Below are 134,069 nucleotides of genomic sequence, written 5' to 3' on the forward strand. Positions count from 1 at the left end.
TTGCCACTCTTTTTCCTGGCTTTTACAGGAGCAACATCATCAATTACACCCTTAACTTTTGAGTTAAAAGAGTCAAGGAGAAAATCAACAGAGTCTGCAGATATGCTTGGTGTTAGAGATATAGCCTTCATAAACAGCACACTAGTGTTCTCATTTAAGCATCTCTTTTTGATAGAGACAGATCTAGTTTCAATGGCAGGAGAGATTGATATATCAAAGAAAATACAGAAATGATCAGACAGTGCTACATCCTTAATAACTATTGATGAAATATTTAGACCCTTACTGATAAGTAAATCTAGAGTGTGTCCACGATCATGTGTGGGTCCGTGAACATGTTGTGTCAAATCAAAAGTGTTAAGAACAGTCATGAGATCTTTTGTTGTACTGGATTCAGCATTGTCAATGTGAATGTTAAAATCCCCAGCAATAGCAAAACAGTCATACTCAGATGAGATTGCTGATAACAGCTCTGTAAAGTCATCAATAAAGGCCGGATAATATTTCGGAGGCCTATAAATAATGATAAGCAGGATGCGTGGTGCACCTTTTAGCACAATGCCCAGATATTCTAGAGACAAATAGTCACCAAATGATACTTGCTTACATTGATAAACATCTTTAAATAGAGCTGCGACCCCCCCACCCCTTCTGACTGTTCTGCAGACACTCATAAAAGTAAAGTTAGGAGGGGCAGTTTCATTGAGGACTGTTGCACTGTAGCTGTCTTCTAGCCACGTTTCATTTAGAAGCAAAAAATCTAGGTTGTTTGTGGATATTAAGTCGTTGACTAGAAATTATTTGTTTTTAAGTGAACGTATGTTTAAGAGTGCTAACTTAACAGTATTAATTTTAATTTTTTCCACCATAGTAATCTTAGTTTGACAATTAACAGGCAGCAGATTAGATGGGTTTGCCATACGGCCTGAGAAAGCCTTGGACTTTCTATCATGTAACAGAACAGAAATAGAGAAAGAAGCAGGCACACTGGGCTCACGCATGTTTTGTAAACATTTGATAAGATTGCTGTTGACGTTGCGAGGACCCAGAACACGTCACTGAGAGCTGGTATCAGTTGTTTTTGGTGCAGATGGAGGAGGGTGTGTGCCCTGGCGTTGTGACCGAAGAAATCTCACAGGAGGAGGGGCAGAGCGAGCTTTGGTGGTTGTGGGCCTTGACGCTTTTTGGTTGATATCTGGGGGCTCGCAGCGATCGAGTATGATTGTCTGTTTCCAGTATAAACAAAATCCATTTTCTCTGTGAAGCTCAGAGGCGGGGATGCTGTAGAGCGGAATAACATGTCTGGTGAGGGGGGCTGTTTCTCTGGTGTTACCGGAAGCTGCAATATGTTATCGTCCGGTTCAAGGCGTGATATAGACATTTCTTCCAGCCTATTGCTTATACCACATATAAGTTGTAAAAGTTCACCAGTCTCACCCCTGATGGTCCCCATTTTTACCAGTGCCTCCACAGACTCCACAGTATGGGCTGAGATGTTACTGTTTAGTGCCTCGATCTGTGTCACTTCGAGCTGTTCTAATCCGTCACAGTGTGTCTGTGGTGAGCTCTGAGGGCGGGGCTCAGCTGGGAGTGTGTCCATGAGAAGTGGTTGTTGTGGCTGCGTGGTGTTATCATTGTCCTTGTGGGGTGTATCAACCGCATGTCCATTCAGATGCTGAAATGAAGTCCTGTGATCGTCCATACTCTGTAATGGTGTGTGTGTGCCATCCAGGTTGAGTGGGTTAGCACACACAGCTGAAGGATGATGAAGGGAAAAATAAATATTGTCCTTTAGCACTCTTGCACCGAGTTTGTTTGGGTGGAGGCCATTTGATGTAAACAGTTGTCTCTGACTCCAGAAGAGATTAAAATTGTCGATAAAGTTCACTCCCTTCATGTTGCAGGTTTTTTGCAGCCATGTATTAAGCCCAAGTAGCCGTGAGAACCTATTTGTTCCTTTTGCTGGAAGTGGTCCACTGATGAACGGCTGAACTTTCAGTTTTCTAAGTGTTTCAAAAAGTTCATTAAAATCCCTCTTTAGAAGTTCTGACTCCTCTCTCTGAATATCGTTCTTTCCCACATGAATGATGAGTCGATTTGCAGTCTTGTGTTTCATCAGAATGTTCTTAAGTTCCCTGTTGACATCAGAAACTGTTGCTTGTGGAAGGCAGCATGTAGTTGTATCCCTGCTGCTAATGTTTCTGATTGTTGAGTCCCCCACTATCAGAGTCCTGGGCTCGGCTGCGCTCTGAGCTGAGGGCCGCTGTCTGCTCGACCTTGAGCGCCTGTTAGCATCAGTGTTAGCTGCGGGCTGATTCAATCTGTGTTCGGTCACATTTATCACGTTTGGGGATTCCTCACCCACATTCATTAGCACTTCAAATCTGTTTTCAAGGTGTATATTTGGTGGTAGAAAACTAGTGTTTGCAATCCTTGTGTCTGGGGTAGAGCATGCTACTGCGGCAATATGTGATGCTCGTGACAATCTGATGTCTCGAGTGCCTTTTGGTCTTGCTCCCTGTTTGTTCCATCGATTAGTGTGTTGATCAGTTACTTGTTTCTCTACATGTTGAGTAGCACTACATTTATGGGACTCACCGGCAGTGTGCAGAGGGCGATCATGATGAAGCTCTGTTGTGTGATTCGTCTGGTTGGATGGTTCCGCAAATAACTTTGTTTCAAGAACTGCAATCCTTTGTAAAAGTCTGTGGCAGTTTGTGCAGCAAGTAGATTCTAGAAGAGGCATTTTCTTATCCTTTTGAATGTAGGCAGCTGTGTTTTCCCTTCTCCGGAATGTAAGCTGAAGGCAGTGGGAGGCTGGTCGGTTGAAATATTCCGCTTTTTGTTTAGGAATTCAGTCACCAGAGTTTCTAATTTTATCATTGGAGTCAAGCTTTGTCGTTTTAGCAATGTGCTGATTTGCTGAAGTTGTAAAATATAGAAGCGATAGAGCAAAGCGCGGAGCAGTAAGCAAGAGCGTCCGAACAGTAGCGAAGCAGGAAGTAGAAGAAAGGGTCAGTAGCAATACTTTGTAATTGATACGGAACTTAATAGGTAACCAGTTGTTACGTCCAAGGACGTATTGATATTTGTTTCTTCCACAATGAGTGTTTTTGGAGTATTTGTTCTTCTCTCTCTCTCTGTCTGTCTTTCTCCCTGCCTGTGTTTTCTTGCCTGATAGGTAAATGGTTACCACCTGTTCATTCATCTAATCTGGGAGTTGCCTACACCCTGATTGGTGCGTGTCCTGAGGAGTCCAAAATAAAGCTGCAGAGAGAAACGGGGAAAGGCGAGAGACATTCGGCGGTTGAGGCTGATCCTTTTCTCCAAACCCAGACCAGAGAGAGCTTGGTGTGCTCTTTGTTGGAATGTGTAATGTGTAATGGATGTCATGGTGTTAACAAGTTGGTGTCAATTATAATCAGTTAAGATGTTATGGGTAAAGTAGGGTGGAGGATACCTATCTTTTCTCCTGTTTAATGGTTAGTTAGGGAGTGAGGGAAGTTATCTGTTGTTTTGTTTGTTTTTCTTTAATGTAGGTAATTTAACATTTAATTCCTTTTAGGTAGAGGTATTTCTGTTTTCTTTTGTCTAGGCCCTCCTCCCGAGGTAAAGTTTGTTCTTTTTGTTTATTTTCTATTTATTTATGAATGGGCTTTATTTCAAAGGAAATTTATATTTAAATTGGTGATCCCTGCTTGGTAACAATAAAAGGCAGAAACGCCATTTCAGAATTGAAAAGTTGTTTGATTATTTGTTACTCTGGGTCTGGAGAGCTGGAGAACCTCAGTCTCTCCATCTTTTTGTTGTTCGTCGTTCCCTATTTTCCCCTAGATTAAGGGAAGACGTAACAATTGGGGGCTCGTCCGGGATAGTTGAACGCCAAATAGTGAAAAATTGGTAAGTGGAATTCATTTTACTCTCTTCTCTCTTTATGTTGTTTGAGATGTCTTCATAGGGGAGGGGGGAAAGAGTGACCTCTTGTGGGAGGAGAAATGGAATTCGATTTGACGGCCTTCACTCTTTCTCCTACCACAGAGGTATTTGAACGGTGCAGAAAAAAAGATTTGGTATCGATCGCGGAATTTTTTAATATTCGAGTGACAAGAGAGGCTGCTAAACAGGTGATAAAAAAGGAATTGTATGACCGGTTAGTGGATGATGGCATTTTGGCAGCAGAAGGTGCATCTGCTGAGGTTTTTGAGACTGAGCGGGTGCATCCATATGATCCCAGGTTGGAAATTAGACTCAGAGAATTAGACTTGGAAATAAAAAAACAGGAATGTGAGAGTCAAATGATAAGGCTGCGCGTTATAGATGCGGAGAAGGAGCGGGATATTCAATTGCATAAACTAGATCTGGAAGCATTGAAGAAGCCGGTGCCCTTACCTCGTTCTCGACCACCCTCTAGTGCGACATCCCCTGTTTTGCCAGTTAGTTCTGTTCTTCCTTCAGCTGTTTCTGCATTTGATATTAGTAAATATGTTAAACTTGTGCCTCCTTTTAGAGAAGCTGAAGTGGACGCTTATTTTGTAGCCTTTGAGCGAATAGCTGGTAAGCTTAACTGGCCGAAAGACATGTGGGCTTTGTTGCTTCAATGCAGTCTTGTGGGTAAGGCACAGGAAGTTATTTCAGCTTTAAGCCTAGAGGATTCGCTTGAATATGATATAGTGAAGTCGACAGTGCTTCGAGCATACGAGTTAGTTCCCGAAGCGTATCGCCAAAGGTTTCGGTCGCATGTGAAGACATCCAAACAAACGTATGTTGAATTTGGAAGAGAGAAGAGAGCATTATTTGAAAAATGGTGCCTGTCTAGTAAAATCGACACTTTTGAACAACTCTGCGAATTGTTTTTGCTGGAAGATTTTAAGAAGAGTATTCCAGAGAAAGTTGTGCAGCACTTAAATGAGCAAAAGGTGATCACACTAGCAGAAGCGGCCGTTTCAGCTGACGAATTTGTGCTTACGCATCGTAAAGTTTTTTCGCAAGAGCTACCAAGTTCCCACTTTTATTCATCTGGTGATAAATTTATGTCGGAAGAATCCCCTTCCCAGAATTTTTCTCGCTCGTGGAAAAGTGTTTCTCGTCCTAAGGTGAATGGTCGAAATACTGCGCGTCAAGGAGACAGGCGGGCTTGTTTTTACTGCCTGGATCCTGGGCATTTAATTTCCGAGTGTAGAGAGTGGAATAAAAAAAATGCGAAAACAAAAAGTGTTGCCCTCACACAGACGTTGTCGGGAGTACGAGAGGTTGAAATGTCTGGGTATGAACCATTCATTTTAGATGGACAAGTGTCAATCTCTGATTCTCCAGTTATGCAAGTATCGGTCTTGCGGGATACAGGTTCTTTTCAGTCGTTTGTACTCGAAAGTGTCTTGCCTTTCTCTGATAAATCGTATACTGGTACTGATGTGTTAGTACGAGGTATAGAAATGGGTTGTGTACAGGTGCCTCTGCATGAAGTGGAGTTAAGGACTGAGCTTGTCTCTGGCATTGTTAAACTAGCTGTTCGTAAACAGTTGCCTGTGGCTGGAGTACATATTATTCTAGGAAATGACCTTGCTGGTGGCAAAGTTTTTTCTAGTCCAGTAGTGATGCACAAATCCTTAGTTAAGGAGCAGCCTGATCTAGGGGTTAAGTTTCCTTCTGCTTTTCCAGCATGTGCAGTGACAAGGGCCCAAGCTCAGAAGTTTCATGAAGTTGTTAATCTTTCTGATTTGTTTTTAAACACAGAATCCAAGACTGCGGAGTCAAAGTCAGGTGAGGCCCATAAAGTGATCGAGACTTCCCTGATTCTGGAAGCTCCTTTAAGTATTGGTAAGGAGAAGTTGGCAGTTGAGCAGAAATCAGATCCGTCATTGGTAGAATGTGTTAAGGCCGCAGTAAATGTGAAAGACAGAAGTGACGCAAAAGTAGGTTATTTTTGGGAAAATGAGGTATTAATGCGAAAATGGAAACCACGTTATGATGAACAAGGTTTGCAAGAGACGTTTCAAATCGTTTTGCCTACCACTTATCGTATGCCAGTTTTAAAATTGGCACATGAAAATATCATGGCAGGTCATTTAGGAGTAACAAAAACTGTTCGCCGTATTTCTAAGTACTTCTTTTGGCCTGGTCTTCGTTCATCTGTGGTTAACTTTTGTCGCTCCTGTGACGTGTGTCAGCGCATCGGAAAGCCTAATCAGAAAGTGCCCGTTGCCCCCTTATATCCCATACCGGTAATCGAAGAACCATTTGAACGGCTTATTGTTGATTGTGTGGGTCCGCTGCCCAAATCTAGATCAGGACACCAGTATGTGTTAACAATCATGTGTGCAGCCACTCGGTTCCCCGAGGCCGTTCCCTTGCGTTCATTGAAAGCCAAAACAGTAGTGAAGGACTTGGTGAAGTTTTTTTCTACATTTGGTCTACCGCGAATAATACAGAGTGATCAAGGAACTAATTTTACTTCTAAAACTTTTTCACAAGTTTTGAAGGAGTTAGGAGTTGAGCATAGAGTTTCTAGTCCTTATCATCCAGAGTCACAAGGAGCCTTGGAGAGGTTCCACCAAACTCTTAAGACTATGATTCGTGCATATTGCTTACAGACAGGAAAGGATTGGGCGGAGGGATTGCCTTTTCTTTTATTTGCTGCGAGAGAAGCAGTTCAGGAGTCCTTGGGATTTAGTCCTGCCGAACTAGTGTTTGGACACACCGTGAGGGGTCCGTTAAAAATGATGTATGAGCATTTGTTGACACAAAATTCGTCTTCTGTGTCTCTTTTGGATTATGTGAGTTCTTTTAGAGAGAGACTTCACAAAGCGTGTGCAGTAGCTAAGACTCATTTGTCTGTTGTGCAGGCGAATATGAAACGACAGTTTGACAAAAAAAGTGTCCAAAGAAATTTGCAGGTTGGTGATTCTGTTCTTGTGCTTTTACCAGTGCCTGGTGCAGCGTTGCAAGCAAAGTTTTCAGGCCCATATGTCATCGAGCAAAAGCTCAGTGAAACTGATTACGTTGTTCAGACTCCTGATCGTCGACGCAAAACTCGAGTTTGCCATGTAAATATGCTAAAAGCTTATGTGGCGAGAGAACCATCTTCTACAGATGTTCCACTGGTTCCTTCCATAGTCACCATAACTACCTCTTGTGCAGTAGAAAATGATGTTGCTCTTATTTCTACTCCTCATCTAAATAATTCCAGTATTTTACGGGATTTAAGTAGTTATTTGAGGCACTTGTCTGAGGAACAAAATGAGGATGTGTGTAGGTTGATTCATTCTTTTCCCTCACTTTTTTCAGACGTACCTAGTAGAACGTCGGTGTTATGTCATGACATTGAGGTGGGTGGTGCATCCCCGGTGAAACAGCATCCATATAGAGTGAATCCACGAAAACGCGATATTATGAAGGATGAGGTAAAATATCTATTAAAACATGGGTTAGCTGTTCCAAGTCAAAGCCCATGGAGCTCCCCATGTCTGCTTGTGCCCAAACCAGACTCTACATATCGCTTTTGTACAGATTACCGGAAAGTTAATAATCTTTCGGTACCTGATTCGTTCCCCCTACCCCGTATTGAGGATTGTATCGATCGGGTGGGAACGGCAAGATACGTGACAAAAATAGATCTATTGAAGGGTTACTGGCAGGTGCCTCTCACACCACGGGCTTCTGAGATTTCTGCCTTTGTTACGCCTGATAACTTTCTTCAATATACTGTCCTTGCCTTCGGCATGCGAAATGCACCAGCAACGTTCCAAAGGCTTATGCAGAAGGTTTTATCAGACGTACCGAAATGTGAGGCCTATATAGATGATGTTGTGCTGTATTCAGACAGTTGGGTAGAGCATATGGACAATCTTGAACTATTGTTTACTCGATTGTCAGACGCTTCCCTGACTGTAAATCTCGCAAAATGTGAATTTGCGAAAGGAGAGGTGACATACTTGGGAAAAAAAGTGGGTCAAGGAAGTGTGAGACCAGTAGAAGCGAAGGTTTCTGCTATAATAGACTATCCATCTCCATCTAATAAACGTGAGTTGAGACGTTTTCTTGGAATGTGTGGGTATTATAGGGACTTCTGTAACAACTTCTCTAGTGTGGTGACCCCACTTACTGATCTCCTCAGTGATAAAAGAACATTTGCATGGTCTAGTGAGTGTGAACATGCTTTTGTGTCCGCTAAAGATCTTCTGTGTTACGCACCCGTCCTTAAGGCTCCAGAATTTCACCACCCATTCAAGCTGCACGTGGATGCCAGTTCAGTTGGAGCGGGAGCGGTATTATTACAAGAAGACAATATGGGTATTGATCATCCGGTGTGCTATTTTTCAAAAAAAATTTCGAAGTGCCAAAATGACTACAGCACAATTGAGAAGGAAGCTCTGGCTTTAGTGCTGGCACTTCAGCACTTTGAAGTTTATTTGGGAGGTAGTAGTGTGCCTATTGTTGTATTCACCGATCATAACCCTCTGACGTTTCTTTCCCTTATGTGTAATGCCAACCAGCGTTTGATGCGATGGGCATTAATTGTACAGGAATACAACCTGGATATTAGGCATTTGAAAGGCACCGAAAATGTTGTAGCGGACGCGCTGTCCAGGGTGTAGTACTGAAGGGTATATTTCCTGTATTGGGGGGGAATATAGGAAAATAATTATTGGTGGGGGTGTTACGTCCAAGGACGTATTGATATTTGTTTCTTCCACAATGAGTGTTTTTGGAGTATTTGTTCTTCTCTCTCTCTCTTTCTGTCTTTCTCCCTGCCTGTGTTTTCTTGCCTGATAGGTAAATGGTTACCACCTGTTCATTCATCTAATCTGGGAGTTGCCTACACCCTGATTGGTGCGTGTCCTGAGGAGTCCAAAATAAAGCTGCAGAGAGAAACGGGGAAAGGCGAGAGACATTCGGCGGTTGAGGCTGATCCTTTTCTCCAAACCCAGACCAGAGAGAGCTTGGTGTGCTCTTTGTTGGAATGTGTAATGTGTAATGGATGTCATGGTGTTAACAAGTTGGTGTCAATTATAATCAGTTAAGATGTTATGGGTAAAGTAGGGTGGAGGATACCTATCTTTTCTCCTGTTTAATGGTTAGTTAGGGAGTGAGGGAAGTTATCTGTTGTTTTGTTTGTTTTTCTTTAATGTAGGTAATTTAACATTTAATTCCTTTTAGGTAGAGGTATTTCTGTTTTCTTTTGTCTAGGCCCTCCTCCCGAGGTAAAGTTTGTTCTTTTTGTTTATTTTCTATTTATTTATGAATGGGCTTTATTTCAAAGGAAATTTATATTTAAATTGGTGATCCCTGCTTGGTAACAATAAAAGGCAGAAACGCCATTTCAGAATTGAAAAGTTGTTTGATTATTTGTTACTCTGGGTCTGGAGAGCTGGAGAACCTCAGTCTCTCCATCTTTTTGTTGTTCGTCGTTCCCTATTTTCCCCTAGATTAAGGGAAGACGTAACACAGTGTAGAGATGATAAAATTGGTGTTATATGATCATATTTTCTTGACCTAGTAAGAACTCTAGCAGCTGCGTTTTGGACTAACTGTAGCTTGTTTATTGATGATGCAGGACAACCAGCTAATAAAGCATTACAGTAATCTAGTCTCGAGGTCATGAATGCATGAACTAACTTTTCTGCATCAGAGATAGATAGCATGTTACGTAGCTTAGCAATGTTTCTAAGGTGGAAAAATGCCGTTCTTGTAACATATGAAATATGATTTTCGAAAGACAAGTTGCGGTCTAATATAACACCCAGGTCTTTTACTTTAGTGGATAAAGCGACAGGACATCCTTCCAAGTTAAAGTTGTATTGTGAGAGGTTTGTGGGCAGTTTTTTGGACCAATAAGTAATACCTCCATTTTATCTGAATTCAATAGCAGAAAATTTCACGTCATCCGGTGTTTAATATCATCAACACACGCTGTCAGTTTAGATAATTTAGCGTTTTCATCTGGTCGTGATGAAATATATAATTGAGTGTCATCAGCATAACAGTGGAAATTAATTCCATGTTTTCTTATAATATTACCAAGTGGCAGCATATATATAGAGAATAGCAGAGGGCCTAGCACGGATCCTTGCGGCACCCCATAGTCTACTGATGTTATCTTTGATTTTTCCCCATTTAGACAGACAAAATGGTAGCGGTCTGATAAATACGATCTAAACCAGTTTAATGCCTGTCCCTGAACACCAGTGTAATTTTGAAGTCGATCTAATAGTATTTTATGATCTATAGTATCGAACGCAGCACTAAGATCGAGTAGAACTAGTATTGAGATACAGCCTTGGTCAGAAGCTAGAAGTAAATCATTTGTGATTTTAACGAGCGCGGTTTCTGTGCTGTGATGCGGCCTGAATCCTGATTGAAATTTTTCATAGATATCATTTTCTTGCAAGAAAGAGCACAATTGAGCGGACACAACTTTTTCTAGTATTTTAGACATGAATGGAAGATTTGAAATTGGTCTGTAATTTGCTAGGTTATTATGATCTAATTGTGGCTTCTTAATGAGAGGTTTTATGACTGCCAACTTGAATATTCTTGGAACATGACCTAAAGATAAAGACGAGTTAATAATATTGAGAAGAGGCTCTTCCACTACAGGTAACAACTCTTTCAGTAGTTTAGTGGGTATTGGATCTAATAAACATGTTGTTGGTTTAGATGCAATGATAAGTTTATTTAGCTCTTCCTGTCCTATGGTTGTAAAGCGGTGTAGTAGTTCTTGAGGGGCGATAATTGCGGTTGAATCATAAGACATCATTAATGATTGTACATATACAATTTTGTTTCTGATGCTTTCTATTTTGTCAGCGAAGAAGTTCATAAAATCATTACTACTAAACTGTAACAGAATATTTTGTTCAGGCGATGCTTGTTTATTTGTTAGTCTAGCCACAGTGTTAAATAAAAACCTTGGATTATTTTGGTTATTTTCTATTAGTTTGCGGAGATGCTCAGCCCTGGCTGCTTTTAGGGCCTTTTTATAACGTGACATACTATCTTTCCATGCGATTCTAAAGACCTCTAAATTAGTTTGTTTCCATTTACGCTCTAAGTTACGAGTTTCTCTCTTGATAACATGTGTAGCACTGTTGTACCATGGTGCTTTAGTTTTCTCTTTAACCTTTTTTAATCTAATTGGTGCTACAATTTCTAATGTACTAGAGAAAATGGTGCTCATACTGCTAGTCATTTCCTCTAGTTCATCTGTTTGTTTGGGTTCACTTAGCAGCTGAGACAGATCAGGTAAGCTATTTGAGAATCTATCTATAGTGGTTGGAAGGATTGTTCTGCCTGGTCGATAACGTGGCGCAACATGACAGATTTCAGCAGCACGCAGTATGCAAGTTACCATGTAATGGTCAGTGACATCATCACTTTGCGGTATAATATCTATATCGGTTGGGTTGGTTCCATGAGATATAATTAAATCTAGTGTGTGATTAAGACGATGAGTGGGACCAGTGACTTTTTGCTTGACCCCAAAGGAATTTAATAGATCTGTAAACGCAGCCCCTAACGCATAATTTGTGTTATCTACGTGTATGTTAAAATCTCCAACAATTAATGCTTTATCGACGTTGACCAATAGATCTGAGAGAAAGTCTGCAAACTCTTTTAGGAAATCAGCATAGGGCCCTGGAGGTCTATATACAGTAGCCAAGGCTAGAGATAATACGGATTTCTTTCTTACATCTAAGAGCGTAACATTTAGCACTAGTACTTCAAACGATTTAAACCTGTGACCTGTTTTCGGAGTAACATTTAGAATATCTCTATAGATTGTTGCAACACCGCCGCCACAACCAATCAGATGGGGCTCATGCTTATAACAGTATCCTGGTGGAGTAGACTCATTAAGACCGAAATAATCATTTGGCTTAAGCCAGGTTTCAGTAAGGCAAAGTACATCGAAACTATTATCTGTGACCATTTCATTTACAATAACCGCCTTATGTGTGAGCGATCTAATGTTTAGAAGACCTAGTTTTAGAAATTGTTTTTGTTCACTAATATTGCGATTTTCTGTTTTAATCACAATTAGATTTTTCCTAGATCCTACAGTAGATTTAATGTTTGACCTCACTAAACGAGGAACAGACACAGTTTCTATATAATGTTCTACATTGGTACTTATGTCAATTAAGTTAGGACAAAATTGGTTTTGTTCACTAATATTGAGATTTTCTGGTTTAATCACAATTAGATTTTTCCTAGATCCTACAGTAGATTTAATGTTTGACCTCACTAAACGAGGAATAGACACAGTTTCTATATATTGTTCTACATTGGTACTTATGTCAATTAAGTTAGGTCCAGACACGATGATCGTTGCTTCAGGCGATGTTCTGTGCACCGTCTCGATCAGGCTCCTGTAGTCCTTCTTCAGAACCTCCGTCTGCCGCAGCCTGGTGTCGTTTGTTCCCGCGTGCAGCACGACACGTTCGTCACCGTTCAGGATCTCGGGAATCTGCGCAGCGACATCGAGAACACGAGCACCAGGAAAGCAGTGAGTGATAACCTTACCTTTACCTGAGGTAGCGTGGACATGCCGGACGATGGAAGTACCGATGACCACAGCGTCGCGTTCCGTCTCGCGAAGAGGGGAGAAGTGGTTCCGGGTGGAGATCTCGAAGACCGGGAGGGGCGGAGAGGTCCTAGCTCTGGTCCTGGCTCGCGTCTTCCGCTGTGGAAACACCCAGGGTCCATGGTGCTGTGTCGGTGCCGGAGTGAACGAAACCAGGGATGATGATCGCATCCTGGGTGCTTGGGTCCTGTGCAGAGAAACACACGGAGTAGACGAGGTCGGAGTCAAAATGTTAGTATCCACTGACTTGAGAGCATCGGCTCGCGATGTTTCAAGCGCCGTTCGCCGCTCTCTCAGCACAGCTTGTCTGTCTAGAAGGCCGCGAATCTGCTTCTCCAACGACTCCAACTCCAACTGCACCGAATGCAGCTCGAACGTGTCCTCACCTGCACTCAAAGGTAACATTAGACACACATCCGAGTTATTCGCCATTGTAGCAGAAGTGCTACGATGGCGAATTGTAGCTATCAGTGTTTACCGGGTGTAACGTTAAACAAGTTACCACACGTGCAAGGCTAGCGGGCTACGGCTAGTAGCGGAAGTTCGGATAGAAGTAGCGATATCAAAGCAATCCGATTGTTTTTTATAGAGAATCGTATCGGAGATATGTTCACACGCTGTAAATAATAGAAAGTATTCGTTTGTAAGCGAGTATTAAGAAGAAAATCAAGGATTATGAATCAATTTGACGGAGCTCAAACACAAACAACGTGCTCACAACCCGCGCATGGAATCTGGTGTAACACCACCCTGTAAGATCATAGAAGATCTCACAGAAACTGTGTGACAACACCCTGACAAACATTTCTCCCCCCTCCCCATTTTGCCCTCTCCTTGCCCTGTTTTCAAGTCACCAAATGTAGATATACCAGTGATGATGTATCTTGTAAATCTATTGTTTTATCCTTTTCATGTTTGATGTCTTTTTAAAGGTCTCGGTGCGAATGGTAAAATGGTCTCAGTTTCACTGCAGTCACTAGTAGTATTAGAAAGATTGAAAACTAATGAGAATTCAGTCCTCCTTTTGAGGAATTTCTTCAAAGATATCTGATCCACTCCCCCAAATCCAGGTGGTTGTGTTGCAAATATTTACAACCCCTTTGTTCTAGTTGGAGTATTTAAGGCTGAGTAACCTAACTCTCGGGGGAATATTCTGTAGTCAGAACCCCCATGTGGTGGGGTCAGTGTCTTTGAGACACTGACCCAAACTGCATGTATTGTGCCAGACATGATGACTCTTTTAAATTATTTTCATATTGCTTTGCAATTGTGTTTTATGTTTTTACGCTGATCAGTTGTGTACCATGGATTCTTGTTTACTCATTTACTTTTCCTGTCTGGCCAAAATAAATGTTAATCTTGATTTATCTTGTATGATTCTGAAATCATTATTCTAGTATGGATCGATGTATACTCCTTTATTACCACAAAATCTAGGGTTATGATAGATCACACCGATGACGGCACGACTGAAGCATAGGGCACAGCGTGCGCGATATTCCGATTTCTGACTATCGCTGGATTGGCAAGTTGCAGTTTGTGAATATTACTAAAATTACACCTTTTGTTGAGTGAGCATGTGCAACCACTTAAAGGTAAAATATTCACTCTGCATCCTCTGACTAATTACAGAAGTAAACATTTTGTGCTCGTGAACGCGCGAACCGGACGCGTCTGTTCTCTGCGATTTTGGGTCTCTTGATGAATGAATATGAAAACTAGGAAGATACAAAGAAAATCATCAATCTAAATCAAATCGCAACTAATCGTAAAATTAGCTGATAAACTCTTAATGTAGCACACTTTATGGAGTCACTTAGAATTGGAGTCAGATAAAATTATTAATGGAGTCAGATTTAAAACGAGATATCAATAAATTAAGAGAACTTCACCAAAATGCTGAAAAGGCTTACACGCAGAATTTTTTAGACCAAGCCATTAGCATCCGGGTTTTGGGCTAAATGGATGGAAGTTTACACTGACATTCAGTTTGGAGTTCAGGAGATTGTTTTGACCAGGACCACACCCCTAAATGCATTGAAGCAACTGCCATGTGATTGGTTGATTAGATAATTTCATTAATGGGAAATTGAACAGGTGTTCCTAATAATCCATTAGGTGAGTGTAGATGATATTTCACATTTATTGTCATGTCAACGTCTCAGTGCCCCCTATCAAATCGGTGTACTTCACCATATGTGATAATCTTTCCTAGAAATCATGACAAAGTTTCAGAGAATTCAGATACATTTTTTTATGATATATTTTTTTTAATAATATTTTTTCTCCAATCTTCTCCAAACTCTGGATTCTGATAGAGGGCATCGAGACATAGACAGGAGTGCAAGTCCGGTTGCCCTAGTACCTTCCAGCAGAGTCCTGCACGGGTCGGATTTTGTAAATCCGCACCCGCCCGTACCCGCAGTGCTTAAAACCACATCTGACCCGTTTTACGACAACAGCACTAAATAAAATTTGCACCCGACCCGCTTAAAATAGAAACGACACCGACACGCACCCGCTATAAAATCAGCTTAGCATATCACATTATAGACACACTTACAAAAATTTGTATTGCCAGCATACAGATGTTATTACACGACCATTAACACAAGGACAACTTCAGCAGGGACATTCTAAAACGCTAAACATGAAAAACGCTTAACGTGGCTTAATGTAGGTAAGACACTGTTATTAAGAAACCAAACTCAGTAGACATAATACTAATAATGTATACTATGTACAAAAAAATCAGATGAGCCCAGAATATGAAAGCAACGCATTTAATTACACGTTAATCGTTTTCCTCCCATAGAAAACCATTATAAGAAAACGCTTAACGTGGCTTAATGTACTAAGACAGTGTTATTAAGAGACCAAACTCAGGAAACATAAAAATACTGTTTGACAGAACTGCTTGTGCATGGTTCGTTACCACAGTTATCTGCGTGCTTCCTCAACGATGAACTTCCACATTTGCGACTATCTTTTCTTCAACTCCTCATGATCCATCTTGACGAGTGCAGTGCAGGCAGACCGCATGCGTGGTTGTGATTGTTCTGGGAGGGCGAGCACGCGCGCCGCGCGGCCACAAATAAACTGATATGGATTTGAAATTATTTTATCAGCTTGAAATGCAGGCAAGGCATATTTTTGTATATGCATATTTTTAGGAACACATCTACAATATACATGCATATATTTTTAAATATAGGCCTATATTCGTTTGCACGTAATTGTTTAAAACCCGTGTCTTGACCCGTGTTTCTCCCATGTCCGACCCGACCCGCACCCAACACAGTAGGATGTTTTTCACCCAGAAAATCAGTGTTAATCAGGGTTATCAGTATTTTTCTCAGGTGTTTGTGGTCTGCTGAATACAGGTATAGGTGCAATGGTAATCTTGGTTTAATAGAACACAATTCCAAATCCATCCAAGCAGGAGGGTCTTCAGATGAAAAATAAAGATAAATGTAGTCTGAGGCGTTTATTTTTCCAAAATAATTTCTTAATTCTAGTGAACAAGTATGATGGAGAGGGTAGGGGGATATTCTTGAACAATTAGAGAAATTTAGGAAGTATATTCATTTTTAGAATATTTATCCTGCAAAAAATTGAGATGGGTAAAGATGTCCAATGTTCTACTGGTGAGGTAGTATCTTCTTGGGTCATTGCTCAGATAAACTCTCTTATTCACTTTTATACCCAGAGATGTAAAATTATCTGTTAAGTTGAAGGTAGAAGCATAAACCTGGCTATTTTTCCTCAACTTGATGGGACACGTTTTCACATTTTGTATTTTGTTTTCCCGGGTTTTGGAAGTAAAGTTCAAGTTATTCTAAGTAATAAAATTAATAAATTGCTTTTTATATACATATACATTTATAAAGCAGTTTTCTGGGTACTCAAATCGCATTACATTACTCAACCACCACCGTGCAGCACAACCTGGATGATGCAACGACAGCCATATTGCGCCAGAACGACTACCACCCCCCAGCTGATTGGTGGAGAGGAGACAGTGATGAAGACAATCAGTATATGGGGATTAATAGGAGACCATGATGGACAGAGGCCAATGGGCAATTTTAGTCATCTTATGACCACAGAGTCAGGACCTTGATTTAACATCTTTGGGATTTTCACCTGGATTTGGCCGACCCAAATTGAAAAGCTTCCCATACCCACACACAGTGGTCTCTAAATGCACAATTTGTCTCATTTTAAAAGAAAAGCCTTTGAAGTTTCATAAAACTGCTAAAAGTGATAAACAAGTATGTTGTCTAAGCTGTAATGATACTGTATTTATAAAAGCTGGAGAAAAGGTTTCACATACAAGGCTTAAATCTAGTCCTAGACCAAAAAAATTGAGCAGTGTTAACTGAAAGCAACTTGTAATAACATTAAGTCAGTGCCATTGTTTTGTCTTAAGATGCACACCAGTAATTTTAATTTTCCCCTCTAAAGGCACGTTTATAAAAGCTACTTAAAATGTCCTTTGAACTAACACCTAATCCTGGCTTAATCTTGAGCCCTGTGTCAAACCAGGCCATATTTTTCCCCATGTAATCCTGAACACTTGATTATATTTCTCAGGCGTTTCATCAGGGTTGGAGCTAAACACTCCAGGAGCAGGGTTGGACACTACTATAAAATGAGCCATGAAAAATTGTAACAGACAATGTTAAATGCAATTATATAATTAAAGTAAACAGATTGAAAAAGGGGACCCAGAGGCCAGGAGGGCCTAACTCCACACACATGAGCCAAGTGACTCAGGTAGTCACAGGACAAACAGAAACGAGAACACGACAACTTCCTGATTCAAACAAGCTTCACAAAAGGAGGCAACAAATGACTGATTGTATAAAAGCTGTTTTATTCAAGTCATGCATCTTACAGCCAGTACCGAATCAAATCATGGACAGGGTGACGTGTAGGTGGTCTCAAACGCATCACCTGAAAGAGGAACAGGAAGTGAGCGGCATTAAGTTCAGTTAATGCAGCCAGAACAAAGCATGATTAGGGATGAAAGCGTACTTGTCTGATAGTAATCATAAATGTTGATGATCGCTGGCTTGAGATTTTTCACTGCAAGAACCTGTTTTAGCTGGAGTGTGTAACTCATGGGGACACCTTTGGGAACCTGCGAGACAAAAAAGATGAACAGCAGCACAAACAGTACTCGAGAAGATGGAAGCTAATGAATATACCCAGCGTATGGTCACCTCTTTCAGATACACTAGGACACGATCCTCTTTAGAATCAACTCGCACCACTAGTGGGGCAAACGATTGGGGTGGAGATCCAAGCTGGGGGGGAAGAGACCAATGTTTAGACACAATTTCGTCTGAAGGAGCTTCAAGCATCTTGGGACTAAATCATACACACGAACCAGTGACGTATCTGCCGTGAAACCTGACAGGAGTTTAAGGTCCACAATAACCATGTTAGTGCTTGCTTTTGTACCATTGTATCTGAATGTGTGATGGGGAGAAAAAAAAATAAGTTAGTCAACAGGATCTAGGACAGATTCGTTTGGCAAGACTCACCATTTTACCCTTTTAGGGGAAACAAAACAGCATATGCTGGGTAGGTATGTTTTGAAGCCATGCATACAGTATGCTAGTTCTCAACAGGGTAGCTGGTTTCAGGAAACAAAGCCAAAAGCCATACTTACTTCACTGTGAAGTTCAACATGAGATTGGCTCCAAGCGGTCTGCAGTCACCAGTCACTGTTGCTTCGACACTCAGTGTCCTGGTGACTTTAACGGGTGTCGGGATGTTGTAGAAACATGCAACCTACAGTATGAGCGCAGAGCAAATGAAGCAGTTAGATTTGGATCTGCAAAGAAACCGAGGAGGTGAAGATACAGACCTGCACAGACACACAAGTGGATCCTGACGCTTTAACACTATATTTGCCAGGAATGTTCTTCAGAGGCTTCTCCTGATACAGCAGGCTATTGTCCCGATTCACGGTGAAGCTATAAGAGTCTCCTCCTACCGCTGAGGACTGTACGTTAACAGTGCTGGAGCCGTCCAAGCTGAAGACTTGAGCAGCGTACACAGACAGGGCATGAAGAGCCACCACTGTGTCCTGAAAACAAGCACCAGATTAAAAACTCCACTCATGAATGATTGTGCTCATGTTTGGTAGTCAGAGGCACCTGGGTGGAGGAGAAGCCTCCATAGGGATTTTGTTGGGTCACCAGCCAGTTGACAATGCGGTCAGCATAGCCCAGAGTAGCCGTCGTAAGAGGCCGTTCAGTGAGAACCACTAGCAGCATGTAAGCGCTGATCTCCACCGACAGAGTATCACCAGATGTCGTCTGAGACCAATGGAGTTTATTGCCTGAAGAGATGAGAGATTGAGTGTGAGTGGATGCCAAAGAACCTGGTGAAAAAAGAAACAAGCTGGTAAATCTTACCATCAGAAATGGCAAGGTTGTTCAAGGCAGTTAAAAGCTGTGATCGAGTGGTGGTGTCTCCAGTTAGACTGAAGGTGTAGGCCAGTAGAGCCATGGCGTAAGTGTTTCCCAGGTTCCCAACAACAGGTCTCAAGCATGACAGAGCCTTGGTTATGACAGGATCCTGTAAGCAAAGCAGATATTAGACAACAGCCAGAACAGCAAGGAGCTCATACAACTACTGAAAAGGTTTACTGTATTGGGGACGCCTAGTTCATGCAGTGCTGCAACAATGTAGGCAGTCATAGTGATGTTGTCACCAACTCCACCCTAAAACACACCATATGGATTATTATACATACATATATATATATATATATATATATATATATATATATATATATCTCTTTGAGAGTTTATGGGTTATGGTCCATTTGATAACATGTACCTTCATGTCATTGTGGTACAAAGTTCCCTGTTGCATAAAACAGCCATTTGAACCCTGCTGGCTTATTAGCCAGTCCTTTCCACTCTTGAGGACAGTTGGATCAATGAAGACGAAACGCGTTGCTAAACCAAAAGACCTCATGACAAAGGCAGTCAACCTGGCCATGGAGGAAGTTGTTAAAAACAGCAACTTAAAAACCACTGGTGACAAAGGTTACACAAGACAGTGTGAAACTCACCATGTATTGGATGCATCATAGCCAAAAGTGCTGTATGAACCATCACTGTGCCTGTAGTTCAGTTGTCCTTGGTATCCTGTTCAAGTCAAATCACATTGTGTTATTAGAGAGTCTTAACCCCTTCAAATGGGAAGCGCAGGACTTGAAGTCCTTTAGATTTATTCTCCAACACTCAATCTGCACATCCATACCGCTTTTAAGGTAGCCTGTGGCGGTCTCTCGAATGGCTGTGGTGAGTTGCCCCGTGGCTTGCAGGTACAGCAGGATGTAGATATTGGGAGCAAGCACAATCATATTCTGTTCTCCACAGCCATACGGCATCTGTAACAACCTATTTAGATTCTTCAGTGCACGACCCATTATATCCCCTACAAGAGGACAAGCATAAAACCCACATCAGAAATAGTTATTCTGCCAAACATCATGCATCACTTTCTACTCAATTAAATACTTTACCAAGGACTGAAACGGAGCATCTGGTAGATCCCTGAACCACATTTGTTGGAAACATCAGAGTCACATCTTCAGAAAGAACACTTCCTGCAAACCAAACAGAATGGATCAGTATTGAGCACTAGGCTAATGTTTGTCTATACAGGGAGAACATGTTTGGGAATCATTGAGTGAAAACAAACCCTTTGGACACAGTAACCAACTCTGGGTGGTTGTCCTTTCAACTCCTTCAGGCTTTAAAAATAAAACACCACATCAGTAAAGCAGAATGAGCTCCATGATCAAACTCCAGAAGGCTGGTTAACACTTACCAGGACAAGTAGATTTCGAGTGACAATGTCAACGCGTCCTCTCGTCGGCACGGTCACGGCCTGAGTGCCACATAGAGTCTGGGATGCCTCAGCTGAAGCGCTGACAGTCACATTGACAGCTCCTGTGGTGAGACAGGAAATGAGCCACACTTCATATACTCCAAAATGTTAAGTGACATGAAGGTCAAGTATGGTAACCAATACTCTGGATACGTCCTCTGCATTTAACCAATCTAAGTTAGTGCACACATTAAGAGTAGTGAACACTGCAAACTGTGGAGACATCCGGAGCAGTGGGCAGCCATTTTTCTGTGATGCCCAGGAAGCAATTTGGGGTTGCTCAAGGGCACCCCAGTTTACTGCTGGTATTGAGAATAGAACCTGCAACATTCGATTACCAGTCTGACTGTAACCATTAGGCCACGACAGAGGGACAAGTCCAAAACTAACCGAGAACAGAAGCAGAGAGAATCCATTTGAAGGTCTTTCTCCCATTGGCACAAAGACAGGCAGAATATGGATCAGTATAAGGTATAAGAATGAAGTTCGTGGATAAAGCTGGAGTCACTTTGACCTGCCAATGAAAAAGCAGATTGAGCAAAGACACAACCTTCTCTATGCAGATTCATTAAAAGAAATAAACCAAGACAGACCATGATGCAGTTGGGCAGATAGCTGAAGACAGTGGCCTTCAGATCAAACGACTCCCCACGGACGATGGAGTACGGCAGAGAGAGCTCCAGGAAGAAGGGCTGGAAGACCGTCAGCAGAGCAGGAGGAGCCAGACCGAAACCTTTGGAGGACAGGCAGAACGCCTCCGTCTCCCATGTGGTGATGGTGTCAGGAACAGTGAGAGGAACTTGTGTGGATCCAGTGGCTCTGAAGGAGAGCAGAAATAGAAATATGGGGAACAGAAGTAAAAACTGTGGGCAAGTAGCTTTAGATGGAACAGATGTTTTACTAACCCCACTTGAACAAGTTGCCAGATCCACGTTTCTGGAAAGTAAGTCCTGACAGTCACGTCAAAAGAGGAAGCATCACTTCCTGCACTTACTGCTACTGGAGCAGGAACCCGCTCTTGTTTCGCAATTGCTAGAGGCCGACCAAAAACCACTGAAACGGAGACAAGCCATTATTATGAAGATAGCAACAACCAATTGAGGTTTGTCCACTTATCAATTTTATACAAATAAGGTTTATGCACATTGGGTCTTAGTGAATGGGACCCATTGTGAGACCCAACAAAAAAACAAAACAAACCACATACACGTCTGCTGCACGTATCAGAATTAATCTTTGATCACACTTCGTAACAGACCATTATGGGATAATAGCATTACAGATACAGGGGGAACAATGGGTTACAAATGTAACTTGTCAGTTTTCACAAATTTGTTGCATCGTATACATGCACATTACGTGTTCAGTTGATAGAGATGTGTAGATAAGCTCTAACATCACCCGAATCTGCAGTTAAAAATAAATGCACCCGCACCTATGATTTTCTGATTTAGACATCCACACCAGGGGCGGTATTCACAAAACATAAGGCTAAAAAGGTAGCTCCTAACTTGCTGATTTAGAATAAACTCCTAAAATTAGGACTGAAGAAAAACGAGTAGTCATATGGCAATTTATAGATCAAGAACAGACATACCATCACGGAAGTTGCGATAGTAATTCAGGTTTCTGTATATCAGGCATTGAGGTTCTCGGACAGGCAGATTTGTTGCGATCTTCAACCCCACACTCTGTCAGAGTAACAAATCAAAATACAAGTCACATTCGAAATGGAACATGTTTAAATGCACATCAGCTCAGGTCACTAAAATAACCTGTTGTCCCAGTTTACATGCAATCCTATCCAAAAAGCAGTTTACAAGACAGTGTTAATAAATCAGGTTACATCTTTCACATCAACAGCATCTACTTTGAATCTCTCTTTACCCAAGATATGATGTGTTCTTATCTCGTTCAGCCAGAGTTTGCAATACATTTTCTCTTCCCTTACTGAGACGCTCACTTTGTCTGGATGCACTTAAGGACACTTTCCGGTCACATACACTGTGGGCATGGAACACCTGAATAATTTTTGGAGGGGTATCCCAGGAACACATCCTTAAGTGCATCCAGACAAAGTGAGTGGAAGAGACAAAATCTGTCTCTTTACCCAAGAGACATGTTCTCATCTCCTTTAGCCAAAGTAGATGCCGTTGATGTGAATTGTGTTTTGATGTCACAACCTCCAAACTCGGTGTGGCCTTCATATTAGCTCAAGAACAGTGTAGAGAGCTTCATGGAATGGGTTTCCATGGCAGAGAACGGCTCATCCAAGCCTTACATCAAGTGCAAATTGTGCAAAGTGTGAGATGCAGTGGTTTTTCAGGGGTTGGCCTTGGCCCCTAAGTTCCAGTAAAAATAACTCTTAATGCTTTAGCATACCAACACATTTTGGACAAACTCTTATCAATATAGTATAGCAGACATGCACACTTTAATAAGGAGACAAGAATTTGTTTACATGCTGGGCAAAAAAAAAAAAAAGATACAGGGTCAAATCTAGCAGTGGTTGATCGGTTTATGCCAACCCCAAATCCGATAAAGGAAAAAGGGGTACCCCAAATCCGATAAAGGAAAAAGGGGTTAATTTACATGACCACCCCCCCCCCACACACACACACATCTGCTTAAGAAAATGCATGTAACCACACTGAGTATTGACTGACATTACAAATTATTTTCTACCTTGAAGGTTTGGTAGACATTGTCTGTAGGAACAGCTCGATGGAGTCGAACTCTCACACACTCCTGTTCATCCTCAACTTCATATGGATAATCTGATAGTGATCGCATTGGAAGCAAGTTGAACACCTGAGAACATTTCAGGGGTGTGGGGGAGAAGTCAAGTGCCTGGAGTAGCTGTTTGAATACATCCACCTTGTGGCTTTCCCTTTAAGTGCTAAACTATTTAAGTACAAAACTATAAAGTTAAAATGGACAAAGGGTTTTAGGATAAGAGGATTATACTTAAGCCCACATAAACAAGGCATGTCAGCAATGGATTAATTCATACCACTTCAGCACTCAGGCGTCTTCCTGGCTCCAAGATCCGGACACTCTGATCTACAGCACTGATGCCACACAGAGATCCTGCTTGAGCAGAGACAGTCAGAACATTTGCCTCAGCAGGAACGGCCGTAGCAGGAGAGAACTGTAGAGAAACCTGGAACAAGAATACTGTAAGACACTCCCCACTTGAAGCAAAAATTGCTATTGCACATCATACCTTGTTTCGGAAACACATTTCAGTGTCAAACGACATACTAGCTGCAACTACATTGTCACTGGGCAGAACACAGTAGACCAGAATCTGCACTGCTGGAGCCATAGTGATACTGACAGACAGTTGGAACGACACAGAGCCACTCGTGACTGTATCAGAAGCCCTTGCTCGGACTCTCTGAAATCCATGAAGGATAATCACTCCTTTGGACATAATCTGAAAAGACAGAATGATGTCAGACAGACCACCACAGAAATCATAACAGCAAAGACTACTACAACACCAGTGTCCACTCACCATATAGATGATGTCAGTGCTGTAACCACCAGTCTCTCCAACAAAAGAATACTTCACGGTCACTGGAACCACAGCGCCACATTTGAGCGGCTGCTCGAGCTTCACTATAGTCAGTTCACTAAATGACGGGCTGTCAGGAGAAGCAAGTTGGAGAAGCTGAACTTGTCTTGTTTCTGTAGTGAAGTATGGTGATTTGTAACCATAAAAAACCTCAGGAGTCGCACTTGCCTGGGGAACAATGAACGGAATGGGTTTCTTGAATTATTTTTTTTTACTATGACAAGACTACAAAAAAAAAAACTAAATTAAACTCATACCGCCAGATTGAGATCAGCTTTAGGAAAACCAGCAGTGTTGAGGAAGAACGTCGCCAGTCCGTTCTGGTTTGTGGTCAGATTCAGCAGAAGTTTGTTGGGCCAGCCGACATCCAGGAGATACACCACTTTGTTCGGGATTGGGGTCCCATCGAAATTAGACGCATTGATCTGTCAGGAAAGAAGGTTTAGGAAATAACTAGAGTGAAGGCTTCTGTAACAAACTAACTTTCACTTGCCTTTCCATTAATCATTGATCCAGGTTCAAAATAATCCGGGAGGTCCACAAACATGACTTTGCCGACTTCAAATGTAATGGACACGGTTGCAGATTTTGACATAAGCAAGTCTGGGAAACAAACCCAAACATGAGCACAAAATATACAAATTCCTCCAAGCATGCGCGGTTGGTTCAGATCAAACAATAGCTCACCCGTTCCCTCCTCAGTGACATTCACATTTAGAAGAAAAGCATCTTGCAGATTCATCTCAAATTTTGTACTGAAAAAAAATGCTGTATTGACAGTAAAGGAGGCACAGCCCGTGGTATTCATCTGGTAGCAGAAAACATATTTCATGAAGTCAACATGCAGAAGAAAGAAAACACCTGCACTGTATAGCAGTCACAGACCTTCACGGTTTGATCCAGGCACAGACGAGTGACCTCAGGAACCAAAATGTATGGAAACGGATAACGACACACTTCCACCAACGCTTGACCAGGTACAGGTTGCCCATAGGTGTATCTAGGAAATGTTGTAAGGAAGGAGCTAAAGAATTGACCCACCACAAGACAGACAATACAGCATCAAGAAAATAAAAGCTTCACCCACTTGGCACAAGCCTCAACTTTCAGTCCCACAGCTCCAACGCTGTACGTCTGCGGTGCGTTTATGGTCACGTCAAACTTGGGCAAAACTAAACCAGAAAAAGCAGCTTTAAATTAGGGCCTCATATCTTCTGTTGTACTTTTGCACTCAAACTGACTTACCATATTTTTTCACCTCAAAAACTTGGGAGATCACTCGGTCTCCAATAAAAGCCTTTAGTGTGTACATCCCTATTTGAGCCTCTGGGTTTAAAGTGTGTGAAAGCTGCAAGATCATCCCTGTTGAGGAAACGTTTGTCCACTGACCAATCCGGTTATTTTTATTGTCCTATTAAAACAATGGATCAAATCAATAAATTAGCAAACCTAAATGTGAGAAGCTCAAAAGACAACATCCAGAAATCAGAATCATACAAGACTTGCACTGGACCAAATACTCACCTCCACCACCACAAGACCGTACTGCAAGACAGACAAAGTAATATTAGACAGTGACTCAAATACTAGGGTGATTGATTAATTAATGTGGCGGTTAATCTAAAAAAGAAAAATTTGGCTGAGAAATAACCCCCAAAAGATTTAAAGTCATTGTGTTAAATGAGAAACGCACATAGATAACTGAGATTACAAAAAGTAGCTTTAGAAAAAAATTTGATTCAACAGAATTTATTACACAAACTTTGGCTTCAATGGCCAGGAGGGCGAGTAAAGACTCTTGATTTTAAAAAACCCAAGTGATACTCTAATTAAGAAATTAAAACTTCCAGTAAGTGTCTAAATTAGTTGTCATTGGCTGCATCTGAAAACATAGGCAGCTGCCTTATCAGACAATGATTTGTAAGGCTGCATTTGTGCATGAAGGCACCTCAGAAGTCTCTCCGAAATCAGTTTCCTAAGTCAGTGCAACCATTTAATGATCTACAGCAAAATGGAGAACTTTGACATCAGAAGTGGAAAATGTTAGTCAAAAAGTAGGGGAGAGCGGGGCACAACCTAACCCTTTTTGACTTTCTCAGTTTGTGAAAATCCACTTGGGGTTCAGAGTATTTATTGTTTCCCACATTAATTGCACGCATGTCTAGTACAATTATGTGGTTGTTTCATTAATACAGTATATACTTTTCTCTTGGTTTACCCCAAAAGAATGGAAGTGAAATATGACATGCCCCATAGGTGGGGTACATTGGAACATGTGGTGGGGCACAATGTAACATGACCAAATAACAGCTTAAAATGTTACCTGATTTAAAAATATACAAGACAAACTAAAATATTTTGTCAACAAAATAAAGTTAATAATTGTTTTAAATAAAATGATGGCATTTTTTAATCATTAAAAATATAAGCTTTTGAGTTTGACTACAAACACGTCGCTAAATACAGCATAGTTCAAAACATAATCATTTCTGAACATTAACTCTCATTATTCATCCTTTTCTCATGGTTTCTCAAAATAATTCATAAAAGTATAGAATATAATGGCATATTTCTAATAGGGGCTCATAGTAACCCCACCAGTGCTACAACGCACCCCATCTGCACAACTGGGATTTAAACCGTGGCTCGTGTCTTCTGCTGGTTAGATCAGCATTAAAGAATGATCTAAACTGTTAAATAGCAGATATAAGATTAAAATAATGTTGTCTTATTTTAAATAAACACAAAACAGATGAAAACTAAAATTAAGTAAGAAGTTTACTTTTGCTATGGTTAAATACATGTTCAGTGATATCTTCCAGAGATTTTTTTATTCTGGCGCCATTTTTTCTCTAAATAATGTTGATATGGCAACTAGTAAATACACTAAGTTTCATCATTCTGGCATGTGTGGAAAGGGTTAAAACATGCGCGTTACAACTAACCCCGCGTTAGGTTGTGCCCCGCGCTCCCCTACATTTACGCAAACTGCCCAATAAATGCAACTTTCAGAAGCCATCTTTTTTCCTAGCTCAACTGTCACAGAATTAAAAGCACAGGATTGTGGGATAAAGGCAGCGAAGGATACATGCTGCCTTCAAAACTCAGTCAGATGAAGGCATCTCAGGAGACAGGAAGTGAAGCTAACATTAGATTCAGGCATGCCTTGATGCCTTTCTACCTTGAAATGTGTCCTCCGAAAGCAGCATTTTCCAGGTTTCGGACACAGCCATTGAGTCATTCATTCGAATCGTTGATGGCGGATTCATTCAGGAATTAAGTAAATGGCTCTTTATGAATGAGTCATTGAATCATTGGTTCACCAGATTCATTCAAAATGAGCACTCCTTCAGAAACAAGACACTCGGACACGTAGTTGTTCTGCTTAGGGGTGCACCGATCCGATATTAGGATCGGATATCGGCCGCGATACTGACAAAATAGCTGGATCGGGGATCGGAAAAATTAACAGATCCACAAGCCGATCCAGGTGTTTTTTTCCGTCGCAGCAGAACCTACGTCATTCGTCAGCTTCACGTGTGTCGCATGCTAGAAGGGAGCGAGCCAGAGAGTCGGCTGTGTGGAGGAGATATTTCACGCTTGCCACGCCAACTAGTTTGTCGCTGTTTCGAGGGTATTACTGCAAAGTCAGGGTCTTTCCTGCATTGACATTTTTTTGACGGCCAAAGCCTAATTTGATGAGTTATTGTGATTTACGAGTGATGTAGAACAGATGCTGCGCTTGTGACTGTGACAGAGAGACCGATCTGAGAGCTCCTCCCCCGCGCGCGCTCTCTGGGTCTTCAAAATAATCAGTGTTCGCTCTCATATTTCACATATTAATCCAAATCAAAAGCTCGGAAGACCGAAACCATGTTGCACGTGACACATTCGGACAATTTTGTCCTTGAATTATCACTGGGTGTGAATTGCGCTCAAAAAACATTGACTCTTCTCTGACCAGCTGACATAAAGCATACTTTCAATAAGCGGGAGACAAATTATATCCAGTTATGAAGCGTTTTCTGTGTGTTGACATCTTTCGCGATGTTCTAACAGACGGGATTCGCACACAACGCGTCTGCTAATGTCCGATTCGTGACCTAATGACTCCTTTGAACCGAATCATTTTAACGACTGGCCAGAACTACTGATCTGTCCAACACTGAACTCATGAACTCAGTTTATTAATTTACTCAGAACGCAACTGAAATGAGAACACAAGTGTGCTTACCCAATTTAGCAAGAGTGGGTAGTAAGAAGTATTTTTAATTATCAACAGTATTTCATCTTATTTCTGTTGACAATGTGTAGTAAAATAAATAGGCCTAGCCTACAATCATTTAATCTGGAGTGAGGTGAAACCAGAACAAAGTTGTTATTAGCTAGCTGAAAATTTTTATTAAATTGCATATGGCAGAAAATTAGACTATTTGTTAATTTGTAATGCTACTTTTTAATATTGATATGATTATATACCAAAACAATTATCTGTAGTGTAAAAAATGTTTGGTAACTGTCAGATTACTATTGTATGTTTGACCAATACACTGTTTTGTTTCCACTGCTACATTTTATTTATTTAAAGAAGTTAGATTACATTCTATTTTAGATTTGAATGCACAATTGTTTTTTTAAATAAATAAGAATAACACCTTACATACATCTGTTATTTTGTCTTAGTTATGTTTAGTTAGTAAAGTCTGGTGCCTTTAGTCTCTTCAAGGAAGGTATAAGGTGGAAGATATACAGTTTATTATTAATTCAACAATATATCGGATCGGTATCGGGTATCGACAGATACACAAAGCCCAGGCATCGTATCGGGACTGAAAAAGTCGGATCGGTGCACCCCTAGTTCTGCTATGGCTTTATAGGTAACAAACAGACAATATTGTGTCTAAAATAGTACAAAAAGTTAATATTGTTTTATTAGTATTGAATAAAATCAGATACCTTGAATTTTAGGGACATTATACCTGCATTCTTTAGGTGTTGCCCTGCTTCATGTCAAATTAACTAGGTCTAGGGGGATTTAATTGTGCGCATCTGAACATGCACCCTTTTTTCAATTGGTTTGCAGCAAGAATGCTTCATGTCAAGAGATAAGACCTCACCATTTGCTCAAGAGGCACAAATTTGGCATCCATAGTAACAACTCTGAAATTCACTGCAAAGAAAAAAAGTCAATAAACGCTCACATCCATTATACTAGGCACTCGGAAATGAACTAGTGCAACAGACTTTATATACTCCTAATAGTGATCCAAGGGTCACTTGTAGCTCACCCGTTTGCCCTGGATTGTAGATGGGTTTGTCTGTTTGGATGAAGGTCAAAGGCAGGTAATGTTTGAACATGACCTTCCACTCTTTGGTCATGCTATAGACCCTCCCTTGAACTTCCACCTTAAGCTTCTGCACCGAGTCTCCATCTACTCGAGGAGCCTGTAGAGAAACGGGTTAACAGAGAAACGAGACAAAAGGTTTGCATGTAGCATGATAACAGACCTGGAAACTAAAGCAGCGGAACATGTCTGCAGAAGCAGATCGTTGCTGCATAAGTAGAGTCGTCATGTTTTTGTCATCAAGCAGAGAAATGGTCATTGTGAGACGCTCTTGGGGTTTCAGAAGAATTGCACACAATTTGGCGTTCGTGCCAGACTCAATCACAGCAGGGAATGTCACCAAGAAGAACCTATGGAAAGATAGTCAGGTCAGAACATGCACTGGGTGTAGGTGTTCATTCACAAAGAGTGGTTGCCATAGTCATGACAAGGAATACAAGAACAGACACGGCAAAGAACTGCTCCAGCTTTGAGATGCAAAATGGGTATTTTGTCGTTATTTTGACTATTCGTCTGTTAAAGCGTGATAAAACAAATGAGAATCACCTCTGTTATGTTATAATTATGGCAAGTCGTCTTGACTAATATGACTCATTTGACTTATAATTCAATTCTCACTACTTATTCTTGATATCAGGAATTCAATTTCTACTAGTAACAATGGCAAATTATGACACCAAGTATTACATTTTCACTAGTGACAACCGAATTGAGATCAAATGTTCATTTCTGATATCATGAATGTGATTGTTAGTTAGAAAGCCATTTTAGATATCTGAAACTATACTGATGTCAGAAACACATTTACAGATATCAAGAATTCACATTTCAACTAGTGACAATTGAATTCTTGATATCAGGAATTTATATTAGTAACAAAGTAATTGAGTGAACAAAATTAAGGTTTTCACTATGTGAGAACTGCATTTCTGGAGATGTGAAACTGGAATTAAGAAATCAATTCATGATATCAACAATTGAATTTAAATGGCAGCCTATGGTGAAATTTCACTAGTGAAAATTGATTTGCTGTTATCAAGAGTTCATATCATGTCAATGATTAGAAGTCAAAATGGCTTGCCATATATATAATACTTCTAGTTTCTAAATAACAAGCAGATGTTTGATGCCAAGGCCAAGAAAAAAAACATACTCTGCCATTATTAGACTACTTACGGTCCTGATTGCTGTCCATTAACAACAAAGAGGAAAAGACCTAGAAAGAGCCCTGCCCAAACACAAATCTCCTTCACAGCCATCACGAGTAATCATCCAAGTCCAGAAGTCAAACAAGCATCTCTTTTAGAAACCCTACAGAACTTCTGCTACAATAACATTATTTACTGCCTGACAATTTCTCTCAATCAGTCCATCCTGATGGTGGCTATATTTAAACGCTCTTAATAATTAGGTTCATTGGTTCATTGATTAATCTCCCAGGTGAAATTAATTGTGTTTTCAGTGATGAGGGAAAAGTTGAGGGGAATAGGGGTGCAGGAGTTAACGTTAAATGGGTTACTGAGCACAAAAGAAAGGGTACAGGGGCCTGTTTCAGAAAGGAGGTTCAACCAACTCTGAGTTTAAAGCTGAACTCTGAGTTGACTTACTCTGAGATGGGAAACTCTGAGTTTTGGGTTTCAGAACAGCTGAATTGAGGTAGTTCATTCAACTCTAGCTGTGTCCCAATTCGGGGGCTGCATCCTTAAAAGGCCGCATTTGAAGGCCGATTGCGTCACCGTAGCGCGACGAAGGCTGTCTCAATTCGAAGGGGCCTTCAAATGCAGCCTGCCGTCCGTGTTGCCAAGTCCCCGTTTTTTCATCCGAATTAGGCTCCTATTTCAGTTGTTGCCGCGGGTGAAAAATTATTTCCGCGGGTTTGTTTCTACCCCTTAAGTACGATTTCGCCGCTCCAACACCCCCAAACGTACAACTGCAGAGGATAATTCGGCCGCTCGATGGAGAAAATCGCATTGGGAGTTTTGGACTACTTTTGTTGCAGAGACCTGGCAACCCTACCCACCGTCCGTCTCCCCGGCCGCGAAGGATAGAACCAACCAGAACAAGTGGATCCTGTGCAGGGTATTCCTCTGCCCATCCCGCGGCCGAGGAAAACTTATACATGTAAGTAGCCTATCGTGTTTTAATTTACTAAAATAACCAACGAAACGTTTTAAAAGCCGGTGGTCTTTATTTCTGTGTTACCACGGCACAGCTTTATTCGTTAGGTGATCTGATGTAATATTTCGTTTTGTTTTATGGATCAAGTTACTTTTAGCAGCTTTATTAAAATGAGGGCAGCAAATGAGTATTTATTTACCAGGCCGGAAAAATCGAGAATATAGAATTTGAGCATCTATAAATAAGATTTCTGGAGTATTGTGTATGTTTGTAGGCTACTGATGTATCATATTTGTTAATTTTCTTAAGATTGCACCCCTGCCTTGCAGGTAAAAAAAAATAAACTTATTACAACTTAAAAAATAAATAAAAAGTATGCAAGTTAATAGACACATCTTTAATGTATTGTGCTGTTGTGTTTGTTGTTGACAGACATGTTTATTTTCTCTGCTTTAGGATTGAAAGTGTCCTGGGACAGGTGAGGGAGTGGGACACTTGGCCATGGTTTGTCTTCATGATTGAGGTGTTGGGACAGTCCCACTGTCCTCATTGGCTCCATCATCCCTGAGGACACACCAGGGCCAAGTTCAGCAGTGGATGACCAAGATGAGGAGCAACTCCAGCCAAGAGGAGACGAGAAGAGAGGATGAGCTGATGGAGATACTGAGAGAGGACAGGAAGTTTCAGCGAGAGACAGAGGAGAGCAGGGAGAGAATGGACTGATTGTTTTCTCTTCTTGAGAGATAGTTGAGAACTAAAATTTTGGTTTTGTAAATTAAAATGTGTAAATGAAATATTACCGTTCTACACATTATTTTTGTTATGCAAGTTATAATTTGTAAATAAAATAAATAATTCTGTACATTTATTTTTGTCATGTCAATTAATTTGTAAATGAAAAAATAAATTGTTCTATACATTTTTATTTACAGTACTTTTTACAACTATTTACATAAGTTACGTTTAAGATTAGAAAAACTAAATACATTTTAAAATGAACAGTACATAAAACAGATGGAAGAAAATGTTTTAATGTAGTCTTTTATTGAGCTGGGCTTTATTGACCCTGGTGAAGCCTCTGTCAGCGGGACATCATCTGGATCAGGGCATATTTCCACTGTCTACCAACAGGTTTGCAGTGCTGACTTATTTGACGGCTGCCATGTTGCTAAGATGTTTTCAGAAAGAGAGAAAGAATAAATTAAATTAACTCACATTCTCAAATCAAACAATAAAATATTTTAACATGCATAACTTTTCTATGAGCTGAACTCCAACGGTGCCTATCCCTGATCTATAAGACTTATTTCTAGTGTATTTTATTTTTAGATTCTTTTTTAAACGATAACTAATATCAAAATGTAATATCCATGTGTAAAAATTCAGTTTTTCATAAAACCCACAATATTTGCCTCTGAGATGAAGTTGAATAAAAATCTGAGGTAGCCTACTTCACAATTTTACTCAAATACAGAGTAAATGTATTTCGTTACATTATTTGTACTATTTAGCAACTGTTGACAGCTGCCATTGAAGAGAACTGAAATGAACATTTATACTTGACTTTAAAGTTATATTCAACTGCCTAAAAACAAAACAACTAAAGATGTTTACCTCAGCCCATTTATGCACATAATAAAGAGGATAAACTATATAAAATCGTATGTTGGTAACATATTAGTCAACATTTTATTTTTATCAGTAGATACATTAGATTACTGGAGTAAATTGAAACCCAATACTTGCATTTAAAAGTGTAATCTGGCAATTTCTCTTCAAAAATCTGACGTCGCGGCGCGCAATGAATTCTGGGGTAGGCAAGGCTGCTAAGCATCCATCCGAGTATCCTTCATTTCATGGGAAAAGAAGGACGCATTTGCAGGCCGTATTTTGAAGGAGCCTTCGAAGGACCTACGAATTGGGACAGTCTTCGTCGCGCCGCGGTGACGCAATCCGCTATACCTTCCACTGTAAACAAGTCTCGGTGCGTCCTTTGAAGGCTGCGTCGGCCGCGCACTTCAAAGGACACGGCCTTCAAAGGATGCAGCCCTTGAATTGGGACACAGCTTCTGAGTAGACGGAAACTCTGAGTTAAGCTCATGCACTCCAACTATGAAAAGCCACGATCAATGGAGCTCCAAAATTACGATTCACCATGGCAACAGCACCCAACAAAAAGACATTTGCATACTTCCGGGTCAATACACAAGTCTAATTCTTAATTATTTTAATTAAGTTTAATTTTCATGGTATCCAAAAGGCAAACAAAGAATGTGGCAGCAGCTAAAAAAAAAATAAACAAAACATAATTCAATCAGGAAAAGCTTTAAGCATAAAATGTTCATGGGTGTTGGTTTAATGACTTTACAAACATTTGACATATTAAATAAATATCATTCAGTGTCCAATGTGCAGCAGCTTTTCCCACATAGACCCTTTTCACAGACTGTGATGACGTGTTTTAATGGTCATCAATATCATAAATCCTGCAACGTTTTATTTTTTTATTTATTTTTTTTATGTGTGTACATTTATAACACTAATACTTTGTATTATATTACTTTTGCATCAAATTACAAAAATCAAGTTACCGCTGCTGTGAGAGTGTTTCTAATACAGCGTCTATGGGAGTGATAGTTAAAATTAACATCTTTCTCTCTTTTCACTGCAGTTATCAATCTCACTTTAATTTTTCCATCTTTTTGAAAGTTGTTAAATCATTATTGTGGAGTTTTTCTTTTGCTATTTGAACAAATTTACTAGAGTGAGAAAAGTAATGAAGTAAAAACAATTTAAAACTGTTTTCATATTGATATACACATTTACATTAATGTTCCAGTTTCATTAATGGCGATATGCACTGAAATTACGTAAAGTCAATACTCAGAATTTAAACAAAAATTGTATGAATTTAGATAGCATGTGCGACTTTTGATCACTTTTCCTGTGACATGCTGTTTTAATGACAGGATTAAATATAGGCTAATTCCAATTATTCGTCTTTCAACTAAACTGCAGATCTCATGTTATGACAAAATATGTTACACACTTAATTCAATATCTCAGACACTGCATATTCGGTGGTCGAACGGTCCATTATCCGGTTCGATAGGTCAAATGATAATAGCTTACTGTACAACCACAGCTGCACGGACACGGAGTGTAAAGACATCTTCACAAAATTATGAAAAATACCACTGTATTTGAAGGATACAACTTGAAGAAAAAATTAAGATTTGCACGTTTCTTTTTTTTAAATACTTAGTCAGTGACATTCTGAGTAAGACGATTGTGTTTACGCTGCAATAAATAAGTAGGGCTATCTGTTTAAATTAAAAATAGCCTAAACATATGGGATCAGTTTTTTTTCAGCCAAATTTATTGCAGTCACGCATAAAAAAATAATAAGCATGAATCAAAATTTTAAAAGCACATGTAAAAATATAACGCACAAAACTGAAAAATCAATGCAAAGTTAACCAGAATCACAAACAACGCAATCACAGAAATAAAAATGATAAGCGTAAATCAAATATTTAAACAAGTTTAAAATTGTATTGCTCAAAACTGAATCATGAATTCCAAATTTTCCGAATCGCTCACAAAATCATGTTTTCTGCTCTTATTTAAATTTTTGCATGTCCGCGCTGTTTTCTCCTTTGCTCTTGTTTCCACATTCTCTGCTTGCGGTTTCAAATGTTGCAGTTCAAGTTTCATGTAAATTAGGGGCGGGTCTTAGCAACACCATTGGTCCACTAGTTCTAGATTGACAGCTCATCCTCAAGCCAATCAATTGAAGAGGGAAGTTTACGTCACTCCAATGCGACTAATGCGAGAAGGGAATCGCTGCAGCCTGCGGTGGATGTCCAACCCGGCCCACATCCAAGTGTGACGTCAGAGGCCAGGCCAATGCCGCCCTGCAGACGATTTTTAAGATTTTATTGGTCATATCAATCACAGTAGAGACTGCCTCTACACCAAACACTGATCCCTAAACCTACCCGTCACTGTAACGAATTAAGTACTGATTGCCTACACCAAACTCTTTTTGGTTGATTGTAGAAAGCCTTGATGGGCGATGCAAGGCGATGCTGACGCGAGCAATCGTAATGCAATGGACTGGCCTACATTAAACCTTTAACTAAAATAGTTATTGAGCTGTTTACACTGTCATATACAATAAAAGAGCCTGCACAGCGACAGGAAATGAAAATTAACGCAAAAAACCTGCCTACCTTAGCCTATAGAGCATTTGACTAAAGGAGCTCATGAACCGCTCACCAGTAAAACGTGCGCTTAAATCCCGCTCCAACATGACATTTCTTTGTAGGCTACTGTAGCCTATTTACTTGTTTAGTTTCATATGTTTAAATATTATAATGTTATTTTTTCATTTCATTTAGCCTACGTTGATTATGAAATATGATTATTATATATGTAAGAAGACAGTGGGGTCAGAAATTAGTTTGTTTTGTATAAATTGTAACTTAATTTTAATCAATGTTTTGTCAACCAATTTCGAGGATTTAATAAATAATAAGCAAATATAGCAGACAACGGCATGGAGGCACCAGCGCTTAAATAAAAAGGGAAAAAAAACTTTAGCTGGGGGCAGCCCTAGCTATTTATTTCAGATAGGCATATATTGGAACCAGCATGACACAAGGCGTGAACTTTAGAAATGAACGGAATCTTCAGAAAGGCGCTCTCACTCTGGAGGAAATATTACTGCTCTACGCATTCTCTAGATGCACACCGCAACGGTCACAATATGACCTCATGTATGTGTAAAAAAACTTAATTCAACATATAAATATTAAGCCTTTTTTTAATGGCCACTTAAAGTGTACAAATAAATTACTAAATGCTGAAAATGAATACATGTAAATTAACTCAAATTTGCAGCACCTCCACTTGCCGTGCTCCTGCTAGCCTATATTGGCTATAATTAGCCTATATTGTACCCCAGAATATCAGCAGGGAACCGATCGGCGCACAGGGACAAAAATAAATAAACACCATAAATAAAACGCACATCGGCAAACCTAACGTTACTGTACAATTTTATCGTTGTAATAAAAAACGCAATTTGGCACATAATTTCAACATGCTGCTATTTATCCTACTACCAATTAATGCCTATTCCAAAAAGAATAAAATAACAAGTCATTCACATTATAGGCTTAACTCTACGCACTGTCATGTCAGGGTGACGACTAGGACGAGCCTGAAGAAATTAAACCGTTATTTTGACTGCATGGGAAGAGAGCGCGTCTTGGCCTAACAATCAATGAACAATGGAGCCTCGATATTAAAGAAAAAACAGAATCTATTCGTTCACTGAAATTCGCTGAAAGTCCACCGCACAACTGTGCAACGCATGTTCACATTTTTAATTGTCCATACCAATTCTTGCACTTGCAAATCAAAACTTGCACGTCTAATTAATGGGCAAAGTTTTCTGACTATTTTTTCATTTTCTGCTGTGGATGTTATTGAATTTGTAGAAGTTTAGCTCTTGCGTTCTCTCTTTTAAATGCCTATTCCCTGAGTGACTACAATGACTGGCTGTTTTAAGATATAACTAATATCGAAACAAAACCCAGGCAGTATGTACGAGTTGTTTAGGCCTCCATACTGACAGCTGGGCTCCTAGCTTGCAGGTTTGCTTAGTGGCCCACCAGGCGCTGCAACAATATTTAGCAATGTAGGCCTATATGTTTTTTTTTATTATTATTCGTTTGTATGGTTGAACCACCCGCCCGAATTTAAAGTATTAAAATATTATTTTTCGTCACGTCATCCGCCCAATCCGCGGAGTCCGCCGGCTGTAACCGCCATTGTGCAAGGAAATATATTTGTTTACAATCATGAATATATTATTAAATATATCAATTTACACAATCAACATTTTAGAGGGGTTAATCATGACCCCAAATAGTTGGTTAGTGCCACTCTCATTCCAAATAAATATTTTTCACAGGCAGTGGTGGAATGTAACCACATATGAATAAGAAACATTATCGCAATATCAAAACTCGAGGAAGCACAATGAGAACACATATGTTCAAATATTATAATGTTTTTTTATTTATTTAATCTACTTTGATTATGAAAGTGATTATGAAAGTGAACAGGATAAGATGTCAGAAGACATGGGGGACAGAACTGATTTTGACAACACTTTTTTTGACAAAACAAGTTTTGTTTTGTTGAAAGCCTTTCTTTTCAGTGAATTTCGTTTTAATTCAATTGTATCTTAATTTTAATCAATGTTTTGTCAACCATTTGCCTGGATTTAATAAACAATAAGCAAATATAGCAGAGTAAGCCGACAATGACATGGAGGCGCCAGCGCTGTGTGAACAACGACTTAAATGAATGAATAGGCTATAGAATTTTTTTTTTTTTTTAGTTGGGGGCAGTCCTAGCTACTTATTTCAGATAGCCTATATTCGAACCAGCGCATATCACAAAGGGCTTTCTGGGTTGAGGGTGCTGCGAGCGGAATGAGCTTCAGAAATTAAATATATCTTCATTAAGTCGCTCTGGAGGAAAATTACCGCTCTTTCTACGCAAACTGGGCCACAGATGGTAAGCACAATTACATTAACCCAAAACTAAATTAATTAAACTTTTTTTAATAATTAGAATAGACTTCAATAGAATAAATTGTCATACAAGTAGGCTACTTTTCAAATCAGGTACTCTTTTACTTAAAGTCCTCATGAAATCAAAATCGATCTTATTTAATTTGTTAGCCCACATTACAGGTCTAAGGGTGAACAACTAATCTGTGCAAGTTAATACACAGAAAAAAATTGTTTGCCGCGGTAATCTTTAATCAAAATCTGAAAAGTAACTTCCGGTCTTGAATGGCGTTCCCTTTCCGATGACGACTGTGTGACGGCTTGGGTTTGAATACCCTTAACCACTCCCCTCCATCCGTTAGTCTGCTATGAGCGTGAGATGGAGAGGAGCAGTGCTGAAGTAAAACCCTGCCCTCTATTCAATATTCCGTTTCACTCGGAAATACGTCACAGCACTGAAATAAAGTCAGTTGCAACTTCCGGTTCACTGGGACTTTAAGTAGGGTTGTCATTGTGGTACTTCTACTTTTACTAAAGTCAATATGTCTCTGGTTATTTGTAGCCTATTACTTCCACCACTGGTGATAGCGAACGTGTTATACTCATAGCTCAACAGGCTGCTGGATGGCCAGTCAAGCGTCAGTAAGTGATAATGTTAATTTTACTGCTTTAATTTTTCCTAGTTGTTCATTTCCGTTCGTCCTGCGCTGGCGCCTCCATGCCATTGTCTGCTATATTTGCTTATTATTTATTAAATCCTCGAAATTGGTTGACAAAACGTTGATTAAAATTAAGATACAATTTATACAAAACGAAATCATTTCTGACCCCCATGTCTTCATTCATATATCATAATCAACATATAGGCTAAATGAAATGGAAAAAAAACCCCCATTATAATATTTAAACATATGAAACTAAAAAAGTAAAGTAGGCTACAGTACAGAGAAATGTCATGTTGGAGCGGGATTTGAGCGCACGTCGTTTTACCAGTGAGCGGTTCATGAGCTCCTTAGGTCAAATGCTCTAGTACGCTATGGTAGACAGGTTTATTGCGTTAATTTTCATTTCCTGTCGCTGTGCAGGCTCTTTTATTGTATATGACAGTGTAAACAGCTCTAACTATTTTAGTTAAAGGTTTAATGTAGGCCAGGCCCCTTGCATTACGATTGCTCGCGTCAGCATCGCCTTGCATCGCCCAACAAGACTTTGAACATTGGTCAAAAATCGTTGGGGCCGACGGATTTTGTGATGCGGTTGCGGATAAAATAAAAGCCCATCTGTGCATCTCTGGGCCTATAGTGAACGTGTTTCGCTCACAGCCAAGCAGTAAGCACCCAGTCGTGATCATGTTCATTTTACTGCTTTAATTGTGAGGAAACCCCCCTAAAACGAACAAAAGAAGAGAGTCCTTCCTAAGATTATATTCATAACAATACAATAATGTATTTCCTTGCAGATATAGTGATAGAGGTTACACTTGTAGCTCAACAGCGGCTGGCTGAACGGCGGCATGAGTCGCATTGGAGTGACGTAAACTTCTCTCTTCAATTGATTGGCTTGAGGATGAGCTGTCAATCTAGAACTAGTGGACCAATGGTGTTGCTAAGACCCGCCCCTAATTTACATGAAACTTGAACTGCAACATTTGAAACCGCAAGCACAGAATGTGGAAACAAGAGCAAAGGAGAAAAGAGCGCGGACATGCAAAATATTAAAATAAGAGCAGAAAACATGATTTTGTGAGCGATTTGGATAATTTTGAATTCATGATTCAGTTTTGAGCAATATAATTTTAAACTTGTTTAAATATTTGATTTACGCTTATTATTTTTATTTCCGTGACTGCGTTGTTTGTGATTCTGGTTAACTTTGCATTGATTTTTCAGTTTTGTGCGTTATATTTTCACATGTGCTTTTAAAATTTTGATTCATGCTTATTATTTTTTTATGCGTGACTGCAATAAATTTGGCGGGAAACTGATCCCATAATAAGCTACACTGAAGTAGATTGCTTAAAAAAAAAAAAACTTTTGCGAAATTACATTTCTTAAATAACCTAAACCAGGGTCGACAACCTATGCAGCACACGGAGGAGTAACTGCTGGAGTGTGAGGAAACATGAGAGATGTGTTTGTGTTTAATTCAGATAAAGTTAATTGCGCAGATCTAGGCTACATTTTGAGCTAATCATTAATCATTAACACACAGCTTTTTTTATTAAGTTAGGAGCTATAATAAGCCTGTGATTTAAAGTGTGAGATTTAAATTACACAGATCAATGAGCACGCAGCTCTGAAAGCACGAGCGTACACAACAGTTACAGCTCGTTCTGCTATTTGTTGCGCTTCGCTTTGAGAACATTTCAATGGTGTATTTCGGTGATATCAAGTATATATAAAGTCTCATTAAACATTTCACCATGCTGGTATCTTCCATGAACTGCCGCAAATGAAACTTATAAGCATTTTAAATGTCCAGCGTCGCATCCTGAAGCTCAACACACAGCTGTCTTCATTTAAAAATAGCGAGACTAAATGATATCACCAGTGCTGATGCCGCTCTCTCTCGCATTGCAGTCTCTGATCTTGAGATGAGCTGACACCGAAAGTTAAAGAATGACACACATTCATTGCATTTTACCGTGAAATGAGAGTTCTGCGTCTTTAATAAAATCTACACATTAATGATTTATCTCTCATCCACCTGCTATTTTTAGAATGTTACTTTTTATTACTTTACCCACCTGACCCGCGGATATAACCGCAATCCGCGCAGTATGCGCTAGTCCTCACACAATGTCTTTCTGCAACATTACCCTGTGTGTAGTTAAATGCACTACACAAACTTTTGAGGCAAATTATTTTGCCTCGATGCTTTTTTGAATTGGAGTAACTCAAGGAATCGATTCAGCCCTAATGAGAACAAATGGGGAAAAGTCATGCGAGAGGAGGCAATCCATCGCTCTATGATTGGGTGTGATTGGTTATGATTGGTTTGTGCAATAAATCCCACCTTGTTTTCCTACACATTCCAAGTTTGCGACTCAGTTTGAATGAACAAAATGAAGGCATTTAATTGGAAGACTAAAAAGTAAACAACTCAGCCATTTAGATATTCATGATATATTTTCACGGATGATGTCATGTTGGCCTCTTCAGACTGGGATGGTTTGAAGCTGGGATGAGAATCCGCACCTCCAAGTCCGAGGCCATGGTTCTCAGTCGGAAAAAGGGTGGCTTGCCCGCTTCAGGTTGGTGGAGGAGCTCAAGTATCTTGGGGTCTTGTTCAGAAGAGAGGGAATCCTTAAAGGGGTCATAGAATGGTACATGCACTTTTACAAGTTGATTATACGGAAATGTGTGTTGGCAGTGCCTGTACACAACCATCCTATAATGATAAAAATACATCCAGTGTTTTTTTTTTAATCTCCTTATATATTTTCCCCTGTCTCAAATCGAGCCGTCCGACCGTGTGACGTTACACGGTGTACGCCCCTCCTAAGATTGTTGATTGACAGCAGCGTTTCAACACAGACCCGCCCTGAGCGAGCTGTCATCAGTCCGCCATTGTTGATACTCTGCAGCAGAATGGCGTCTAAGCGATTGTGGTGTTGTGTTGTTGGGTGTAATAACGAACACAGCAGTCATTTTGATGTTCCTAACTCCGAACTGCTGAAGACCCAGTGGCTGCTGAGTTTTGTTTTAGAAGGGAATATTCCCCCCGATCAACGTCAATGTTTGCGCGAATCATTTCTCAGCAGACTGCTTTATAAACGAGCGTCAGTATAAAGCAGGTTTTGCTAGTAAGCTGCTCTTGAAAAAAGGATCGTGTTCCTGCTGCCCCTCAGGAAGATGTGAGTGTAACGTTTTATTAACCTTTATAATAATCTTTGCAAATCGCTTGCATGCTTGACGATGAATGAGGCTAAAGTTTACAGGGTAAGTTACATTACGGCATGCTTTCTGTGTATGATGTTCTCAATATAATTCATAATCCCACGTTTATAATGAACAACGCTTTATGTTTGTTATTACAAACTGTGTACTCGGGTGATAAAGTTAACGTGGTAACACTACACTAAGCTTACTTTTGTACATGGTTTATAACGGTGTCTGTTACTGATTAAGAAGTAATGTAAAAAAAAAAAATCTTATAACATAACATCAATCTGTCAATGAACTAACACATCAGTAAACACATAGCAACTAGACTACTCTGCCAGTACAAAGATAGATCAAAGTGACATGACGTTAACCAACCATTCAGAAACGTCCTGTTCGAACTTCGATGGGTTCGTCATCTTGTTCCTAGTCCGACTCCGGTTCAAAATGATAAGGTTGCTCAGATGTTTCCTCAGAGACTCCCGTTGCCATTATTTCTCGAAAATATACCCTCAAATGTTGTCAAGGCAACACTCCACGTGTGTTGTGGTGTTGTGTCGGGTCGAACCGAACGCCCCACAGAGCAGAGGGGGCGGGTGAGCAAAGCTCATTATCATTTAAAGTCACATGCACTGAAATGACTTGCTGAAAACCGAGCTGGTTTTGAACAGGTAAAATTAGTGTTTTCTTACAATACTAATGAGAATTTTTAATTAAAGTATATTACAAACTTTTCATTTAGACACTAAAGAATCATATTAACTTGTACAAAAATGTCATTCTATGACCCCTTTAACGGGAGATTTGACAGATGGATCGTTGCAGCTTCTGCAGTAACGCCGTCGATGTACCGGTCTGTCGTGGTGAAGGAGCTGAGCTGTAAGGCAAAGCTTTCGATTTACTGGTCAATCTATGTTCCTATTCTCACCTATGGTCATGAGTTGTGGCTCATGAATGAAAGAACAAGATCCCGGATACAGGCGGCTGAAATGAGCTTTCTCCCAAGGATGGCTGGGTGCTCCCTTAGAGATAGGGTGAGAAGCTCGGTCACTCAGGAGGAGCTCAGAGTAGAGCCTTTGCTCCTCCACATCGAGAGGAGCCAGCTGAGGTGGCTCTGGCATCTGTTTCGGACACCTTCCCGGGGAGGTGTTCTGGGCACGGCCCACCGGGAGGAGACCCCGGGGAAGACCTAGGACACACTGGAGGGATTATGTCTCCCAGCTGGCCTGGGAACGCCTCAGTTTTCCTCCGGAGGGGTTAAGGAAGTGTCTAGGGAGAGGGAAGTCTGGGCATCTCTGCTTAGACTGTTGCCCCTGCGACCCGGCCTGTTTACTATGACAGGAATAAAATAAATAAATGTCAAACATTGCTCTCTAAGTCTTTAAAAGGTGTACAGTTTTTAATATGAGCTCTTAATCATACATTATACCTATGGAAGCTTGTTTCCGCCACAGAATAAAAAGAAAAGGTAATTGCGACTTTTTATCTTTCGCTATCCTGACTTTTTCTTGCAATTGGGAGTTATAAAGTAAAAGCTGCAAGACATATAAACTCGCAATTGCAAGAAAAAAAGTCTATAAGTTTATATAGTCATGTTGTGAGTTTATATCATGCAATTCTGACTTTATAACATAATTGCAAGTAATGATTTCATCCCTAAACAATGGTAGCATCACTTTTAATAAATAAAACAAAAAGATTTTTAAAAATCTGCCCTCGAGATGTTTCCATAATGTATATATGACTTATATGTATACATATGTAACGAAGCCCATGGGTTAGGACAGTGTTTCCCAGCCTTTTTTCGGTCATGGCACCCTTTGAAAATGTTTTTTGTGGCACCCCCTCGCATTCGTTACGCTAGGGGTATAACGGTACAGATTGCTCACAGTTCGGTTTGTATCACGGTTTTAGGTTCACCGTTTCGGTACGGTATTTGCTATGTTCAGGGAAAAAAGGACTACTGTCAAATAAAAATAAAGAAAATAATAAGAACAAATAATTTAAATACAAGCAGCAGCACAAATAAATACTATTGAGCAAAGATATTAATAAAATAAACTATGCTTTTCAGGTTTTTCAGGTAGGCTACGTCTAACATTAGTTTTCAGGTACAAAAAATGATCTAATGTAAAATAACATTGCATTATTTGACTGTATAAATTAAAGATTAATCCTATTAAACTTAAAAGAGAAGCATAAATGTAAAGCATTTCAATCAAGAGCAGTGATTGATGTCCTTGTCTTTTGTTGTTTGACATTAAACAGACAGCAGTAAAGGCTACTGCCCCTTTAAGACCTAATGCTCGGATATGCGTCGTCTTTCTCTACTGTATAAAGTTTACTTAAGGCATATATAGACTATTTCTGCTAGAGTACTCATCAAGATGGACATGTTGACATACTTTTTGTGTGAGTTTGTCCGTTCAAGAGCAAGACTTTAAAGAGAACTCAATATTTGCGCGCTGTGAGACGTGTGCGCGCTTTCGGGTGAGTGCACAGACACACGCGCGTCTTCTCGTTCGCGTCTTCTGGCACTCCACCCGGGTGATGACGGCAAAAATGACTGGTCATATTCGAACATACGGCAGCACTCGCATGCATTGAACAAAGTTTACAGAGAGAGAATTATTTGAAAAATGTGAACAAAATTTTTTTGAAGGACTTTTACACGGCACCCCTGCTCTCGTCAGACGCCACCCCGGTTGGGAAACACTGGGTTAGGACACAGGGCTGCTTACTTATCCTGTATGGAACATTTTAGGTTCCGTAAAAGCAACAATCTTTAACATAAGCCTTGAACATGCAGTCAAGCCAGTCGCGGTTTGGCATGGCCAAGAAGGCATTCAGATCATTCAAACCAAAAAATTTCTTAGTTCAGACTTCAGGTACATCAAATCACTGCTGGGTTTTTTTTTCGTTTTCTCAGAGACAGATGCAGTTGTAACATTTAAGCATTTTATTTGTGTAGGCCTATTTCATTTTTTTAAATGGTCTTAATCTACCGTCTTAACAATTCTAAAATTTCTTTCATTTTTAGGATTAAAAAAACCTACAGGTCAATCAACAACAGCTCACTCTATAACACTTAGCAATACCGTTGACTAATGAATTTGCACATGGTTTGTCATAAGCCCTATTCGCACAGGATTAGTATTATCTGGGGACCTCGTGTGATTTAGAAATTACTCCCCCACATCTGAATTTTGCATGGCACATTCGCACAGGATAAGCAAGCCTGTGATTTTACTCAAATTTACTGACTATCTCCCGGATATGATGTCAAGACTTGTAAATGTTTTTTAGTTATAGATATAGCTGTATGAAATTATAAACAGTCGTATCGATATCATTTTGATTATTTTATAGTAATAAAAATAATTTAGTTCAGTTAGAGAACAGACGCTACAATTAAAAACTGAATTGAGCAATATAATAACAGTATACGGCGAAAGATTCAGTTTCAAAGCTAAATGTAAAAGTGTTTTTGTGTTTTTCATTAAGAATAATATTAAACGCATTCAAACAATTTACTCAGAGTTTTCACTTAACCTCCTTTCTGAAACGGGCCCCTAGAACGCAGCATTTGATCACAGACATTCTCTGCAATTATTACAAATCACTAGGGGCGCGATTCAGAAAGGAGGTTAAATGAAAACTCTGAGTATGTTAACCCTGAAATAAGGGAAACTCTGGGTTTTCTGTTTCAGAATGGGAGGTATGTCAAACCCGAGAAAGCAGGGTAAGTCAAGGCCGTTTCTAAAAGAGAGGTAACTTATACTCAGAGTCAGTTACTAGGGTAACTTACTCTGTGAACCTAACCTGGTCTGGAGCAGGTTTTCTTTGGTAAACCCAGAGTTTCTTTCAGTCTCCTCCCCTTTTTTAAAGCGCCAGCTGTGTTTAAATAGTTTATTCATTCATTCAAACTGCACAAATGCTTTTTTACTGAGTATTTTTGGCCGTATTTCCAAAAAAATATACATTTAATCTAAATCTAAAGTAAGCGAAGTTTATTTAAAACAAATTAAATTATCTGCCACTTGACAAAAATACATAGTGAGAAAAGTATTCTTTGCAGTGGAGGTACATTCATTCATTGCTTTCATCATGAGGACACTGTCAAACGGACAAAAATGGCATGTCCTTTTGGCTTTTATACAGGAAGGATCCTGGCGTTCACTTGATAAACCTCTAGAAGTAACCTATAATTAGAATTTCCTTTAGGATTTCCAGTGGTTGGACGCATTGATGACACGCATATTCCCATCATCACACTTTCTGAAAACGGATTACTGTATGGAATGGAAGGATGCTGCCAGATGGTAGTACAAGATATATGCCATAACCACCACCACAGCTGTTAAATACATTTATTTACAATTTTTATGGTCATCTTTATTTCCTACAAATACTTTATTCTTTTTCCTGATGGATGTTAATTTTCTTCCATCCATCTCCTCTTCATCTGTCAGTGGTGCTGGTGTTTGGCTGGCCTGAGTAGAAGTCAAATGTTAATGTTATTACCCTAATTAATAAATGTAACAGGCGGGATCAGAGAACATTTCATTATGTGAAAAGAGCATAGACCCTTTTCACATTTCTGGGTTTCTCAGAACGGAAGTCGTCATAGGGTTAACTTTTATAGCGGTGAATGAAAGAATACATTAAATATATATTTTTTGTGTCCCCATTTGCTCAAATAGCAAAAGAAAAACTCCACAATAATGATTTAACAACTTTCAAAAAGAGGGAAAAAATAGAGTGAGTTTAGAAACACTCACAGCAGCGGTAACTTGTTTTTTGTAATTTGATGCAAAAGTAATATAATACAAAGTATTAGTGTTATAAATGTACATAGGCCTACAGTTAAAAAAACAACAAAAAAAACACAAAAAACGTTGCTGGATTTACGATATTGATGACCATTAAAACACGTCATCACTGTCTGTGAAAAGGGTCTGTGGGAAAAGCTGCTGCACTTTGGACACTGAATGATATTTGATTAATATGTCAAATGTTTGTAAAGTCATTAAACCTACACTCATGAACATTTTATGCTTAAAGCTTTACCTGATTGAATTATGTTTTTATTTTTCATTTTTAGCTGCTGCCACATTCTTTTTTTGCCTTTTGGATACCATGAAAATTAAACTTAATTAAAATAATTAAGAATTAAACTTACATATTGACCCGGAAGTATGTGAACGTCTTTTTTTTGGTGGGTGCTGTTGCCATGGTGAATCGTAATATCGTAGCTCCATTGATTGTGGCTTTTCATAGTTGGAGTGCATGTGCTTAACTCAGAGTCAGTCTACTCAGAGTTGATTGAACTACCTCAATTCAGCTGTTCTGAAACCCAAAACTCAGAGTTTCCCATCTCAGAATAAGTCAACTCAGAGTTCAGGTTTAAACTCAGAGTTGGTTGAACCTCCTTACTGAACCGGGCCCCAGAGGTCCCCAGATAATACTAATCCCGTGCGATTAGGGCTATAGACATTGATTTTCACCACAGGGGGTCTTTAAACACTTAACGAATGAATCTCGTTAATTTAATTGATTAACCACCACCTGCAATTAATTGTATCTGCCCTCAAGACATTTCTATTGCCAGAGGATAAAGTGTGCTGATAATTAAAAGTGTTTAAATATCACTGCCATCATCAGTGCAGATCATTAAGAGAAGCTGTTGAGCAGTAAACAGCAGTAGAGCTTAACAGAGGTTTCTGAAAGAGACAAGTGATTCTTGTTTGGTGTTGGATGATCGCTCTTAATGGCTGTGAGGGAGATTTGTGTTTGGAAAGGGCTCATTTTAGCTCTCTTCATTTTTGCTGTTGCTGGACAGACACCAGGACCGTAAGTATCATTAAATGTTTGGAGTGAACACAAGTGTCCTGATGTTGGTTCTAGGCTGTTGGGGTTGTACTAAAAGTATTTTTCCACAGGTTATTCATGGTGACATTCCCTGCAGTGATTGAGTCTGGATCTGATGCCAAATTATGCGTAACTCTTCTGAAACCCCAAGAGAGTCTCACAATGACCGTTTCTCTGCTTGATGACAACAGGGCAACTCAACTTGTGCAGCAGGTTTCTTCTACACCGTTTCACCGCTGCTTTAGTTTCCAGGTCTGTTATCATGAGACATGTGGCTTTTTCTTGTCTGGTTTGTTGTATGTTAACGGAGTTCCTCTACAGGCTCCTCGAGTAGATGGAGAATCTGTGCAGAAACTGAAGGTGGAAGTTCAAGGGAGGGTCTTCAGAGCGACTGAAGAGAGGAAAGTCATGTTCAGAAGTTACCTGCCGTTGACCTTCATCCAAACAGATAAACCCATCTACAATCCAGGACAAACGGGTGAGCTGTGAATGACCCTTTGTTGAGTATTAGAGCTGTAAACTGTCCATTATGGTACAAGTTCTGATCATCAAGTGCATTTTGCAATTAATGTTAGCATTTATTGCGGTCTCTTGCAGTGAATTTCAGAGTTGTTACCATGGATCCCAAATTTGTGCCTTTTGATCAGATGGTAAGACCTGACCATGAGAATTGCACATTTGCTGCATTTGTTAGTGCTTTTAAATGCCTAATATTCCGGTCTTTTGTGTCTTTCAGTACAATCTGATGGTGGTGGAGGTGAGAATTTGCTCCAGTGCAAGTCTTTGAATGGAGCTGTGGTGATTTTATGTACTCTTGCTTTTTATCTTTCCTGAGATGTTAATTGTTTTAATAGGACCATAATAATAACCGGATTGGTCAGTGGACAAACATTTCCTCAACGGGGATGATCTTGCAGCTTTCTCATGAGTTGAACCCAGAGGCTCAGATAGGGATGTACACACTAAATGCTTTTATTGGTGACCGAATGATCTCCCAAGTTTTCGAGGTTAAGAAATATGGTAAGTTGTGTGTGTGTGTGTGTGCAGCAGTTCATCAACAGATCTGAGGTCTTAATCTAAAGCCTTGTTTCTGGTTTAGTTTTGCCCAAATTTGACGTGACCGTAAACACCCCACAGACGTACAGCGTTGCAGATGTGGGACTGAAAGTTGAGGCTTGTGCCAAGTGAGCAATGTTTTTATCATTTCGTCTTGTGGTTGGTCAGTTCTTGCTCTCATTCTTTGATGTTTCCCAGATACACGTATGGCCAATCTGTACCTGGTCAAGCGTTGGTGGAAGTGTGCCGTGATCCCTTTCCATACGTTGAGGTTCCTGATTTGACCCGTCAGTGCCTGAATAAAATTGCAAAGGTGTGACTCCTGCCTTACCACTGAGGGTTTGTCTTCTGTTTGTGCTTGACTTAAATATGACTCTCTCCTGCTACCAGATGAACGCCACGGGCTGTGCCTCTCTTACTGTCGCTACATCAGTGTTTTTCAACACCAAGTTTGAAAACAATATGCAAGATGCTTTTCTTGTAAATGTGAACGTCACTGAGGAGGGAACAGGTGAGCTATTGGCTGAGCTGAACCAACAGCACATGCTTAAAATGGATGTTGACGTTCTAATTTTTATTTTTTTTATTTTTTCCTGTCCAGATGTAATGATGTCAAAATCTGCAACGGTGTCCATTACGTTTGAAGTTGGCAAAGTCACGTTTGTGGACACCCCGGATTATTTTGAACCTGGATCAATGATTAAGGGAAAGGCGAGTAAAAGCTTGTCCTTGGTTGCGGAAGACTTTTCATTGGTTCCCTTTCCTAACCTTGATCATTCCCAACAGATATCCGTGTCTCGTTTTGATGGGACTCCAATCGCGAACAAAGCGGTGTATCTCTTAGATGGCAACAGCTGGCCAAACAAACGGCTGCTGAATCTGACCACAAACCAGAACGGACTGGCCATGTACTCCCTCAACACTGCTAATCTTCCTAAAGCTGATCTCAATCTGGTGGTATGATTTGCTCTTTATATTGTGACATGATGAGATTTCTCTCTCACAAGAAACTGATTCCGTTCATTATTCCCCAGGCAAGTGTGACTCCAGAGGTTGTTTATAGTTACAAATCACCATACTTCACTACAGATACGAGGGTCGTTCAGCTTCTCCAACCTGCTTCTCCTGACAGCCCATCATTTAGTGAACTGACTGTAGTGAAACTCGATCAGCCGCTCAAATGTGGTTCTGCTTTCCCAGTGACCGTGAAGTATTCTTTTGTTGGCGAGACTGGCGACTACAGCGTTGACATCATCTATATGGTGAGTGGACATTTTTTGTGTCCTGGTATGTTTGAGCACCTTGTATCACCTGTTTGTCTTCTGTCAGGTCTCGTCCAGAGGAGTGATCATCCTCCATGGATTTCAGACAGTCAGAGCGAGGGCATCTGATACAGTCACAAGCGGCTCGGTGTCGTTCCAACTGTCTGTCAGTGTCGACATGGCTCCAGCAGTGCAGATTCTGGTCTACGGTGTTCTGCCCAGTGGGAATGTAGTTACTACTAGTGTGTCGTTTGGCACTGAAATGTGTTTCCAAAACCAGGTATGATGTACACTAGCATCTTTTTAGCTTAATGTGGGGAATGGTGATGTGCCCTAAAGTGTTTTCTTGTTCCAGGTTTCTCTACAGTTTTCTCCTGCTACGGCCGTTCCTGCTGAGGGAAATGTTCTGACCGTCTCTGCTCAAGCAGGATCTCTATGTGGCCTTAGCGCTGTAGATCAGAGTGTCCGGATCTTGGAGCCAGGAAGACGCCTGAGTGCTGAAGTGGTATCAGTGTGCCTGTTTTAAACCATGGTTTCTCATTTAGACTTCCTAAAGACAGACTTCAAGGATCAATTAAGATTAATTTAAAAAAATATGAATTGGGCTTGAACTGCACAATTGTAATCCTCCACGGCATGTTTATTGCTTGTAGATGGTTTAACACTAGGCCTATGTTACATGTGTGAATCAGTGGGCGGGGCTAAACAGGCAGTGAATAAGTAGGCGTTGATCTTCTGCAGAGGCAGTGTTTCACTACACTGACGTCACAGCCTGGCACATTCTGAGATCGATCGCTTGCTGGGCCAGGTGTCTATAAAAGCTATTCTTTGACTAACAAGGAAGTTTTCAGCTCTGAAACTTACAGGATATCCTTATTACCATGACCTTTTATATATCAAAAGCTCAAGGGAAAGTTGATCTCAATTCATCACCCCTTTAATGTAGGTGTATTATGTGACCATGTTGAATATGGTCTGCCTGATGCTATTTTTCTTACAAAAACCCATCAATTTGCTGCAGAAGGCTCTTATTAACCGGAGCCGTGTGGATTACTTTTAGAATTAAACTTTATTTTAAATTAACTGAACTCTCCCTTTAAATCTGTATCCAAACATCCCACTTCAGTTTACTCATACAGCTTTCATCTAACTCTACTTATTTTTACTCGATTAATGTGGTTCACTGATCCATGTGCTTTATTTCCCCCTGTTCTCAGGTGTTCAACTTGCTCCCAGTGCTATCACTATCAAATTATCCATATGAAGTTGAGGATGAAGAGGACTGTCTGAATGTTCGACCCCGTCGGGCTGTTACTATAGATCAAGCCTACGAAACCTTCAAGGTAGGAAGTTTATCCTATTACTAAATGCTCCATTTTCAAACATCTTATGTTTGTCTTCATTTTGAAGAACGCAGGGATGAAGGTTGCAACAAACTTGCCTATCAGAGCCCCTCAGTGTCTGATGTACAGAGGCCTGAATTATTATCGCAACTTCCGTGATGGTATGTCTGCCTGTTAGTTTGACTCTTGCTTTAGAAATTGCTACATGACTTGCAGATTCAGTTGCTATAACTCAATTTATACTGGTTCTAGACCAGCTCTGTGTAATGTGATGGGGAGTTCATCAATTCTGACAAGCCTCAGAATTTAATATTGGGACCGCAAACAATTGTCTTGCAGTGATGTATTTTCGTGGTCGTCCTGAAGCCATGGCAATGGCGGCTGCTCCAGTAGAAAGTGAGGGTGGTGCTTCCTCTTTTGACGTGACCGTTAGAACTTACTTTCCAGAAACATGGATCTGGCAGCTTGCTCAAGTGGGGTTGGTGTGAACTCTTTGATTCCCTCTAAAGCCAGTGTTTACTTCTCGTTCCCATTTATTTCTGTCTTTTCTGCTCCCCTTCAGAGCCACTGGATCCACACAAGTTCCTCTCACTGTTCCTGACACCATCACCACATGGGAGACTGAGGCGTTCTGCCTGTCCTCCAAAGGATTCGGTCTGGCTCCTCCTGCTCTGCTGACGGTCTTCCAGCCCTTCTTCCTGGAGCTCTCTCTGCCATACTCCATCGTCCGTGGGGAGTCGTTTGATCTGAAGGCCACAGTCTTCAGCTATCTGTCCAAGTGCATCATGGTCTGTCTTGGTTTATTTACCTTTTTATATAATGGATCTGTGTATAGAGAAGGTCCCATTTTTGCTCTGTGCTCTTTCATTGGCAGGTTAAAGTGACTCCAGCTTCATCCACAAACTTCACTCTTAAACCATATTCTGCTCCGTACTCGTCCTGTCTTTGTGCCAATGGGAGAAAGACCTTCAAATGGACTCTCTCAGCTTCTGTTCTCGGTCCGTTTTTGTACCGTTTATGAACATGCTAAAAGTATGTGGTGTTGCTCACTTCCTGTCTGTCACTGTAGGAGCTGTCAATGTGACTGTCAATGCTTCAGCTGAACCATCCCAGACTCGATGTGGCACTGAGGCCGTGACCGTGCCGACGAGAGGACGCATTGACGTTGTCACGCGAAGTCTTCTTGTCCTGGTAAGTGTTAACCAGCCTTCTGGCATTTGATCATAGAGCTCAGTCTGCTTTACTGATGTGGTGTTTTATTCCCTTTTTAAAGCCTGAAGGAGTTGAAAGGACAAACACCCAGAGTTGGTTACTGTGTCCAAAGGGTTTGTTTTCACTCAATGATTCCCAAACACGCTCTCCCTGTATAGCCAAACATTAGCCTAGTGCTCAATGCTGATCTATTCTGTTTGGTATGCAGGAACTGTTCTTTCTGAGGATGTGACTCTGACGTTTCCAACAAATGTTGTTCAGGGATCTGCCAGATGCTCCGTTTCAGTCCTTGGTAAAGCATCTCCATTGAGTAGAAAGTGGTGCATGATGTTTGGCAGAATAACTTTGTTTCTGATGTGGGTTTTATGCTTGTCCTCTTGTAGGGGACATAATGGGTCGTGCACTGAAGAATCTAGATGGGTTGTTACAGATGCCATCTGGATGTGGAGAACAGAATATGATCACTCTTGCTCCAAATATCTACATCCTGCTGTACCTGAAGGTCACGGGGCAACTCAAGGCAGCCATTCGAGAGACCGCCACAGGCTACCTTAATAGCGGTATGGATATGCAGATTGAGTGTTGGAGAATAAATCTAAAGGACATCCAGTCCTGTGCTCCCCATTTGAAGGGGTTAAGACTCTAATACCCCACCCCCTACAATATGTGGTTTTTGACTTGAACAGGATACCAAGGACAACTGAACTACAGGCACAGTGACGGCTCATACAGCACTTTTGGCTATGATGCATCCAATACATGGTGAGTTTCATGATATTATTCTAGTCTTGCATGACCTCTGAGTCACCAGCATTTAAGTTCAGTTTAACAACACTTCCTCCATGGCCAGGTTGACTGCCTTTGTCATGAGGTCTTTTGGTTTGGCAACGCAATTTGTCTTCATCGATCCGACTGTCCTTCAGAGTGCAAAGGACTGGCTAATAAGCCAGCAGGGTTCAAATGGCTGTTTCATGCAACAGGGAACTTTATACCACAACGACATGAAGGTACATGTTATCAAATGGACCATAACCCATAGGCTCTGTCTGAGGTTTATTTTTACAAATGTGTATCATTTTTCTTTTTAATCCGTGTGTTTCAGGGTGGAGTTGGTGATAATGTGACCATGACTGCCTACATTGTCGCATCTCTGCTTGAACTAGGCGGCCCTGTCAAAGTAAACCTCTTCAGTAGTTGTATGACATCCTACTGTTCTGGCTTTTGTCTAATGTCTGCTTTGCTTTCAGGATCCTGTCATTACCAAGGCTCTGTCCTGCTTGAGGCCTGTTGTTGGGAACCTGAGAAACACTTATGCCATGGCTCTGCTGGCGTACACCTTCAGTCTTGCTGGAGAGACCACCACTCGATCACAGCTTTTAACTGCCTTGAAGAACCGTGCCATTTCTGAAGGTGAAATTCAATGCTTAAGACTTTATATACAGCTCAAGATGAACATAGGCTGGTGAATGTCAGAGTTCTTGATAAAGTAGAACTTGCGTAAATGCAGGAGCTCATCCATAAAGTGGCTAAACGGGAAGTTATCCATATAAACACAACGAAAGATGTTGACCTGCTCCAACTGTCAATTTCTTAACAGAGCCTATGATTAAGTGTTATATACTTTGCACAAGGTTTAAGCTGCAAACATCAACCATTTTCACTGTAAATATTTCTCACTTCATTACTTAGTAGTTTTGCTAGGACAACTCCATTAGTTAAAGACTACAATGCTCATGACTATCATTGCTCAGCTAATTAAATCATAAATCTATAAATGCAGTATCATTAAAAAGTTTGGTCAGTTGTGTATAGAATTTGTCAAGGCTGCATAAAGTTGTCTATACACAATGTACCACAGTTTTCGAAGTCTTAACTCTCGCTCTTAAGATTGTTTCAAATAAATGCGCTCTCTCGCTGGGCTTTTAAAGGGGCTTTGAGCACCAAATCAGCATTATTTCTGAAGGATCATGTGACTGAAGAATAGAGTAATGGCCAATGAAAAGAAGCACAATTTACATTTGTGCATTCAAATGCAGCCTATGAATCTTTCCAAAACAATCTTGCTTGCATGATCGTACAAACACTTGTTGCAATTGGTCCTGGACTCCAGTGTGACTGACACACCTTAACCCTGAATTTGTATTCTTTGGCATAACTTTCTCCTCTTTAGGCACTAGGCTTCATTGGTCTCAGACGGCATCTGGTGATACTCTGTCGGTGGAGATCAGTGCTTACATGCTGCTAGCAGTTCTCACTGAACGGCCTCTTACGACGGCTACTCTGGGCTATGCTAACCGCATTGTCAACTGGCTGGTGACCCAACAGAATCCCTATGGAGGCTTCTCCTCCACCCAGGTGCTTCTGACTACCAAACATGAGCCCAATCATTCATGAGTGGAGTTTTTAATCTGGTGCTTGTTTTCAGGACACAGTGGTGGCTCTTCATGCCCTGTCTGTGTACGCTGCTCAAGTCTTCAGCTTGGACGGCTCCAGCACCGTTACCGTACAGTCCTCAGTGATAGGAGGAGACTCTTACAGCTTCAGCGTGAATCGGGACAACAGGCTGCTGTATCAGGAGAAGCCCCTGAAGAACATTCCTGGCACATATAGTGTTAAAGCGTCAGGATCCACTTGTGTGTCTGTGCAGGTCTGTATCTTCAGCTCCTTTACGGGTTTGCTGCGCACATAAAAATCTTACTGTGCTTTACTTGTACTATAGGTTGCATGTTTCTACAACATCCCAACACCCATTAAAGATACCAAAACACTGAGCGTTGCCGTAAGGGTGACTGGAGACTGCCGACCGCTTGGAGCCAATCTCATGTTGAACTTCACGGTGAAGTAAGAATGGCTTTGACTTTGTCCTGAAACCAGTTTGTCCCTGACAGAGGGGAACTGCTTTCTTGATCCTGTTGACTAAACTTTATTTGTCTTCAGATACAACGGAGCAAAAGCAACTACTAACATGGTTCTAGTGGATGTTAAACTCCTGTCGGGCTTCACAGCTGATACATCACTGGTTCGTAAGATTTGGAAAATCCCAAGATGCTTGAAGCTCCTTCAGATGTAATTGTCTGTAAACATTGGTCTCTTCCCCTCAGCTTGGATCTCCACCCCAATCGTTTGCCCCACTAGTGGAGCGAGTTGATGCTGAAGAGGATCATGTCCTAGTGTATCTGAAAGAGGTGAGACTGGGTTTAATCACTAGCTGCCATCTTGTGTCCTGTATGTGGTGCTGTTCATCCTTTCTGTCTTGCAGGTTCCCAAAGGCGTCCCCATGAGTTACACACTCCAGCTGAAACAGGTTCTTCCAGTGAAAAATCTCAAGCCAGCAATCATCAGCATTTATGACTACTATCAGACAAGTATGCTTTCATCCTAATCATGCTTTTTCTCTGGCTGAACTCCCTGAACTTGATCCGGCTCATTTCATGTTCCTCTTTCAGGTGATGCGTTTGAGACCACCTACACATCTCCCTGTCCATGACTCTGCTATAGGACATGACTCAAATAAATTATTTAATGCAATCACTTGTTTGCCTTTTTTGTTGGACATCTGACAAGTGTTGCAGGGCACTGTTTTTAAGACCAGTAACTACACTTCCAAAAATACCTTCCTTAGTCAATTTTTGCACAAGAATTTGTAGTCTACAGGACTATTGCCCTGTCTAAATACCCACACTTGTGGTGTAGGTCACTTGAGAGTGGAATTTATGACACAAGACAGTCTTGCATACGTACACACAAAGTGCAGTGCCCTTAATGCGCACTAAACCTAAACTCTTGAATACCGCTCAAGGTGAAACATATCACATGTACAGGAACTCGTGTTCCCCAAAATCACTGTCAAGGGAAACCTTCCAAGTTTAATCAGAACTTTCATATCTTTGCACAAAGTGCAACACTGTGCATTATGTACAACATTTGCAACTGATTTGATCACTTGTGAAATCCAAAATTGAACTTATCAAAAACAATTGTGTGCATAGCCTGCATATGATGGTATTGACCAGATGACTTGTAAAGAGCTTATAAAATATAAAGGAGTCAAAATGGCAGCAGGAATTCTGCCGTCACAAAGAGCTGGTGCCAAAACTGAACTTTTGATGGGCAACATCACTACAAGAGAAACATATGCATGAGCATTCTGTGTTTAAGGTCTCCATCCGGTTTATAGGTCAGTGAGTTCAAATTGAACCAGTTCAGTTGGAAGAGCTCCTAGACCTATCTTTTCAGCAGTCTTGTATTTAGCAGTGCACGCCAAGGTTTGGATGTCAGTGTTCACACTAACTCTAACTGCACTAAGAGTAATTGCCCCAGGGTTTGTTTTAATTGAACCAAACGTGCCAAGTGTGGACACACCCTTAGTACACCAAAACTAACTGATGTATATACAACTTGGGGGCCTTTCCTCCTGAGGAAACATGGGAGGCAGTGTCTCCATATTCTAATGTTTTTTTTTTTCTAATCCAATTGTTTAAAACCACGGAAATATTCCTAAATAAGACCTCAATTGTATCATTCGTTTTTCTAAATGAAGTGTCCAACAGTGACACCTGCAGGTCAGGTTACAGCCAGTGGCACGCCTCCTCTGTCCCCATTGTTTTAATAGACACCCCAATGCGTGTGGAGAATAATGAGAACTAAGGCTGTAGCTATCAAATTTTAGTAATCAAGTATTCTACCAATTTCCCCATCAATTAATCAGGTAAGTACTTTTTCTTTATTCAAGGGCAATGCTAAATATACAAGAGAAAATAAGTTGGGTATCTTAAAGTGAACTAATTTGTTTCCTTTTTTTTTAGAAAAAATAAGTTTTATTGCTGAAATTGCATACATTATCTGAGAAAACTAAACTAATTTAGTGCATTCAATTGCCAAATATTCAAAATGCAATTATATAATGTAGCAAGTATGGGCGCAGACATATAGAGGAATGAATCTTCCAAATTATTTGATCAAATGAACATCCCTTTTTACAAAGCCCAAATTCAGCTCCAGACCCCAGGAAATCAACCATCTATCACGGAGGCTCCATTCTGCCCGGAGCTACTAGTTGTAGATAATAATTAACCGACTTCCTATGGACTTTTGTCCAAAACTTAGACAAAGAAACAAACCAGATATCTCTTTTCAATGACTGGTAAATGAACTCCACATGACACAGCTAAAACTCCAAGCAAACTCACAGAAACTGTTACATATGGAGTGCATCAAATCACTGATTATTGGACTTTCATTCAAATAGCCTTCGACATAGCTTGTTAGTGTGTTTACAACTGATACACGTGACTATTATGCATGTGTATCACTCCCAATTCATGCAATTATATAACTATTGAATGAGTGGATGAATACTTTTGTGTTCGTATGGGTATAATCCAACAGATGAGCTGAATGAAATCTTTATAGAATTGATCATGTCCTTATAGTAAGAAATTAGGCCTAAATTTACTCCCTAATTGGCCAGAACCCATCCAGGGGATGGGCAAATATTTGAGTTTAATCTCAGAACACGAAGGAAGAATCCAGTTCAGAGTTGTTCAGGGTTGACCAGATTGAGTTCTGAACGGAGAACTCCCAGGAGACGATCTGGCGATCGTGGCAGACCAAGATCAGAGAAATTGGGTCAAACAACGATTTCATTCAGGCCATCTGCTCTTCTCTCACTTTCCTTTCTTTTACTTAAAGTTTATTTTCTTTCCGTTAAGTCTCGGGTTCTGTTAATTTCCGCTGCAAAATTTTCTCAACAACGAGTTTCTAACAGCGCGCTTCAACTTCAAACAACGCCCACGAGACTACCATCCAACCGCCAACACGCCACGTGATTGACTTCCCAAGACATCGACCCAGAGACACGACCAGACCTTCAGCAAATCAAAGACCAGCGGGGAAAGAGAATCCCCTGTCTGAGACGACACACAAACGCAAGTAATACCTCTAGATTCCGAGCTGAACTGGTGCATTATATTTATATTTATGCATTTGGCAGATGCTTTTATCCAAAGCGACTTACAGTGCCCTTATTACAGGGACAATTCCCCTGGAGCAACATGGAGTAAAGTGCCTTGCTCAAGGACACACTGGTGGTGACCGCTGGGATCGAACCAGCAACCTTCTGCGTAACAGTTCAGTGGTTTAACCCACTGGACCACCATCTCAAAGCAAAGCATAGCATAGCATTAGATCAAATGTAATCACCCTGCCTAAGAAACGATAGGAGGTTAAATTACTGATCAATGGTTTCTTCAGGTCATGTGTCATGAGCTGATATAAAACATTGGATGAACGGTAATTTCCTGCAACTCAATTCAGCAAAAACTGAATTTTTAATTATTGGACAAAAAAGCTCCACAAGTAGTAACCTAGAATACTGTCTAACACTTGATGGCTGCTCTGTCAAGTCCTCGTCGTCAGTGAGGAACCTGGGTGTGCTCTTTGATACCAATCTTTCGTTTGAAAGCCACGTTTCTAGCATCTGTAAAACTGCTTTCTACCATCTTAAAAATATATCTAAATTACGGCATATGCTCTCAATGCAAAATGCTGAACAGTTAGTTCATGCGTTCATGACCTCAAGGCTAGATTATTGTAATGCTCTACTGGGTGGTTGCCCTGCTCACTTAATAAATAAACTCCAGCTGGTCCAAAACGCAGCAGCTCGAGTTCTTACTAGAACCAGGAAGTATGACCATATTAGCCCAGTTCTGTCAACACTGCACTGGCTGCCTATTAAACATTGCATACATTTTAAAATCTTACTTATTACTTACAAAGCACTAAATGGTTTAGCTCCCCAATACTTGAGCGAGCTCTTAACATATTATACTCCATCACGTCTACTGCGGTCTCTAAACTCTGGCCAGTTGATAATACCGAGAATATCCAAATCAACTGCAGGCGGTCGATCCTTTTCCTCTTTAGCTCCGAAACTCTGGAACAGTCGTCCTAAAATTGTTCGGGAAGCAGACACACTCTGTCAGTTTAAATCTAGACTAAAAACACATCTCTTTACTGTGGCATACACATAAAACACTTTTTCAATGAAATGATTGTTAGGCTGCATTAACTAGGTCAGCCGGAACCGGGAACACTTTCCATAACACCTGATGTACTCGTTACATCATCAGAAGAATGGCATTTACGCTAATGATAGTCTCTCTGTTTTATCCCAAGGTTTACTGCAGTCAGCCGGATCCGGGCCGTATCCAATACAGATGGTGGACCTGCGCCCAGAGAAGACCAACACAGGACCACGAAGTGTCTGCAGAGACCGTGATTAGACTCCCCCTGCAACTGCCTCATCGACACGGCATCTCAATAAACCCGTCTCCGGCGTGTTGACTCAGATCATTCGAATATTGCACTTTAATAATTATTTAATCAACATCATCCTCAATAAACCCGTCTCCAGCATGTTGCCCACGGTCCCTCGAATATTCTGATCTATTATGACCTCTGAGCTGTAAAGCTGCCAGAATAATAATAATAATAATACGCTGTTTGTTAATTGGCCAGAGGAGAACTGGCACCCCGACTGAGCCTGGTTTCTCCCAAGGTTTATTTTTCTCCATTAGGTCACCTAATGGGGTTTTGGTTTCCTTGCCACTGTTGCCTCTGGCTTGGCGTGCTCAGTTGGGGACACTAAATTTTTCAACTAAACATCAAAATAAATCTAATTAATAAACTAAATTAACCATTTAAACAAAATTACTGATCAAATTATTGATCTAAAGCACACTCTGTCACTTCATGATAATTGAAATGAACTGATGACATCAGTGTTTTTTCCAGAATGGCTTTACAGCTGAATAAAATTATGCTGCATTATTTTCCTGTTTAACACTGTAAAGCTGCTTTGAAACAATCTACATTGTTAAAAGCGCTATATAAATAAAGTTGACTGACTGACTGACTGATGTGTCATAAATGCATATATTGCTTACGATTTCATATTTTCTCTCTCTTAAAACTTATTCTTTGCCTCACCTTCTTCCTTCCTGCAACGTGTGTGAATGTGCGAGTGCATGTGTTTATGTTAGATATTAGTTTGATGTGTTAGAGTAATCAATAAAGTTCCGTTTGTATTCAAAGATAACTGTTCTTGTGTTATGTGCTTATGAATTTAATGTCTTGAACTGCCGATCTAAGTTACCTGGCTGTAAAATAGTGTTTCACTATTGTTCGGATATTAATATCCGCTGTAGAGTTGATATTTACGGCCCGTTCAAATGAACGCTGGAAGAGTTATTTGCTCGGCTGTTAAAATAGACTCTCAAAATTCCCCATGAATTCATTAATTCATTCATTTGAGCTAAATATACATGTTTCCCTTTAACAGAGCCCCCTTTAAGTTCTTACACATCGGCGGACGAATAAGTTAAGGTGTAAACATTAATTCTGAATTATTTATAAATTATAGTGTTATAGTGAAAGAGTCTCTTTCAATTTGATTCAATTCCACGTTAAGGTTATTATTTTATCTGACTCATAGTTGCTACAATAAATAAAAAATACATTTAAAATATGAACTATTTTATTAACTATTAAACCTACAACCTATAAATCAGAATAATAGTAATATAAATGCCTAAGCATTGCATTTATGTTGAGCAACTCAAATTTTCACTTAAGCTCAGGTATGACAAGTCTTTACGGTCTTCTGAAGGTTTTATGGCTTTTGTAAGAAGCAAAGAAATATTGGACAGAAACGAAACTTGGAACAAGAACAAGAGTAGATATGCACGGATCAGCTTTAACGTCACCATAACATAATGTTATCATAACATATAAGCTACACTGAAGTAGATTGCTTAAAAAAAAAAAAACTTTGGCGAAATTACATTTCTTAAATAACCTAAACCAGGGTCGACAACCTATGCAGCACACGGAGGAGTAACTGCTGGAGTGTGAGGAAACATGAGAGATGTGTTTGTGTTTAATTCAGATAAAGTTCATTGCTCAGATCTAGGCTACATTTTGAGCTAATCATTAATCATAGTAACACAGCTTGTTTTATTAAGTTAGGAGCTATAATAAGCCTGTGATTTAAAGTGTGAGATTTAAATTACACAGATCAATGAGCACGCAGCTCTGAAAGCACGAGCGCACACAACAGTTACAGCTCGTTCTGCTATTTGTTGCGCTTAGCTTTGAGAACATTTCAATGGTGTATTTCGGTGATATCAAGTATATATAAAGTCTCATTAAACATTTCACCATGCTGGTATCTTCCATGAACTGCCGCAAATGAAGCTTATAAGCATTTTAAATGTCCAGCGTCGCATCCTGAAGCTCAACACACAGCTGTCTTCATTTAAAAATAGCGAGACTAAATGATATCACCAGTGCTGATGCCGCTCTCTCTCGCATTGCAGTCTCTGATCTTGAGATGAGCTGACACCGACAGTTAAAGAATGACACACATTCATTGCGTTTTACCGTGAAATGAGAGTTCCGCGTCTTTATTAAAATCAACACATTAATGATTTATCTCTCATCCACCTGCTATTTTTAGAATGTTACTTTTTATTACTTTACCCACCTGACCCGCGGATATAACCGCAATCCGTGCAGTATGCGCTAGTCCTCACACAATGTCTTTCTGCAACATTACCCTGTGTGTAGTTAAATGCACTACACAAAGTTTTGAGGCAAATTATTTTGCCTCGATGCTTTTTTGAATTGGAGTAACTCAAGGAATCGATTCAGCCCTAATGAGAACAAATGGGGAAAAGTCATGCGAGAGGAGGCAATCCATCGCTCTATGATTGGGTGTGATTGGTTATGATTGGTTTGTGCAATAAATCCCACCTTGTTTTCCTACACATTCCAAGTTTGCGACTCAGTTTGAATGAACAAAATGAAGGCATTTAATTGGAAGACTAAAAAGTAAACAACTCAGCCATTTAGATATTCATGATATATTTTCGCGGATGATGTCATGTTGGCCTCTTCAGACTGGGATGGTTTGAAGCTGGGATGAGAATCCGCACCTCCAAGTCCGAGGCCATGGTTCTCAGTCGGAAAAAGGGTGGCTTGCCCGCTTCAGGTTGGTGGAGGAGTTCAAGTATCTTGGGGTCTTGTTCAGAAGAGAGGGAATCCTTAACGGGAGATTTGACAGATGGATCGTTGCAGCTTCTGCTGTAACGCCGTCGATGTACCGGTCTGTCGTGGTGAAGGAGCTGAGCTGTAAGGCAAAGCTTTCGATTTACTGTTCGATCTATGTTCCTATTCTCACCTATGGTCATGAGTTGTGGCTCATGAACGAAAGAACAAGATCCCGGATACAGGCGGCTGAAATGAGCTTTCTCCCCAGGATGGCTGGGTGCTCCCTTAGAGATAGGGTGAGAAGCTCAGTCACTCAGGAGGAGCTCAGAGTAGAGCCTTTGCTCCTCCACATCGAGAGGAGCCAGCTGAGGTGGCTCTGGCATCTGTTTCGGACACCTTCCCGGGGAGGTGTTCTGGGCACGGCCCACCGGGAGGAGACCCCGGGGAAGACCTAGGACACACTGGAGGGATTATGTCTCCCAGCTGGCCTGGGAACGCCTCGGTTTTCCTCCGGAGGGGTTAAAGAAGTGTCTAGGGAGAGGGAAGTCTGGGCATCTCTGCTTAGACTGTTGCCCCTGCGACCCGGCCTGTTTACTATGACAGGAATAAAATAAATAAATGTCAAACATTGCTCTCTAAGTCTTTAAAAGGTGTACAGTTTTTAATATGAGCTCTTAATCATACATTTTACCTATGGAAGCTTGTTTCCGCCACAGAATAAAAAGAAAAGGTGATTGCGACTTTTTATCTTTCGCTATCCTGACTTTTTCTTGCAATTGCGAGTTATAAAGTAAAAGCTGCAAGACATATAAACTCGCAATTGCAAGAAAAAAAGTCTATAAGTTTATATAGTCATGTTGTGAGTTTATATCATGCAATTCTGACTTTATAACATAATTGCAAGTAATGATTTCATCCCTAAACAATGGTAGCATCACTTTTAATAAATAAAACAAAAAGATTTTTAAAAATCTGCCCTCGAGATGTTTCCATAATGTATATATGACTTATATGTATACATATGTAACGAAGCCCATGGGTTAGGACAGTGTTTCCCAGCCTTTTTTCGGTCATGGCACCCTTTGAAAATGTTTTTTGTGGCACCCCCTCGCATACGTTACGCTAGGGGTATAACGGTACAGATTGCTCACAGTTCGGTTTGTATCACGGTTTTAGGTTCACCGTTTCGGTACGGTATTTGCTATGTTCAGGGAAAAAAGGACTACTGTCAAAATTTCTTTATAAAAATAAAGAAAATAATAAGAACAAATAATTTAAATACAAGCAGCAGCACAAATAAATACTATTGAGCAAAGATATTAATAAAATAAACTATGCTTTTCAGGTTTTTCAGGTAGGCTACGTCTAACTTTAGTTTTCAGGTACAAAAAATGATCTAATGTAAAATAACATTGCATTATTTGACTGTATAAATTAAAGATTAATCCTATTAAACTTAAAAGAGAAGCATAAATGAAAAGCATTTCAATCAAGAGCAGTGATTGATGTCCTTGTTGTCAGAATGAGTCTCGGAGTCAAATGCAAGTTCAATGTTTATTTAGAAGTTACAAAGAGAGATCTAGGCAAGACACATATCACACTCCACAGAATTGAGTCCACATGCGGCGTCCCACGACGTAATCCACTCTGGTGGGTAACCGGAGAGAAATCCTCGCTTTGAATGACTGACGAAATACTCCATGCACTGGACAGAAGACGAGGCAGCGCCTGGTAGAAAAGACAGCTCGCCGAACTCAGGATGAAACTGGATCTCGCCTAAAAACGAAGCGCACCAGTCACACCGACAAAGCAGTTCACGAATACCACAAGCGTGTGAATTCCGGGCGTTGACAAGCCTCCGGATGCCTGCGACCGAACCAGCGAGTAACTGAAGAGACAGAAACCAGGACCTCCAACTGGACAGAACAGAGACTGAGACCAACCAAAAAACAATGAGCACGCAACGAGAGACAGGACAAGGTGCTATAAAAAGGGAATTAACTGATGAGACACGACAGGTGAACAATTAGTGAAACGAGTGGGAGGGACCAGTGAACCCGTGAGGAACCACCACCAACAGGTAAGAAAATACATACACACACATACATGATTACCCAGGAGTCCTGACAGTATCCCCCCCCCCCCCCATGACCGGCACCGGACGGGCATGGAGGAGACTCACCCTGTCGCCGACGGAGATCCTCGATCAGAACAGGGTCCAGTATATCCCGGGCCGGAACCCAGCACCTCTCCTCCGGACCGTAACCCTCCCAGTCCACTAAATACTGAAAACCTCTGCCCCTGCGACGAGAATCTAGTAATCTCCTAACAGTATAGGCAGGAGCACCATCCACTAGACGAGGGGCGGGGGGTTTAGGGGCAGAGACAGGGGGATTGTTCCGGGCAAAAATCACAGGTTTAACCCTGGATACATGAAAAACTGGGTGAACCCGACCAAGAATAGGAGGTAACTTAAGCTTGACCGCTACCGGACTAATGACCTTAGATATACTGTATGGCCCAATGAAACGAGGAGCCAGCTTACGAGAAGGCTCACGGAGAGGCAGATCCTTGGTGGAAAGCCATACCTTTTGTCCACACACATAACGGGGTGGAGGTCGCCGGTGACGGTCAGCCGCAGCTTTGGTTCGTCTGGAGTTTTGTAATAGGAGTGATTTAGCTTTCCTCCAAGTGCGTCTGCACCTGCGCACGAAAGCTAAAGCAGACGGAACCACTGCGTCGGGCTCCTGTGATGGGAAAAGGGGAGGTTGATATCCGACAGATAATTCGAACGGAGACAAATTAGTGGATGCGACGGGAAGAGAATTATGAGAGCACTCGACCCAAGGAAGCTGTTGGCACCAAGAATTCGGATATTTAGACGACAGACAGCGAAGCGTTCGACCGAGATCCTGATTAGCCCGTTCGCATTGCCCATTGGTCTGCGGATGATAACCAGAAGACAGGCTGGCTGTAGCGCCGATCTGTCTACAAAACTCCTGCCAAAAACGAGAGATGAACTGAGGACCCCTATCTGAAACTACATCAGTCGGAATACCGTGTAACCGAAAGACGTGATCAATCAAAACCTGAGCCATCTCCTTGGCAGAAGGAAGTTTCGGTAGGGGAATAAAATGAACCGCTTTAGAAAAACGATCCACCACAGTCAATACGACAGTGTTACCATTAGATGCCGGTAAGCCGGTGACAAAATCAAGGGCTATATGAGACCAGGGGCGGGAGGGCACGGGCAAAGATTTAAGCAGACCAGCGGGAGGTTGATTAGATGCTTTATTACAAGCACAGACTGAACAGGCTAATACAAACTGTCTGACGTCTGAAGCCATAGAAGACCACCAAAAACGTTGACGGATGGCAGCCAAAGTTCTCCGAATTCCTGGATGGCCGACAAACTTGGATTCATGACCCCACCGGATGACATCGGAACGTAAACCCTCAGGAACCCATAGACGACCCGCCGGACACCCCTCCGGAACTTCCCCCTCTCGGCCGGCCTCTCTCACCCGCTGTTCGATTCCCCACACGAGGGCACCGACCACCCTCCCCTCCGGGAGAATGGTTTCGGTCCGCTCCGCTCCGACCCGGAACCCTCAAACAGGCGGGAGAGAGCGTCAGGTTTAGTGTTCTTGGACCCTGGCCGGTACGAGAGGGTGAAGTTAAAACGCTCAAAGAAAAGTGCCCAGCGAGCCTGTCTAGATGTTAATCTTCTGGCTGAACGGATATATTCCAAATTCTTATGATCCGTCCAGACCAGAAAGGGTTCCGAGGTTCCCTCCAACCAGTGACGCCACTCACCCGGAGCGAGTCTAACCGCCAGCAGCTCCCGATTACCTATGTCGTAATTTCGCTCCGCTGGGTTTAACCGATGAGAGAAAAAAGCGCACGGATGCACTTTCCCGTCAACAGAGGATCGCTGAGATAAAACGGCGCCTACCCCGACATCAGATGCATCCACCTCCACTATAAATTGTTTAGCCGCATCGGGAATAGAAAGAACAGGTGCAGAGATGAAACGGGACTTTAATTCATCAAAGGCCTCCTGAGCTTCAGTATTCCAACGGAAACACACTTTAGAGGAAGTAAGAGCGGTAAGAGGTTTAGCGATCTGACCAAAGTTTCTGATGAAACGCCGATAAAAGTTGGCGAAACCCAGAAATCGCTGAAGCTCTTTACGAGTGTCGGGCACTGGCCATTCGGCGACCACTTTAACTTTAGCGGGATCGGGGCGAATCTCTCCCTCGGCTATGACGAAACCCAGAAACGAAACCGACTCCTTGTGGAACTCGCACTTCTCCGCCTTAACAAAGAGCTGATTCTCTAACAACCGTTGTAAAACCTGGCGAACATGCTGGGTGTGTATCTGCATTGAGGGAGAAAAGATGAGAATGTCATCCAGATACACGAAGACAAATTTGTTAATCATGTCACCCAGCACTTCATTGACCATGGTTTGGAAGACAGCCGGTGCGTTACAAAGGCCGAACGGAAGAACGCAGTATTCCCAGTGCCCTGATGGTGTATTAAAAGCTGTCTTCCACTCATCGCCCTCTTTGATACGTACCAAGTGATAAGCATTGCGCAGATCTAACTTGGTAAACACGTGTGCTCCCTGTAATAACTCGAACGCTGACAACATTAAAGGCAAGGGGTACTTATTCTTAACAGTAATGTCATTCAGCCCTCAGCAACTCAATTCAGAAAAAACTGAATTTTTAATTATTGGACAAAAAAGCTCCACAAGTAGTAACCTAGAATACTGTCTAACACTTGATGGCTGTTCTGTCAAGTCCTCGTCGTCAGTGAGGAACCTGGGTGTGCTCTTTGATACCAATCTTTCGTTTGAAAGCCACGTTTCTAGCATCTGTAAAACTGCTTTCTACCATCTTAAAAATATATCTAAATTACGGCACATGCTCTCAATGCAAAATGCTGAACAGTTAGTTCATGCGTTCATGACCTCAAGGTTAGATTATTGTAATGCTCTACTGGGTGGTTGCCCTGCTCGCTTAATAAATAAACTCCAGCTGGTCCAAAACGCAGCAGCTCGAGTTCTTACTAGAACCAGGAAGTATGACCATATTAGCCCAGTTCTGTCAACACTGCACTGGCTGCCTATTAAACATCGCATAAATTTTAAAATCTTACTTATTACTTACAAAGAACTAAATGGTTTAGCTCCCCAATACTTGAGCGAGCTCTTAACATATTATACTCCATCACGTCTACTGCGGTCTCAAAATTCTGGCCAGTTGATCATACCGAGAATATCCAAATCAACTGCAGGCGGTCGATCGTTTTCCTATTTAGCACCTAAACTCTGGAACAGTCTTCCTAACATTGTTCGGGAAGCAGACACACTCTGTCAGTTTAAATCTAGACTAAAAACACATCTCTTTACTGTGGCATACACATAAAACACTTTTTCAATGAAATGATTGTTAGGCTGCATTAACTAGGTCAGCCGGAACCGGGAACACTTCCCATAACACCTGATGTACTCGTTACATCATCAGAAGAATGGCATCTACGCTAATGATAGTCTCTCTGTTTTATCCCGAGGTTTACTGCAGTCAGCCGGATCCGGGCCGTATCCAGATCAGATGGTGGACCTGCGCCCAGAGAAGACCAACACAGGACCCCGAAGTGTCTGGGAGACCGTGATTAGACTCCCCCTGAAACTGCCTCATCGACACGGCATCTCAATAAACCCGTCTCCTGCGTGTTGCCTCCGATCATTCGAATATTGCACTTTAATAATTATTTAATCAACATCATCCTCAATAAACCCGTCTCCAGCATGTTGCCCCCGGTCCCTCGAATATTCTGATCTATTATGACCTCCGAGCTGTAAAACTGCCAGAATAAGAATAATAATACGCTGTTTGTTAATTGGCCAGAGGAGAACTGGCACCCCGACTGAGCCTGGTTTCTCCCAAGGTTTATTTTTCTCCATTAGGTCACCTAATGGGGTTTTGGTTTCCTTGCCACTGTTGCCTCTGGCTTGGCGTGCTCAGTTGGGGACACTACATTTTTCAACTAAACATCGAAATACATCTAAATAATAAACTAAATTAACCATTTAAACTAAATTACTGATCAAATTATTGATCTAAAGCCCACACTGTCACTGTATGATACTTGAAATTTTTCCAGAATGGCTATACAGCTGAATAAAATTATGCTGCATTATTTTCCTGTTTAACACTGTAAAGCTGCTTTGAAACAATCTACATTGTTAAAAGCGCTATATAAATAAAGTTGACTTGACTTGACTTGACTATAATCAATGCACGGACGAAGAGACCCGTCCTTCTTTTTGACAAAGAAAAATCCAGCGCCAGCTGGAGACGAGGAGCGGCGAATGAGACCGGCATTAAGAGATTCATTGATGTACTTATCCATAGCCTCTCTCTCTGGTTTAGATAGGGAAAATATGCGACCCTTAGGCGGAGAAGTGTCTGAGAGAAGTTTGGTCTCGCAATCATACGACCGGTGAGGAGGCAGGGAAGCCGCCCGGGCCCTACTGAACACCCGATACAGATCAGAGTACTCCGCCGGAACTCCCGAGAGATCAACATCCGGAACCTGAAAAGTAGAACACACAACAGGAGAAGAAGCAGGACCGAGACATGAAACATGACACGAAGACTTCCAAGATAACACAACACCGTTCTGCCAATCAACGTGAGGATTATGTTTGGTCAGCCAGTCATGCCCTAAGATGACCGGCGATTGAGACTGTTCTAATAGCAAAAATTCGATCTCCTCACGATGATTGCCAGAGACGAACAAACTCACAGGGGGTGTGCGATGGGTGATAACAGCCATGTGCTGTCCCTTTAAAGTCCAGGCAGAGAGAGATGAAGAGAGAGGAATAAAAGGAATAGCCCACAATTCGGCCAAACCGGCATCCAGAAAACTTGCCTCCGCACCAGAATCCAGCAACGCCTGTGACTGAAAAGACTGTTTATAATTAATGGTTACAGGAAGTGTGGTGCAGCCCACGGGAGACTTTACTGACGACACGCCCACCGAAACTCCCGAAGTCATCGGCGAACAGTACCCTTTTCCCGGACACGCAGCGGCGATATGCCCCGCCTTAACGCAATACAAACATAACCCACTGGACAGACGACGATGTCTTTCAGTGGCGGTAAGACGGAGCTTGCCCAGTTGCATAGGCTCCTCCGTCTGGAGAGAAGGTGCGGTGAATTCGTCCGGCTCAGAGATGGCGAGATGACGAAACGACCGGCGGATGTCTCGTTGACGGTGGCGAGTCTCGACTCTCAACGTCAGGTCGATCGCCGTCGTTGGAGGATCCCGTGCAGCAATCTCGTCCTGAATGGCAGGATTAAGACCCTCAAGGAAATGAGCCCGTAGTGCAGCGTCATTCCAGCCGCTGGTGACGGATAGCGTCTTGAACGCGATGGCATAATCCGTGACGGAAGAGGTTCGTTGCAGTAGCCTTACCAGCTCGGCCGCTGCCATATCCCCACGAAGCGACCGATCAAATAAATTCAGCATCTCCGTCTCGAGAGCCTCAAATGAAGTCGTGCACAGAGCCTTGGCCCCCCATACGGCCATTCCCCACTGTCTCGCCCTTCCGGTGAGAAGTGTCAATACATATGCCACCCTTGACGTTGAAGCAGCAAAAAGCAGTGGCTGAAGAGCGAAAACAAGGGAACACTGCTGCAGGAAGGCCCGGCAGGTGTTGGGGTCGCCGTCGAAGCATGGAGGTGTCGCCGCGTGTGGCTCACGGTCTGCAGGTGCATTCTCAACAGGTGCAGAAGGGAAACGCCCTCCGACCGGGGAAACAAGCTGGTCCACCCGGGTACTGAGCTCCGTAAATTGTTCTGAGAGGGTACGGAAATCTCTGGCAGCTACACTCAACAGAGATGAATGCTGTTCAATGACCACTGTCTGTTGATGAAGTGCGGCATACACCGAATCCGAACTCGCTGACTCCATCATTGGCGTGCTCATTCTGTCAGAATGAGTCTCGGAGTCAAATGCAAGTTCAATGTTTATTTAGAAGTTACAAAGAGAGGTCTAGGCAAGACACATATCACACTCCACAGAATTGAGTCCACATGCGGCGTCCCACGACGTAATCCACTCTGGTGGGTAACCGGAGAGAAATCCTCGCTTTGAATGACTGACGAAATACTCCATGCACTGGAAAGAAGACGAGGCAGCGCCTGGTAGAAAAGACAGCTCGCCGAACTCAGGATGAAACTGGATCTCGCCTAAAAACGAAGCGCACCAGTCACACCAACAAAGCAGGGCAGAGTTCTCTCAAGGACAAGTTCACGAATACCACAAGCGTGTGAATTCCGGGCGTTGACAAGCCTCCGGATGCCTGCGACCGAACCAGCGAGTAACTGAAGAGACAGAAACCAGGACCTCCAACTGGACAGAACAGAGACTGAGACCAACCAAAAAACAATGAGCACGCAACGAGAGACAGGACAAGGTGCTATAAAAAGGGAATTAACTGATGAGACACGACAGGTGAACAATTAGTGAAACGAGTGGGAGGGACCAGTGAACCCGTGAGGAACCACCACCAACAGGTAAGAAAATACATACACACACACACATGATCACCCAGGAGTCCTGACACTTGTCTTTTGTTGTTTGACATTAAACAGACAGCAGTAAAGGCTACTGCCCCTTTAAGACCTAATGCTCGGATATGCGTCGTCTTTCTCGACTGTATAAAGTTTACTTAAGGCATATATAGACTATTTCTGCGAGGGTACTCATCAAGATGGACATGTTGACATACTTTTTGTGTGAGTTTGTCCGTTCAAGAGCAAGACTTGAAAGAGAACTAAATATTTGCGCGCTGTGAGACGTGTGCGCGCTTTCGGATGATTGCACAGACACACGCGCGTCTTCTCGTTCGCGTCTTCTGGCACTCCACCCGGGTGATGACGGCAAAAATGACTGGTCATAGTCGAACATACGGCAGCACTCGCATACATTGAACAAAGTTTACAGAGAGAGAATTATTTGAAAAATGTGAAAAAAATTTTGAAGGACTTTTACACGGCACCCCTGCTCTCGTCAGACGCCACCCCGGTTGGGAAACACTGGGTTAGGACACAGGGCTGCTTACTTGTCCTGTATGGAACATTTTAGGTTCTGTAAAAGCAACAGTCTTTAAAATAAGCCTTGAACATGCAGTCAAGCCAGTCGCGGTTCGGCATGGCCAAGAAGGCATTCAGATCATTCAAACCAAAAAATGTCTTAGTTCAGACTTCAGGTACATCAAATCACTGCTGGGTTTTTTTTTTCTCGTTTTTTCAGAGACAGATGCAGTTGTAACATTTAAGCATTTTATTTGTGTAGGCCTATTTCATTTTTTTAAATGGTCTTAATCTACCGTCTTAATAATTCTAAAATTTCTTTCATTTTTAGGATTAAAAAAACCTACAGGTCAATCAACAACAGCTCACTCTATAACACTTAGCAATACCGTTGACTAATGAATTTGCACATGGTTTGTCATAAGCCCTATTCGCACAGGATTAGTATTATCTGGGGACCTCGTGTGATTTAGAAATTACTCCCCCACATCTGAATTTTGCATGGCACATTCGCACAGGATAAGCAAGCCTGTGATTTTACTGACTATCTCCCGGATATGATGTCAAGACTTGTAAATGTTTTTTAGTTATAGATATAGCTGTATGAAATTATAAACAGTCGTATCGATATCATTTTGATTATTTTATAGTAATAAAAATAATTTAGTTCAGTTAGAGAACAGACGCTACAATTAAAAACTGAATTGAGCAATATAATAACAGTATACGGCGAAAGATTCGGTTCTGTTTCATTCCTCCTGACCGCCAGAGGCGGTGCTAAGCACTAGTGGATAATCGCTGCGCCAGCTCGATAGGTCGAGAAAATTATAACAACAAAGTCACGTCATGACGCAGACCGAGACGCGAGGATATAATCCCCAGCAGCTCGGTGCCCAGCCTCTTTCGCTTTCTCGCTTATGATAGGTCATTATTTCGCGCTGTCCTGTACAGTTTACCTGAGTTGCGAGGATTCGCCCTCCTAAACTGTGACAGCACGCTCAACGCTACCTTCGGGACGGATATCTCGGATTCCATTTCTACGTGAGTGCATACTATTATATTTTATTGTTGTGTCGGCGATACCCTGTGCTTCACGGTACTACCGGTGGCTGGTTTCGACCGCGCTTGGGTAGCGTTTTCACCGCAAACCTATATATTATTATTTTACATTTTACTATCTTGGACGTTATAATCTTCCGGTTCTATCCGAAGATTTGAGGGACGTCTGACCTCCGGAGTGGGTGTTATTACAGTTCTGAGTGCCTACGGTGCTACCGAGGACGCGTTATTGACGGAGTCATGGATCATAGCCCTCTCATCCCCGTTTCAAGCTGCAGATTGTGTCCGAATTCGATGCTTCCCGACGACGGACATGATGTATGCCCATCTTGCTTAGGGATTCAACATTTGAAGGAGGCTCTAACTGATCCGTGTTTGCATTGTAGTATGCTACCACTGTCAGAAAGACAGCTTCGCTTGGCTGAATTAGACACTAACTCACCTGTTAGTCTTGCGCAACAGCCGCGACGCGCTCAAAAGCGCCGTGCTTCGGCAGCTGCTGGCGCTCCAACGAGTAAGAAAAAATCTTCACGACAGACGGAAACTTCAGAACATATGTTATCGAAGACTGTGGCTACTCTCTCTTCAGAAATTATGGAGATGAAACGTCTTCTTCAGTCTCTTCAACCCCCAACGCTAACCACCCATACTGGGAACACACCAGTGGATGAGAGTGATTTCCAACCCTCAAACGATATGGATATGGATTTGGACGCTCTCTCCATGAGCGCGTCTAATTCACATTTTCTCGATGCAGAGTTGGCGGAACCTGCCACGCAACCCACCCTCCCACATGATGTTTTTTCCAACCTGTCAGCTACAGGTGGTTCGAGTGGTGGGTCTGTACATTCATCGGGTGCAGGCCCATCTTCTCCAGATGATATTTTATCTATTCTGCAGATGGCTGTGGCTCGTTTGGGTCTTGACGAATCACCTGTGCAGCCCGTTCAAGCCAATGTGTTTTTCAGACAAGCTGCTGGTAGTAATGTGTTTGCAATGCCACCATGCAAGGACTTTGTGACAGAATTCTCCAGTGCACTTACAAGTCCTAACGTACCTAGAAGAAGATCAAAGACAGCCCGCACACTGGCTTCAATGGCCGAAGCTGACTCCATTGGTGTAGGATGGGCTCCTGAAATTGAACAGCCAGTAGCAGCACTGGTGGTATCACCGGATGAGGCTTTAAGAGGCAATGTACGCTGCCCAAGCGCGCAGTGTGGACGTACTGACTCTTTCCTAAAGAAGGCATATGAGTCTGTAGCATATATAACGAGGGCTGAGAATACTATCTGCCAGCTACTTCTTGCCTGTAATAATACGTTGGAGTCCGCGAGCGTGGATGCTTCCATTCCTCGGTTCTTACAGACGGCTCTGCTGACTATGGGTCATGTGACGCGGGAACTTGGTACACTTTCATCGACCCTTCTAACAGCCAGGCGCCAGGTATGGCTTGCCCAGGCAAGGTTATCTGAAGATTGTAAAAAGACGCTGAGAGAACTGCCAATTGTACCGGGACACCTTTTCGGCCCCAATGTTTCTGAGGTATTGGAGAAGAGAATGAAGTTGTCAGAAGCAACACGACAACTATCTCAAGTACCACGGGCACCACCGTTTAGGATGCCATTGGCTCCGGCTCACCCTCGCTACCACGGCTCAGAGCAACGAGTGCGTCAACACAATGTTCATCAGTTTCAAGCACCACAGCGTCATAGAGAGACTGAACAGGCTCAGGGACCCCGTCCTTTTCACCGTCACCGTCAGGGGGGGCCACGTCAGCGCCCCCCCACAGGTCCTAAAACCAGAGGCCAAAAACCCTGAAGCTATGGGGCCGGCAGTCGGTCGTTTTACAGTGCAACACCTAGATTACTGGGAAAATTCAGTGTCCGACCCCTGGGTTCTGGCAACCTTGAACAGGGGATACACTCTGCAGTTCCGACGCCGGCCTCCCAAGTTTTCAGGAATCCTTCGGACAGTTGTCAAAGATACAAACAGTTCAAAGGCCCTTTCCTTAGAAATTCATTCACTGTTGCTGAAAGGAGCCATAGAAAAAGTTCCTCCCCTCAGTCAGAGGGACGGGTTTTACTCCATGTACTTCCTTGTTCCAAAAAAGGACGGCAGTTTTCGGCCAGTTCTGGATCTGAGACGCCTAAATGTGTTTTTAAAGTCTCTTCCTTTCCGAATGTTACGCACGGTCGATGTTCTTCGATCTGTGACGAAAGGAGACTGGTTTGTGAGCGTGGATTTGAGGGATGCTTACTTCCATGTTCCCATTGCTCCCCACCACAGGAAGTTCCTAAGATTCAGTTTTCAGGATCAAGCCTATCAATTCAGAGTCCTACCATTCGGTCTATCTCTTGCTCCTCGCGTTTTCACAAGATGCATGAGTGCAGCCCTGTCTCCCCTTTGGTCCAAGGGCATGAGGATTCTGCCCTATTTAGACGATTGGCTGCTTTGTGCCCCAACAAAACAACATGCTATTCGCAACACCAAGGTTGTGCTGGAGCATATTCAGAGGCTGGGTCTAACTGTGAACGACACAAAGAGTCATCTGGTCCCAGAGCAAACTCTAACCTTCATAGGTATAACACTCAACTCCATCACAATGTCTGCCACATTGTCCCAAGCTCGGACGGACAAGATTTGTCAGCTACTGACTCGTTTCCGTCTGGGAACAAAAGTTTCTTATGGTGTCCTTCTGCAACTAATGGGGATGTTAGCTGCCGCCACATCCGTGATTCCCTTGGGCTTGCTTCACCTCAGGCCCCTTCAGAGGTGGAGCAACAGCTTGGGGTTGGACTCCGCAAGACACCGTCATCGCATGATTTCCGTTTCTCCTGCTTGTACCCGTGCACTGAGACCCTGGAAACGAGTGACGTTTCTGAGAGCCGGAGTGCCTCTAGGGGTGGTGCCCTCCCGTCGAGAAGTGATCACAACCGATGCTTCTCTAACAGGATGGGGGGCAACTTGGAGTCAGAGGGGAATCAGTGGTCACTGGTCACCAAGGGAAGCCTTAGAACATATCAACATCTTGGAACTGAAGGCAGTGTACTTAGCTCTACTACACTTCTTACCAAATCTGGTGGGTCGTCACGTGCTTGTCCGTTCCGACAACACGTCAACGGTTTTTCACTTGAACCATCAGGGCGGCACCAGGTCACTTGCGTCTCTACAGCTAACTCGCAAGATCCTTACATGGTCTCAGGGCCGGCTAGCTTCGTTAAGGGCAGTTCATCTCCCAGGATCAGACAATCAAGTGGCGGATGCTCTGTCCAGGGATCTACTGCTCCCGGGGGAATGGAGACTTCACCCGGACGTGGTGCAGTTGATTTGGCAGCGGTTTGGCAAGGCGGAGGTCGACCTGTTTGCATCAGAACTGACCACTCATTGCCGCTGGTGGTTCGCGAGAGCCGAGAAGTCCAGCCCATTGGGTCAGGATGCATTAGCCCACGAGTGGCCGAGCTGCCTTTTGTATGCGTTTCCCCCTTTTCCACTTCTGTGGGAAACACTGCACCGAATATACCTATGCAAGCACAGGGTGCTGTTGGTGGCACCTCGATGGCCAGCCAGGCCATGGTTTCCCCTCCTTCTGAGTCTACTACAGGGCGAGCCGTGGCAGCTTCCTGTCAGAAGGGACCTCCTTTCTCAGATGCACGGCCGTGTTTGGCACCCAGACCCGTTTCGCCTTCAGCTCTGGGTCTGGCCGTTAGGCCTAGTTCACAGTTAATGGCTTGTGAACCAGCGGTAGTGAACACCATCAGCAACGCTAGGGCTCCTTCAACACGACAGATTTATGCTGCTCGTTGGAGGATCTTTTCTTCTTGGTGTGGGGATCAAGGAATTGACCCAGTTCACTGTACTGTGCCAAAAAATTTGAGTTTCTTGCAGCATCTGTTAGATGACAACAAGGCGGCCTCCACTTTAAAAGTTTATGTTGCTGCCATATCTGTTTATCACGACCCAGTTGATGGTGCTTCATTGGGGTCTCATAACCTTGTTTGCAGTTTTTTGAAGGGAGCGAGGCGTTTAAAACCTGTTCGTTCTACTCCCTTTCCGGTCTGGGACTTACCGCTTGTTCTAGAGTCCCTTTGTTCACCACCATTTGGACCACTGGCTGTTGCGGATATTAAGTGGTTGTCATTAAAAATGTCATTTTTGTTGGCCGTCGCTTCCACTAAACGTGTTGGTGAGCTTCATGCTTTATCAGTGAGTGAACTGTGCTTACGCTGGTTGCCAGAGGATTCCGGGGCCATTCTTCGACCCAATCCAGCTTTTCTCCCTAAAGTTTTGTTACCACAATTTGTGAATCAGTCTATTCATCTGGCTGCTTTTCAACCGCCTTCCACTCACTCAGGGACAGATGGGGGAAGGTCTCATCTTCTGTGTCCTGTACGAGCTTTAAAGTGCTATGTTAATTCTACCGCTTCTTTCAGACAGACGGATCAGTTGTTTGTTTGTTACGGTGAAGTACGCAAGGGTGCGCCTTTGTCCAAACAGAGACTATCACGCTGGATTGTTGAAACGATAAAGTCGGCGTATAGCAAATCTCATCAGCCCTTACCAGCAGGTGTTACTTGTCACTCCACTAGGGCAGTCTCATCGTCTTGGGCTGCTTTTCGGGGAGTTTCCTTGGCAGATGTATGCGAGGCTGCTACCTGGTCTTCTCCATGTACCTTCGCAAGGTTCTACAAGGTTAATGTTGCTGCTTCCCATGATGTGAGCTCTGCAGTCCTTCTGGAGCAACCCTGATGTTGCAGGTGGGTGGCATTCCTCATGACTGTGTTGATATGTGTCATCCACTAGTGCTTAGCACCGCCTCTGGCGGTCAGGAGGAATGAAACAGAACGCTAGTTACGTATGTAACTGTGGTTCTGTGAATTCCGGATGACCGCCAGAGTTCCTTGTCATTCGGAATGCGCGAAAAAGCATTCCGAGGCTGGGCACCGAGCTGCTGGGGATTATATCCTCGCGTCTCGGTCTGCGTCATGACGTGACTTTGTTGTTATAATTTTCTCGACCTATCGAGCTGGCGCAGCGATTATCCACTAGTGCTTAGCACCGCCTCTGGCGGTCATCCGGAATTCACAGAACCACAGTTACATACGTAACTAGCGTTTCAAAGCTAAATATAAAAGTGTTTTTGTGTTTTTCATTAAGAATAATATTAAACGCATTCAAACAATTTACTCAGAGTTTTCACTTAACCTCCTTTCTGAAACGGGCCCCTGGAACGCAGCATTTGATCACAGACATTCTCTGCAATTATTACAAATCACTAGGGGCGCGTTTCAGAAAGGAGGTTAAATGAAAACTCTGAGTATGTTAACCCTGAAATAAGGCAAACTCTGGGTTTTCTGTTTCAGAATGGGAGGTATGTCAAACCCGAGAAAGCAGGGTAAGTCAAGCCCGTTTCTAAAAGAGAGGTAACTTATACTCAGAGTCAGTTACTAGGGTAACTTACTCTGTGAACCTAACCTGGTCTGGAGCAGGTTTTCTTTGGTAAACCCAGAGTTTCTTTCAGTCTCCTCCCCTTTTTTAAAGCGCCAGCTGTGTTTAAATAGTTTATTCATTCATTCAAACTGCACAAATGCTTTTTTACTGAGTATTTATGGCTGTATTTCAAAAAATATATACATTTAATCTAAATCTAAAGTAAGCGAAGTTTACTTAAAACAAATTAAATTATCACTTGACAAAAATACATAGTGAAAAAAGTATTCTTTGCAGTGGAGGTACATTCATTCATTGCTTTCATCATGAGGACACTGTCAAACGGACAAAAATGGCATGTCCTTTTGGCTTTTATACAGGAAGGATCCTGGCGTTCACTTGATAAACCTCTAGAAGTAACCTATAATTAGAATTTCCTTTAGGATTTCCAGTGGTTGGACGCATTGATGACACGCATATTCCCATCATCACACTTTCTGAAAACGGATTACTGTATGGAATGGAAGGATGCTGCCAGATGGTAGTACAAGATATATGCCATAACCACCACCACAGCTGTTAAATACATTTATTTACAATTTTTATGGTCATCTTTATTTCCTACAAATACTTTATTCTTTTTCCTGATGGATGTTAATTTTCTTCCATCCATCTCCTCTTCATCTGTCAGTGGTGCTGGTGTTTGGCTGGCCTGAGTAGAAGTCAAATGTTAATGTTATTACCCTAATTAATAAATGTAACAGGCGGGATCAGAGAACATTTCATTATGTGAAAAGAGCATAGACCCTTTTCACATTTCTGGGTTTCTCAGAACGGAAGTCGTCATAGGGTTAACTTTTATAGCGGTGAATGAAAGAATACATTAAATATATATTTTTTGTGTCCCCATTTGCTCAAATAGCAAAAGAAAAACTCCACAATAATGATTTAACAACTTTCAAAAAGAGGGAAAAAATAGAGTGAGTTTAGAAACACTCACAGCAGCGGTAACTTGTTTTTTGTAATTTGATGCAAAAGTAATATAATACAAAGTATTAGTGTTATAAATGTACATAGGCCTACAGTTAAAAAAACAACAAAAAAAACACAAAAAACGTTGCTGGATTTACGATATTGATGACCATTAAAACACGTCATCACTGTCTGTGAAAAGGGTCTGTGGGAAAAGCTGCTGCACTTTGGACACTGAATGATATTTGATTAATATGTCAAATGTTTGTAAAGTCATTAAACCTACACTCATGAACATTTTATGCTTAAAGCTTTACCTGATTGAATTATGTTTTTATTTTTCATTTTTAGCTGCTGCCACATTCTTTTTTTGCCTTTTGGATACCATGAAAATTAAACTTAATTAAAATAATTAAGAATTAAACTTACATATTGACCCGGAAGTATGTGAACGTCTTTTTTTTGGTGGGTGCTGTTGCCATGGTGAATCGTAATATCGTAGCTCCATTGATTGTGGCTTTTCATAGTTGGAGTGCATGTGCTTAACTCAGAGTCAGTCTACTCAGAGTTGATTGAACTACCTCAATTCAGCTGTTCTGAAACCCAAAACTCAGAGTTTCCCATCTCAGAATAAGTCAACTCAGAGTTCAGGTTTAAACTCAGAGTTGGTTGAACCTCCTTACTGAACCGGGCCCCAGAGGTCCCCAGATAATACTAATCCCGTGCGATTAGGGCTATAGACATTGATTTTCACCACAGGGGGTCTTTAAACACTTAACGAATGAATCTCGTTAATTTAATTGATTAACCACCACCTGCAATTAATTGTATCTGCCCTCAAGACATTTCTATTGCCAGAGGATAAAGTGTGCTGATAATTAAAAGTGTTTAAATATCACTGCCATCATCAGTGCAGATCATTAAGAGAAGCTGTTGAGCAGTAAACAGCAGTAGAGCTTAACAGAGGTTTCTGAAAGAGACAAGTGATTCTTGTTTGGTGTTGGATGATCGCTCTTAATGGCTGTGAGGGAGATTTGTGTTTGGAAAGGGCTCATTTTAGCTCTCTTCATTTTTGCTGTTGCTGGACAGACACCAGGACCGTAAGTATCATTAAATGTTTGGAGTGAACACAAGTGTCCTGATGTTGGTTCTAGGCTGTTGGGGTTGTACTAAAAGTATTTTTCCACAGGTTATTCATGGTGACATTCCCTGCAGTGATTGAGTCTGGATCTGATGCCAAATTATGCGTAACTCTTCTGAAACCCCAAGAGAGTCTCACAATGACCGTTTCTCTGCTTGATGACAACAGGGCAACTCAACTTGTGCAGCAGGTTTCTTCTACACCGTTTCACCGCTGCTTTAGTTTCCAGGTCTGTTATCATGAGACATGTGGCTTTTTCTTGTCTGGTTTGTTGTATGTTAACGGAGTTCCTCTACAGGCTCCTCGAGTAGATGGAGAATCTGTGCAGAAACTGAAGGTGGAAGTTCAAGGGAGGGTCTTCAGAGCGACTGAAGAGAGGAAAGTCATGTTCAGAAGTTACCTGCCGTTGACCTTCATCCAAACAGATAAACCCATCTACAATCCAGGACAAACGGGTGAGCTGTGAATGACCCTTTGTTGAGTATTAGAGCTGTAAACTGTCCATTATGGTACAAGTTCTGATCATCAAGTGCATTTTGCAATTAATGTTAGCATTTATTGCGGTCTCTTGCAGTGAATTTCAGAGTTGTTACCATGGATCCCAAATTTGTGCCTTTTGATCAGATGGTAAGACCTGACCATGAGAATTGCACATTTGCTGCATTTGTTAGTGCTTTTAAATGCCTAATATTCCGGTCTTTTGTGTCTTTCAGTACAATCTGATGGTGGTGGAGGTGAGAATTTGCTCCAGTGCAAGTCTTTGAATGGAGCTGTGGTGATTTTATGTACTCTTGCTTTTTATCTTTCCTGAGATGTTAATTGTTTTAATAGGACCATAATAATAACCGGATTGGTCAGTGGACAAACATTTCCTCAACGGGGATGATCTTGCAGCTTTCTCATGAGTTGAACCCAGAGGCTCAGATAGGGATGTACACACTAAATGCTTTTATTGGTGACCGAATGATCTCCCAAGTTTTCGAGGTTAAGAAATATGGTAAGTTGTGTGTGTGTGTGTGTGCAGCAGTTCATCAACAGATCTGAGGTCTTAATCTAAAGCCTTGTTTCTGGTTTAGTTTTGCCCAAATTTGACGTGACCGTAAACACCCCACAGACGTACAGCGTTGCAGATGTGGGACTGAAAGTTGAGGCTTGTGCCAAGTGAGCAATGTTTTTATCATTTCGTCTTGTGGTTGGTCAGTTCTTGCTCTCATTCTTTGATGTTTCCCAGATACACGTATGGCCAATCTGTACCTGGTCAAGCGTTGGTGGAAGTGTGCCGTGATCCCTTTCCATACGTTGAGGTTCCTGATTTGACCCGTCAGTGCCTGAATAAAATTGCAAAGGTGTGACTCCTGCCTTACCACTGAGGGTTTGTCTTCTGTTTGTGCTTGACTTAAATATGACTCTCTCCTGCTACCAGATGAACGCCACGGGCTGTGCCTCTCTTACTGTCGCTACATCAGTGTTTTTCAACACCAAGTTTGAAAACAATATGCAAGATGCTTTTCTTGTAAATGTGAACGTCACTGAGGAGGGAACAGGTGAGCTATTGGCTGAGCTGAACCAACAGCACATGCTTAAAATGGATGTTGACGTTCTAATTTTTATTTTTTTTATTTTTTCCTGTCCAGATGTAATGATGTCAAAATCTGCAACGGTGTCCATTACGTTTGAAGTTGGCAAAGTCACGTTTGTGGACACCCCGGATTATTTTGAACCTGGATCAATGATTAAGGGAAAGGCGAGTAAAAGCTTGTCCTTGGTTGCGGAAGACTTTTCATTGGTTCCCTTTCCTAACCTTGATCATTCCCAACAGATATCCGTGTCTCGTTTTGATGGGACTCCAATCGCGAACAAAGCGGTGTATCTCTTAGATGGCAACAGCTGGCCAAACAAACGGCTGCTGAATCTGACCACAAACCAGAACGGACTGGCCATGTACTCCCTCAACACTGCTAATCTTCCTAAAGCTGATCTCAATCTGGTGGTATGATTTGCTCTTTATATTGTGACATGATGAGATTTCTCTCTCACAAGAAACTGATTCCGTTCATTATTCCCCAGGCAAGTGTGACTCCAGAGGTTGTTTATAGTTACAAATCACCATACTTCACTACAGATACGAGGGTCGTTCAGCTTCTCCAACCTGCTTCTCCTGACAGCCCATCATTTAGTGAACTGACTGTAGTGAAACTCGATCAGCCGCTCAAATGTGGTTCTGCTTTCCCAGTGACCGTGAAGTATTCTTTTGTTGGCGAGACTGGCGACTACAGCGTTGACATCATCTATATGGTGAGTGGACATTTTTTGTGTCCTGGTATGTTTGAGCACCTTGTATCACCTGTTTGTCTTCTGTCAGGTCTCGTCCAGAGGAGTGATCATCCTCCATGGATTTCAGACAGTCAGAGCGAGGGCATCTGATACAGTCACAAGCGGCTCGGTGTCGTTCCAACTGTCTGTCAGTGTCGACATGGCTCCAGCAGTGCAGATTCTGGTCTACGGTGTTCTGCCCAGTGGGAATGTAGTTACTACTAGTGTGTCGTTTGGCACTGAAATGTGTTTCCAAAACCAGGTATGATGTACACTAGCATCTTTTTAGCTTAATGTGGGGAATGGTATGTGCCCTAAAGTGTTTTCTTGTTCCAGGTTTCTCTACAGTTTTCTCCTGCTACGGCCGTTCCTGCTGAGGGAAATGTTCTGACCGTCTCTGCTCAAGCAGGATCTCTATGTGGCCTTAGCGCTGTAGATCAGAGTGTCCGGATCTTGGAGCCAGGAAGACGCCTGAGTGCTGAAGTGGTATCAGTGTGCCTGTTTTAAACCATGGTTTCTCATTTAGACTTCCTAAAGACAGACTTCAAGGATCAATTAAGATTAATTTAAAAAAATATGAATTGGGCTTGAACTGCACAATTGTAATCCTCCACGGCATGTTTATTGCTTGTAGATGGTTTAACACTAGGCCTATGTTACATGTGTGAATCAGTGGGCGGGGCTAAACAGGCAGTGAATAAGTAGGCGTTGATCTTCTGCAGAGGCAGTGTTTCACTACACTGACGTCACAGCCTGGCACATTCTGAGATCGATCGCTTGCTGGGCCAGGTGTCTATAAAAGCTATTCTTTGACTAACAAGGAAGTTTTCAGCTCTGAAACTTACAGGATATCCTTATTACCATGACCTTTTATATATCAAAAGCTCAAGGGAAAGTTGATCTCAATTCATCACCCCTTTAATGTAGGTGTATTATGTGACCATGTTGAATATGGTCTGCCTGATGCTATTTTTCTTACAAAAACCCATCAATTTGCTGCAGAAGGCTCTTATTAACCGGAGCCGTGTGGATTACTTTTAGAATTAAACTTTATTTTAAATTAACTGAACTCTCCCTTTAAATCTGTATCCAAACATCCCACTTCAGTTTACTCATACAGCTTTCATCTAACTCTACTTATTTTTACTCGATTAATGTGGTTCACTGATCCATTTCCCCCTGTTCTCAGGTGTTCAACTTGCTCCCAGTGCTATCACTATCAAATTATCCATATGAAGTTGAGGATGAAGAGGACTGTCTGAATGTTCGACCCCGTCGGGCTGTTACTACACATCAAGCCTACGAAACCTTCAAGGTAGGAAGTTTATCCTATAACTAAATGCTCCATTTTCAAACATCTTATGTTTGTCTTCATTTTGAAGAACGCAGGGATGAAGGTTGCAACAAACTTGCCTATCAGAGCCCCTCAGTGTCTGATGTACAGAGGCCTGAATTATTATCGCAACTTCCGTGATGGTATGTCTGCCTGTTAGTTTGACTCTTGCTTTAGAAATTGCTACATGACTTGCAGATTCAGTTGCTATAACTCAATTTATACTGGTTCTAGACCAGCTCTGTGTAATGTGATGGGGAGTTCATCAATTCTGACAAGCCTCAGAATTTAATATTGGGACCGCAAACAATTGTCTTGCAGTGATGTATTTTCGTGGTCGTCCTGAAGCCATGGCAATGGCGGCTGCTCCAGTAGAAAGTGAGGGTGGTGCTTCCTCTTTTGACGTGACCGTTAGAACTTACTTTCCAGAAACATGGATCTGGCAGCTTGCTCAAGTGGGGTTGGTGTGAACTCTTTGATTCCCTCTAAAGCCAGTGTTTACTTCTCGTTCCCATTTATTTCTGTCTTTTCTGCTCCCCTTCAGAGCCACTGGATCCACACAAGTTCCTCTCACTGTTCCTGACACCATCACCACATGGGAGACTGAGGCGTTCTGCCTGTCCTCCAAAGGATTCGGTCTGGCTCCTCCTGCTCTGCTGACGGTCTTCCAGCCCTTCTTCCTGGAGCTCTCTCTGCCGTACTCCATCGTCCGTGGGGAGTCGTTTGATCTGAAGGCCACAGTCTTCAGCTATCTGTCCAAGTGCATCATGGTCTGTCTTGGTTTATTTACCTTTTTATATAATGGATCTGTGTATAGAGAAGGTCCCATTTTTGCTCTGTGCTCTTTCATTGGCAGGTTAAAGTGACTCCAGCTTCATCCACAAACTTCACTCTTAAACCATATCCTGATCCGTACTCGTCCTGTCTTTGTGCCAATGGGAGAAAGACCTTCAAATGGACTCTCTCAGCTTCTGTTCTCGGTCCGTTTTTGTACCGTTTATGAACATGCTAAAAGTATGTGGTGTTGCTCACTTCCTGTCTGTCACTGTAGGAGCTGTCAATGTGACTGTCAATGCTTCAGCTGACCCATCCCAGACTCGATGTGGCACTGAGGCCGTGACCGTGCCGACGAGAGGACGCATTGACGTTGTCACGCGAAGTCTTCTTGTCCTGGTAAGTGTTAACCAGCCTTCTGGCATTTGATCATAGAGCTCAGTCTGCTTTACTGATGTGGTGTTTTTATTCCCTTTTTAAAGCCTGAAGGAGTTGAAAGGACAAACACCCAGAGTTGGTTACTGTGTCCAAAGGGTTTGTTTTCACTCAATGATTCCCAAACACGCTCTCCCTGTATAGCCAAACATTAGCCTAGTGCTCAATGCTGATCTATTCTGTTTGGTATGCAGGAACTGTTCTTTCTGAGGATGTGACTCTGACGTTTCCAACAAATGTGGTTCAGGGATCTGCCAGATGCTCCGTTTCAGTCCTTGGTAAAGCATCTCCATTGAGTAGAAAGTGGTGCATAATGTTTGGCAGAATAACTTTGTTTCTGATGTGGGTTTTATGCTTGTCCTCTTGTAGGGGACATAATGGGTCGTGCACTGAAGAATCTAGATGGGTTGTTACAGATGCCATCTGGATGTGGAGAACAGAATATGATCACTCTTGCTCCAAATATCTACATCCTGCTGTACCTGAAGGTCACAGGGCAACTCAAGGCAGCCATTCGAGAGACCGCCACAGGCTACCTTAATAGCGGTATGGATATGCAGATTGAGTGTTGGAGAATAAATCTAAAGGACATCCAGTCCTGTGCTCCCCATTTGAAGGGGTTAAGACTCTAATACCCCACCCCCTACAATATGTGGTTTTTGACTTGAACAGGATACCAAGGACAACTGAACTACAGGCACAGTGACGGCTCATACAGCACTTTTGGCTATGATGCATCCAATACATGGTGAGTTTCATGATATTATTCTAGTCTTGCATGACATCTGAGTCACCAGCATTTAAGTTCAGTTTAACAACACTTCCTCCATGGCCAGGTTGACTGCCTTTGTCATGAGGTCTTTTGGTTTGGCAACGCAATTTGTCTTCATCGATCCGACTGTCCTTCAGAGTGCAAAGGACTGGCTAATAAGCCAGCAGGGTTCAAATGGCTGTTTCATGCAACAGGGAACTTTATACCACAACGACATGAAGGTACATGTTATCAAATGGACCATAACCCATAGGCTCTGTCTGAGGTTTATTTTTACAAATGTGTATATCATTTTTTCTTTTTAATCCGTGTGTTTCAGGGTGGAGTTGGTGATAATGTGACCATGACTGCCTACATTGTCGCATCTCTGCTTGAACTAGGCGGCCCTGTCAAAGTAAACCTCTTCAGTAGTTGTATGACATCCTACTGTTCTGGCTTTTGTCTAATGTCTGCTTTGCTTTCAGGATCCCGTCATTACCAAGGCTCTGTCCTGCTTGAGGCCTGTTGTTGGGAACCTGAGAAACACTTATGCCATGGCTCTGCTGGCGTACACCTTCAGTCTTGCTGGAGAGACCACCACTCGATCACAGCTTTTAACTGCCTTGAAGAACCGTGCCATTTCTGAAGGTGAAATTCAATGCTTAAGACTTTATACACAGCTCAAGATGAACATAGGCTGGTGAATGTCAGAGTTCTTGATAAAGTAGAACTTGCGTAAATGCAGGAGCTCATCCATAAAGTGGCTAAACGGGAAGTTATCCATATAAACACAACGAAAGATGTTGACCTGCTCCAACTGTCAATTTCTTAACAGAGCCTATGATTAAGTGTTATATACTTTGCACAAGGTTTAAGCTGCAAACATCAACCATTTTCACTGTAAATATTTCTCACTTCATTACTTAGTAGTTTTGCTAGGACAACTCCATTAGTTAAAGACTACAATGCTCATGACTATCATTGCTCAGCTAATTAAATCATCTTAAATCTATAAATGCAGTATCATCAAAAAGTTTGGTCAGTTGTGTATAGAATTTGTCAAGGCTGCATAAAGTTGTCTATACACAATGTACCACAGTTTTTGAAGTCTTAACTCTCGCTCTTAAGATTGTTTCAAATAAATGCGCTCTCTCTCGCTGGGCTTTTAAAGGGGCTTTGAGCACCAAATCAGCATTATTTCTGAAGGATCATGTGACTGTGCTTTTCATTGGCCATTACTCCATTCTTCAATTTACATTTGAACATTCAAATGGAAAGTGCATTCAAATGCAGCCTATGAATCTTTCCAAAACAATCTTGCTTGCATGATCGTACAAACACTTGTTGCAATTGGTCCTGGACTCCAGTGTGACTGACACACCTTAACCCTGAATTTGTATTCTTTGGCATAACTTTCTCCTCTTTAGGCACTAGGCTTCATTGGTCTCAGACAGCATCTGGTGATACTCTGTCGGTGGAGATCAGTGCTTACATGCTGCTAGCAGTTCTCACTGAACGGCCTCTTACGACGGCTACTCTGGGCTATGCTAACCGCATTGTCAACTGGCTGGTGACCCAACAGAATCCCTATGGAGGCTTCTCCTCCACCCAGGTGCTTCTGACTACCAAACATGAGCCCAAACATTCATGAGTGGAGTTTAATCTGGTGCTTGTTTTCAGGACACAGTGGTGGCTCTTCATGCCCTGTCTGTGTACGCTGCTCAAGTCTTCAGCTTGGACGGCTCCACCACCGTTACCGTACAGTCCTCAGTGGTAGGAGGAGACTCTTACAGCTTCAGTGTGAATCGGGACAACAGGCTGCTGTATCAGGAGAAGCCCCTGAAGAACATTCCTGGCACATATAGTGTTAAAGCGTCAGGATCCACTTGTGTGTCTGTGCAGGTCTGTATCTTCAGCTCCTTTACGGGTTTGTTGCGCACATCAAAATCTTACTGTGCTTTACTTGTACTATAGGTTGCATGTTTCTACAACATCCCAACACCCATTAAAGATACCAAAACACTGAGCGTTGCCGTAAAGGTGACTGGAGACTGCCGACCGCTTGGAGCCAATCTCATGTTGAACTTCACGGTGAAGTAAGAATGGCTTTGACTTTGTCCTGAAACCAGTTTGTCCCTGACAGAGGGGAACTGCTTTCTTGATCCTGTTGACTAAACTTTATTTGTCTTCAGATACAACGGAGCAAAAGCAACTACTAACATGGTTCTAGTGGATGTTAAACTCCTGTCGGGCTTCACAGCTGATACATCACTGGTTCGTAAGATTTGGAAAATCCCAAGATGCTTGAAGCTCCTTCAGATGTAATTGTCTGTAAACATTGGTCTCTTCCCCTCAGCTTGGATCTCCACCCCAATCGTTTGCCCCACTAGTGGAGCGAGTTGATGCTGAAGAGGATCATGTCCTAGTGTATCTGAAAGAGGTGAGACTGGGTTTAATCACTAGCTGCCATCTTGTGTCCTGTATGTGGTGCTGTTCATCCTTTCTGTCTTGCAGGTTCCCAAAGGCGTCCCCATGAGTTACACACTCCAGCTGAAACAGGTTCTTCCAGTGAAAAATCTCAAGCCAGCAATCATCAGCATTTATGACTACTATCAGACAAGTATGCTTTCATCCTAATCATGCTTTTTCTCTGGCTGAACTCCCTGAACTTGATCCGGCTCATTTCATGTTCCTCTTTCAGGTGATGCGTTTGAGACCACCTACACATCTCCCTGTCCATGACTCTGCTATAGGACATGACTCAAATAAATTATTTAATGCAATCACTTGTTTGCCTTTTTTGTTGGACATCTGACAAGTGTTGCAGGGCACTGTTTTTAAGACCAGTAACTACACTTCCAAAAATACCTTCCTTAGTCAATTTTTGCACAAGAATTTGTAGTCTACAGGACTATTGCCCTGTCTAAATACCCACACTTGTGGTGTAGGCCACTTGAGAGTGGAATTTATGACACAAGACAGTCTTACATACGTACACACAAAGTGCAGTGCCCTTAATGCGCACTAAACCTAAACTCTTGAATACCGCTCAAGGTGAAACATATCACATGTACAGGAACTCGTGTTCCCCAAAATCACTGTCAAGGGAAACCTTCCAAGTTTAATCAGAACTTTCATATCTTTGCACAAAGTGCAACACTGTGCATTATGTACAACATTTGCAACTGATTTGATCACTTGTGAAATCCAAAATTGAACTTATCAAAAACAATTGTGTGCATAGCCTGCATATGATGGTATTGACCAGATGATAACTTGTAAAGAGCTTATAAAATATAAAGGAGTCAAAATGGCAGCAGGAATTCTGCCGTCACAAAGAGCTGGTGCCAAAACTGAACTTTTGATGGGCAACATCACTACAAGAGAAACATATGCATGAGCATTCTGTGTTTAAGGTCTCCATCCGGTTTATAGGTCAGTGAGTTCAAATTGAACCAGTTCAGTTGGAAGAGCTCCTAGACCTATCTTTTCAGCAGTCTTGTATTTAGCAGTGCCAGCCAAGGTTTGGATGCCAAGGTTTGGATGTCAGTGTTCACACTAACTCAAATTAACTGCACTAAGAGTAATTGCCCCAGGGTTTGTTTTAATTGAACCAAACGTGCCAAGTGTGGACACACCCTTAGTACACCAAAACTAACTGATGTATATACAACTTGGGGGCATTTCCTCCTGAGGAAACATGGGAGGCAGTGTCTCCATATTCTAATGTTTTTTTTTTTCTAATCCAATTGTTTAAAACCACGGAAATATTCCTAAATAAGACCAATTGTATCATTCGTTTTTCTAAATGAAGTGTCCAACAGTGACACCTGCAGGTCAGGTTACAGCCAGTGGCCCGGAGCTACTAGTTGTAGATAATAATTAACCGACTTCCTATGGACTTTTGTCCAAAACTTAGACAAAGAGGACAGAGGACTCGTTGTGATCACAAGACAAAGAAACAAACCAGATCTCTGTCTTTTCAATGACTGGTAAATGAACTCCACATGACACAGCTAAAACTCCAAGCAAACTCACAGAAACTGTTACATATGGAGTGCATCAAATCACTGATTATTGGACTTTCATTCAAATAGCCTTCGACATAGCTTGTTAGTGTGTTTACAACTGATACACGTGACTATTATGCATGTGTATCACTCCCAATTCATGCAATTATATAACTATTGAATGAGTGGATGAATACTTTTGTGTTCGTATGGGTATAATCCAACAGATGAGCTGAATGAAATCTTTATAGAATTGATCATGTCCTTATAGTAAGAAATTAGGCCTAAATTTACTCCCTAATTGGCAAGAACCCATCCAGGGGATGGGCAAATATTTGAGTTTAATCTCAGAACACGAAGGAAGAATCCAGTTCAGAGTTGTTCAGGGTTGACCAGATTGAGTTCTGAACGGAGAACTCCCAGGAGACGATCTGGCGATCGTGGCAGACCAAGATCAGAGAAATTGGGTCAAACAACGATTTCATTCAGGCCATCTGCTCTTCTCTCACTTTCCTTTCTTTTACTTAAAGTTTATTTTCTTTCCGTTAAGTCTCGGGTTCTGTTAATTTCCGCCGCAAAATTTTCTCAACAACGAGTTTCTAACAGCGCGCTTCAACTTCAAACAACGCCCACGAGACTACCATCCAACCGCCAACACGCCACGTGATTGACTTCCCAAGACATCGACCCAGAGACACGACCAGACCTTCAGCAAATCAAAGACCAGCGGGGAAAGAGAATCCCCTGTCTGAGAAGACACACAAACGCAAGTAATACCTCTAGATTCCGAGCTGAACTGGTGCATTATATTTATATTTATGCATTTGGCAGATGCTTTTATCCAAAGCGACTTACAGTGCCCTTATTACAGGGACAATTCCCCTGGAGCAACATGGAGTAAAGTGCCTTGCTCAAGGACACACTGGTGGTGACCGCTGGGATCGAACCAGCAACCTTCTGCGTAACAGTTCAGTGGTTTAACCCACTGGACCACCATCTCAAAGCATAGCATAGCATTAGATCAAATGTAATCACCCTGCCTAAGAAACGATAGGAGGTTAAATTACTGATCAATGGTTTCTTCAGGTCATGTGTCATGAGCTGATATAAAACATTGGATGACCGGTAATTTCCTGCAACTCAATTCAGCAAAAAATGAATTTTTAATTATTGGACAAAAAAGCTCCACAAGTAGTAACCTAGAATACTGTCTAACACTTGATGGCTGTTCTGTCAAGTCCTCGTCGTCAGTGAGGAACCTGGGTGTGCTATTTGATACCAATCTTTCGTTTGAAAGCCACGTTTCTAGCATCTGTAAAACTGCTTTCTACCATCTTAAAAATATATCTAAATTACGGCATATGCTCTCAATGCAAAATGCTGAACAGTTAGTTCATGCGTTCATGACCTCAAGGCTAGATTATTGTAATGCTCTACTGGGTGGTTGCCCTGCTCACTTAATAAATAAACTCCAGCTGGTCCAAAACACAGCAGCTCGAGTTCTTACTAGAACCAGGAAGTATGACCATATTAGCCCAGTTCTGTCAACACTGCACTGGCTGCCTATTAAACATCGCATACATTTTAAAATCTTACTTATTACTTACAAAGCACTAAATGGTTTAGCTCCCCAATACTTGAGCGAGCTCTTAACACATTATACTCCATCACGTCTACTGCGGTCTCAAAATTCTGGCCAGTTGATAATACCTAGAATATCCAAATCAACTGCAGGCGGTCAATCCTTTTCCTGTTTAGCTCCGAAACTCTGGAACAGTCTTCCTAAAATTGTTCGGGAAGCAGACACACTCTGTCAGTTTAAATCTAGACTAAAAACACATCTCTTTACTGTGGCATACACATAAAACACTTTTTCAATGAAACGATTGTTAGGCTGCATTAACTAGGTCAGCCGGAACCGGGAACACTTCCCATAACACCTGATGTACTCGTTACATCATCAGAAGAATGGCATCTACGCTAATGATAGTCTCTCTGTTTTATCCCTAGGTTTACTGCAGTCAGCCGGATCCGGGCCGTATCCAATACAGATGGTGGACCTGCGCCCAGAGAAGACCAACACAGGACCACGAAGTGTCTGCAGAGACCGTGATTAGACTCCCCCTGCAACTGCCTCATCGACACGGCATCTCAATAAACCCGTCTCCGGCGTGTTGACTCAGATCATTCGAATATTGCACTTTAATAATTATTTAATCAACATCATCCTCAATAAACCCGTCTCCAGCATGTTGCCCACGGTCCCTCGAATATTCTGATCTATTATGACCTCTGAGCTGTAAAGCTGCCAGAATAATAATAATAATAATACGCTGTTTGTTAATTGGCCAGAGGAGAACTGGCACCCCGACTGAGCCTGGTTTCTCCCAAGGTTTATTTTTCTCCATTAGGTCACCTGATGGGGTTTTGGTTTCCTTGCCACTGTTGCCTCTGGCTTGGCATGCTCAGTTGGGGACACTAAATTTTTCAACTAAACATCAAAATAAATCTAATTAATAAACTAAATTAACCATTTAATCAAAATTACTGATCAAATTATTGATCTAAAGCACACTCTGTCACTGTATGATAATTGAAATGAACTGATGACATCAGCGTTTTTTCCAGAATGGCTATACAGCTGAATAAAATTATGCTGCATTATTTTCCTGTTTAACACTGTAAAGCTGCTTTGAAACAATCTACATTGTTAAAAGCGCTATATAAATAAAGTTGACTGACTGACTGACTGATGTGTCATAAATGCATATATTGCTTACGATTTCATATTTTCTCTCTCTTAAAACTTATTCTTTGCCTCACCTTCTTCCTTCCTGCAACGTGTGTGAATGTGCGAGTGCGTGTGTTTATGTTAGATATTAGTTTGATGTGTTAGAGTAATCAATAAAGTTCCGTTTGTATTCAAAGATAACTGTTCTTGTGTTATGTGCTTATGAATTTAATGTCTTGAACTGCCGATCTAAGTTGGCTGTAAAATAGTGTTTCACTATTGTTCGGATATTAATATCCGCTGTAGAGTTGATATTTACGGCCCGTTCAAATGAACGCTGGAAGAGTTATTTGCTCGGCTGTAAAATAGACTCTCAAAATTCCCTATGAATTCATTAATTCATTCATTTGAGCTAAATATACATGTTTCCCTTTAACAGAGCCCCCTTTAAGTTCTTACACATCGGCGGACGAATAAGTTAAGGTGTAAACATTAATTCTGAATTATTTATAAATTATACAGGGAGTGCAGAATTATTAGGCACGTTGATTTTCTGATCATATTTTTTTTCCAGGCACATTTGACCAATTCCAAACCACAGTAATCCTAACTACTAGTACAAACTACTATTGATTTAGTATTTAATAATGTATAAGTGATATATAATTGTTCATGAAGGCTGGAAATGAAAATCACCTTATATTCAGGTGTGCAGAATTATTAGGCATGTTTTCTTTTACAGATAAATTGAGCCAAAAAAGAGATTTAACTCAGACTGAAAAGTCAAAAAGTATTAAATGCCCATGAGAAGGATGCAATACTAATGAAATACTAGACATTGCAGTTAAGGCATGACCATTGGACAGTGAAATGCTCGTTGGGTCAGCAGGGTCAGACAAAAACAGGTGGTGAAGAAAAGACACCTGTTAACCGCAAAAGAATTAAGAATTAAGGTGAAGAATTAAGGATGAAACCATCAGGAACCCTTTAGTCTCCAGCGCCACCATTTTCCAAAGCTGCAACCTACCTGGAGTCTCCAGAAGTGCAAGGTGTCAGGATCTCAGAGACTTCAGTTAGGTAAAGAATCCTAAAAAATGACCCCCACTAGATAAGAATCACAAGCTGAAGTGTTGTAAAATACATGAAGAAGGTTTTTTTATAGGCTTTATGGACAGATAGGTTGAGAGTGACTCTTGAAGGACCAGCACCACATCCTCTAGTACCACTGTTTGAAGAATTCATCTTCCAGAATCTGGCAGTACGTTTTGGGAGTTCATTTTAGTCCATCCTGAAGTCCGTTTTGCAGAGATGGACTAAAAATGAACTCCCAATGAACTCACCTGAATATAAGGTGATTTTCATTTCCAGCCTTCATGAACAATTATATATCACTTATACATTATTAAATACTAAATCAATAGTAGTTATTAGGATTACTGTGGTTTGGAATTGGTCAAATGTGCCTGGAAAACAAATATGATCAGAAAATCAACGTGCCTAATAATTCTGCACTCCCTGTAGTGTTATAGTGAAAGAGTCTCTTTCAATTTGATTCAATTCCACGTTAAGGTTATTACTTTATCTGACTCATAGTTGCTACAATAAATAAAAAATACATTTAAAATATGAACTATTTTATTAACTATTAAACCTACAACCTATAAATCAGAATAATAGTAATATAAATGCCTAAGCATTGCATTTATGTTGAGCAACTCAAATTTTCACTTCAGCTCAGGTATGACAAGTCTTTACGGTCTTCTGAAGGTTTTATGGCTTTTGTAAGAAGCAAAGAAATATTGGACAGAAACGAAACTTGGAACAAGAACAAGAGTAGAGATGCACGGATCAGCTTTAACGTCACCATAACATAATGTTATCATAACATATAAGCTACACTGAAGTAGATTGCTTAAAAAAAAAAAAACTTTGGCGAAATTACATTTCTTAAATAACCTAAACCAGGGTCGACAACCTATGCAGCACACGGAGGAGTAACTGCTGGAGTGTGAGGAAACATGAGAGATGTGTTTGTGTTTAATTCAGATAAAGTTCATTGCGCAGATCTAGGCTACGTTTTGAGCTAATCATTAATCATAGTAACACAGCTTGTTTTATTAAGTTAGGAGCTATAATAAGCCTGTGATTTAAAGTGTGAGATTTAAATTACACAGATCAATGAGCAGCTCTGAAAGCACGAGCGCACACAACAGTTACAGCTCGTTCTGCTATTTGTTGCGCTTAGCTTTGAGAACATTTCAATGGTGTATTTCGGTGATATCAAGTATACATAAAGTCTCATTAAACATTTCACCATGCTGGTATCTTCCATGAACTGCCGCAAATGAAGCTTATAAGCATTTTAAATGTCCAGCGTCGCATCCTGAAGCTCAACACACAGCTGTCTTCATTTAAAAATAGCGAGACTAAATGATATCACCAGTGCTGATGCCGCTCTCTCTCGCATTGCAGTCTCTGATCTTGAGATGAGCTGACACCGAAAGATAAAGAATGACACACATTCATTGCGTTTTACCGTGAAATGAGAGTTCCGCGTCTTTATTAAAATCAACACATTAATGATTTATCTCTCATCCACCTGCTATTTTTAGAATGTTACTTTTTATTACTTTACCCACCTGACCCGCGGATATAACCGCAATCCGCGCAGTATGCGAAAGTCCTCACACAATGTCTTTCTGCAACATTACCCTGTGTGTAGTTAAATGCACTACACAAAGTTTTGAGGCAAATTATTTTGCCTCGATGCTTTTTTGAATTGGAGTAACTCAAGGAATCGATTCAGCCCTAATGAGAACAAATGGGGAAAAGTCATGCGAGAGGAGGCAATCCATCGCTCTATGATTGGGTGTGATTGGTTATGATTGGTATGTGCAATAAATCCCACCTTGTTTTCCTACACATTCCAAGTTTGCGACTCAGTTTGAATGAACAAAATGAAGGCATTTAATTGGAAGACTAAAAAGTAAACAACTCAGCCATTTAGATATTCATGATATATTTTCACGGATGATGTCATGTTGGCCTCTTCAGACTGGGATGGTTTGAAGCTGGGATGAGAATCCGCACCTCCAAGTCCGAGGCCATGGTTCTCAGTCGGAAAAAGGGTGGCTTGCCCGCTTCAGGTTGGTGGAGGAGCTCAAGTATCTTGGGGTCTTGTTCAGAAGAGAGGGAATCCTTAACGGGAGACTTGACAGATGGATCGTTGCAGCTTCTGCAGTAACGCCGTCGATGTACCGGTCTGTCGTGGTGAAGGAGCTGAGCTGTAAGGCAAAGCTTTCGATTTACTGGTCAATCTATGTTCCTATTCTCACCTATGGTCATGAGTTGTGGCTCATGAACGAAAGAACAAGATCCCAGATACAGGCGGCTGAAATGAGCTTTCTCCCCAGGGTGGCTGGGCGCTCCCTTAGAGATAGGGTGAGAAGCTCGGTCACTCAGGAGGAGCTCAGAGTAGAGCTCCTTTTAAAGACGAAGCTTATAAGCTCAAGCTTATAAGCTCCTCCACATCGAGAGGAGCCAGCTTAGGTGGCTCTGGCATCTGTTTCAGACACCTTCCCGGGGAGGTGTTCTGGGCACGTCCCACCGGGAGGAGACCCCGGGGAAGACCTAGGACACACTGGAGGGATTATGTCTCCCAGCTGGCCTGGGAACGCCTCAGTTTTCCTCCGGAGGGGTTAAGGAAGTGTCTAGGGAGAGGGAAGTCTGGGCATCTCTGATTAGACTGTTGCCCCTGCGACCCGGCCTGTTTACTATGACAGGAATAAAATAAATAAATGTCAAACATTGCTCTCTAAGTCTTTAAAAGGTGTAAAGTTTTTAATATGAGCTCTTAATCATACATTATACCTATGGAAGCTTGTTTCCGCCACAGAATAAAAAGAAAAGGTAATTGCGACTTTTTATCTTTCGCTATCCTGACTTTTTCTTGCAATTGGGAGTTATAAAGTAAAAGCTGCAAGACATATAAACTCGCAATTGCAAGAAAAAAAGTCTATAAGTTTATAGTCATGTTGTGAGTTTATATCATGCAATTCTGACTTTATAACATAATTGCAAGTAATGATTTCATCCCTAAACAATGGTAGCATCACTTTTAATAAATAAAACAAAAAGATTTTTAAAAATAGATGAACATACATTATGTAACGAAGCCCATGGGTTAGGACAGTGTTTCCCAGCCTTTTTTCGGTCATGGCACCCTTTGAAAATGTTTTTTGTGGCACCCCCTCGCATTCGTTACGCTAGGGGTATAACGGTACAGATTGCTCACAGTTCACTTTGTATCACGGTTTTAGGTTCACCGTTTCGGTACGGTATTTGCTATGTTCAGGGAAAAAAGGACTACTGTCAAATAAAAATAAAGAAAATAATAAGAACAAATAATTTAAATACAAGCAGCAGCACAAATAAATACTATTGAGCAAAGATATTAATAAAATAAACTATGCTTTTCAGGTTTTTCAGGTAGGCTACGTCTAACATTAGTTTTCAGGTACAAAAAATGATCTAATGTAAAATAACATTGCATTATTTGACTGTATAAATTAAAGATTAATCCTATTAAACTTAAAAGAGAAGCATAAATGAAAAGCATTTCAATCAAGAGCAGTGATTGATGTCCTTGTCTTTTGTTGTTTGACATTAAACAGACAGCAGTAAAGGCTACTGCCCCTTTAAGACCTAATGCTCGGATATGCGTCGTCTTTCTCTACTGTATAAAGTTTACTTAAGGCATATATAGACTATTTCTGCTAGAGTACTCATCAAGATGGACATGTTGACATACTTTTTGTGTGAGTTTGTCCGTTCAAGAGCAAGACTTTAAAGAGAACTCAATATTTGCGCGCTGTGAGACGTGTGCGCGCTTTCGGGTGAGTGCACAGACACACGCGCGTCTTCTCGTTCGCGTCTTCTGGCACTCCACCCGGGTGATGACGGCAAAAATGACTGGTCATATTCGAACATACGGCAGCACTCGCATGCATTGAACAAAGTTTACAGAGAGAGAATTATTTGAAAAATGTGAACAAAATTTTTTTGAAGGACTTTTACACGGCACCCCTGCTCTCGTCAGACGCCACCCCGGTTGGGAAACACTGGGTTAGGACACAGGGCTGCTTACTTATCCTGTATGGAACATTTTAGGTTCCGTAAAAGCAACAATCTTTAACATAAGCCTTGAACATGCAGTCAAGCCAGTCGCGGTTTGGCATGGCCAAGAAGGCATTCAGATCATTCAAACCAAAAAATTTCTTAGTTCAGACTTCAGGTACATCAAATCACTGCTGGGTTTTTTTTTCGTTTTCTCAGAGACAGATGCAGTTGTAACATTTAAGCATTTTATTTGTGTAGGCCTATTTCATTTTTTTAAATGGTCTTAATCTACCGTCTTAACAATTCTAAAATTTCTTTCATTTTTAGGATTAAAAAAACCTACAGGTCAATCAACAACAGCTCACTCTATAACACTTAGCAATACCGTTGACTAATGAATTTGCACATGGTTTGTCATAAGCCCTATTCGCACAGGATTAGTATTATCTGGGGACCTCGTGTGATTTAGAAATTACTCCCCCACATCTGAATTTTGCATGGCACATTCGCACAGGATAAGCAAGCCTGTGATTTTACTCAAATTTACTGACTATCTCCCGGATATGATGTCAAGACTTGTAAATGTTTTTTAGTTATAGATATAGCTGTATGAAATTATAAACAGTCGTATCGATATCATTTTGCTTATTTTATAGTAATAAAAATAATTTAGTTCAGTTAGAGAACAGACGCTACAATTAAAAACTGAATTGAGCAATATAATAACAGTATACGGCGAAAGATTCAGTTTCAAAGCTAAATGTAAAAGTGTTTTTGTGTTTTTCATTAAGAATAATATTAAACGCATTCAAACAATTTACTCAGAGTTTTCACTTAACCTCCTTTCTGAAACGGGCCCCTGGAACGCAGCATTTGATCACAGACATTCTCTGCAATTATTACAAATCACTAGGGGCGCGATTCAGAAAGGAGGTTAAATGAAAACTCTGAGTATGTTAACCCTGAAATAAGGGAAACTCTGGGTTTTCTGTTTCAGAATGGGAGGTATGTCAAACCCGAGAAAGCAGGGTAAGTCAAGCCCGTTTCTAAAAGAGAGGTAACTTATACTCAGAGTCAGTTACTAGGGTAACTTACTCTGTGAACCTAACCTGGTCTGGAGCAGGTTTTCTTTGGTAAACCCAGAGTTTCTTTCAGTCTCCTCCCCTTTTTTAAAGCGCCAGCTGTGTTTAAATAGTTTATTCATTCATTCAAACTGCACAAATGCTTTTTTACTGAGTATTTTTGGCCGTATTTCCAAAAAAATATACATTTAATCTAAATCTAAAGTAAGCGAAGTTTATTTAAAACAAATTCAATTATCTGCCACTTGACAAAAATACATAGTGAGAAAAGTATTCTTTGCAGTGGAGGTACATTCATTCATTGCTTTCATCATGAGGACACTGTCAAACGGACAAAAATGGCATGTCCTTTTGGCTTTTATACAGGAAGGATCCTGGCGTTCACTTGATAAACCTCTAGAAGTAACCTATAATTAGAATTTCCTTTAGGATTTCCAGTGGTTGGACGCATTGATGACACGCATATTCCCATCATCACACTTTCTGAAAACGGATTACTGTATGGAATGGAAGGATGCTGCCAGATGGTAGTACAAGATATATGCCATAACCACCACCACAGCTGTTAAATACATTTATTTACAATTTTTATGGTCATCTTTATTTCCTACAAATACTTTATTCTTTTTCCTGATGGATGTTAATTTTCTTCCATCCATCTCCTCTTCATCTGTCAGTGGTGCTGGTGTTTGGCTGGCCTGAGTAGAAGTCAAATGTTAATGTTATTACCCTAATTAATAAATGTAACAGGCGGGATCAGAGAACATTTCATTATGTGAAAAGAGCATAGACCCTTTTCACATTTCTGGGTTTCTCAGAACGGAAGTCGTCATAGGGTTAACTTTTATAGCGGTGAATGAAAGAATACATTAAATATATATTTTTTGTGTCCCCATTTGCTCAAATAGCAAAAGAAAAACTCCACAATAATAATTTAACAACTTTCAAAAAGAGGGAAAAAATAGAGTGAGTTTAGAAACACTCACAGCAGCGGTAACTTGTTTTTTGTAATTTGATGCAAAAGTAATATAATACAAAGTATTAGTGTTATAAATGTACATAGGCCTACAGTTAAAAAAACAACAAAAAAAACACAAAAAAACATTGCTGGATTTACGATATTGATGACCATTAAAACACGTCATCACTGTCTGTGAAAAGGGTCTGTGGGAAAAGCTGCTGCACTTTGGACACTGAATGATATTTGATTAATATGTCAAATGTTTGTAAAGTCATTAAACCTACACTCATGAACATTTTATGCTTAAAGCTTTACCTGATTGAATTATGTTTTTATTTTTCATTTTTAGCTGCTGCCACATTCTTTTTTTGCCTTTTGGATACCATGAAAATTAAACTTAATTAAAATAATTAAGAATTAAACTTACATATTGACCCGGAAGTATGTGAACGTCTTTTTTTTGTTGGGTGCTGTTGCCATGGTGAATCGTAATATCGTAGCTCCATTGATTGTGGCTTTTCATAGTTGGAGTGCATGTGCTTAACTCAGAGTCAGTCTACTCAGAGTTGATTGAACTACCTCAAATCAGCTGTTCTGAAACCCAAAACTCAGAGTTTCCCATCTCAGAATAAGTCAACTCAGAGTTCAGGTTTAAACTCAGAGTTGGTTGAACCTCCTTACTGAACCGGGCCCCAGAGGTCCCCAGATAATACTAATCCCGTGCGATTAGGGCTATAGACATTGATTTTCACCACAGGGGGTCTTTAAACACTTAACGAATGAATCTCGTTAATTTAATTGATTAACCACCACCTGCAATTAATTGTATCTACCCTCAAGACATTTCTATTGCCAGAGGATAAAGTGTGCTGATAATTAAAAGTGTTTAAATATCACTGCCATCATCAATGCAGATCATTAAGAGAAGCTGTTGAGCAGTAAACAGCAGTAGAGCTTAACAGAGGTTTCTGAAAGAGACAAGTGATTCTTGTTTGGTGTTGGATGATCGCTCTTAATGGCTGTGAGGGAGATTTGTGTTTGGAAAGGGCTCATTTTAGCTCTCTTCATTTTTGCTGTTGCTGGACAGACACCAGGACCGTAAGTATCATTAAATGTTTGGAGTGAACACAAGTGTCCTGATGTTGGTTCTAGGCTGTTGGGGTTGTACTAAAAGTATTTTTCCACAGGTTATTCATGGTGACATTCCCTGCAGTGATTGAGTCTGGATCTGATGCCAAATTATGCGTAACTCTTCTGAAACCCCAAGAGAGTCTCACGATGACAGTTTCTCTGCTTGATGACAACAGGGCAACTCAACTTGTGCAGCAGGTTTCTTCTACACCGTTTCACCGCTGCTTTAGTTTCCAGGTCTGTTATCATGAGACATGTGGCTTTTTCTTGTCTGGTTTGTTGTATGTTAACGGAGTTCCTCTACAGGCTCCTCGAGTAGATGGAGAATCTGTGCAGAAACTGAAGGTGGAAGTTCAAGGGAGGGTCTTCAGAGCGACTGAAGAGAGGAAAGTCATGTTCAGAAGTTACCTGCCGTTGACCTTCATCCAAACAGATAAACCCATCTACAATCCAGGACAAACGGGTGAGCTGTGAATGACCCTTTGTTGAGTATTAGAGCTGTAAACTGTCCATTATGGTACAAGTTCTGATCATCAAGTGCATTTTGCAATTAATGTTAGCATTTATTGCGGTCTCTTGCAGTGAATTTCAGAGTTGTTACCATGGATCCCAAATTTGTGCCTTTTGATCAGATGGTAAGACCTGACCATGAGAATTGCACATTTGCTGCATTTGTTAGTGCTTTTAAATGCCTAATATTCCGGTCTTTTGTGTCTTTCAGTACAATCTGATGGTGGTGGAGGTGAGAATTTGCTCCAGTGCAAGTCTTTGAATGGAGCTGTGGTGATTTTATGTACTCTTGCTTTTTATCTTTCCTGAGATGTTAATTGTTTTAATAGGACCATAATAATAACCGGATTGGTCAGTGGACAAACATTTCCTCAACGGGGATGATCTTGCAGCTTTCTCATGAGTTGAACCCAGAGGCTCAGATAGGGATGTACACACTAAATGCTTTTATTGGTGACCGAATGATCTCCCAAGTTTTCGAGGTTAAGAAATATGGTAAGTTGTGTGTGTGTGTGTGCAGCAGTTCATCAACAGATCTGAGGTCTTAATCTAAAGCCTTGTTTCTGGTTTAGTTTTGCCCAAATTTGACGTGACCGTAAACACCCCACAGACGTACAGCGTTGCAGATGTGGGACTGAAAGTTGAGGCTTGTGCCAAGTGAGCAATGTTTTTATCATTTCGTCTTGTGGTTGGTCAGTTCTTGCTCTCATTCTTTGATGTTTCCCAGATACACGTATGGCCAATCTGTACCTGGTCAAGCGTTGGTGGAAGTGTGCCGTGATCCCTTTCCATACGTTGAGGTTCCTGATTTGACCCGTCAGTGCCTGAATAAAATTGCAAAGGTGTGACTCCTGCCTTACCACTGAGGGTTTGTCTTCTGTTTGTGCTTGACTTAAATATGACTCTCTCCTGCTACCAGATGAACGCCACGGGCTGTGCCTCTCTTACTGTCGCTACATCAGTGTTTTTCAACACCAAGTTTGAAAACAATATGCAAGATGCTTTTCTTGTAAATGTGAACGTCACTGAGGAGGGAACAGGTGAGCTATTGGCTGAGCTGAACCAACAGCACATGCTTAAAATGGATGTTCACGTTCTAATTTTTATTATTTTTTTTTTTCCTGTCCAGATGTAATGATGTCAAAATCTGCAACGGTGTCCATTACGTTTGAAGTTGGCAAAGTCACGTTTGTGGACACCCCGGATTATTTTGAACCTGGATCAATGATTAAGGGAAAGGCGAGTAAAAGCTTGTCCTTGGTTGCGGAAGACTTTTCATTGGTTCCCTTTCCTAACCTTGATCATTCCCAACAGATATCCGTGTCTCGTTTTGATGGGACTCCAATCGCGAACAAAGCGGTGTATCTCTTAGATGGCAACAGCTGGCCAAACAAACGGCTGCTGAATCTGACCACAAACCAGAACGGACTGGCCATGTACTCCCTCAACACTGCTAATCTTCCTAAAGCTGATCTCAATCTGGTGGTATGATTTGCTCTTTATATTGTGACATGATGAGATTTCTCTCTCACAAGAAACTGATTCCGTTCATTATTCCCCAGGCAAGTGTGACTCCAGAGGTTGTTTATAGTTACAAATCACCATACTTCACTACAGATACGAGGGTCGTTCAGCTTCTCCAACCTGCTTCTCCTGACAGCCCATCATTTAGTGAACTGACTGTAGTGAAGCTCGATCAGCCGCTCAAATGTGGTTCTGCTTTCCCAGTGACCGTGAAGTATTCTTTTGTTGGCGAGACTGGCGACTACAGCGTTGACATCATCTATATGGTGAGTGGACATTTTTTGTGTCCTGGTATGTTTGAGCACCTTGTATCACCTGTTTGTCTTCTGTCAGGTCTCGTCCAGAGGAGTGATCATCCTCCATGGATTTCAGACAGTCAGAGCGAGGGCATCTGATACAGTCACAAGCGGCTCGGTGTCGTTCCAACTGTCTGTCAGTGTCGACATGGCTCCAGCAGTGCAGATTCTGGTCTACGGTGTTCTGCCCAGTGGGAATGTAGTTACTACTAGTGTCGTTTGGCACTGAAATGTGTTTCCAAAACCAGGTATGATGTACACTAGCATCTTTTTAGCTTAATGTGGGGAATGGTGATGTGCCCTAAAGTGTTTTCTTGTTCCAGGTTTCTCTACAGTTTTCTCCTGCTACGGCCGTTCCTGCTGAGGGAAATGTTCTGACCGTCTCTGCTCAAGCAGGATCTCTATGTGGCCTTAGCGCTGTAGATCAGAGTGTCCGGATCTTGGAGCCAGGAAGACGCCTGAGTGCTGAAGTGGTATCAGTGTGCCTGTTTTAAACCATGGTTTCTCATTTAGACTTCCTAAAGACAGACTTCAAGGATCAATTAAGATTAATTTAAAAAAATATGAATTGGGCTTGAACTGCACAATTGTAATCCTCCACGGCATGTTTCTTGCTTGTAGATGGTTTAACACTAGGCCTATGTTACATGTGTGAATCAGTGGGCGGGGCTAAACAGGCAGTGAATAAGTAGGCGTTGATCTTCTGCAGAGGCAGTGTTTCACTACACTGACGTCACAGCCTGGCACATTCTGAGATCGATCGCTTGCTGGGCCTGGTGTCTATAAAAGCTATTCTTTGACTAACAAGGAAGTTTTCAGCTCTGAAACTTACAGGATATCCTTATTACCATGACCTTTTATATATCAAAAGCTCAAGGGAAAGTTGATCTCAATTCATCACCCCTTTAATGTAGGTGTATTATGTGACCATGTTGAATATGGTCTGCCTGATGCTATTTTTCTTACAAACCCATCAATTTGCTGCAGAAGGCTCTTATTAACCGGAGCCGTGTGGATTACTTTTAGAATTAAACTTTATTTTAAATTAACTGAACTCTCCCTTTAAATCTGTATCCAAACATCCCACTTCAGTTTACTCATACAGCTTTCATCTAACTACTTATTTTTACTCGATTAATGTGGTTCACTGATCCATGTGCTTTATTTCCCCCTGTTCTCAGGTGTTCAACTTGCTCCCAGTGCTATCACTATCAAATTATCCATATGAAGTTGAGGATGAAGAGGACTGTCTGAATGTTCGACCCCGTCGGGCTGTTACTACAGATCAAGCCTACGAAACCTTCAAGGTAGGAAGTTTATCCTATTACTAAATGCTCCATTTTCAAACATCTTATGTTTGTCTTCATTTTGAAGAACGCAGGGATGAAGGTTGCAACAAACTTGCCTATCAGAGCCCCTCAGTGTCTGATGTACAGAGGCCTGAATTATTATCGCAACTTCCGTGATGGTATGTCTGCCTGTTAGTTTGACTCTTGCTTTAGAAATTGCTACATGACTTGCAGATTCAGTTGCTATAACTCAATTTATACTGGTTCTAGACCAGCTCTGTGTAATGTGATGGGGAGTTCATCAATTCTGACAAGCCTCAGAATTTAATATTGGGACCGCAAACAATTGTCTTGCAGTGATGTATTTTCGTGGTCGTCCTGAAGCCATGGCAATGGCGGCTGCTCCAGTAGAAAGTGAGGGTGGTGCTTCCTCTTTTGACGTGACCGTTAGAACTTACTTTCCAGAAACATGGATCTGGCAGCTTGCTCAAGTGGGGTTGGTGTGAACTCTTTGATTCCCTCTAAAGCCAGTGTTTACTTCTCGTTCCCATTTATTTCTGTCTTTTCTGCTCCCCTTCAGAGCCACTGGATCCACACAAGTTCCTCTCACTGTTCCTGACACCATCACCACATGGGAGACTGAGGCGTTCTGCCTGTCCTCCAAAGGATTCGGTCTGGCTCCTCCTGCTCTGCTGACGGTCTTCCAGCCCTTCTTCCTGGAGCTCTCTCTGCCGTACTCCATCGTCCGTGGGGAGTCGTTTGATCTGAAGGCCACAGTCTTCAGCTATCTGTCCAAGTGCATCATGGTCTGTCTTGGTTTATTTACCTTTTTATATAATGGATCTGTGTATAGAGAAGGTCCCATTTTTGCTCTGTGCTCTTTCATTGGCAGGTTAAAGTGACTCCAGCTTCATCCACAAACTTCACTCTTAAACCATATTCTGATCCGTACTCGTCCTGTCTTTGTGCCAATGGGAGAAAGACCTTCAAATGGACTCTCTCAGCTTCTGTTCTCGGTCCGTTTTTGTACCGTTTATGAACATGCTAAAAGTATGTGGTGTTGCTCACTTCCTGTCTGTCACTGTAGGAGCTGTCAATGTGACTGTCAATGCTTCAGCTGAACCATCCCAGACTCGATGTGGCACTGAGGCCGTGACCGTGCCGACGAGAGGACGCATTGACGTTGTCACGCGAAGTCTTCTTGTCCTGGTAAGTGTTAACCAGCCTTCTGGCATTTGATCATAGAGCTCAGTCTGCTTTACTGATGTGGTGTTTTATTCCCTTTTTAAAGCCTGAAGGAGTTGAAAGGACAAACACCCAGAGTTGGTTACTGTGTCCAAAGGGTTTGTTTTCACTCAATGATTCCCAAACACGCTCTCCCTGTATAGCCAAACATTAGCCTAGTGCTCAATGCTGATCTATTCTGTTTGGTATGCAGGAACTGTTCTTTCTGAGGATGTGACTCTGACGTTTCCAACAAATGTTGTTCAGGGATCTGCCAGATGCTCCGTTTCAGTCCTTGGTAAAGCATCTCCATTGAGTAGAAAGTGGTGCATGATGTTTGGCAGAATAACTTTGTTTCTGATGTGGGTTTTATGCTTCCTCTTGTAGGGGACATAATGGGTCGTGCACTGAAGAATCTAGATGGGTTGTTACAGATGCCATCTGGATGTGGAGAACAGAATATGATCACTCTTGCTCCAAATATCTACATCCTGCTGTACCTGAAGGTCACGGGGCAACTCAAGGCAGCCATTCGAGAGACCGCCACAGGCTACCTTAATAGCGGTATGGATATGCAGATTGAGTGTTGGAGAATAAATCTAAAGGACATCCAGTCCTGTGCTCCCCATTTGAAGGGGTTAAGACTCTAATACCCCACCCCCTACAATATGTGGTTTTTGACTTGAACAGGATACCAAGGACAACTGAACTACAGGCACAGTGACGGCTCATACAGCACTTTTGGCTATGATGCATCCAATACATGGTGAGTTTCATGATATTATTCTAGTCTTGCATGACATCTGAGTCACCAGCATTTAAGTTCAGTTTAACAACACTTCCTCCATGGCCAGGTTGACTGCCTTTGTCATGAGGTCTTTTGGTTTGGCAACGCAATTTGTCTTCATCGATCCGACTGTCCTTCAGAGTGCAAAGGACTGGCTAATAAGCCAGCAGGGTTCAAATGGCTGTTTCATGCAACAGGGAACTTTATACCACAACGACATGAAGGTACATGTTATCAAATGGACCATAACCCATAGGCTCTGTCTGAGGTTTATTTTTACAAATGTGTATATCATTTTTCTTTTTAATCCGTGTGTTTCAGGGTGGAGTTGGTGATAATGTGACCATGACTGCCTACATTGTCGCATCTCTGCTTGAACTAGGCGGCCCTGTCAAAGTAAACCTCTTCAGTAGTTGTATGACATCCTACTGTTCTGGCTTTTGTCTAATGTCTGCTTTGCTTTCAGGATCCCGTCATTACCAAGGCTCTGTCCTGCTTGAGGCCTGTTGTTGGGAACCTGAGAAACACTTATGCCATGGCTCTGCTGGCGTACACCTTCAGTCTTGCTGGAGAGACCACCACTCGATCACAGCTTTTAACTGCCTTGAAGAACCGTGCCATTTCTGAAGGTGAAATTCAATGCTTAAGACTTTATATACAGCTCAAGATGAACATAGGCTGGTGAATGTCAGAGTTCTTGATAAAGTAGAACTTGCGTAAATGCAGGAGCTCATCCATAAAGTGGCTAAACGGGAAGTTATCCATATAAACACAACGAAAGATGTTGACCTGCTCCAACTGTCAATTTCTTAACAGAGCCTATGATTAAGTGTTATATACTTTGCACAAGGTTTAAGCTGCAAACATCAACCATTTTCACTGTAAATATTTCTCACTTCATTACTTAGTAGTTTTGCTAGGACAACTCCATTAGTTAAAGACTACAATGCTCATGACTATCATTGCTCAGCTAATTCAATCATAAATCTATAAATGCAGTATCATTAAAAAGTTTGGTCAGTTGTGTATAGAATTTGTCAAGGCTGCATAAAGTTGTCTATACACAATGTACCACAGTTTTCGAAGTCTTAACTCTCGCTCTTAAGATTGTTTCAAATAAATGCGCTCTCTCGCTGGGCTTTTAAAGGGGCTTTGAGCACCAAATCAGCATTATTTCTGAAGGATCATGTGACTGAAGAATAGAGTAATGGCCAATGAAAAGAAGCACAATTTACATTTGTGCATTCAAATGCAGCCTATGAATCTTTCCAAAACAATCTTGCTTGCATGATCGTACAAACACTTGTTGCAATTGGTCCTGGACTCCAGTGTGACTGACACACCTTAACCCTGAATTTGTATTCTTTGGCATAACTTTCTCCTCTTTAGGCACTAGGCTTCATTGGTCTCAGACGGCATCTGGTGATACTCTGTCGGTGGAGATCAGTGCTTACATGCTGCTAGCAGTTCTCACTGAACGGCCTCTTACGACGGCTACTCTGGGCTATGCTAACCGCATTGTCAACTGGCTGGTGACCCAACAGAATCCCTATGGAGGCTTCTCCTCCACCCAGGTGCTTCTGACTACCAAACATGAGCCCAATCATTCATGAGTGGAGTTTTTAATCTGGTGCTTGTTTTCAGGACACAGTGGTGGCTCTTCATGCCCTGTCTGTGTACGCTGCTCAAGTCTTCAGCTTGGACGGCTCCAGCACCGTTACCGTACAGTCCTCAGTGATAGGAGGAGACTCTTACAGCTTCAGCGTGAATCGGGACAACAGGCTGCTGTATCAGGAGAAGCCCCTGAAGAACATTCCTGGCACATATAGTGTTAAAGCGTCAGGATCCACTTGTGTGTCTGTGCAGGTCTGTATCTTCAGCTCCTTTACGGGTTTGCTGCGCACATAAAAATCTTACTGTGCTTTACTTGTACTATAGGTTGCATGTTTCTACAACATCCCAACACCCATTAAAGATACCAAAACACTGAGCGTTGCCGTAAGGGTGACTGGAGACTGCCGACCGCTTGGAGCCAATCTCATGTTGAACTTCACGGTGAAGTAAGAACGGCTTTGACTTTGTCCTGAAACAAGTTTGTCCCTGACAGAGGGGAACTGCTTTCTTGATCCTGTTGACTAAACTTTATTTGTCTTCAGATACAACGGAGCAAAAGCAACTACTAACATGGTTCTAGTGGATGTTAAACTCCTGTCGGGCTTCACAGCTGATACATCACTGGTTCGTAAGATTTGGAAAATCCCAAGATGCTTGAAGCTCCTTCAGATGTAATTGTCTGTAAACATTGGTCTCTTCCCCTCAGCTTGGATCTCCACCCCAATCGTTTGCCCCACTAGTGGAGCGAGTTGATGCTGAAGAGGATCATGTCCTAGTGTATCTGAAAGAGGTGAGACTGGGTTTAATCACTAGCTGCCATCTTGTGTCCTGTATGTGGTGCTGTTCATCCTTTCTGTCTTGCAGGTTCCCAAAGGCGTCCCCATGAGTTACACACTCCAGCTGAAACAGGTTCTTCCAGTGAAAAATCTCAAGCCAGCAATCATCAGCATTTATGACTACTATCAGACAAGTATGCTTTCATCCTAATCATGCTTTTTCTCTGGCTGAACTCCCTGAACTTGATCCGGCTCATTTCATGTTCCTCTTTCAGGTAATGCGTATGAGACCACCTACACATCTCCCTGTCCATGACTCTGCTATAGGACATGACTCAAATAAATTATTTAATGCAATCACTTGTTTGCCTTTTTTGTTGGACATCTGACAAGTGTTGCAGGGCACTGTTTTTAAGACCAGTAACTACACTTCCAAAAATACCTTCCTTAGTCAATTTTTGCACAAGAATTTGTAGTCTACAGGACTATTGCCCTGTCTAAATACCCACACTTGTGGTGTAGGTCACTTGAGAGTGGAATTTATGACACAAGACAGTCTTGCATACGTACACACAAAGTGCAGTGCCCTTAATGCGCACTAAACCTAAACTCTTGAATACCGCTCAAGGTGAAACATATCACATGTACAGGAACTCGTGTTCCCCAAAATCACTGTCAAGGGAAACCTTCCAAGTTTAATCAGAACTTTCATATCTTTGCACAAAGTGCAACACTGTGCATTATGTACAACATTTGCAACTGATTTGATCACTTGTGAAATCCAAAATTGAACTTATCAAAAACAATTGTGTGCATAGCCTGCATATGATGGTATTGACCAGATGACTTGTAAAGAGCTTATAAAATATAAAGGAGTCAAAATGGCAGCAGGAATTCTGCCGTCACAAAGAGCTGGTGCCAAAACTGAACTTTTGATGGGCAACATCACTACAAGAGAAACATATGCATGAGCATTCTGTGTTTAAGGTCTCCATCCGGTTTATAGGTCAGTGAGTTCAAATTGAACCAGTTCAGTTGGAAGAGCTCCTAGACCTATCTTTTCAGCAGTCTTGTATTTAGCAGTGCACGCCAAGGTTTGGATGTCAGTGTTCACACTAACTCAAATTAACTGCACTAAGAGTAATTGCCCCAGGGTTTGTTTTAATTGAACCAAACGTGCCAAGTGTGGACACACCCTTAGTACACCAAAACTAACTGATGTATATACAACTTGGGGGCATTTCCTCCTGAGGAAACATGGGAGGCAGTGTCTCCATATTCTAATGTTTTTTTTTTTCTAATCCAATTGTTTAAAACCACGGAAATATTCCTAAATAAGACCTCAATTGTATCATTCGTTTTTCTAAATGAAGTGTCCAACAGTGACACCTGCAGGTCAGGTTACAGCCAGTGGCACGCCTCCTCTGTCCCCATTGTTTTAATAGACACCCCAATGCGTGTGGAGAATAATGAGAACTAAGGCTGTAGCTATCAAATTTTAGTAATCAAGTATTCTACCAATTTCCCCATCAATTAATCAGGTAAGTACTTTTTCTTTATTCAAGGGCAATGCTAAATATACAAGAGAAAATAAGTTGGGTATCTTAAAGTGAACTAATTTGTTTCCTTTTTTTCAGAAAAAATAAGTTTTATTGCTGAAATTGCATACATTATCTGAGAAAACTAAACTAATTTAGTGCATTCAATTGCCAAATATTCAAAATGCAATTATATAATGTAGCAAGTATGGGCGCAGACATATAGAGGAATGAATCTTCCAAATTATTTGATCAAATGAACATCCCTTTTTACAAAGCCCAAATTCAGCTCCAGACCCCAGGAAATCAACCATCTATCACGGAGGCTCCATTCTGCCCGGAGCTACTAGTTGTAGATAATAATTAACCGACTTCCTATGGACTTTTGTCCAAAACTTAGACAAAGAAACAAACCAGATCTCTCTTTTCAATGACTGGTAAATGAACTCCACATGACACAGCTAAAACTCCAAGCAAACTCACAGAAACTGTTACATATGGAGTGCATCAAATCACTGATTATTGGACTTTCATTCAAATAGCCTTCGACATAGCTTGTTAGTGTGTTTACAACTGATACACGTGACTATTATGCATGTGTATCACTCCCAATTCATGCAATTATATAACTATTGAATGAGTGGATGAATACTTTTGTGTTCGTATGGGTATAATCCAACAGATGAGCTGAATGAAATCTTTATAGAATTGATCATGTCCTTATAGTAAGAAATTAGGCCTAAATTTACTCCCTAATTGGCCAGAACCCATCCAGGGGATGGGCAAATATTTGAGTTTAATCTCAGAACACGAAGGAAGAATCCAGTTCAGAGTTGTTCAGGGTTGACCAGATTGAGTTCTGAACGGAGAACTCCCAGGAGACGATCTGGCGATCGTGGCAGACCAAGATCAGAGAAATTGGGTCAAACAACGATTTCATTCAGGCCATCTGCTCTTCTCTCACTTTCCTTTCTTTTACTTAAAGTTTATTTTCTTTCCGTTAAGTCTCGGGTTCTGTTAATTTCCGCCGCAAAATTTTCTCAACAACGAGTTTCTAACAGCGCGCTTCAACTTCAAACAACGCCCACGAGACTACCATCCAACCGCCAACACGCCACGTGATTGACTTCCCAAGACATCGACCCAGAGACACGACCAGACCTTCAGCAAATCAAAGACCAGCGGGGAAAGAGAATCCCCTGTCTGAGACGACACACAAACGCAAGTAATACCTCTAGATTCCGAGCTGAACTGGTGCATTATATTTATATTTATGCATTTGGCAGATGCTTTTATCCAAAGCGACTTACAGTGCCCTTATTACAGGGACAATTCCCCTGGAGCAACATGGAGTAAAGTGCCTTGCTCAAGGACACACTGGTGGTGACCGCTGGGATCGAACCAGCAACCTTCTGCGTAACAGTTCAGTGGTTTAACCCACTGGACCACCATCTCAAAGCAAAGCATAGCATAGCATTAGATCAAATGTAATCACCCTGCCTAAGAAACGATAGGAGGTTAAATTACTGATCAATGGTTTCTTCAGGTCATGTGTCATGAGCTGATATAAAACATTGGATGACCGGTAATTTCCTGCAACTCAATTCAGCAAAAACTGAATTTTTAATTATTGGACAAAAAAGCTCCACAAGTAGTAACCTAGAATACTGTCTAACACTTGATGGCTGCTCTGTCAAGTCCTCGTCGTCAGTGAGGAACCTGGGTGTGCTCTTTGATACCAATCTTTCGTTTGAAAGCCACGTTTCTAGCATCTGTAAAACTGCTTTCTACCATCTTAAAAATATATCTAAATTACGGCATATGCTCTCAATGCAAAATGCTGAACAGTTAGTTCATGCGTTCATGACCTCAAGGCTAGATTATTGTAATGCTCTACTGGGTGGTTGCCCTGCTCACTTAATAAATAAACTCCAGCTGGTCCAAAACGCAGCAGCTCGAGTTCTTACTAGAACCAGGAAGTATGACCATATTAGCCCAGTTCTGTCAACACTGCACTGGCTGCCTATTAAACATTGCATACATTTTAAAATCTTACTTATTACTTACAAAGCACTAAATGGTTTAGCTCCCCAATACTTGAGCGAGCTCTTAACATATTATACTCCATCACGTCTACTGCGGTCTCTAAACTCTGGCCAGTTGATAATACCGAGAATATCCAAATCAACTGCAGGCGGTCGATCCTTTTCCTCTTTAGCTCCGAAACTCTGGAACAGTCGTCCTAAAATTGTTCGGGAAGCAGACACACTCTGTCAGTTTAAATCTAGACTAAAAACACATCTCTTTACTGTGGCATACACATAAAACACTTTTTCAATTAAACGATTGTTAGGCTGCATTAACTAGGTCAGCCGGAACCGGGAACACTTTCCATAACACCTGATGTACTTGTTACATCATCAGAAGAATGGCATTTACGCTAATGATAGTCTCTCTGTTTTATCCCAAGGTTTACTGCAGTCAGCCGGATCCGGGCCGTATCCAATACAGATGGTGGACCTGCGCCCAGAGAAGACCAACACAGGACCCCGAAGTGTCTGGGAGACCGTGATTAGACTCCCCCTGCAACTGCCTCATCGACACGGCATCTCAATAAACCCGTCTCCGGCGTGTTGACTCAGATCATTCGAATATTGCACTTTAATAATTATTTAATCAACATCATCCTCAATAAACCCGTCTCCAGCATGTTGCCCACGGTCCCTCGAATATTCTGATCTATTATGACCTCTGAGCTGTAAAGCTGCCAGAATAATAATAATAATAATACGCTGTTTGTTAATTGGCCAGAGGAGAACTGGCACCCCGACTGAGCCTGGTTTCTCCCAAGGTTTATTTTTCTCCATTAGATCACCTAATGGGGTTTTGGTTTCCTTGCCACTGTTGCCTCTGGCTTGGCGTGCTCAGTTGGGGACACTAAATTTTTCAACTAAACATCAAAATAAATCTAATTAATAAACTAAATTAACCATTTAAACAAAATTACTGATCAAATTATTGATCTAAAGCACACTCTGTCACTTCATGATAATTGAAATGAACTGATGACATCAGTGTTTTTTCCAGAATGGCTATACAGCTGAATAAAATTATGCTGCATTATTTTCCTGTTTAACACTGTAAAGCTGCTTTGAAACAATCTACATTGTTAAAAGCGCTATATAAATAAAGTTGACTGACTGACTGACTGATGTGTCATAAATGCATATATTGCTTACGATTTCATATTTTCTCTCTCTTAAAACTTATTCTTTGCCTCACCTTCTTCCTTCCTGCAACGTGTGTGAATGTGTGAGTGCGTGTGTTTATGTTAGATATTAGTTTGATGTGTTAGAGTAATCAATAAAGTTCCGTTTGTATTCAAAGATAACTGTTCTTGTGTTATGTGCTTATGAATTTAATGTCTTGAACTGCCGATCTAAGTTACCTGGCTGTAAAATAGTGTTTCACTATTGTTCGGATATTAATATCCGCTGTAGAGTTGATATTTACGGCCCGTTCAAATGAACGCTGGAAGAGTTATTTGCTCGGCTGTTAAAATAGACTCTCAAAATTCCCCATGAATTCATTAATTCATTCATTTGAGCTAAATATACATGTTTCCCTTTAACAGAGCCCCCTTTAAGTTCTTACACATTGGCGGACGAATAAGTTAAGGTGTAAACATTAATTCTGAATTATTTATAAATTATAGTGTTATAGTGAAAGAGTCTCTTTCAATTTGATTCAATTCCACGTTAAGGTTATTATTTTATCTGACTCATAGTTGCTACAATAAATAAAAAATACATTTAAAATATGAACTATTTTATTAACTATTAAACCTACAACCTATAAATCAGAATAATAGTCATATAAATGCCTAAGCATTGCATTTATGTTGAGCAACTCAAATTTCCACTTCAGCTCAGGTATGACAAGTCTTTACGGTCTTCTGAAGGTTTTATGGCTTTTGTAAGAAGCAAAGAAATATTGGACAGAAACGAAACTTGGAACAAGAACAAGAGTAGAGATGCACGGATCAGCTTTAACGTCACCATAACATAATGTTATCATAACATATAAGCTACACTGAAGTAGATTATTTAAAAAAAAAAAAACTTTGGCGAAATTACATTTCTTAAATAACCTAAACCAGGGTCGACAACCTATGCAGCACACGGAGGAGTAACTGCTGGAGTGTGAGGAAACATGAGAGATGTGTTTGTGTTTAATTCAGATAAAGTTCATTGAGCAGATCTAGGCTACATTTTGAGCTAATCATTAATCATAGTAACACAGCTTGTTTTATTAAGTTAGGAGCTATAATAAGCCTGTGATTTAAAGTGTGAGATTTAAATTACACAGATCAATGAGCACGCAGCTCTGAAAGCACGAGCGCACACAACAGTTACAGCTCGTTCTGCTATTTGTTGCGCTTAGCTTTGAGAACATTTCAATGGTGTATTTCGGTGATATCAAGTATATATAAAGTCTCATTAAACATTTCACCATGCTGGTATCTTCCATGAACTGCCGCAAATGAAGCTTATAAGCATTTTAAATGTCCAGCGTCGCATCCTGAAGCTCAACACACAGCTGTCTTCATTTAAAAATAGCGAGACTAAATGATATCACCAGTGCTGATGCCGCTCTCTCTCGCATTGCAGTCTCTGATCTTGAGATGAGCTGACACCGAAAGTTAAAGAATGACACACATTCATTGCGTTTTACCGTGAAATGAGAGTTCCGCGTCTTTATTAAAATCAACACATTAATGATTTATCTCTCATCCACCTGCTATTTTTAGAATGTTACTTTTTATTACTTTACCCACCTGACCCGCGGATATAACCGCAATCCGCGCAGTATGCGCTAGTCCTCACACAATGTCTTTCTGCAACATTACCCTGTGTGTAGTTAAATGCACTACACAAAGTCGTCGATGTACCGGTCTGTCGTGGTGAAGGAGCTGAGCTGTAAGGCAAAGCTTTCGATTTACTGGTCAATCTATGTTCCTATTCTCACCTATGGTCATGAGTTGTGGCTCATGAACGAAAGAACAAGATCCCGGATACTGGCGGCTGAAATGAGCTTTCTCCCCAGGGTGGCTGGGCGCTCCCTTAGAGATAGGGTGAGAAGCTCGGTCACTCAGGAGGAGCTCAGAGTAGAGCCTTTGCTCCTCCACATCGAGAGGAGCCAGCTGAGGTGGCTCTGGCATCTGTTTCAGACACCTTCCCGGGGAGGTGTTCTGGGCACGGCCCACCGGGAGGAGACCCCGGGGAAGACCTAGGACACACTGGAGGGATTATGTCTCCCAGCTGGCCTGGGAACGCCTCAGTTTTCCTCCGGAGGGGTTAAGGAAGTGTCTAGGGAGAGGGAAGTCTGGGCATCTCTGCTTAGACTGTTGCCCCTGCGACCCGGCCTGTTTACTATGACAGGAATAAAATAAATAAATGTCAAACATTGCTCTCTAAGTCTTTAAAAGGTGTACAGTTTTTAATATGAGCTCTTAATCATACATTATACCTATGGAAGCTTGTTTCCGCCACAGAATAAAAAGAAAAGGTAATTGCGACTTTTTATCTTTCGCTATCCTGACTTTTTCTTGCAATTGGGAGTTATAAAGTAAAAGCTGCAAGACATATAAACTCGCAATTGCAAGAAAAAAAGTCTATAAGTTTATATAGTCATGTTGTGAGTTTATATCATGCAATTCTGACTTTATAACATAATTGCAAGTAATGATTTCATCCCTAAACAATGGTAGCATCACTTTTAATAAATAAAACAAAAAGATTTTTAAAAATCTGCCCTCGAGATGTTTCCATAATGTATATATGACTTATATGTATACATATGTAACGAAGCCCATGGGTTAGGACAGTGTTTCCCAGCCTTTTTTCGGTCATGGCACCCTTTGAAAATGTTTTTTGTGGCACCCCCTCGCATACGTTACGCTAGGGGTATAACGGTACAGATTGCTCACAGTTCGGTTTGTATCACGGTTTTAGGTTCACCGTTTCGGTACGGTATTTGCTATGTTCAGGGAAAAAAGGACTACTGTCAAAAAAAAATAAAGAAAATAATAAGAACAAATAATTTAAATACAAGCAGCAGCACAAATAAATACTATTGAGCAAAGATATTAATAAAATAAACTATGCTTTTCAGGTTTTTCAGGTAGGCTACGTCTAACTTTAGTTTTCAGGTACAAAAAATGATCTAATGTAAAATAACATTGCATTATTTGACTGTATAAATTAAAGATTAATCCTATTAAACTTAAAAGAGAAGCATAAATGAAAAGCATTTCAATCAAGAGCAGTGATTGATGTCCTTGTTGTCAGAATGAGTCTCGGAGTCAAATGCAAGTTCAATGTTTATTTAGAAGTTACAAAGAGAGATCTAGGCAAGACACATATCACACTCCACAGAATTGAGTCCACATGCGGCGTCCCACGACGTAATCCACTCTGGTGGGTAACCGGAGAGAAATCCTCGCTTTGAATGACTGACGAAATACTCCATGCACTGGACAGAAGACGAGGCAGCGCCTGGTAGAAAAGACAGCTCGCCGAACTCAGGATGAAACTGGATCTCGCCTAAAAACGAAGCGCACCAGTCACACCGACAAAGCAGGGCAGAGTTCTCTCAAGGACAAGTTCACGAATACCACAAGCGTGTGAATTCCGGGCGTTGACAAGCCTCCGGATGCCTGCGACCGAACCAGCGAGTAACTGAAGAGACAGAAACCAGGACCTCCAACTGGACAGAACAGAGACTGAGACCAACCAAAAAACAATGAGCACGCAACGAGAGACAGGACAAGGTGCTATAAAAAGGGAATTAACTGATGAGACACGACAGGTGAACAATTAGTGAAACGAGTGGGAGGGACCAGTGAACCCGTGAGGAACCACCACCAACAGGTAAGAAAATACATACACACACATACATGATTACCCAGGAGTCCTGACAGTATCCCCCCCCCCCATGACCGGCACCGGACGGGCATGGAGGAGACTCACCCTGTCGCCGACGGAGATCCTCGATCAGAACAGGGTCCAGTATATCCCGGGCCGGAACCCAGCACCTCTCCTCCGGACCGTAACCCTCCCAGTCCACTAAATACTGAAAACCTCTGCCCCTGCGACGAGAATCTAGTAATCTCCTAACAGTATAGGCAGGAGCACCATCCACTAGACGAGGGGCGGGGGGTTTAGGGGCAGAGACAGGGGGATTGTTCCGGGCAAAAATCACAGGTTTAACCCTGGATACATGAAAAACTGGGTGAACCCGACCAAGAATAGGAGGTAACTTAAGCTTGACCGCTACCGGACTAATGACCTTAGATATACTGTATGGCCCAATGAAACGAGGAGCCAGCTTACGAGAAGGCTCACGGAGAGGCAGATCCTTGGTGGAAAGCCATACCTTTTGTCCACACACATAACGGGGTGGAGGTCGCCGGTGACGGTCAGCCGCAGCTTTGGTTCGTCTGGAGTTTTGTAATAGGAGTGATTTAGCTTTCCTCCAAGTGCGTCTGCACCTGCGCACGAAAGCTAAAGCAGACGGAACCACTGCGTCGGGCTCCTGTGATGGGAAAAGGGGAGGTTGATATCCGACAGATAATTCGAACGGAGACAAATTAGTGGATGCGACGGGAAGAGAATTATGAGAGCACTCGACCCAAGGAAGCTGTTGGCACCAAGAATTCGGATATTTAGACGACAGACAGCGAAGCGTTCGACCGAGATCCTGATTAGCCCGTTCGCATTGCCCATTGGTCTGCGGATGATAACCAGAAGACAGGCTGGCTGTAGCGCCGATCTGTCTACAAAACTCCTGCCAAAAACGAGAGATGAACTGAGGACCCCTATCTGAAACTACATCAGTCGGAATACCGTGTAACCGAAAGACGTGATCAATCAAAACCTGAGCCATCTCCTTGGCAGAAGGAAGTTTCGGTAGGGGAATAAAATGAACCGCTTTAGAAAAACGATCCACCACAGTCAATACGACAGTGTTACCATTAGATGCCGGTAAGCCGGTGACAAAATCAAGGGCTATATGAGACCAGGGGCGGGAGGGCACGGGCAAAGATTTAAGCAGACCAGCGGGAGGTTGATTAGATGCTTTATTACAAGCACAGACTGAACAGGCTAATACAAACTGTCTGACGTCTGAAGCCATAGAAGACCACCAAAAACGTTGACGGATGGCAGCCAAAGTTCTCCGAATTCCTGGATGGCCGACAAACTTGGATTCATGACCCCACCGGATGACATCGGAACGTAAACCCTCAGGAACCCATAGACGACCCGCCGGACACCCCTCCGGAACTTCCCCCTCTCGGCCGGCCTCTCTCACCCGCTGTTCGATTCCCCACACGAGGGCACCGACCACCCTCCCCTCCGGGAGAATGGTTTCGGTCCGCTCCGCTCCGACCCGGAACCCTCAAACAGGCGGGAGAGAGCGTCAGGTTTAGTGTTCTTGGACCCTGGCCGGTACGAGAGGGTGAAGTTAAAACGCTCAAAGAAAAGTGCCCAGCGAGCCTGTCTAGATGTTAATCTTCTGGCTGAACGGATATATTCCAAATTCTTATGATCCGTCCAGACCAGAAAGGGTTCCGAGGTTCCCTCCAACCAGTGACGCCACTCACCCAGAGCGAGTCTAACCGCCAGCAGCTCCCGATTACCTATGTCGTAATTTCGCTCCGCTGGGTTTAACCGATGAGAGAAAAAAGCGCACGGATGCACTTTCCCGTCAACAGAGGATCGCTGAGATAAAACGGCGCCTACCCCGACATCAGATGCATCCACCTCCACTATAAATTGTTTAGCCGCATCGGGAATAGAAAGAACAGGTGCAGAGATGAAACGGGACTTTAATTCATCAAAGGCCTCCTGAGCTTCAGTATTCCAACGGAAACACACTTTAGAGGAAGTAAGAGCGGTAAGAGGTTTAGCGATCTGACCAAAGTTTCTGATGAAACGCCGATAAAAGTTGGCGAAACCCAGAAATCGCTGAAGCTCTTTACGAGTGTCGGGCACTGGCCATTCGGCGACCACTTTAACTTTAGCGGGATCGGGGCGAATCTCTCCCTCGGCTATGACGAAACCCAGAAACGAAACCGACTCCTTGTGGAACTTGCACTTCTCCGCCTTAACAAAGAGCTGATTCTCTAACAACCGTTGTAAAACCTGGCGAACATGCTGGGTGTGTATCTGCATTGAGGGAGAAAAGATGAGAATGTCATCCAGATACACGAAGACAAATTTGTTAATCATGTCACCCAGCACTTCATTGACCATGGTTTGGAAGACAGCCGGTGCGTTACAAAGGCCGAACGGAAGAACGCAGTATTCCCAGTGCCCTGATGGTGTATTAAAAGCTGTCTTCCACTCATCGCCCTCTTTGATACGTACCAAGTGATAAGCATTGCGCAGATCTAACTTGGTAAACACGTGTGCTCCCTGTAATAACTCGAACGCTGACAACATTAAAGGCAAGGGGTACTTATTCTTAACAGTAATGTCATTCAGCCCTCAGCAACTCAATTCAGAAAAAACTGAATTTTTAATTATTGGACAAAAAAGCTCCACAAGTAGTAACCTAGAATACTGTCTAACACTTGATGGCTGTTCTGTCAAGTCCTCGTCGTCAGTGAGGAACCTGGGTGTGCTCTTTGATACCAATCTTTCGTTTGAAAGCCACGTTTCTAGCATCTGTAAAACTGCTTTCTACCATCTTAAAAATATATCTAAATTACGGCACATGCTCTCAATGCAAAATGCTGAACAGTTAGTTCATGCGTTCATGACCTCAAGGTTAGATTATTGTAATGCTCTACTGGGTGGTTGCCCTGCTCGCTTAATAAATAAACTCCAGCTGGTCCAAAACGCAGCAGCTCGAGTTCTTACTAGAACCAGGAAGTATGACCATATTAGCCCAGTTCTGTCAACACTGCACTGGCTGCCTATTAAACATCGCATAAATTTTAAAATCTTACTTATTACTTACAAAGCACTAAATGGTTTAGCTCCCCAATACTTGAGCGAGCTCTTAACATATTATACTCCATCACGTCTACTGCGGTCTCAAAATTCTGGCCAGTTGATCATACCGAGAATATCCAAATCAACTGCAGGCGGTCGATCGTTTTCCTATTTAGCACCTAAACTCTGGAACAGTCTTCCTAACATTGTTCGGGAAGCAGACACACTCTGTCAGTTTAAATCTAGACTAAAAACACATCTCTTTACTGTGGCATACACATAAAACACTTTTTCAATGAAATGATTGTTAGGCTGCATTAACTAGGTCAGCCGGAACCGGGAACACTTCCCATAACACCTGATGTACTCGTTACATCATCAGAAGAATGGCATCTACGCTAATGATAGTCTCTCTGTTTTATCCCGAGGTTTACTGCAGTCAGCCGGATCCGGGCCGTATCCAGATCAGATGGTGGACCTGCGCCCAGAGAAGACCAACACAGGACCCCGAAGTGTCTGGGAGACCGTGATTAGACTCCCCCTGAAACTGCCTCATCGACACGGCATCTCAATAAACCCGTCTCCTGCGTGTTGCCTCCGATCATTCGAATATTGCACTTTAATAATTATTTAATCAACATCATCCTCAATAAACCCGTCTCCAGCATGTTGCCCCCGGTCCCTCGAATATTCTGATCTATTATGACCTCCGAGCTGTAAAACTGCCAGAATAAGAATAATAATACGCTGTTTGTTAATTGGCCAGAGGAGAACTGGCACCCCGACTGAGCCTGGTTTCTCCCAAGGTTTATTTTTCTCCATTAGGTCACCTAATGGGGTTTTGGTTTCCTTGCCACTGTTGCCTCTGGCTTGGCGTGCTCAGTTGGGGACACTAAATTTTTCAACTAAACATCGAAATACATCTAAATAATAAACTAAATTAACCATTTAAACTAAATTACTGATCAAATTATTGATCTAAAGCCCACACTGTCACTGTATGATACTTGAAATTTTTCCAGAATGGCTATACAGCTGAATAAAATTATGCTGCATTATTTTCCTGTTTAACACTGTAAAGCTGCTTTGAAACAATCTACATTGTTAAAAGCGCTATATAAATAAAGTTGACTTGACTTGACTTGACTTGACTATAATCAATGCACGGACGAAGAGACCCGTCCTTCTTTTTGACAAAGAAAAATCCAGCGCCAGCTGGAGACGAGGAGCGGCGAATGAGACCGGCATTAAGAGATTCATTGATGTACTTATCCATAGCCTCTCTCTCTGGTTTAGATAGGGAAAATATGCGACCCTTAGGCGGAGAAGTGTCTGAGAGAAGTTTGGTCTCGCAATCATACGACCGGTGAGGAGGCAGGGAAGCCGCCCGGGCCCTACTGAACACCCGATACAGATCAGAGTACTCCGCCGGAACTCCCGAGAGATCAACATCCGGAACCTGAAAAGTAGAATACACAACAGGAGAAGAAGCAGGACCGAGACATGAAACATGACACGAAGACTTCCAAGATAACACAACACCGTTCTGCCAATCAACGTGAGGATTATGTTTGGTCAGCCAGTCATGCCCTAAGATGACCGGCGATTGAGACTGTTCTAATAGCAAAAATTCGATCTCCTCACGATGATTGCCAGAGACGAACAAACTCACAGGGGGTGTGCGATGGGTGATAACAGCCATGTGCTGTCCCTTTAAAGTCCAGGCAGAGAGAGATGAAGAGAGAGGAATAAAAGGAATAGCCCACAATTCGGCCAAACCGGCATCCAGAAAACTTGCCTCCGCACCAGAATCCAGCAACGCCTGTGACTGAAAAGACTGTTTATAATTAATGGTTACAGGAAGTGTGGTGCAGCCCACGGGAGACTTTACTGACGACACGCCCACCGAAACTCCCGAAGTCATCGGCGAACAGTACCCTTTTCCCGGACACGCAGCGGCGATATGCCCCGCCTTAACGCAATACAAACATAACCCACTGGACAGACGACGATGTCTTTCAGTGGCGGTAAGACGGAGCTTGCCCAGTTGCATAGGCTCCTCCGTCTGGAGAGAAGGTGCGGTGAATTCGTCCGGCTCAGAGATGGCGAGATGACGAAACGACCGGCGGATGTCTCGTTGACGGTGGCGAGTCTCGACTCTCAACGTCAGGTCGATCGCCGTCTCTAGAGATGTTGGAGGATCCCGTGCAGCAATCTCGTCCTGAATGGCAGGATTAAGACCCTCAAGGAAATGAGCCCGTAGTGCAGCGTCATTCCAGCCGCTGGTGACGGATAGCGTCTTGAACGCGATGGCATAATCCGTGACGGAAGAGGTTCGTTGCAGTAGCCTTACCAGCTCGGCCGCTGCCATATCCCCACGAAGCGACCGATCAAATAAATTCAGCATCTCCGTCTCGAGAGCCTCAAATGAAGTCGTGCACAGAGCCTTGGCCCCCCATACGGCCATTCCCCACTGTCTCGCCCTTCCGGTGAGAAGTGTCAATACATATGCCACCCTTGACGTTGAAGCAGCAAAAAGCAGTGGCTGAAGAGCGAAAACAAGGGAACACTGCTGCAGGAAGGCCCGGCAGGTGTTGGGGTCGCCGTCGAAGCATGGAGGTGTCGCCGCGTGTGGCTCACGGTCTGCAGGTGCATTCTCAACAGGTGCAGAAGGGAAACGCCCTCCGACCGGGGAAACAAGCTGGTCCACCCGGGTACTGAGCTCCGTAAATTGTTCTGAGAGGGTACGGAAATCTCTGGCAGCTACACTCAACAGAGATGAATGCTGTTCAATGACCACTGTCTGTTGATGAAGTGCGGCATACACCGAATCCGAACTCGCTGACTCCATCATTGGCGTGCTCATTCTGTCAGAATGAGTCTCGGAGTCAAATGCAAGTTCAATGTTTATTTAGAAGTTACAAAGAGAGGTCTAGGCAAGACACATATCACACTCCACAGAATTGAGTCCACATGCGGCGTCCCACGACGTAATCCACTCTGGTGGGTAACCGGAGAGAAATCCTCGCTTTGAATGACTGACGAAATACTCCATGCACTGGAAAGAAGACGAGGCAGCGCCTGGTAGAAAAGACAGCTCGCCGAACTCAGGATGAAACTGGATCTCGCCTAAAAACGAAGCGCACCAGTCACACCAACAAAGCAGGGCAGAGTTCTCTCAAGGACAAGTTCACGAATACCACAAGCGTGTGAATTCCGGGCGTTGACAAGCCTCCGGATGCCTGCGACCGAACCAGCGAGTAACTGAAGAGACAGAAACCAGGACCTCCAACTGGACAGAACAGAGACTGAGACCAACCAAAAAACAATGAGCACGCAACGAGAGACAGGACAAGGTGCTATAAAAAGGGAATTAACTGATGAGACACGACAGGTGAACAATTAGTGAAACGAGTGGGAGGGACCAGTGAACCCGTGAGGAACCACCACCAACAGGTAAGAAAATACATACACACACACACATGATCACCCAGGAGTCCTGACACTTGTCTTTTGTTGTTTGACATTAAACAGACAGCAGTAAAGGCTACTGCCCCTTTAAGACCTAATGCTCGGATATGCGTCGTCTTTCTCGACTGTATAAAGTTTACTTAAGGCATATATAGACTATTTCTGCGAGGGTACTCATCAAGATGGACATGTTGACATACTTTTTGTGTGAGTTTGTCCGTTCAAGAGCAAGACTTGAAAGAGAACTAAATATTTGCGCGCTGTGAGACGTGTGCGCGCTTTCGGATGATTGCACAGACACACGCGCGTCTTCTCGTTCGCGTCTTCTGGCACTCCACCCGGGTGATGACGGCAAAAATGACTGGTCATAGTCGAACATACGGCAGCACTCGCATACATTGAACAAAGTTTACAGAGAGAGAATTATTTGAAAAATGTGAAAAAAATTTTGAAGGACTTTTACACGGCACCCCTGCTCTCGTCAGACGCCACCCCGGTTGGGAAACACTGGGTTAGGACACAGGGCTGCTTACTTGTCCTGTATGGAACATTTTAGGTTCCGTAAAAGCAACAGTCTTTAAAATAAGCCTTGAACATGCAGTCAAGCCAGTCGCGGTTCGGCATGGCCAAGAAGGCATTCAGATCATTCAAACCAAAAAATGTCTTAGTTCAGACTTCAGGTACATCAAATCACTGCTGGGTTTTTTTTTTCGTTTTTTCAGAGACAGATGCAGTTGTAACATTTAAGCATTTTATTTGTGTAGGCCTATTTCATTTTTTTAAATGGTCTTAATCTACCGTCTTAATAATTCTAAAATTTCTTTCATTTTTAGGATTAAAAAAACCTACAGGTCAATCAACAACAGCTCACTCTATAACACTTAGCAATACCGTTGACTAATGAATTTGCACATGGTTTGTCATAAGCCCTATTCGCACAGGATTAGTATTATCTGGGGACCTCGTGTGATTTAGAAATTACTCCCCCACATCTGAATTTTGCATGGCACATTCGCACAGGATAAGCAAGCCTGTGATTTTACTGACTATCTCCCGGATATGATGTCAAGACTTGTAAATGTTTTTTAGTTATAGATATAGCTGTATGAAATTATAAACAGTCGTATCGATATCATTTTGATTATTTTATAGTAATAAAAATAATTTAGTTCAGTTAGAGAACAGACGCTACAATTAAAAACTGAATTGAGCAATATAATAACAGTATACGGCGAAAGATTCGGTTCTGTTTCATTCCTCCTGACCGCCAGAGGCGGTGCTAAGCACTAGTGGATAATCGCTGCGCCAGCTCGATAGGTCGAGAAAATTATAACAACAAAGTCACGTCATGACGCAGACCGAGACGCGAGGATATAATCCCCAGCAGCTCGGTGCCCAGCCTCTTTCGCTTTCTCGCTTATGATAGGTCATTATTTCGCGCTGTCCTGTACAGTTTACCTGAGTTGCGAGGATTCGCCCTCCTAAACTGTGACAGCACGCTCAACGCTATCTTCGGGACGGATATCTCGGATTCCATTTCTACGTGAGTGCATACTATTATATTTTATTGTTGTGTCGGCGATACCCTGTGCTTCACGGTACTACCGGTGGCTGGTTTCGACCGCGCTTGGGTAGCGTTTTCACCGCAAACCTATATATTATTATTTTACATTTTACTATCTTGGACGTTATAATCTTCCAGTTCTATCCGAAGATTTGAGGGACGTCTGACCTCCGGAGTGGGTGTTATTACAGTTCTGAGTGCCTACGGTGCTACCGAGGACGCGTTATTGACGGAGTCATGGATCATAGCCCTCTCATCCCCGTTTCAAGCTGCAGATTGTGTCCGAATTCGATGCTTCCCGACGACGGACATGATGTATGCCCATCTTGCTTAGGGATTCAACATTTGAAGGAGGCTCTAACTGATCCGTGTTTGCATTGTAGTATGCTACCACTGTCAGAAAGACAGCTTCGCTTGGCTGAATTAGACACTAACTCACCTGTTAGTCTTGCGCAACAGCCGCGACGCGCTCAAAAGCGCCGTGCTTCGGCAGCTGCTGGCGCTCCAACGAGTAAGAAAAAATCTTCACGACAGACGGAAACTTCAGAACATATGTTATCGAAGACTGTGGCTACTCTCTCTTCAGAAATGATGGAGATGAAACGTCTTCTTCAGTCTCTTCAACCCCCAACGCTAACCACCCATACTGGGAACACACCAGTGGATGAGAGTGATTTCCAACCCTCAAACGATATGGATATGGATTTGGACGCTCTCTCCATGAGCGCGTCTAATTCACATTTTCTCGATGCAGAGTTGGCGGAACCTGCCACGCAACCCACCCTCCCACATGATGTTTTTTCCAACCTGTCAGCTACAGGTGGTTCGAGTGGTGGGTCTGTACATTCATCGGGTGCAGGCCCATCTTCTCCAGATGATATTTTATCTATTCTGCAGATGGCTGTGGCTCGTTTGGGTCTTGACGAATCACCTGTGCAGCCCGTTCAAGCCAATGTGTTTTTCAGACAAGCTGCTGGTAGTAATGTGTTTGCAATGCCACCATGCAAGGACTTTGTGACAGAATTCTCCAGTGCACTTACAAGTCCTAACGTACCTAGAAGAAGATCAAAGACAGCCCGCACACTGGCTTCAATGGCCGAAGCTGACTCCATTGGTGTAGGACGGGCTCCTGAAATTGAACAGCCAGTAGCAGCACTGGTGGTATCACCGGATGAGGCTTTAAGAGGCAATGTACGCTGCCCAAGCGCGCAGTGTGGACGTACTGACTCTTTCCTAAAGAAGGCATATGAGTCTGTAGCATATATAACGAGGGCTGAGAATACTATCTGCCAGCTACTTCTTGCCTGTAATAATACGTTGGAGTCCGCGAGCGTGGATGCTTCCATTCCTCGGTTCTTACAGACGGCTCTGCTGACTATGGGTCATGTGACGCGGGAACTTGGTACACTTTCATCGACCCTTCTAACAGCCAGGCGCCAGGTATGGCTTGCCCAGGCAAGGTTATCTGAAGATTGTAAAAAGACGCTGAGAGAACTGCCAATTGTACCGGGACACCTTTTCGGCCCCAATGTTTCTGAGGTATTGGAGAAGAGAATGAAGTTGTCAGAAGCAACACGACAACTAACTCAAGTACCACGGGCACCACCGTTTAGGATGCCATTGGCTCCGGCTCACCCTCGCTACCACGGCTCAGAGCAACGAGTGCGTCAACACAATGTTCATCAGTTTCAAGCACCACAGCGTCATAGAGAGACTGAACAGGCTCAGGGACCCCGCCCTTTTCACCGTCACCGTCAGGGGGGGCCACGTCAGCGCCCCCCCACAGGTCCTAAAACCAGAGGCCAAAAACCCTGAAGCTATGGGGCCGGCAGTCGGTCGTTTTACAGTGCAACACCTAGATTACTGGGAAAATTCAGTGTCCGACCCCTGGGTTCTGGCAACCTTGAACAGGGGATACACTCTGCAGTTCCGACGCCGGCCTCCCAAGTTTTCAGGAATCCTTCGGACAGTTGTCAAAGATACAAACAGTTCAAAGGCCCTTTCCTTAGAAATTCATTCACTGTTGCTGAAAGGAGCCATAGAAAAAGTTCCTCCCCTCAGTCAGAGGGACGGGTTTTACTCCATGTACTTCCTTGTTCCGAAAAAGGACGGCAGTTTTCGGCCAGTTCTGGATCTGAGACGCCTAAATGTGTTTTTAAAGTCTCTTCCTTTCCGAATGTTACGCACGGTCGATGTTCTTCGATCTGTGACGAAAGGAGACTGGTTTGTGAGCGTGGATTTGAGGGATGCTTACTTCCATGTTCCCATTGCTCCCCACCACAGGAAGTTCCTAAGATTCAGTTTTCAGGATCAAGCCTATCAATTCAGAGTCCTACCATTCGGTCTATCTCTTGCTCCTCGCGTTTTCACAAGATGCATGAGTGCAGCCCTGTCTCCCCTTTGGTCCAAGGGCATGAGGATTCTGCCCTATTTAGACGATTGGCTGCTTTGTGCCCCAACAAAACAACATCCTATTCGCAACACCAAGGTTGTGCTGGAGCATATTCAGAGGCTGGGTCTAACTGTGAACGACACAAAGAGTCATCTGGTCCCAGAGCAAACTCTAACCTTCATAGGTATAACACTCAACTCCATCACAATGTCTGCCACATTGTCCCAAGCTCGGACGGACAAGATTTGTCAGCTACTGACTCGTTTCCGTCTGGGAACAAAAGTTTCTTATGGTGTCCTTCTGCAACTAATGGGGATGTTAGCTGCCGCCACATCCGTGATTCCCTTGGGCTTGCTTCACCTCAGGCCCCTTCAGAGGTGGAGCAACAGCTTGGGGTTGGACTCCGCAAGACACCGTCATCGCATGATTTCCGTTTCTCCTGCTTGTACCCGTGCACTGAGACCCTGGAAACGAGTGACGTTTCTGAGAGCCGGAGTGCCTCTAGGGGTGGTGCCCTCCCGTCGAGAAGTGATCACAACCGATGCTTCTCTAACAGGATGGGGGGCAACTTGGAGTCAGAGGGGAATCAGTGGTCACTGGTCACCAAGGGAAGCCTTAGAACATATCAACATCTTGGAACTGAAGGCAGTGTACTTAGCTCTACTACACTTCTTACCAAATCTGGTGGGTCGTCACGTGCTTGTCCGTTCCGACAACACGTCAACGGTTTTTCACTTGAACCATCAGGGCGGCACCAGGTCACTTACCGCTTGTTCTAGAGTCCCTTTGTTCACCACCATTTGAACCACTGGCTGTTGCGGATATTAAGTGGTTGTCATTAAAAATGTCATTTTTGTTGGCCGTCGCTTCCACTAAACGTGTTGGTGAGCTTCATGCTTTATCAGTGAGTGAACTGTGCTTACGCTGGTTGCCAGAGGATTCCGGGGCCATTCTTCGACCCAATCCAGCTTTTCTCCCTAAAGTTTTGTTACCACAATTTGTGAATCAGTCTATTCATCTGGCTGCTTTTCAACCGCCTTCCACTCACTCAGGGACAGATGGGGGAAGGTCTCATCTTCTGTGTCCTGTACGAGCTTTAAAGTGCTATGTTAATTCTACCGCTTCTTTCAGACAGACGGATCAGTTGTTTGTTTGTTACGGTGAAGTACGCAAGGGTGCGCCTTTGTCCAAACAGAGACTATCACGCTGGATTGTTGAAACGATAAAGTCGGCGTATAGCAAATCTCATCAGCCCTTACCAGCAGGTGTTACTTGTCACTCCACTAGGGCAGTCTCATCGTCTTGGGCTGCTTTTCGGGGGGTTTCCTTGGCAGATGTATGCGAGGCTGCTACCTGGTCTTCTCCATGTACCTTCGCAAGGTTCTACAAGGTTAATGTTGCTGCTTCCCATGATGTGAGCTCTGCAGTCCTTCTGGAGCAACCCTGATGTTGCAGGTGGGTGGCATTCCTCATGACTGTGTTGATATGTGTCATCCACTAGTGCTTAGCACCGCCTCTGGCGGTCAGGAGGAATGAAACAGAACGCTAGTTACGTATGTAACTGTGGTTCTGTGAATTCCGGATGACCGCCAGAGTTCCTTGTCATTCGGAATGCGCGAGAAAGCATTCCGAGGCTGGGCACCGAGCTGCTGGGGATTATATCCTCGCGTCTCGGTCTGCGTCATGACGTGACTTTGTTGTTATAATTTTCTCGACCTATCGAGCTGGCGCAGCGATTATCCACTAGTGCTTAGCACCGCCTCTGGCGGTCATCCGGAATTCACAGAACCACAGTTACATACGTAACTAGCGTTTCAAAGCTAAATGTAAAAGTGTTTTTGTGTTTTTCATTAAGAATAATATTAAACGCATTCAAACAATTTACTCAGAGTTTTCACTTAACCTCCTTTCTGAAACGGGCCCCTGGAACGCAGCATTTGATCACAGACATTCTCTGCAATTATTACAAATCACTAGGGGCGCGTTTCAGAAAGGAGGTTAAATGAAAACTCTGAGTATGTTAACCCTGAAATAAGGCAAACTCTGGGTTTTCTGTTTCAGAATGGGAGGTATGTCAAACCCGAGAAAGCAGGGTAAGTCAAGCCCGTTTCTAAAAGAGAGGTAACTTATACTCAGAGTCAGTTACTAGGGTAACTTACTCTGTGAACCTAACCTGGTCTGGAGCAGGTTTTCTTTGGTAAACCCAGAGTTTCTTTCAGTCTCCTCCCCTTTTTTAACCCTCATTTGTGCTTTGGGGTCAATATGACCCCAATCGACTTTTCTTTGGTTAAAAATAATGGTTCCCTTTATCTCAGTGGAATGATATCTTGTGACTTTTTCTAAATTATCTATCTATACACACACAAAAACCTGGGCTTGATTCGGTTGTTCTAAAGGCATGTAAAAAAAAAGTCACACTCATGACCTTTGGGGTCAATATGACCCCACATTGAAAGGAATGGGAAAATCGAAAAAAATGTTTTTTATTTTTCATTTGTCAAAAAAAATCTATAAATCCAGAATAAATCTGAAAATTTCCATACCACAACGAAGTCCTGGTACTAGAGCACAAATGTAATGTGGAACGAACATGATCACTTGCACACACACATGCTCGCGCACACAAACACACACACAGGTGTGACTCCAATTGAAAGCATTTTTTTTAGAAATTGACAAATAAAATCAATAATTCCAGCATAAATCTGAAAATTTCCACACAGAAATGAAGGCCTGGTACTAGAGCAAAAATGCAATGTAGAAAAGACATGCTCACTCAAACATACACACACACACACACACACACACACACACACACACACACACAAACAGGTATAACTGCCACAGCCAAATAAAATCAGCCACAAATGCAGAACAAAGATAAAAGGGGTGAGACCTAATGCACACACACGGGCACACACACGTGTGCACACACACACACACACACACTCGCGCGCACACACACACTCACGCACACACACACAGAGAGAGAGAGAGAGAGAGAGAGAGAGAGAGAGAGAGAGAGAGAGAGAGAGAGAGAGAGAGAGAGAGAGAGAGAGAGAGGTGTGACTGTCACAGAGAGCATCTGTATGGAGTTTGTCAAATGAAATCAGAAATCAGCAAATTAAATCATTTGTCAAATGAAATCAGCTATCAAATGTAGAAGACGTGTGAGTGAATCAGTGAGACCTAATGCATGCACACACACACACACACACACACACACACACACACACACACACATGCAGAGAGAGCAAGGGAGAGATGAAAGGCATCTGACCTGTTCAACTTTGAGAAAGTTTACTCTGAGATCTAAGAGCTGCAACTTTGTTTTGAAAACAAAGAAATTGTTCCCACAAAAGAGGGTCTTTGGTGTCCTGCACACAGTTCATACTGTGGCAGTATGACAATGAAATACACTCTCCTGGAGACTTTGGATTACCTGCTTTATTCAAGTGAAACTTTAGGTGTTTCTTGTGGCGATTTCTGTGGTATTTTGTAAAAACAGACATTTCAAAACGCATCAAAAACTACCAAAATTCTACTATTTGAAAGAATATTTATTTTTAATGTCTTGTATAATGTTTATGCATGTATAAATTCACAAAATGTATCACAAAAGTTATGATACGAGCAGTTGGCCACATCCAGTAAAATGAATGGATCTCTATGGCCCTCTGCTGGGTCTCTATGGACAAAACAATTTCTTTCTTAATTTGTAATTCCTTCAGGTTTGTCTTTGACCAACAGATGGCAGAATTGTACAGCTAACACCTAGATAAATATCCAGAAACAAATTATTTTTAATTTAGATCATCATTTAAGTATTTTTTTCATAAAAAATTAATATTTTACACGCAAGCTAATGGTATAGTTGAGGATTTGTGTGGTAAATAGGTACAAAAGTACTTTGTATATCCAAAAACACAGCATTACTGTATAGATGAGAAGTAAACAAAAAAAATAATATATTATATGTATTATTAAAATTGTACAGTTTTTTTACAATCATTCTCTAAATTTTGGGGTCATATTGACCCCAAATGCACTGAGTGTAAACAGGAAACTAAGGACATATGAGGGTTAAAGCGCCAGCTGTGTTTAAATAGTTTATTCATTCATTCAAACTGCACAAATGCTTTTTTACTGAGTATTTATGGCTGTATTTCAAAAAATATATACATTTAATCTAAATCTAAAGTAAGCGAAGTTTACTTAAAACAAATTAAATTATCACTTGACAAAAATACATAGTGAGAAAAGTATTCTTTGCAGTGGAGGTACATTCATTCATTGCTTTCATCATGAGGACACTGTCAAACGGACAAAAATGGCATGTCCTTTTGGCTTTTATACAGGAAGGATCCTGGCGTTCACTTGATAAACCTCTAGAAGTAACCTATAATTAGAATTTCCTTTAGGATTTCCAGTGGTTGGACGCATTGATGACACGCATATTCCCATCATCACACTTTCTGAAAACGGATTACTGTATGGAATGGAAGGATGCTGCCAGATGGTAGTACAAGATATATGCCATAACCACCACCACAGCTGTTAAATACATTTATTTACAATTTTTATGGTCATCTTTATTTCCTACAAATACTTTATTCTTTTTCCTGATGGATGTTAATTTTCTTCCTCCATCTCCTCTTCATCTGTCAGTGGTGCTGGTGTTTGGCTGGCCTGAGTAGAAGTCAAATGTTAATGTTATTACCCTAATTAATAAATGTAACAGGCGGGATCAGAGAACATTTCATTATGTGAAAAGAGCATAGACCCTTTTCACATTTCTAGGTTTCTCAGAACGGAAGTCGTCATAGGGTTAACTTTTATAGCGGTGAATGAAAGAATACATTAAATATATATTTTTTGTGTCCCCATTTGCTCAAATAGCAAAAGAAAAACTCCACAATAATGATTTAACAACTTTCAAAAAGAGGGAAAAAATAGAGTGAGTTTAGAAACACTCACAGCAGCGGTAACTTGTTTTTTGTAATTTGATGCAAAAGTAATATAATACAAAGTATTAGTGTTATAAATGTACATAGGCCTACAGTTAAAAAAACAACAAAAAAAACACAAAAAACGTTGCTGGATTTACGATATTGATGACCATTAAAACACGTCATCACTGTCTGTGAAAAGGGTCTGTGGGAAAAGCTGCTGCTCTTTGGACACTGAATGATATTTGATTAATATGTCAAATGTTTGTAAAGTCATTAAACCTACACTCATGAACATTTTATGCTTAAAGCTTTACCTGATTGAATTATGTTTTTATTTTTCATTTTTAGCTGCTGCCACATTCTTTTTTTGCCTTTTGGATACCATGAAAATTAAACTTAATTAAAATAATTAAGAATTAAACTTACATATTGACCCAGAAGTATGTGAACGTCTTTTTTTTGTTGGGTGCTGTTGCCATGGTGAATCGTAATATCGTAGCTCCATTGATTGTGGCTTTTCATAGTTGGAGTGCATGTGCTTAACTCAGAGTCAGTCTACTCAGAGTTGATTGAACTACCTCAAATCAGCTGTTCTGAAACCCAAAACTCAGAGTTTCCCATCTCAGAATAAGTCAACTCAGAGTTCAGGTTTAAACTCAGAGTTGGTTGAACCTCCTTACTGAACCGGGCCCCAGAGGTCCCCAGATAATACTAATCCCGTGCGATTAGGGCTATAGACATTGATTTTCACCACAGGGGGTCTTTAAACACTTAACGAATGAATCTCGTTAATTTAATTGATTAACCACCACCTGCAATTAATTGTATCTGCCCTCAAGACATTTCTATTGCCAGAGGATAAAGTGTGCTGATAATTAAAGGTGTTTAAATATCACTGCCATCATCAGTGCAGATCATTAAGAGAAGCTGTTGAGCAGTAAACAGCAGTAGAGCTTAACAGAGGTT

The 134,069-nt window shown here is 41.9% G+C and overlaps 4 protein-coding genes across 4 annotated transcripts; 3 read left to right on the forward strand and 1 right to left on the reverse strand.

Annotated features, from left to right (window-relative positions):
- Nucleotides 1-17,501: 17,501 nt before the first annotated feature.
- On the reverse strand, nt 17,502-30,687 carry LOC307123179 (alpha-2-macroglobulin-like; the record flags this gene model as incomplete). Its single annotated transcript, XM_079811610.1, has 34 exons — nt 17,502-17,542; nt 17,624-17,729; nt 17,812-17,895; nt 17,979-18,060; nt 18,264-18,385; nt 18,462-18,683; nt 18,754-18,938; nt 19,015-19,177; nt 19,249-19,323; nt 19,442-19,598; nt 19,680-19,755; nt 19,871-20,047; nt 20,136-20,219; nt 20,315-20,366; nt 20,444-20,565; nt 20,894-21,017; nt 21,097-21,322; nt 21,409-21,556; nt 22,101-22,194; nt 23,189-23,314; nt 23,517-23,666; nt 23,730-23,942; nt 24,024-24,251; nt 24,341-24,508; nt 24,577-24,686; nt 24,771-24,891; nt 24,969-25,083; nt 25,171-25,255; nt 25,329-25,494; nt 25,608-25,628; nt 29,201-29,253; nt 29,372-29,528; nt 29,592-29,778; nt 30,605-30,687. 34 exons carry the CDS (start codon nt 30,685-30,687, stop codon nt 17,502-17,504), a joined length of 4,323 nt encoding a protein of 1,440 aa, XP_079667736.1.
- A 17,282-nt stretch (nt 30,688-47,969) lies between these two features.
- On the forward strand, nt 47,970-56,251 carry LOC307123185 (alpha-2-macroglobulin-like protein 1; the record flags this gene model as incomplete). The annotated part of the gene is made up of 32 exons (XM_079811623.1): nt 47,970-48,369; nt 48,489-48,541; nt 48,628-48,648; nt 48,746-48,911; nt 48,991-49,075; nt 49,146-49,260; nt 49,338-49,458; nt 49,549-49,658; nt 49,734-49,904; nt 49,982-50,209; nt 50,277-50,489; nt 50,565-50,714; nt 51,427-51,552; nt 51,620-51,713; nt 51,892-52,030; nt 52,115-52,340; nt 52,427-52,550; nt 52,622-52,743; nt 52,826-52,877; nt 52,973-53,056; nt 53,148-53,324; nt 53,451-53,526; nt 53,615-53,771; nt 53,867-53,941; nt 54,012-54,174; nt 54,935-55,119; nt 55,190-55,411; nt 55,484-55,605; nt 55,702-55,783; nt 55,866-55,949; nt 56,024-56,129; nt 56,211-56,251. The coding sequence occupies 32 exons, from the start codon at nt 47,970-47,972 to the stop codon at nt 56,249-56,251; spliced, it is 4,290 nt and encodes a 1,429-aa protein (XP_079667749.1).
- Nucleotides 56,252-73,682: 17,431 nt separating this feature from the next.
- On the forward strand, nt 73,683-88,874 carry LOC307123193 (alpha-2-macroglobulin-like protein 1; the record flags this gene model as incomplete). Its single annotated transcript, XM_079811636.1, has 35 exons — nt 73,683-74,208; nt 74,352-74,429; nt 74,603-76,414; nt 80,601-80,981; nt 81,101-81,153; nt 81,240-81,260; nt 81,358-81,523; nt 81,603-81,687; nt 81,758-81,872; nt 81,950-82,070; nt 82,161-82,270; nt 82,346-82,516; nt 82,594-82,821; nt 82,889-83,101; nt 83,176-83,325; nt 84,029-84,154; nt 84,222-84,315; nt 84,494-84,632; nt 84,717-84,942; nt 85,029-85,152; nt 85,224-85,345; nt 85,429-85,480; nt 85,576-85,659; nt 85,751-85,927; nt 86,054-86,129; nt 86,218-86,374; nt 86,473-86,547; nt 86,618-86,780; nt 87,560-87,744; nt 87,813-88,034; nt 88,107-88,228; nt 88,325-88,406; nt 88,489-88,572; nt 88,647-88,752; nt 88,834-88,874. 35 exons carry the CDS (start codon nt 73,683-73,685, stop codon nt 88,872-88,874), a joined length of 6,687 nt encoding a protein of 2,228 aa, XP_079667762.1.
- Nucleotides 88,875-101,228: 12,354 nt separating this feature from the next.
- Nucleotides 101,229-109,501, forward strand: LOC307123200 (alpha-2-macroglobulin-like protein 1; the record flags this gene model as incomplete). The annotated part of the gene is given in 33 exon segments (XM_079811649.1): nt 101,229-101,628; nt 101,748-101,800; nt 101,887-101,907; nt 102,005-102,170; nt 102,248-102,332; nt 102,403-102,517; nt 102,595-102,715; nt 102,805-102,914; nt 102,990-103,160; nt 103,238-103,465; nt 103,533-103,708; nt 103,710-103,743; nt 103,819-103,968; nt 104,677-104,802; nt 104,870-104,963; nt 105,142-105,280; nt 105,365-105,590; nt 105,677-105,800; nt 105,872-105,993; nt 106,076-106,127; nt 106,223-106,306; nt 106,396-106,572; nt 106,699-106,774; nt 106,863-107,019; nt 107,117-107,191; nt 107,262-107,424; nt 108,185-108,369; nt 108,440-108,661; nt 108,734-108,855; nt 108,952-109,033; nt 109,116-109,199; nt 109,274-109,379; nt 109,461-109,501. Coding segments are annotated over 33 exon segments (4,287 nt in total).
- Between the last annotated feature and the right edge of the window lie 24,568 nt (nt 109,502-134,069).

This window comes from Gobio gobio, assembly GCF_949357685.1.
Source record: "Gobio gobio genome assembly, chromosome: 1".
NCBI lineage: Eukaryota > Metazoa > Chordata > Actinopteri > Cypriniformes > Gobionidae > Gobio > Gobio gobio.